This window comes from Pristis pectinata, chromosome 25, assembly GCF_009764475.1.
Source record: "Pristis pectinata isolate sPriPec2 chromosome 25, sPriPec2.1.pri, whole genome shotgun sequence".
NCBI lineage: Eukaryota > Metazoa > Chordata > Chondrichthyes > Rhinopristiformes > Pristidae > Pristis > Pristis pectinata.
In genome coordinates this window covers 7,229,756-7,373,934 of record NC_067429.1, presented here as the reverse complement: position 1 = coordinate 7,373,934, position 144,179 = coordinate 7,229,756, and the positions used below count along the sequence as shown (strand labels likewise).

Below are 144,179 nucleotides of genomic sequence, written 5' to 3'. Positions count from 1 at the left end.
CCGAGCTCGGCCAGTCCCACCTCAACCCAAATGTACACTCGACACAGCCGTTACTGGGATAGATAGTTCCATGGGGCTCAAGTTGGGTAGGTGGGCACCATATACCCCTCCCTCCTCTAATACTTCCATTCCCCCTCACTGCTCCTCTCTCCCTCTCGCTTCTCCTCTTTCAGCTTCTCTCCCCCTCACACCTTCCCTTTCTCCTATCCATTCCATCTTCTTCACGCCTGCCTCCCCTCCCTCCTTTTCCCCTTCCCCCTTTTCTCCTCTTACCCTCACTACCTCCCTACGAACGAGTTCCGCTTTTGAGTCTGTTCGTAAATCGAATTTGTATGGAACTCGGAACAGTTACGTACAGTCCACATCTAGCATCATTTAGTCAAATGTTTGCCTTAGTATATAGTATATATTTTACCTAAAACATCATAAATATAACAATGCAGTAATAATAATAAATGTAACTACAGTTTTCCTTTCCTTCGATGCATCACCATCACTCGCACACTTTGAAGCCATGATTACGAGGGCTGACGAACTGCGCAGTGTTTTGAGCGTCACGCAAAGTAGTCCACCCGTTCGTTAGTACGAACCATTGTGTGGAACTCGATCTTTTAAAATAATAGGCTTTACGGAGGTCGGTTCGTAAGTACGGGCATTCGTAAGTCGGACGTTTGAAACCCCGGGACTTCCTGTATTTCCCTCTTTTCATCCATAGAACCATAGAACCATACAGCACAAAACAGGCCCTTCGGCCCACCATGTTGTGCCGTCCATCAAACCACCCTCACACTATCTAACCCTTTCCTCCCGCATATCCCTCTATCTCACGTTCCTCCATGTGCCTATCCAACAAACTCTTGAACCTGTCCAATGTATCTGCCTCCACCACCACCCCAGGCAGTGCATTCCATGCACCAACCACTCTCTGGGTGAAAAACCTCCCCCTGACATCTCCCCTGAACCTCCCACCCCTAACCTTAAAGCCATGCCCTCTCGTCTTGAGCATTGGTGCCCCGGGAAGGAGGGGCTGGCTGTCTACTGTCTATCTATTCCTCTCAATATTTTATATACCTCTATCATGTCTCCTCTCATCCTCCTCCTTTCCAGTGAATAAAGCCCGAGCACCTTAAGCCTCTCCTCATATTCCATACGCTCTAATCCAGGCAGCGTCCTGGTAAATCTCCTCTGCACCCTCTCCAACGCCTCCACATCCTTCCTATAATGAGGCGACCAGAACTGAACACAGTACTCTAAGTGTGGTCTAACTAGAGTTTTGTAAAGCTGCATCATCACTTCGCGGCTCTTAAACTCAATCCCGCAATTTATGAAAGCTAACATCCCACAGGCCTTCTTAACTGCTCTATCCACCTGTGAGGCAACTTTCAGTGAACTGTGAATATGAACCCCCAGATCCCTCTGCTCCTCCATACTGCCAAGTACCTTTCCATCCCCTCACCTCTCTTTCCCTTTCTGTACCCTCATTCACTATCATCCTACTTATTCTTCTCTGCCTCTTTCTGTTCTTCCCTCATTCATTTTCTACCCTTTGTCCTTCATCCCTCTCCATCTCCCACACCTCTCTCTTTACCCCACACCCTCCCTCCAGCTCTGTCTCCCTATTTCCTTCTTCTCCTACATCCTTCCTTCTGCCTCCCTCATCCATTTTCCCAAATGCTCTGTGTCTATCTCTCTATCGTTCATTCTTCCTCCTTCTTCCTTCCTTATGGAGTCATGCAGTCGGCCCAACTGGTCGAGATTCCCATCTAAACCAGTCCCGTTTGCCTGTGTTTGGCCCATCTCCCTCTAAACCTTTCCTATCCATGGACCTGTCCAAGTGTCCTTTAAATGTTGTTAATGTACCTGCTTCAACCACTTCCTCTGGCAGCTCGTTCCATATGCTGACCACACTCTGTGTGAAAACGTTGCCCCTCAGGTTCCTATTAAATCTCTCCCCTCTCACCTTAAACCTACGCCCTCTAGTTCTTGATTCCCCAACCCTGGGAAAAAGACAGTGTGCATTCACATTATCTGTGCCCCTCATGATTTTATACACCTCTATAATATTACCCCTCATTCTCCTACACTCAAATAAATGAAGTCCCAGTCTGCTCAGCTTCTCTCCAGAACTCAGTCCCTCGAGTCCCAGCAATATCCTCGTAATCTCCTCTGCATCCTATCCAGCTTAATAGCATCTTTCCTTTAGCAGGGTGACCAAAACTGAACAAGATATTGCAACTGAGAGAAGCAATATTCCAAGTGCGACCTCACCAACATCTTGTACAACTGCAATTATTGCTACTGTGCGTCCACAATGAACAATGACTTGGTGAATATTTCATTCTTTTTCAAGTGTTCGCATTTTTTTCACCTGAATAAATCTGATGCATTTACATCTCCATCTTAATATTTTATGAAGGCATTAAAAAAAATCCTAGTTGGTACATAATTTGAAAATAACTTAATCACAATTTTATTACAAAAATAACCTTCCAGTGCCCTGTGTCTACTGAGCCAACACAGCTCAGCCAGACTCAGTAACTCAGAGGGTGGGAGGGTGGCGTTTTTAACTCACTGCTCCCACCCTGCTTGTAGGAGGTGTGTGTGGGTGTATTTGGGCCAGTGGTCCCACAGCCCCTACCCCACAGGAAGGAAAGCTGTCTGCTGCTGAGAGAAAGCTACCTCCCGTTCCTCATGAACTCTGACTTCTCAGTCTGTGGCCTGCTGCCCAAATATTGGAAACGATGCTAAAGCTAATCTTCTGCATTCCTCCCTCCCTCTTGTTTCTCTCTCTCTCTCTCTCTCTCTCTTTCTCTCTCTCTCCCTATCCTAATTTCTCACCTCTTTTTATTCTACACAAACTAAGTGAATCTTGACTGTGTTAAGTAAAGACACCTACGTTAGACCATTGTTAATTGACTACAGCTCCGTCTTCAATACTATGAGTCCAAGCAAACTCATCACCAAACTCCAAGACCTGGGACTGAACACCTCCCTCTGTAACTGGATCCTTGACTTTCCGACCAACAGACTGCAATCAGTGATGATAGGCAGCAATACCTCCAGCACGACTGCTCTCAACACTGGTGCGCCACAAGGCTGTGTCCTCAGCCCTCTACTCTGGTCCCTATATACTCACGACTGTGTGGTCAGATTCTGCTCTAACTCCATCTACAAGCTTGCAGATGATGCCACTGTAGTGGGCCGTATCTCAAATAATGATGAGTCAGAGTACAGGAAGGAGATAGAGAGCTCAGTGACATGGTATCATGACAACAACCTTTCCCTCAATGTCAGCAAAACAAAAGAGCTGGTCATTGACTTCAGGAAAGGAGGCGGTGTACATGCACCTGAGGTCGAGAGGGTTGAGAACTTCAAATTCCTAGGAGCGAACATCACCAATAGCCTGTCCTGGTCCAACCACATAGATGCCACGGCCAAGAAACTCCTCAGGAGGCTAAAGAAGTTTGGCATGTCCCCTTTGACACTCACCAACTTTTATCAATGCATCATAGAAAGCATCCTATCTGGATGCATCACAGCTTGGTATGGCAACTGCTCTGCCCAGGACCACAAGAAACTGCAGAGAGTTGTGGACACAGCCCAGCACATCACAGAAACCAGCCTCCCCTCCATGGACTCTGTCTATACCTTGCTGCCTTGGTGAAGCAGCCAACATAATCAAAGACCCCACCCACCCGGGTCATTCTCCCTTCTCTCCTCTCCCATCAGGCAGAAGATACAGGAGCCTGAGGGTACATACCAACAGGCTCAAGGACAGCTTCTATCCCACTGTGATAAGACTATTGAATGTCTTATACAATGAGATGGACTCTTGACCTCACAATCTACCTTGCTGTGACCTTGCACCTTATTGTCTACCTGCACTGCACTTTCTCTGTAGCTGTGATGCTTTACTCTGTTCTGTTATTGTTTTTACCTGTACTATCTCATTGCACTAACTCAATGTATCTGTACTGTGTAATGAATTGATCTGTACGAACGGTATGCATGACAAGTTTTTCACTGTACCTCGGTACAAGTGACAATAATAAACCAATACCAATACCAATATCCACTCCTAACTCCATTTGATTCATGTCCACTAGGTACCGATCTCTGCAATACTTCTGCATTGTTGTCATTTACTTTAAGTAATGTATCCACTAATCACTCACTCACTTTCTCTCTTCACCTCCTCTGCCTTCCCTCATCACCATACTTCTCACTTCAGACCCAACATCCCCAAACCTTGTCTGCTCGAGTTTGGCCAGCCGGGTCAGGTAAATAGTGCCCATTGAGGGTGGCTACAAGAACAGGTCAGAGGCTGACTATCCTGCAGTTCTTGCCATCACAAAGCATTTCCACCGTCTACAAGTCATATGTCAGGAGCAGGTCGGAACACTTTGCACTTGCCTGGATGAATGCAGCTCCACCAGAAAACAGGAAGTTCACCAACATCCAGGACAAAGCAGTCCACTTGAATGGCACCCCATCCATCATTCCAACCATTCATTTTATCTACTGCCAGTGCACCGTTGCTGCATCATGCACCATGCTCACCAACTCACCTAGGCAACTCCAGCAGCACCTTCCAAAGCCCCAGTTTGGATCACCAAAAAGGCAAAGGCAACAGGTGTGAGGGAGCACTATCACCGGCAGGTTTCTCTCCAAGTTTCACACTATGTTGACCGAAAAACAAATTATCATTCCTTCATTGTCACTGGGGATAAATCCTGGAAATCTGCACTGTGGGAGCACCTTCAGCAGGAAGACTGCATGGTTCACCACCACCCACCTCCTCAGGGGCGATCAGGAATTGGCAGTAAATGCTGGCTTTAGTAGTGACACCCTCACCCCATAAATGAATGAGGAATCACGTCACAGAGCTGACAACCCAGTAATATCTGAGTGGCACAAAGGAATCAAGTAAGTGGTGAGAGAGAGCGATTCAGACTTCAGGAGGCACAAGTGTTACCTGGGATAGATGTTCAGAGTGACTGGGTATCATAGTTAGAGCAGGAGACAAACGTTTCTAGGCTAATACTTTTCCAGTGTGGAAAGTGATAATAAGGAACTGGGAAGAAAGGGAGGCAGGGATAAGTGGGAAAATAGAATTGTTTGCTCTTTTTATCTATTTATTCTCAGGATGTGATGTCACTCACAAGTGCAGAATTTATCATCCCTTTCTTACTGCCCTCAACAAGCAGTAAAGAATCAACCACGTTAGTGTATTTGGAGTCACATATCAAATAAATCTGATGTAGATGGCAGATACTTCCCTGACAGACATTAGTGAAACAGCTGCGTTTTACATCAGACTGGAAGTTTCATGGTTCTAGCACAATTCTGTGTACTGCGTACAGTTCTGGTCGCCCTGCTATAGGAAGGACGGCATTGAACTGGAAAGGGTGTAGAAAAGATTTTACAAGCATGTTAATGGGACTAGAGGGTTTGAGTTATAAGGAGAGGCTGCTTAGGCTAGGACTTTTTCCCTAGAGCATGGGAGGCTGAGGAATGATCTTATAGAGGTTTATAAAATCATGAGGGCGTAGATAAGGTGAATAGTCACAGTCCTTTTCCCTTAGGGTAGGGGACTCCATAACTGGAGGGCATAGGTTTGAGGGGAAACATTTAAGGGGGACCTGAGGGACATCTATTTCATCCAGAAGGTGGTGGGTATATGGAACGAGCTGCCAGAGGAAGGTCGTAGAGGCAGGTATGATTATGACATTTAAAAGACATTTGGACAGGTTCTTGGATAGGAAAGGTTAGAGGGATATGGGACAAATGAAGGTAAATGGGACTTGCTCACTTAGGCAGCTTGGTCAGCATGCACGAGTTGGGCTGAAGGGCCTGTTTCTGTGCTATATTACTCTATGACTCTATGACTTCAGTAGTTTCATGGTCACTATGGCTGATCCTACTGTTTGTTCCAGATGAATTTAATAATTGAATTTAAATTTCCAAGTTCCCATAATGGGACCACACTCATATTTCTGGATAAATAACCAAAGATTTGGATTCTACTACCTCACTAAGATAAGATAAGATAAGATAAGATAAGATAAGATAAGATAAGATAAGATAAGATAAGATTTCTTTATTAGTCACGTGTACATTAAAACACACAGTGAAATGCATCTTTTGCCTAGAGTGTTCTGGGGGCAGCCCGCAAGTGTCGCCACGCTTCTGGTGCCAACATAGCATGCCCACAACTTCCTAACCTGTACATCTTTGGAATGTGGGAGGAAACCGGAGCACCCGGAGGAAACACAGACACAGGGAGAACGTACAAACTTCTTACAGACAGTGGCCAGAATTGAACCCGGGTTGCTGGTGCTGTAATAGTGTTAAGCTAACCGCTACACTACCATGTCCTGATAACCACATTGCTGTGGCTGATTACACAGATTTTTATTCAAATTAAATGCAGGTAACCTGAGATGACAAAGGTGAAGAGAATGAACGAACTAGGAAAATATGAACTAGGAACAGGAGTTGTGCTCGAGCCTGCTCCCTCATTCAGTAACGTTATGTATGATCTGATTTTGACCTGAGCTCCACTTTCTCCATAACCCTCGATTCCCCTTTAGACCAAAAATCTGTCCATTTGTACACTGAGTTTCAGTCTCTGTAGCTCTCTGGGTAAGGAGTTCCAAAGTTTGACGAACCTCTGAGAGAATAAGTTCCTCCTTTTTGCCATCTTAAGATGATGACCATTTATTGTGACTCTCCCTCTCAAGCCTCTCAGAGTCCTATATGTTGCAATAAGATCAACTCTTCTAAATTTCAGAGAATATAGACTCAGCCTGCTCAACTGTTCCTCATAAGTCAATCCTTTTACCCAATGAAGCAACTTAGTGACCACCTCTGAACTGCAAATATATCTCTCCTTAAATAAGGAGACCATAACTGTAACCAGTACTGCAGGTGTGGTCTCACCTCTGCTCTCTACCATTGTAGCAACTTTCATACTCTATCCCCTTTGCAATAAAGGCCAACCTTCCTTTTGCCTTCTTATATACTTGCTGTACCTACATGCTCACCTTCTATGTTTTATGAACAAGGACTCCCAGTTCCACCAGTACTGCAAGGTACTGTATTCTCAGTCTATTTAAACAGTAATAGAGTCATACAGCAAGTAAACAGGCCATTCAGCCCAACTAGTCCATACTGACCAAGATTCCCATTTTCTATCTCTCTATTCTTCTAACTATTCTTCCTGCTGGAGTGGATAATCTCACATTTCCCCACATCTGCGGCACGTACCACCAGGCTCAAGGACAGCTTCTACCCCATTGTGATAAGACTATTGAACAGTTCCCTTATACAATGAGATGGACTCTGACCTCACGATCTACCTTGTTGTGACCTTGCACCTTATTGCACTGCACTTTCTCTGTACTGTGACATTTTACTCTGTACTGTTATTGTTTTTACCTGTACTGCCTCAAGGCACTCTGTACTAACCCAATGTAACAGCACTGTGTAATGAATTGATCTGCATGAACAGTATGCAAGACAAGCTTTTCGCTGTACCTCGGTACAAGTGACAATAATAAACCAACACCAATACCAATACCAACCTTGCCCACTCACTTAATCTATCCACATCCTCTTTTGTAGACTTTCAACATCCATCTCAATACTTGCTTTCTGGAGGCAAAGAGATAGTCAACTCAAAACATTGACTATTTGCCCCCACAGATGCTGCCTGACCAGCTGAATTCTTCCAGCAATTTGTTTTTTTGCTCCAGATCCCAGCAGCTGCAGTCTCTGGAGTCTCACAGCTTGCTTCACCAGTTATTAAAGGGTATGGCACAAGGAACAGAGTGAAGGAGGGGAGAACGAGATTAAATCATCTTTGGGACCATTTGCAGCAAAAGCAAAGGTTGGAAAGGAAGATGTGAAAGGGGACAGGTAAAACTGAATGTCACGTGCTTTGTGCACTTATGACCTATGTGTGCATGGCATATTATTGCACTTGTATAGGGCTTTAGTGAGACAGCATGCATTGTTTTGCCTCCTTACCAAAGAAAGGATGTACTTGCTATAGAGGGAGTTCTGCAAAGAATACAGTGGCGGTGGGTTTGACGTCTAGAGTAGACTGGGACTCCATTCTCTAGAGTTTGGATGAATGAAAGGATACCTCATTGAAACATAGAATAACATTAGAGGATTTGACAGACTAGATACAGGGAAGAGGTTTCCCCTGACTTGAGGAGTCTAGGACCGAAGGCACAGTTTGAGGATAAGGGGTAGGCTGCTGAAGGTTGAGATGAGGAAAATTGTCTTCACTTAGGAGGTGGTGAATCTTTGGAACTCTCCACCTTGCAGGATTGCAGAGGCAGTTGTGCTCATTCAAATCAGAGACTGATAGATTTCTGGATATGGTGTGGCATCGGGCTCACTCGTTAGTCCGGGATGTGAGCCGGGGGATCCAGAATAGAAGCGGGTGTGTAGCCAGAGCCGGGGATCCGGAGTGCGATGGGGCAGGGGTCTGGACTGTGGGCTGGAGGTGTGGCTGGACCCAGGATGGGGGAACATGGAGAGGTTTGTGGCCAGATTCACAGTCCGGAATGATTGTATATTTCTCGCTCCCTTTAATCTCACTCAGTTCACAAGAAGATTTATTATACTGCTGTGTAAAATGTAGAAGTGAAATGAAAATGTGTTTGGGTATTTAAGAACATTGAGCAGTACAGCACAGGCCCTTCGGCCCACAATGTCTGTGCCAACCACAATGCCAGTCTAGACTAATCCCATCTGCCTGCACATGGTCCAGGTCCCTCCTTTCCCTGCCTGTTCATATGTTTGTCTAAATGCCTCTTCCCTTGCCAGTGCATTCCAGGCACCTACCACTCTCTGTGTAAAAAACCGGCCTGGTAAATCTCCTTTAAATGTTCCCCTCTCACCTTAAAGCCATGCCTTCTAGTATTTGACACTTCCACCCTGGGAAAAGACTCTGACAATTTGTAGGAGTAACATCCAATAGTCCGGCACTGCCAAAGTACCAAGGGTGCTGAATTATTGGAGTTTTACTGTATTAAGGGACTCACTGATGCTGAGGAAGATCAAACATGGACTCAATGAATGGCAGAGCAGTCTCGAAGGGCCAGATGACGTATTCCTGCTCCTTAGTCTTATATAGAGTCATAGAGTAATACACCCCAGATACAGGCCATTCATCCCAACCAGTCCATGCCAACCACATTGACCTCCCACCTGGTCGCAAATTCCTGCGTTCGGCCCATATCCATCTAAGACCACCCCTCCATTTACCTATCCAAGTGGTTCTTAAACGATCCTATGGTACCTGCCTCACCCATTTCCTCTGGCAGCTCATTCCATATACCCACTACCTTCTGTGTGAAAAAGTTGCCCCTCAGGTTCCTTTTTCCTCTCAACCTTAATCTATGACCCCTAGTTTTGGACCACATGTTCTTATGCATGTATCTGCTGTGATACTCCCCACAGTCCAATAGCTTTTAACTCCCCCTACAAATCAAGGATAGGCAAGAACCCTGCTCACTGCGCTCACAATTTTTTAGGGCAGACACAGTAGTGTAGCGGTTAGCGTAACACTATTACAGCGCCAGCGACCCGGGTTCAATTCCGGCCACTGTCTGTAAGGAGTTTGTACATTCTCCCTGTGTCTGCGTGGGTTTCCTCCAGATGCTCCGGTTTCCCCCCACATTCCAAAGACATACGGGTTAGGAAGTTGTGGGCATGCTATGTTGGCGCCGGAAGCGTGGTGACACTTGCGGGCTGCCCCCAGAACACTCTATGCAAAAGATGTATTTCATTGTGTGTTTTGATGTACATGTGACTAATAAAGATATCTTATCTTATCCTATCTTAAAAGCATCTTTGAAAGCCTCATCTCCCTATCCCAGCCACCCCCTAACATCACCCGCTCGTAGGGTTGTGAAAGCTCTTAGCATCTCCTAAGGCAAGAACTCAACCCCCTGACCCTGGAGTGCTCCAATAACTTGTGAAATAAAAAGGTTAGCCTCCTCTCGCCCTAGCAAGGTTGAAATTCATCTTCTCTCACCTGCAATAAACATGCAGTAATGCTACTCTGCACTTGAAATTCAATGCAATTTTAATGGAACTCTTAGCACGCAGAGCAGAGGATGCAGTTATACCGGGTGTAATCACTATCTTTTAATCATTCATTCACTCTTCTCATGTACACAGGCTTGCATTTTCTCTGTGCCACTCTCTCTCACACACTCTCTGCTTCAATGTCTGCTTGGCTGGTGTAGATTCTGGTGGCTGCATCAGAATAATTCTTTTATAAAAAGACACTGGAGCAGCTATAAAAAGCAACATTTGCTGGGTATTTTTAACTCGGCTGCCTGTCTTCATCATTGGATGTTGGCACTGTTCCATTCCTCAGAGATATCAGCACAGACAAGAGGTCTGTGGATTGCGTAAGACCTAAATCTTCTGTCTCCTTCATTTTGAAGAGAAATAATTTAGTTCTAAATTGCTCCATCAATTTAACTGCTACAGTGGTTAAGCCTGATTACATATTTAGTAATTTACATAAATGCACTTATCAATGAAGAACATAGATCAGGCTATTCAAAGTGTGTTACCTCAGGGTGTATGTCGTCAATAACACCCTCCACCAGCTAGAAAGACAAGGGTAGCAGCGGCAAGGTCTTGAGTCATTGAATATATTCAGAAATGTGACTGATACGTTACTAAACAGTGGGACAATGGAGGGACATTGAGAAAGGGTAGGAAAATGGAATTCAAGCTGAAAGCCAGCCAATGAATGGCACAGCAGTCTATTGACCACATCAGTTCCTACCTCTTATGTACCAGCATTTACATGTCACCTTTCATGGTAGTCTGTCCAAAATATTTTGCAGCCAGTCAAGTATTTTTATTGTGTGTCACTGTTGGAATATGGTTAACACTGTGTCAATTTTCACACACAAAGCTCCCAGTAAAAGCAATAAGGTAATGATCGGATCGTTTATAATGTTGAGTGAAGTGGCCAGGACAATGGGAATAACATCCCCATCTTTCTTCAAAATGCTGCCAGAGGACTGTGTCAGCTTGATATCTCCTTCGGGACATCAAGGAGAATGCGATAGAGACACAATAAACTGCAGATGCTGGAATCTGGAGCAACACACAATCTGCTGGAGGAACTCAGCAGGTCAGGCAGCATCTGTGGGGTGGGAGTGGGGGAGAAATTATCAACGTTTTGGGTTCTGATGCAGCGTTTTGACCCAAAACATTGACAATTTCTCCCCCCATAGATGCTGCTTGACTCACTGAGTTCCTCCAGCAGATTGTTTGTTGCTGAAGGGGAACGGAATGCTCCACCGTCCAAGACCTCTACCACTTGCTGCCAGAGCTGGTAGAATTTCCCCATAGCTTCCCCCTTGCCCCTTCCATTCTTGCTTATCATGACAAACTCCATCTGCGCCCATCACAAGAGCCGCCAATGAACTGTGGCTGCCTGGTGACACTGTGGTACAGCGGGTAGAGCTGCTGTCTCAAAGCTCCAGCAACTACGGTTCAATCCTCATCTCTGGTGCTGTCTGTAGGAGAAGCAAGGGGAGTTAAAGGGCATTTGAGAGAGAAAAATAGGGTACTAAGTGGGGGTATGGAATTCACTGGATGCCCATCCCACTTTGACCACTTTGCACTGTAATGGACTTTTTCTTTTGTTCTAATTGTGTTCTTTCTTGTAAAAATTGTGTATAATTTATGTTTAATTTATGTTTTTCTTGTGAATGTTGTGTACCTGATGCTATGTGCCTGTGATGCTGCTGCAAGTAAGTTTTTCATTGCACCTGTGCACACATGTACTTGTGCATGTGACAATAAACTTGACTTTGACTTTTGACTTTGACTCGCTCAAGCTACCATACAGGATGCCATCTGCCAACTTACATCACAACATAAGAGACCATTTGGTCCATCATGTCCATGCCGGCTCTCAGCTCAATCCCATCAATCCTGTTCCCGCACTTACTTCCCTACAACCTGTGATAGGAGCACCTTCACCAGAAGTTCGACAGGCATCTCATCATCATCTTCTCAAGAGCAGGTCCATTAGGGACGTAAAATAAATGCCGGCTCCACTGGGAACATAAAGATCCTGAAAATGAATATTATTAGTGGACAATTTGTACACAGCCAGATCCCACTAACAGCAGCCAGGTAATCCGATTCTCGGTAACATTAAGTGAGGTCTGCATATTGGCCAGGTCACTGAGATAATACTCCTGCTCTCTGGGGGTATGCCCTGAGATATTTTACATTCAGTTGGGAAAGCTGTGGTTGAATACATCTGATTCACATCAGCTCAGGTAGGGTTGTATTCCCTCCATACAGCCTTGGAGCATCAGCCTGGAGTTCTGTGCTTACGTTGGCAAGTTGGGCCGAAGGACATGTTTCTGTGCTGTATTACTCTATGGCTCTATGACATCCGGCAGGGGGTACAGGAGCCTGAAGACCCATACCTCAAAGTTCAACAACAGTGTCTTCCCCACTGCCATCAGGTTCTTGAAACAACCTGAAAAACCCTACTTCTACCTCAGACTATATTTCCCTCAACTTGCACTAATGTTGTTATGTTTGTTTTTGTTTATTTTGTCATGTAAATGATGTATAATTTATGTTAATTTATGTAATTTGTGTTCGTCATGTGTATAATGTACAGTGCTGCTGCTGCATAAAGCTAATTTTCAAGACACTTATGCCCTGGGTATGTATGCCCTTGACTTGAACTTGAAGTGAGATTTGAACCCAAAACAGGTAAGAGGACAGAGAAAAATTATTGGGTTAGTGGGAATAGAAAATTGGCTTGTCCCCACTAATTCCATATCAATACACCATAGAAAGCATCCGATCTGGATGCATCACGGCTCGGTATGGCAACTGCTTTGCCCAAGACTACAGAGAGTTGCAGGTCCCCAGTCCAATCCCCTATGGCCCCTTAGAACAATAAGATGGACTCTTGATCTCACAGTCTACCTCATTATTGGCTTTGCACCTTATTGTCTGTCTGCACTGCACTTTCTTTTTTTTATGTTTTATTTACAGCATGGTAAAAGGCTCTTCCGGCCCAACGAGTCGATGCTGCCCATTTTAAACCCATTTTAACCTGCCCGTACGTCTTTGCAATGTGGGAGGAAACTGGAGCACCCGGAGGAAACCCATGCAGACACGGGAGAACGTACAAACTCCTTACAGACAGCGACGGGAATCGAACCCTGATCGCTGGCACTGTAATAGTGTCGCGCTAACTGCTACGCTACTGTGCCACTACTCTGTAACTGTAAAACTTTATTCTGCATTATGCAATTGTTTTCCATTGTACTACTTCAATGCACTGTTGTAATGAAATGATCTGTATGGATGGCATCCAAAACAATGTTTTTCACTGTACCTCAGTACAGGTGACAATAATAAACTAATTTACCAATTTACCAATATTGTGCATTTCCAGGAAATTAAGTAAAAAGAAAACTGACACTGCAACAACTCAAGAAGAAGTGGATAAATACATGGATGGTTCAGATCAGAGACCCTGATCCTAACTCGAACCTTTCAGTGTTAAAGGGCCAGGGCAATCACTTCTATCAAGGTGGACACATAGGTACAGTCACCAGAACGTCTAGCCCCCTCAATCCCCATCACTGCAGAAACTGCGTGGGAATGTTTGCACAGTAGTTCAGCTGCAGTTTAAAGACTTGTCATGTTGCTATCGGGCTTGTTTCCAAGATTTTTTTTCCATTTGAACATTATACAGAACAGGAAGTGCCACAGTGGGACTGGACACTGTCTTTTCACCTTTGGGTATCGGATTAAATTTCAGCCCAGACTGAAGGAGTGTAATGCGTCCTTCCCTTGTCTGTTAGTCATCTTATAGAAGTGTATAAAATCATGAGGAGCATAGTCTGTTTGCAAATTCACACGGTCTTTTACCCACGGTTGGGGAATCAAGAATTAGAGGGCAAAGGTTTAAGGTGAGAGGGGAAAGATTTAAAAAGGGACCTGAGGGGCAACTTTTTCACACAGATGATGGCATTTATATGGAACGAGCTGTCAAAGGGTTGGAGAGGTACAATAACAGCATTTAAAAGACATTTGGACAAGTAAATGGATAGGAAAGATTTAGAGGGATATGGGTCAAACACAGGCAAATCAGACTAGCTTATATGGGCATCTTGGTCGGCATGGATGAGTTGGGCTGAAAGGCCTGTGTCCGTGCTGTAGAACTCTATGACTCTATGACTTTTGTGATCACCTCCTTAATCCTTGAATGATCAGCAAATTGGTGCTCGCAGGGAAATTATAGGATATGGGGCTATCCCACTGTGATAAGACTATTGAACGGTTCCCTTAAACGATGAGATGGACTCCTGACCTCACAATCTATCTTGTTATGACCTTGCACCTTATTGTCTACCTGCACCGCACTTCCCTGTAGCTGTGACACTTTACTCTGTACTCTGTTATTGTTTTTACCCTGTACTATACCTCAATGCACTCTGTACTGACTCAGTGTATGTGCATTGTGTAATGAATTGATCTGTACGATCGGTATGCAAGACAAGTTTTTCACTGTACCTCGGTACAAGTGACAATACTAAACCAATACCAATACCAATACCAATAATTCAAGGCTAAGATCACCCAAGAATGGAGCAATAATGGAGCCTGACAGGCCAACTCCTTATGTTCTGCACAGAGTCAACATGGCTGGTGAGAGCATGGGGGAGGGGCAGGGAATGATTGCTATAACATCAGTGCATTCATAAAACTGTGTTCACATTTTATTGTTTAGGCTGTCCATCCGCTGCCTTAAGTATTCACTCCCATCACCACTGCTGCACTGTGATTGCAGGGTGCACCATCTGTAACCATCTAGAACATAGGACATAGAAAAACTACAGCACAATTCAGGCCCTTCGGCCCACAAAGCTGTGCTGAACATGTCCCTACCCTAGAAATTAGTAGGCTTACCCATAGCCCTCTATTTCACTCAGCTCCACGTACCTATCTAACAGTCTCTTGAAAGACCCTATCGTATCAGCCTCCACCACCATTTCCGGCAGCCCATTCCATGCACTCACCACTCTCTGAGTAAAAAACTTACCCCTGACATCTCCTCTATATCTACTCCCCAGCACCTTAAACCTACGTCCTCTTGGGGCCACCAATTCAGCCTTGGGGAAAAGCCTCTGACTATCTACCTCTCATCATCTTATACACCTCTATCAGGTCCCCCATCATCCTCAGTCTCTCCAAGGAGAAAAGGCCGAGTTCCCTCAACCTGCTTTCATAAGGCATGCTCCGCATTCTAGGCAGCATCCTTGTAAATCTCCTCTGCACCCTCTCTGTGGCTTCCACATCTTTCCTGTAGTGAGGAGACCAGAACTGAGCACAATACTCCAAGTGGGGTCTGACCAGGGACCCATATAGCTGGAACAATACCTCTCGGCTCCTAAATTCAATTCCCCGATTGATGAAGGACAATACACCATATGCCTTCTTAACCACAGAGTCAACCTGCGCAGCCGCTTTGAGCATCCTACGGACTCAGACCCCAAGATCCCTCTGATCCTCCACACTGCCAAGAGTCCTACCATTAATACTATATTCCGCCAACATACTTGACCTACCAAAATGAACCACTTCACACTTATCTGGGTTGAACTGCATCTGCCACTTCTCAGCCCAACTCTGCATCCTATCTATGTCCCTCTGTAACCTCTGACAGCCCTCCAAACTATCCACAACACCCCTAACCTTTGTGTCATCCGCAAACTTACTAACCCACCCCTCCACTTCCTCATCCAGGTCGTTTATAAAAATCACCAAGAGTAAGGGTCCCAGTACAGATCCCTGAGGAACGCCACTGGTCACCGACCTCCACTCAGAATACGACCCTTCAACAACCACTCTTTGCCAGTTCTGGATCCACACTGCAATGTCCCCTTGGATCCCATGTCTCCTCACCTTCTCCATAAGCCTCGCATGGGGTACCTTATCAAACGCCTTGCTGAAATCCATATACACTACATCTACTGCTCTCCCTTCATCGATGTGCTTAGTCACATCCTCAAAAAATTCAGTCAGGCTCGTTAGACAGGACCTGCCCTTGACAAAGCCATGCTGACTATTCCTAATCATATTATACCTCTCCAAATGTTCATAAATCCTGCCTCTCAGGATCTTCTCCATCAGCTTACCAACCACTGAGGTAGGACTCACTGGTCTATTATTCCCTGGGCAATCCCTACTCCCCTTCTTGAATAAGGGAACAGTATCCTCAACCCTCCAATCTTCCGGAACCTCTCCCGTCTCCATGGATGACGGAAAGATCATCGTCAGAGGCTCCACAATCTCCTCCCTCGCCTCCCACAGCAACCTGGGATACATCTCATCCGGTCCCGGTGACTTATCTAACTTGATGCTTTCCAAAAGTTTCAGCACCACCTCTTTTCTAATATCTACATGCTAAAGCTTTTCAGGCCACTGCAAGTCCCCACTACAATCCCCCAGATCTTTTGCCGTGGTGAATACTGACGTAAAGTATTCATTAAGTACCTCCGCTATTTCTTCTGGATCCATACACACTTTCCCACTGCTGCACTTGATAGGCCCTATCCTTTCGCATCTCATCCTCTTACTCTTCACATACTTGTAGAACACCTTGGGGTTTTCCTTAATCCTACCCGCCAAGGCCTTCTCATGTCCCCTTCTGGCTCTCCTAATCTCTTTCTTAAGTTCCTTCCTTTTAGCCTTGTCCTCCTGCAGATCTCTAACATTACCTAGCTCTCTGTACCTTTTGTATGCTTTTCTTTTCCTTTTGACTAGATTTATTATAGCCGTTGTACACCACGGTTCCTATATCCTATCATGACTCCCCTATCTCATTGGAACATGTCTATGCAGAGCTCCACACAAATACCCCCTGAATATTTGCCACATATCTTCCGTACTTTTCCCAGAGAACATCTGTTCCCAATTTAATCTTCTAATTTCCTGCCTGAGAGCCTCATAATTTCCTTTACTCCAAGTAAACACCTTTCTAGTCCGTCTGTTCCTATCCCTCTCCAGTGTTAACGTAAAGGAGATAGAATTATGATCACTATCACCAAAATGTTCACCCACTGAGAGATCTGACACCTGACCAGGTTCATTACCCAATATCAAATTAAGCACAGCCTCTCCTCTTGTAGGTCTATCTACATACTGTGTCAAGAACCCTTCCTGAACACACCTAACAAATTCTACTCCATCTAAACCCCTCACTGTCTGGAGATGCCAATCGATGTTTGGGAAATTAAAATCCCTCATCACAACAACTCTGTTATTCTCACACCTTTCTAGGATCTGCTTCCCTATCTGCTCCTCAATAATCCTGTCACTATTGGGCGGCCTATAAAAAACTCCCAGCAAAGTTATTGACCCCTTCCTGTTCCTAACCTCCACCCACAGAGACTCCGTAGACAATCCCTCCACAACATCCACCTTTTCCGCAGCCGTGACACTATCTCTGATCAACAGTGCCGCTCCCCCACCTCTCTTGCCTCCCTCCCTGTCCTTCCTGAAACATCTAAAACCCAGCACTTGAATCAACCATTCCAGCCCCGGAGCCATCCAAGTCTCTGTATTGGCCACCACATCATAGCTCCAAGTATCGATCCAAGCGCTAAGCTCATCCGCCTTGTTCACAACACTCCTTGTGTTAAAATAGACACATCTCAAGCCTGTCTGAAAAAGTCCCTTCTCTATCACCTGCCTATGGTACTTACTCCTAGCCTTCTCTATTTGAGAGCCAAATACCTCATCCCCAGTCTCTCCAGTATGGATCCCACCCCCCGACAATTCTAGTTTAAACTCCTGCAGTTATTCCTTGAGGCTTTTTTTAACAGTAACCCTCTCCCACACCCCAATCATTTCAAATTGTTAAAAATGCCATATAAATGAAAGTTATTGTTGTAGTTGTGGTGCAACTTCCCCAGCCTATGTAAGGTGATTACAGGGTATAACTGATCACCACATTTATTTTTACTGTCATTTCGAACCACTTGGATTAGTCTGGTATGCATGCCCACAAGAGATTGTGCTGAATACCCATAAAATTTCTATGGAATAAAACTTGTAGTGATAAAAACAGAATATTATTTAAATGGAGAGAGACTGCATTCTCTTTTTGCGAAAATAATATTCTGTACAATGAGATCTGAGTGTCCTTATACATTGAATTTTGGTGCTTCTTGCAAATAGGGTGGAGTTTGAATCTGGAGAAGTTTTGCAATGTCACCACATAAACGCAGGTGAGTTCACATCTGAAGAATTAACTGCAGTCTTGGTCTCCTGACATAAGGAGGGATATACTTGCTTTGGAAGCAATTAGGTAAAGGCTCACTGAATTGATTTCTGGGATGAAGAGTTTGTCTCATGTAGAAAGGTTGAGCAGGTTGGGTCAATACTCACTGAAGTTTAGAAGAGATATTGGATCTTATTGAATCATATAAATTCTGTGAGGGATTGACAGGAGGATGCTGAGAGGAAATTTCCCCTGGTTGGGTACTTAGACCTAGGGGGCATAGGTTGAGGACACCTAATTAAGAGGGAGATCAGAAGAAATTTCTTCTCTTATTGGTTGGTCCACATTTAGAATTCTCTACTCAGAGAACCACTGAGGCTGAGTCATTGAATGTGAGACAGACAGAATTTGGACTACAAGTGAGTCAAAGGTTAGGGAGCACAGGCAAAAAAGTGGAGCTGAGGCTAAGATCAGATCAATCATGATCGTATTGATTGGCAGAGCAGGCTCAAGGATTATATGATCAGCTCCCATTTTGTAACTAAAGGACTGGATTTGAAGCCTCTCTAGGGAGCCAACATGCCCAATCCCTCTTTCAAAACAATTTTGTTTTGCTTTACTCTCTCTGTAATGGCCAACTGGAGCTGAATCACCTCATCACTTTGATCTTATTTGCTTCCTGCATCTGCGAAAACTATTCCCAATGGAGGAAGCTTCAGGAAGCAAGGAAAATGGATCCATAATCTCTAATGACACAAAAACTTCATCGAAACACTTCATTTAACATTAAGACCAGATAAACCCAAGCAAAACAAAAGGAGGATGAAACCAACACAGTAATGACATCAAAACTGTGTGATTGTCATGACAATGACAATCATTTTTATGGCAGATGGAGAGGTAACTTATTCCACCAGCAGTATAAATGATGACCCCTTGAGAGTCACAGTTTTGCAGTCACAGAACATGACTCAGACCCTTACAATAATTTAAGCAGAATTAATACCACCTATTACCATCAAAGATGCACAGAACCTGTATGCTTTTACAATTAAGGATAGTGATTTGATCTTTAATCCAGCTTAATTTTTTGTCTTACTGTTCAACAAACCAACTCACATGGTGAAAATCATGGTTCCTGTCTGAAAGCTCCCCGAGTAAGTCATTATTACTTTTCTCAGCAGCGACATAATTACTGAGTAACTCTGCAATTTTTCATGCACATTTCAGCCTGCAAGCATCACGTTTAATTCTGCCAGATCTTGAATAAAGCAGAAGATGCTGGAAATACCAAACAGGCCAGGCAGTATCTGTGAAGAACGAAAGAGAACGACTGTTTCAGAGTGGTGGCCTTAGTTCAAAAATGGGGAAGGTTGGAGGAAGGAAGCAGACTTTACGTCACGGAGGAAAAGGGGAGGGGCAGAGAGAATAGAACATCCGAGATAGGCTGGAGGGCAGGGAGATTGAATGATACAAGTGCTGTCGGTGATGACAGAAAGGCAGGTCATTAGTAAAGTGTATGTCCAGAGAGGGGGTGTAAGGTATTGGTATATTATTGTCACTTGTACAGAGGTGCAGTTAAAAACTTGTCTTGCTTACCTATTGTACAGGTCAATTCATTACACAGTGGAGTTACATTGAGTTAGTACAGAATGCATTGAGGTAGTACAGGTAAAAACAATAACAGAACAGAGTAAAGTGTCACAGCTACAGAGGAAGTGCAGTGCAGGTAGACAATAAGGTGCAAGGTCATAGCAAGGTAGATTGTGAGGTCAAGAGTCCATCTCATCGTATAAGGGAACCATTCGATTGTCTTATCACAGTGGGATAAAAGCTGTCCTTGAGTCTGGTGGTACGTGCCCTCAGGCTCCTGTACCTTCTGCCTGATGGGAGAGGAGAGAAGAGAGAATGACCCGGGTGGGTGGGGTCTTTGATTATGCTGGCTGCTTCACCAAGGCACAATGTACAAAATTCTATGAGGGCTCAATAGGGTAGATGCAGGGACGATTTTACTCCTGGCTCAGAGTCTAGAACTACAGTCACATTCTTAAAATTAGGATTAGGTCATTTAGAACTGAAATGAGAAGAAACATTGGTGGAACAATGGTGGTGTTTCGATGGAATTCTCCTCAGAGAGGTCTGTGGAGACTCAGCCATTGTTTGCGTTCAAAACAGGGATTGATGGATTTCTGGATAGTAAAGGACTTGAAGGTGTGAGGATAGGGCATGCACTGGTGTTGAAGTTAAAGAACAACCATGATATTATTGAAAGGCAACCCACCCTCAAGGAATTAAAGGCCTACTCCAACTCTTTTTTTTATGTTATGTTCATTGTTGAGTCTGGAAGGCAGTTATGTGCTAAGATGGAGGATTAGGTGCTGTTCCTCACGTTTATATTGATACTAAAAACAGGAAATTCTGGAAACACTCTGCAGGTCAGGAGGAATCTGTGGAAAGAGAAGCAGAGTTAATGTTTTATGTCCATAACCCTTCAGTCCAGATGAAGGTCTCGACCCAAAACATTTCCCTCCACAGATGCTGCTTGACCTGCTAAGTTCCTCCAGCAGCTTGTTTTTGTTTTTCACCCTTCACCTCTGAGCTGAAATATTAACTCTGCTTCTCTTTCTACAGATGCTGCCTGAACCACAGAGAGTTTCCACTATTTTCTGTTTTTCTAGCATCTGTAGTTTTTTTTCATTTACATTTGAGAATTGTCAGATTAGTTCAGGAAGTAACAGTCAGAGGTCACTGTGGGTGCAGAATGGAGAATTAAAGTGACAGACAACTAGAAACTCGGCACCACCCTTATGGACTGAATGGAGATGTTCTGTGAAGCAGTCAAACAATTTGCATTTAGATTCCCCATTGCAGCGGAGACCACATTGTCAGCAGCAAATGCAATAGTTTCATTAGAAAGAACCTAATCTGATCTGAATTGAGTTCATCTTCAGCACGCAAACGTCCTGGCAATTCTGAGTGCCTGCACCAGCCTCAAATGGGGAGGGGTAATACTACAGTGTCCTCTGCCACAAGTGATGATGATTTATGAGGATGTTGCCAGGACTCGAGGGACTGAGTTATGGAGAGAGGTTGAGCAAGTTGGGACTCTTTTCATTGGAGCATAGGAGAATGAGGGGTGATCTTATAGAGGTGTATAAAATTATGAGGGGAATAGATAGGGTGAATGCGCACAGTCCTTTTTCCCAGGGTTGGGGAAATCAACGGCATAGGTGAGAGGTTTAAGCGGAACTTGAGGAACAATTTTTTCACCCAGAGGGTGATCAGTTCTCCCTTCAGCCTCTGCCACTCCAGAGAAAACAACAAGTTTGTCCAGCTTCTTCTTGTAGCTCATATCATACAGGCAGCATCCTGGTAAACCTCTTCTGCACCCTTTCCAAAGCCTCTACAGCCTTCCTGTAGGAACCAGAATTGTGCACAGTATGGATGGATACGATGGTTGGCATGGATCTGATGGGCTGATGGTCCTGTTTCTATGCTGTATGTCTCTATGACTCTATAACAAAAGGCAGAACTTCTGAGAGTGCAGCACACCCTTAGCACAGCCCTGGACTTATTCTTGTGCATCTCAGTCATATCGCAGGTCATGTTGTTCCAAATGTACTGAGTGAGCTCCACACATCAGTGAGTTTTCCCAGCGACTGGTTCCCACAACCACGTCTCAGCTCCCTGAGATGTTGCAGTGCAAATGTGGCAAGTCATAATCAGATTTTATATCACTTTGCACTTTAAGATGAGGCTAAAATGAGGCGAGTAGGCAGCTATTTTAATGATTGCAGGGGTTCCTGGAGAGCTGCAATAATTGGAACTGATTTCATACATGAATGATTTGCCTCCATGAAGGACTTTAAATGTTTCATATCGAGAGTTCAGGCAAAACAGTGGTTCAGTTCAAATCTGCATCTTTTAAAGAAAAGGAAAGAACGAAAAAGGAACGATCACAACTATACAAATCCCACCCGATTAGCTGTCCTTAAAGGCTTTATCACAAAATTGCAGAGTTGTGAACACAACCCAGTCCATCACACAAACCAGCTTCCCCTCCATTGACTCCGTCGACACTTCCTGCTGTCTCGGGAAAGCAGCCAACATAATCAAGGTCCCTTCCCACCCTAGTCATTCTCTCTCGTCTGCCCTCCCATCAGGCAGAAGGTACAAAAGATTGAGAGCACATACCACCAGGCTCAAGGACAGCTTCTACTCCACTGTTATCAGACTCTTGGACGGACCTCTTATACACTAAAAGATGGATTCTTGATCTTTCAATCTACCTCGTTGTGGCCCTTGCATTTTATTTGTCTATCTGCACTGCATTTTCTCTGTAACTGCACCACCAAATTCTGCATTCTGTTTTTTTTCCCTTTTACTACCTTGATATGATCTGTCCAGATAGTATGCAAACAAAAGTTTTCACTGTATCTTGGTACATGTTACAATAATAAACCAATACCAATTCCAAATTATTCAGCACAAAAGGAGGCTGTTTGGCCCATCATGCCTGTGCCAGCTCTTTGAAAGACCTTCCCAATTAGATCCACTGATACCTCTTTCCTGCAAATTCAATGAGTGTAGTAGGACTGTGCTTGAGCCTGCTTGGGATACACGACACAGAAAAAGTTGTAGTTGTTCCCATTGTCGCTAGAGGGGAGTGAGACTTATTTATTGCTTGGTATTGAGTCTCAAGGATCAATGGCTTGGTTTGGTTTATTAGTATTGTCACATGTACCGTGGCACAGTAGACACCTTTGCTTACCATGCTATCCATACAGATCATTTCACCACATCAGTACATTAAGGTAGTACAAGGTAAAAGCAAAAACAGAATGCAGAATAAAGTGTTACAGTTACAGAAAGAGTGCAGTGCAGGCAGGCAATAAGGTGCAAGGTCACAATGAGGTAGATTGTGGTATTGGTATTGGTTTATTATTGTCACTTGTACCGAGGTACAGTGAAAAACTTGTCTTGCATACTGTTCGTGCAGGTCAATTCATTACACAGTGCATTGACAAAAACAATAACAGAATACAGAGTAAAGTGCCACAGCTACAGGGAAGTGCATTGCGGGTAGACAATAAGGTGCAAGGTCAAACAAGGTAGATTGTGAGGTCAAGAGTCCATCTCATCAAAAAAGAGAACCGTTCAATAATCTTATCACCGTGGGATAGAAGCTGTCTTTGAGCCTGGTGGTATGTGCCCTCAGGCTCCTGTATCTTCTGCCTGATGGGAGAAGGGAGAAGGGAGAATGACCCGGGTGGGTGGGGTCTTTGATTATGCTGGCTGCTTCACCATGGCTGCAAGAGGTATAGACAGAATCCATGGAGGGGAGGCTGGTTTCTGTGATGTGCTGGGCTGTGTCCACAACACTCTGCAGTTTCTTGCGGTTCTGAGCAGAGCAGTTGCGGTCAAGAGTCCACCTTATTGTACAAGGGGACCATTCAATAATCTTATAACAGAGGGATAGAAACTGCCCTTGAGCTTGGTGGTACGTGCTTTCAGGTTTTTGGTGCTTCTGTCTGATGGGAGGGGGCAGAAGAGAGAATGTCCGAGGTGGGAGGGATCTTTGATTATGTTCACTGCTTTGCAAGTGTTGATAGAGTCCATGGAGGGGAGGCTGGTTTCCATGATGTGCTGGGCTGTGTCCACAACTCTCTGCAGTTTATTTCTGTTTCAGGCAGGGCAGTTGCCGTACCAAGCCGTGATGCATCCAGATAGGAGCCAATGATCAACTTCACAACCGTTGCCAGCCAAGACACCCTGTCTGATGGTTGAGGCATCACTGGGTCTCATCACCTGTCACTTGTATACACGTGCTCTGTGGTTGTGGTCTCAATACTATGACCATTCTCATCAAGACTGCCAGCAATGAACTAGGCACAGAGCAGGGATCCACCCTGGAACACCACCTTAACAGACAGACACACCTTTATCAAAACTTTACAGGCCTTTATTCGTGGGATTTAACAAATCCTTCAGGGTTTTTTTTGGGCTGTAAACTAAAACTGGGAATGTGGGTGGTCCACAGAGGGTTAAAGATTGTTGGCCTCTTCACAATGACACAATGCACCATAAACCAAATATGCTTGGGTAAATTTCCCCATTCTCTCCTCTTTCCACTCCCTCTTCACCTCCCCATCCCCCAGCTTCCCCCTCCTCTCCAGACCCCAACTGCATCAAGGAATTTTCCTGAGCATCTGACATGCTAACTTGGATGCTGAGCTGGAGATGACTTCACGTAATAGTGAGAATACGGTATTCTTCCATGACTCATTGGACCCTGAGCTGCTGAGGTACTTTTGAAGTGTAGCTACTGTTGCAACGCAGGAGAAATAGCAGGATATTTTTAGCACTCAGCAAGATCCCACGTACAAGAATAAAATGGAAGACCACATCATCTGTTTTCGCCAAAGGTTGACGGATGAACATTGGCCAGGAAGAAGTCACCAGGTCTCCTTCGAATATTGCAATGGGACCATTCATGTCCTCCTGAGTAGGTAGATAGGGCTTCATTTCAAAGTCTTAAGCAAAAGATAACACTGGACTGGCTCGAGATAATGTGCAGTGTGACTTGAATGATAATGTGACAGAAATGGTTCGGTTTTGCAATGGGCTGAGACTAATAATGATTGGAAAGTTGTACTGACAACACTGCACAATAACTATGCATGGTGGAATTGAGCTGTGTGCTGACTATTCCCCCGTAAAGAGTAATTTAGATTATCATTTCCCTCCAAATTATACCAGTAATGTAAGATGGTGTGTTGAATCTTGAAGTTTCAGACAGACAAATATTGATTCAGTTTCAGCAAGGTATTCTTGTGTGGGTCTCTAAGCTGAGCATCTATTACACTATTGTTATTGTGGAATTCTGAAGATGGGGGATTGTGGTAGTATTTCACAGTGTAAATACTGTTCAGAAGAAGGCAGATAAAGGACCATGACACGTGAGGGAGCTGTGACTCAGTGCGGTGGCATGTTTGAAAGTCTGGTTGCCCAGAAGGAACATGTCACGTCAAAGTATTCTGTGAATTCAGTAACGTGGCCTTTGCATAAGGTTTGGGTTCTGTGAAGCAACCTCTGAAGAAAGCAGTTGGTGACCCAGTCACATCAGTGGTGCTATTGCATGTGCGTCAACCTACAGCTTGGGTGTCAAGAATGAAAATGGTTTGAAAGTCAGTCACGTTGAAAATAAGCACTGACTGTAGAGGTCTGGAATCAAGCAGCAGGCAAGTCATGCTGTCCAGTAGCAACTACTGAAAATATTCCACAAATGGAATAAAACCAAACCCAAAGCAAAGGTGCTATTTAAATGGAAGTTTGTATTATTGACTAAAATATCTGAGTTGTCTTCTTTCTCATGGTCACGGGGAGCTGGCAGGCACGGTAGTGTAGCGATTAGCGTAACACTATTACAGCGCCAGAGACCCGGGTTCGATTTCGGCCCCTGTCTGTAAGGAGTTTGTACGTTCTCCCCATGTCTGCGTGGGTTCCCTCCGGGTGCTCTGGTTTCCTCCCACATTCCAAAGATGTACAGGTTAGGAAGTTGTGGGCATGCTATGTTGGCACCGGAAGCATGGCGACACTTGCAGGCTGCCCCCAGAACACTTCACTCAAAAGATGTATTTCACTGTGTGTTTCAATGTGCATGTGACTAATAAAGATATCTTATCTTATATTATCTTGCACTGGATGTCGAAAATGTGCCCAGCAAGGACAGACAACTAACACAACAAACCCAGAGTCTCATTCTGTCCTCAAGTAATAGCCAAACATTATGCAGACTGAAAATGCTGGAAACACTCAGCAGGAAAGGCAGCATCTGTGAAGAGAGAAACAGAGTCAGCATTTCAGGTTGATGGCTCTTCATCAGTGTTCAGGCTGTGTATCAGTCAGCTGGACTTTATCCAATGGAGGGCTGATCAGCCTGCCCTTTAATGACAACCATTTAATTTGTGATGTTGGTGGCCACGACACTTTGTCATCATTGAGAGTCAGTCTTCAATCAGTACTTGAAGAACCACGCTGAGCCAGTGACAGACATGGGAAAGTCCAAAAGACAAAAGCCAATGCATTACCAAATTGAAAAGGGTTACAAGAGGAGCCTAGGTGAATCAATAATTAATAGTGATGAGGGATTTGTCAAATGAGGATTAACCAGACTGGGCCTGTGGCCTCTAGGGTTTAATAGATGAGTGATGATTACATTGAAGTGTATAAAATTCATATAGGACTGGACAGGGTGGTTGTAGGGATGTTTCTCCTGGCTGGGGAGTCTAGAACCAAGGGTCACCATCTCAAAATAAGGCATCAGCTACTCAGAACTGAGATGAGAAGTAACTTCTTTACCCAGAGATTGGAGAAGCTTTGACATTCTCTACTCAAGAAGTCATGGGGGGCTCAGTTGCTAAGTATATTCAAGAATAGATCAATAGATTTTTAGTTTTGAAGAAAATCCAAGGTTTTGGAGCTGTTGCAGGAAAATGATGCTGAGGTAAAAGATCATAGAGCAATACAGCATGGAAACAGGCCGTTTGGCCCATCATGTCCACGCTGACCAGTGGGAACCCATCCGTATTAATCTCATCTTCCAGTACTTAGCCCGTAGTCTTCTATGCCTAGGTGATTTCTAGGTCTAGACACTCCTTAAATGTTGTCAGTGTGGCTGCTTCCACCACCCTTTCCATTGTGCATTCCAGGTACTCACCACTCTCTGGGTGAAAAAAGGTCTCCCTCAGATCCCCTCTAAATATCTTACGCCTTACTCTAAATCTGCATCCTCCAGTTTTACCTGTACAGTAAATGGGATGGTACATTTCAAGGATGGGACAGAATAGAGGGGGGAAGTCAACCAAGGTTCCTATTCCTGATTGGTGCTGGACATTTAAGATAAGATAAGATATCTTTATTAGTCACATGTACATCGAAGCACACAGTGAAATGCATCTTTTGTGTAGAGTGTTCTGGGGGGCAGCCCACAAGGGTCACCACACTTCCGGTGCCAACATAGCATGCCCACAACTTCCAGACTTGTATGTCTTTGGAATATGGGAGGAAACCGGAGCACCCGGAGAAAACCCACGCAGACACAGGGAGAATGTACAAACTCCTTACAGACAGTGGCCGGAATTGAAACTAGGTCACTGGCACTGTAATAGCATTACACTAACTGCTACACTACCGTGCCTGCCCACATTTGCATGTGATATTCGGTGCTTATGGATTGATTTACTTTGATTGGTTCATTCTTGGGGTTTGGGTGAGACCATTGTTTACTGCCCATCCCTGAGTTCCCTTGCGAAGTTTCTTGTGGTCAGTGTGGTCAGTACCTTCACCACACTGACCACAACAGTTTTTTTGAACTGTGTGGTGAAGGTACTTCACTGTGCATAGCAGTTCCAACTTAGTCATTCCTCTCTTCGGTTAAAATGCCTGTCCCCACCCAATTCATTGGCTCCCATATCAAGTTATGCCCATCAGACCAGGTACAGGAAGGCTGTTGCCCACAATCCAACAAGGATCAATGACTTCAGGAAAGAAGGAGTAAAAAGCCTTAAGTCTTCATCCAGTGCCCTGTTTTCTTTTCCATAATGCAACCCTCCAGCACTCTAAATCATTTTTCCAGAGATTAGGTCATGGAAACATTATCTAGCCAGCCTGGAGAAAGATGAACCCCTTGGGGTGTCCAAGCATGCCGACATCCTGTGTTGGGAAACATTTCAGATCACACATCTGCACTGCTGCTTTCTCTGGACATGTAGAGATTAATTTATCAATTGTGTAATTAGCAAGCTATGCTCTTGATATTTGAAATCAAGTTTCTTTAATCAGTCAACTTTTGGACACAGTGCATGAACATTATTTCACACATGGATCTCAAGTTCAAAATGCTCATTGCCCTCATGTGGTTTCTATAATCTTTTGGCTGGGCACCCAGCCATTGATCTATGTGGAAAATCTTTTTGCAGATGTAACAGGTTCTGGGAGGTGGAAATGGCTCTCAAGGGCGCAACAGCACTAAACACGGGTTAAGGAGGCAAAGCAGAGAGTTAACAATTCCAACACAAGGAGCAATGAGGTATTTAATATGATTGGCAAACAAAGGGCTGAGATTTTTTTTAAAATGCAACATATTGCTTTGATCAGGAAAGCAGGAAAACATCAATGAAAGGTCAATGCAAACAGATTGAATAGTAATTTTAACACTTGTATTGGAGAAGTAATTAGAAAGGGTTATGAAGTAGGAGTAAATGGATCTCAAAAAATAACTGCAAATGCTGAAAATGTGAAATAAATCATGGAAGTCTTGCTGGGGAGGTCCCACACACTTACCATTTAAAATACATTACACAAACCAAGAAGCTTAATGTGCTGCTAACTACCCCCATTAAGAGGAGACACAAGAGACTGCAGATGCCAGAACCAGGAGCAAAAAACAAACTGCTGGAGGAACTCAGCCAGTCAGGGAGGGAAAGGGACGGTTGATGCTTCAGGTTGAGATGAAAGGTCTCGACCTGAAGCATTGACTATCCATTTCCCTCCACAGATGCTCCCTGACCACTGAGTTCCTCTGATAGTTTGTTTTTTGACCCCATTAACCTCTAACGCAGACATTCCCTTAGTTCCATACAGCCTCCCGCACCTTCTCCCCCTCTGAAAATTAACTTGTATCTCTCTCTTTCCCAGTTCTGACAAGAGGCTGCAGACCTGAAATGTTGACTGTGATACTTTCCATATATGCCGCCTGAGTTTTTCCAGATCTTCTGTTTTTGTTTCAGGAGTAAAGTCAAAGTCAAAGTTAAATTTATTGTCAGATGCACAAGTCCATGTATGCACAGGTGCAATGAAAAACTTACTTGCAGCAGCATCACAAGCACATAGCATCAGATAAGCAGCATTCACAAGAAAAACATAAATTGAACACAATTTTTAGAAGAAAGAACACAATTAGAACAAAAAAGCGAAGTGCAAAGTGATCAGAGTGGCCATGGTGTTGCTAGACTGTAGTGACTAGGGTTGTGCAGGTTGGTTCAAGAACCAAACGGTTGAAGGGAAGTAGCTGTTCCTGAACCTGGTGGTGTGGGACTTCAGGCTTCTGTACCTCTTGCCCGGTGGCAGTTGCAAGAAGATAGCATGGACCGGATAGTGGGGAGATTTGATGATGGATGTTGCCTTCTTGAGGCAGGGCCTCCTATAGATACTACCGATAGTGGGGAGGTCTAAATGGATCGCTCTGTCAGAGCCAGCACATATCAACTGAATTTCTCCCCCGTGCTGTAAGGGTCTAAGAGTCTATAGACGCTGCTTTTGGCAGTGAGATGGCTCTTCAAACTCTTGGATCTTGGTAGAATTTGCAGGGAGTTGGTGGGACTGAGGGGAGAATAAGATGGGATATGTGTAGGTGGGTACTTGACATTCTACATGGACTCAGTGGGCCAAAGAACACATTTCCCAGCTGAATGACTCTATGTCTCCATCTTGGTTCCAATCCAGCACAGATATCTGGGATCAGACTCTCTTCATTGGAGTCAACTGTAGCACTACCACTGATAGGAAGACAGAGATACAGCATAACATGTTTACATTGGCATCTTCTATTATAAATGGGAATATAGCAATTTAGAATGAGAAAACATTGGTAAAATGTGTAAGTAAGATTTTTAACATGTCAATATACGACAGATTCTAGAAAGAACCCCAAGGACTGGGAGATAACAAGTGTGACAGACTATTTAAGACACCAATTTTCCTTATTCAATCCTCTCCCTATTCTTCATACTAGAACTAGGGGACATAGCCTCAAGATTCGGGGGAGTAGATTTAGGAGGAACTACTGTACCTCAAGGGCAGTGAATCTGTGGAACTCTCTGCCCAAGGAAGCAATGGAGGCTACCTCATTTAAGACACAGTTAGATAGATTTTTGCATAGTAGGGGAATTAAGGGTTATGGGGAAAAGGCAGGCAGGTGGAGATGAGTCCAAGGCCAGATGAGCCATGATCTTATTAAATGGCGGATCAGGCTCAACAGGCCAGATGGCCTACTCCTGCTCCTATTTCTTATGTTCTTACGTACACTTAAGATCTAAAGCTAACCCTGACTTCCACAGGCCAAAACACTAAGATTCAGATTGTATGTACTTACAATGATCACAAAGGCTATATTCAACACTTTGATCTTATTTCCTAATTTACTTAGTTTATACTTGCAAATTAAGCTTGATAACAAAAAATTAAATAATTTTTTTGCTGGCAGGTGATGATTACACGTGACAAATTTTATAGAAAGAGATGTTTTTCCTCATAATATATGTACAGTCTTATCTTCTAATTAATCTAATTTGCATAGACATGAGGTCTCATCAACATAATTTTCTGATAAGCTATGGCTAATGGAATAACAATTAAATGATATATTTTTGGAGATAGTGCATGGAGGTTTTAATCAAAAGTAAGTGTCCTTTTAAAACTGCATTTTTATACGTATGTGAAATCTAATTAGCTTACCAAGAATGTAGTGCTCAGATTAGCATAATCATCATTGGCCATTTCTTGATGGAAAACAACTATATGTTAATGACGCTGTGCATTATTAAGGTGCTAATCTAGCAGAAATATAAAGGGGATTAAGAGATATACCTTTAGTTGCAAATTACCAGAAGTTGCTGCTTGATTCACAGCACTTTGCCAGTGGCTTGGACATACCACATTCACAGTTTAACCTCCTTATTACTTGTTGGATTCACACATTAATTCACCATTAAACTCACCATGGAAATTAAAAGTCAGTGATTAAAAGTGCAAGTACCCTCACAATGATATGACAAATGTGATGTGATATTCCTTCATTGCAACTGGGTCAAAATCCCAGAATTTCCTCCCTAAAAGCATTGTGGGAGTACTTTGCATCGTAAAGACTGCTATCACCTTCTCAAAGGCAATTAGAAATGACTAATATGTACCGAGATAACAATGATATCCTATGTATAAATACATTTAAAAAATGATAAAACATTGCAAATCAACATCCTGACCCAAAAAATGAACAATTCGAACTATTCAATTTAGTTCCTGTATGTGGTAAGTCCTTCTTAAAGGTTTTTAAAATTTCAAACATGATCTTTGTTTTAATTCTGTTTCTTCTGTATCTTTCCATTTAGTTTCTAACTCTTGATCCAATCTTTCTTTCCTTCCCTTTATTTCTCTTTTTATACATCTGACTCTATGTCCTTCTCTATAAAGGCTCTATTCTTTTGCTCATTACTTAAAGAACTAGAGTTTTGACCACAGTGATCACAAAGCTAACATATGAGGAGCGCTTGATGGCTGTGGACCTGCACCAGACGGAGTTCAGAAGGCTGAGGGGAGATCTCATTGATACTGAAAAGCCTGGACAGAGTGGACTTGGAGAGGATATTTTTCATCAGTAGGAGAGTCTAGGATCTGAGGGCACAGCCTCAGAATAAAGGGACGTCCATTTAAAACTGAGATGAGGAGGAATTTCTTTAGCCAGTGGGTAGTGAATCTGTGGAACTTGTTGCCACAGAGGATGGTGGAGGCCAAATCATTGGGTGTATTTAAGCAAAAATTATTAGTTTTTTGATTGGTAAAGGAGTTAAGGGTTACAGGGAGAATGGGGTTGAAAAAAAATCAGCCATGATTGAATGGCAGAGCAGACTCGATGGGCTGAACGGCCTAATTCTGCTCCTATATGTTATGGTCTAAAAGCTCGAGTATACTCCTTTGTCCCCAATGTGGCATCAACAAATTGCATTTTCAGCCAAGTTACACCTTAAAACTCTTTCCATCTGACAGGTACGAGAGGAGGTCCAACTAACATTGACCTAGGACTGAGGGACACACATAGCAAAGGCAACTGTCTGAAAAAATGTGGCCCCTTTTCTGAAGTTGAGGTTAATCGTTCGATGGAATTCAAGGAAAATTTCTTCTTCTGAGCCAGCCTAATTTTCTTAGATATAACTAATTAACTTGTCACTCTGATAGTAATTATAGACTTAATTAGTCACAAAACCAAGGCTGATTTGTGATCCAAAAAGTGGAAGGACTTAAGTTTACGCAGAGATTGCCAACATAATGATTCCTATCTCATTCTATCCATAGGTTGGAAGATCTGGAACATACTGAAAAGGCCACCACACACAGGGAACCATCTCATTGTCATGTTGGGCATCTGTAATCAGCTCTCTGATTCATATGGTACAATTATTCATGCTATGTATTTTACACTGCCTCAAGGAAATTCACATCCTTAAAACATGTTAGAGAGATTGCCAAGTAGAACACCTACATCAAGACCAAACCACTCTGGATTGTACTGAAAATAATAAATTTGCACTTTTAGCTGTTGTTCAGAAATTTCTTTACCCAATTCTTTATTTTCAATTAGAACATAGAACACTACAGCAGAGTACAGGCCCTTTGACCCACAATGTTGTGCCAACATTTTATTCTGCTCTAAGATCTATCTAACCCCTCCCACATAGCTCCCCATTTCTCTATCATTCATGTGTCTACCTAAGGCTCTCTTATATGTCCCTAATGTATCTGCCCCCACAACCTCTGCAGGCAGTGTGTCCCATGCATCCACCACTCTCTGTGTGAAAAAAACTTACCCCTGAAATCCCCCTTATACCTTCCCCCAATCACCTTCAAATTATGTCCCCTCGTGTTAGCCATTGTCGCCGTGGGAAAAAAATCTCTGACTGTCCACTCGATCTAGAATGTAATAACTTATAATTAATGCACTTTTTCATCCACGGAGGATTCCAAAATTATAGATCCCAATATGTGAGGCATATTGGTGTCAAACGATGGGATTGCTTGTTTCAAAGATGTACCCCTCAATATTTCTTAATCAGGAATAGTAAACTTTTTTAATGAGCATAAGAAATGACCAGAATTGTGCCATGATAAAGCTGAAATATGTTGGAAACACTCAGCAAGTCAGGCAGCACCTGTGGAAAAGAAATAGTGTCAAAGTTTCAGGCCCAAGACCTTTCATCAGAATTGGGAGAAAGGAGAAAGTAAGTTAGTTTCAGTTTCAGGGGATGTTGGGGAGGGATGGGTCGAACAAAGGGAATGTCTGTGGTAGGGCAAGACCTAACAAGTAAATGAGTAAATGTGAGAAACATAAAGATGATACTGCTTCTTTGCCTATGTTTCAGCAGGGGTGTGGGACATGTCCATCTGGTCAGTTTATACCAAAGCAGAGAGATAAACTGAGCCAAAATCACAGATGGATTTTTAGACGGACAGACAGACAGAAATTTCCAGTTCTGATACAGACAGAAAGAGTGAGTGACTTACCTAAAGTCAAAGAATTCGATATTGAGGCCAGATGAAAGATGAGATGTTGTTCCTCAAGATTGAGTGGAGCCTCATTTTAACAGCGCAGGAGGCCACAGAAAGATAGGTCAGAGTGGGAGTGGGATAGAGAATTAAAGTGCCCCTTAGTTTCCACATGCTCATCAAAACCATGTCAGATAGCATACAGATACTAATTTTCAGCTCTGATCCTGACTCTGTTGTTTTTTGGTAATTGACTGCAGATTAACACTCAATAACCCTGTCATGATTACACTATAATCAATAATCTTTTAGCAGGGCCTCATCAAGCATTAGAGCTCTGTAGCTCTTCAGATATCCTATTGTACTAGCTTCTTTTGCAAAATTAAAAGACCTAACTGGAAATAAAATTAGTTTGATGAATTAAACCACCTATATATATGGACTTCACTACCTACATCATTCAGAATTAGGCAGTTGTCTACATGTGGCAGACAAAACTGGCCATCTGCAATCATCATAGGAGTTAATTACAAAGGCTTTGTTTAAAACATATTAGGTTGTTGACTACATTGGACCGTTCAATAAACACTGCACCTTATTAATCTCCTGCATTTAGTAACAAGTTCTTGTTTCTCTTTACACTACAAAAGGGACTGTATAAATGTTAAATTATCCAGCTTGTGCAGATGAATACTTGTTAAAGAATATGCATGGTTCATTTGGACTCAATAAATTGACATTTCAACATCAATAAAAAAGCTGTAACCATCTGAATGGACAATGTTTCTCAGTTTTTACTTGGAAAGCTACGACAATGAATGTTCCAAGTTCAAGACTGACTGCATGTTTCACAGCAGAGTGCACCACACAATGAGAAGAGACAAGTTTCCCTCATCAAAGGTGCGGTTGTGTGTCTCATTGCGACAGCCTGTTACAGTTCTACCATCCATCACTTAAAGATTCTACCACCCAAAGAGGGCAAATTGTAACATGTCACCTTTATGTGGTGCAGACTGTACATGAAACCCCAATGCCTCATGGAGTGATTAAGAAAGAAAAAACTTGATCCCAGTTGGTAATGCTGAGCACCAGTATGTAATGCTCCACCATTGAGACTCATTCCTTTGGCATCAATGAAATGAATTTTTGAGGCAGATACACCAGGGGGATATGACTATTTAGCAGTTAGTGCTATTAACCAGGAATGAATTGCAAAACACTTGTATTTATTTAGCACCTTTATGGTCTTTAGCACATTGCCACATATTTATATAGTACCTATATACTATAGTATAGTATATATAGTATAGTAAGACATTAAAAAGTACTTCACACACAGTGATTTTTTTTAAAGTGTGGTCAGAGTTGCAGTACAACTAAGGCAGCATCCCATATTTATTACCCTTTATGAAATGTTTATTGTGAGAACAAAATGTTATTTCAAAATGTCTATAATACTTGAACCAGGCAAACACACAAGTAAGTGTAAACAAAAATTCAGACACAAGAGACTGCAGATGCTGGAATCCGGAGCAAAAACCAAACTGCTGAAGGAACTCAGCAGGTCGAGCAGCATCTGTGAGGTCTCATCCCAAAACATTGATAATTCCTTTCCCCCCACAGATGCTGCTCGACCTGCTGAGTTCCTCCAGCAGATTGCTTTTTTTGCGCTAAATTCTGTTGACACTGGAAATCTAAAACGAAAGCAGGAAGTACTGGAAATGCTCAGCATCATTGGAAAGGGGAACAAGGTTAATGTTTCAGATTAATCGCCTTTTATCAGAAAGTCCTGCTGTATTTGTAAGGTGAGGGTCAGATGTATATTCCTTTCAGATGTGCAACCCTACAGATTTCTGCAGGGAGGTTGTCTCACCATTGGACGTATCAATGTTGACAGAAACATAAACACACCATTCTCGAAAGGTCACTTCATTTTGAAATTTAATTTTATCTCACTATATTTTACTGTAACTTCCGACAACCTTCTCAAGCACCAGGGAGGCTACTGATTAAATCTGAAGTATTGATCTGATTGTACAGAGAAAAAGGGACGGGAAAAACCATTTCTGAAAATTGCTGAGAAAAAGTGCTGAAATTTACATTCACAAGCACCTCTAAGAGAAAAAATGCAAGCAAATTTTTGGCTGTGAAAGCTGCGTTAGCATTCAATATATCTAAAACATTAATCTGCCTTCACCCTTCAGATGCTGGGAGCCTTGCTGTGTATTTCAACACTTTGCTTTTTGTATTCATTAACCAGCTCCTGTTCCTGTCCATCTGTCTCACACTGAAAGTCCTGCTTCTGAATTCCATGGTTTCCAAACATTCCAAACCCATGACCAAATCCTTATTATTGGTAGTTTTCTCAATTATTGAGGGTCACCAAGTGCATAGTCAACTGATCCTTAGTGCAAACCCTTTGTACAAACACCTTTCCCAGTCCATTCCACCCCACCCGAATAGGGATCAGGAAGTAATTCCTTGAATTTGTTCTATTAGATCATATAATCAGGTCACATTGATCCAACCTAAAAGATTCAGACCAAGATTTGCCTTGCAATATTACCTGGCACCAGAGTAACTCCCCTTCATCATTTGCCACTGAGAGGAGGAGGAGATGCACAGATAATTAATCATTTGACTGTGAGGGCCACAAAGGGATGCAGAGAATTGAAGACTCGGTGTTCTGGGGGGATGAAGGGCAAAGACAACATCTCTGAAGATAGTGGGAAAAGCTTCAGTACGGAGTTAAGTGGCAGTAACTAAGCACTGACTACGCAGCCTCAGTATTGAAAGAACATTTCAAGCAAGAACTCTGAACTGCTCTCTCCACACCTCAGTCTCATTGCAATCCCCTTCTCTGTCTCACTCTCCCAGAATCAGTCCAGTACTTCTTCCATTTGAACTCTCATTGTTCTTAACTATAATAACGCTTATTTAAAATATATAAACCAAAATGCAAACCGTCTCACAATCATAGGCTTTGAACCTACACCCATGATATCAGACCCTTAGTGGTCCTATTTACACCGGTAAACGGTGTTTCCAGGTGAAATAATAACTCATCAGGAAACCATCAACTCATCTGTGGCTTAAAGACAATTCAATGTATTACAGAGACAATTAACTAAATATTAAAGGGGAGCTGTGATCAATCACATCTGGGCAGGTTCCTTTAGCTTGTAATCAATGTTGGTTATTTGTTAAAAGCAAGCTCTTTGCCTTGTCTCCAAGATGCTGAATCATGTTGGCATCTCCTCCCATAACTATGTCATATTGGAAAGTAAATATCGCACTTTGCTAATCCAGTTAATAGAATTCACAGTCAGTCTAAATCAATGCAAATATATGAGGACCTTCAGTGATTGAATAGAAGAATCCATGACCAATAACCATCCCCACCGAGCCAATCATGGGCTGGTAACTCAGGGGTACTGAGGCCAATTGTAGTAGCCATTTGTTGCTCCCTATTTTCACACCTCTACACACACAGCTCCATCCAACACAGCGTCAAGCCCCACATCACAGAATACTACCAGACCCTAATAGACCCGCCCACAGCCCTGAGCGGCACCGCCCCTTTGCTCAGCCGCACCCAATCACGGGCGTCGACCGGGACATGGCATACGCGGAGGCATATGCTAGAAGAGGCGGCGGGGGACCAATCAGCGGGCGGGTGGGCGTGGCTAGTTTGTTACACTGGGAATGTATCAAAGTTGTGGAGTGGAGTGGGGTGGAAGGAAATACACACACACGGCGCCCGGGCAGCCTCAGAGACCGCGACACCGGCAATAATATAACATAAGAAGCAAACGGGGGGATTTAAAACCCACACTCACAGGACCATGACTGAAAACAACGAGACGGAGAGCGAACCTCAGAACACAGAAGTCCAGAGGTCGCCTGGTTCAGTGTGCAGTCAGCAGGAAACCAAGGTGAGGCAAACGATATCGGGGTCAAGGGGGTGGCAGAAACTGGGGTGTGGGTCTGAAGCAGACAGGTCTTCCAAATAATCGGTACGGACACATCGGGCTGAATGGTCTTCCTGCCAGTCCCACTGTTAGACTTTGAAGAGGTATGTTTGCGCTGAATCAGTGTGTTAAATGACTTGTCTGTAAGTCTGCATTTATATTTAACTTTTTTCTTGCAATGTTGGTGGACTGAAGCTGGGAGGTTAAGTGGACACCTGTTCCCAAGTTAGGTTCCCCCCCCCCCCCACTTTCATTATTGCATTTTTTTGGGGTGGGGGGGGGGAAGATTGCAGTTATGAAAATCCAAGCGCCCGTTTCCTCTCTCCACTTAGTTTTCAATATCTGGCACAGAAGCCAGCTGCAGAAATGCTCATTCGCACGTGAGATGTCCTAGTAATTGATGCACGGATTTTACAAGTGGTAAAAGGGAAGGGGAGGGGAGGTGATAGTAGAAAGGATGTACTTGCACGGTCACTGCAGTTTATTTGGTTGATGTGAAAATGGGGTGGACTGTGGCCACACTCTCTTTAGCCACTCGCTCCACCTTTATGCATAGTGAACCATGTATGTGTCTTTACAACTGAACCAGTTACTTACAGTCGGCCTGCCCGGCTGCTTGCGGGGTTTACTACGTAGTTGGGCACGAGATGTTCCTCGAGTTATGTACAAACCAGTTAATGCCCCCAGTTATACGTGTACCACTGTTCTTCCAATCCTTGCACGCACATTGCGAGTGCATAGTTCTGAGGACTTGGCACCAAATATACGGTTGGGTGAAAGAATTAAAATGCTGTCTTCTGTGTACGGCGATGATTTCTGGATGATTCACGAGGATCATATATTTAGACTAGCTGTTAGCCCAACCCAGTGATGATGCAGGCATACACTTGCATACTGCGATTGAAATTTGCAGCAGAACGTGGTTCTTGGAGTGGATTAATCTCAAGTACTGGGTGACAAAATATGCCAGAAATAACTTCATTTGAAGGTTGTGTGATGTTTCAGGGTGGTGTGGTGTTTGGGATACAGGATCAGCATCTATCACAGAGCCATGAGTTTGGTTCCCACCATGGCTGTTGGTGAATTTGGATTTAAGTACATTTGGTGTCTTTAATGGTAACAATGAAACTGCTGGATTGTCCTAAAAAAAAATGTGGTCCACTATCATCCTTCAAAAAAGGAACTCGGCAGTCCTGACATACTCTGATTTGTATGTGACTCCTGACCTACTATTGTGATCAACTCTTAACCACCACCTTGACTCAGAAATTAGTATTAACAATAAATGCTGATATTTCCAGTAAAATCAACATCATCTCATAAATAGTTATGTAGCATCCAAACTTGTGGTGTGATGTCAATTTCATTAGCTCATTATCACATGCAGAAAATCATTTGATGCCCATTTTGAAAATCTGCATTCAACATCTTCATCTGCTTTGCAGTACAGAGAGTTTTTGGCTTCTCTTTTTCTGCTGAAACTTGGACTTTAAAAATAACTTTCAGAATGCCATCAGCAGATGCTGAGCCACAGATTGTATGATTTGTATATCAAAACTCTCACTTTAATTAAATGAAGGAGACTGCACTTTTACTTAATAGGTTCAAACTTATTCAAGACCTGTTGCAAGTGTTGGTGTTCCCAATCCACTGACACTGGCCTGGAGTCACCAGGACTTGAACCATCTCCAGAATTACTATTGCCAGCAGAATCTGGGAGAAAACCACAAGGCCATTCGACAGTTAGTTCTTTGTTTATTGATTAAAATCTGTTCCATGTTTGGCAGAGGAGATATAGTTACTCATCCAGAGTATAAATGTCCATTATCACTTAAAAGTGAGTGTTTTTACTTTAATTGTTCTACTTAAGTGAGTTTGTGTGTGCTTTGAAAGTTTCTTATTTCCTCTCCTAAAAGAGCTGACACTTTTCCACCTTTCAACACCTTGGTGGTAATTTTTCACACATGAGCTTAGACATCAAGAGGCAGCAAGGTTTACAGCTGTCGTAGGCACTACAACCGAACATGTTATTAAACAACAATTACAAATGCCCAACTTCCAGCTGAGATTTGATTGGTAAGAAATCATTTTTGTTTTTACTTTTCCTATACCAAACACACCAATTACAGAACCTAAAATGAGTTGATTCAACTTTGACCAAGTGTGGTGGGCCTTGTGCTGTGTTTTTATTGTAGTTTTTCCTCAATATTTCTTATTCTTAAAGATGGGATTGAACCGCACATGCTTGATTTCTGGTCTGAGCTGTCTTACCGTATTTCAGTGAGATAGAATTGCAATAGCCCTCCATGTTCCTAAGCAGGGGAAGGCTTTTTAAAAAAAAGTGAGTCAACCTTTCTGCTTTTAGTTCCTAAATCCTTTCGGAATCATTTTGTGGATGTTGGGCATAATCATACTGCTGGTACAGTTAACCACCCAGGTTTCCTTTGTGGTATAGTTGAAGGGGTGGATAGGACGGATGGCATTAACCAAGGAGCATTTAAAGTCAATGGTAGAAGTTGGAGGGGAGTTGAAGGGTAAAAGCAGACATGGAAACCCTCAGTATTTTTTTTAAAAAATGCTTACATGAACCCTGAGCTATAACCAACAAGACCATGGATCCAGAGCTGGGAAGTACGTTTAGGGTGGAAGTCTTTGCCCTTGCATGGATGCTGTGGGCTGTGCTATTGATGAGTAATTTCTTGTTTTCTTTCAAGATTTATTTGTTTTTTTTAACTTGATTCCTTTTCACTCCAAACTGGGTGCAGTTCCATAAATTCAAACAGTGAGAATACTCCATGCAGCATAAATTTTGTTTTTTACTTCCCCAAGTAAGGGGTCCATTGCAAACTACTCAGTAAAATAGTTGCATTATCTCTGTTAGGTGGAATACCTTTATTACTTTAGCCAAGTGCCAGAATTGCATTATTTTCCTCTTGACTTTTTCTCAGAGTAATTCTGGAGGTGCCATTCCAAGGAGGAGATGACCAAGAGTCTTCAACCTGAAACATTAATTTCTCTTTCCACATGATGTCTGCCCATGCGTTTTTTGATTTTCATTTATTAGGGGCAGCTAGTTCCTTGGTGCAACATAATGTTTCCTAAACCATTGGGATTGTGAAATTATCATCCCCATGAAGGCATTGCCCCATAATTTTAAAGTGAATGGTGTCCAGTTAGACAAGTATTCTGGAGTTTTTTGATTTATCTTCTTCCATGGAAGGTGGGGTGTGGCAATGAGGACAACATCTGAATATTTGGGAAGAAGAGTTACCATTCAACCCTTCAAGTCTGTTCTTAGTTTATTGTCACATACATGGGGTGCAATGAAATTCCTTGCTCAGAGTAAACAGCATACATAGTAATAATAACTACAACAACAAATGCAAAAATAACAAAGGTGCAAAGTATACTAGTGCAGAAAGAAATACTAAAGTGACAATAATGGAAGAGGTAGAATGAAGGATTCGAGAACATGGCAGCACCACTGGGAAGGGGACGTGAAAGAGGTGATTGGTTCAGAACATTGCAGAAAAGATCTACAAGGATGCTGCCAGGACTTGAGGGACTGAGTTACAGGGAGAGGTTGGACAGGCCAGGACTTTATTCCTTGGGGCATAGGAGACTGAGAGGTGATCTTATAGAGTTGCATAAAATCATGAGGGGCATAGACAGGGTGAATGCTCTCAGTCTATTTCCTCAGAGTTGAGGTATCAAGAACTAGAGGGCACAGATTTAAGGTGAGAGGGGAAAGATTTAAGAAGAACATGAGGGGCAACTTTTTTTTTTACACAAAGGGTGGGATCCATGTAGAATGAGCTGCCAGAGGAAGTGGTTGAATACAATACCAACTTTTAAAAGACAGTTGGACAGGTACATGGATTGGAAAGATTTAGAAGGTTATGGGCCAAACACTGACAAATAGGACTGGCTTGGGAGGGCACTTTGGTCAACATGGACCAGTTGGGCCGAAAGGCCTGTTTCAGTGCTGTATGACTCTATGACTAAGTCTGATAGCAGTGGTGAAGAAGCTTAATTTAGTTAGGCCATGCCAATCTGTACCTCTATTCTAATTGCCTGGTGTATCTGCATGTCCATTTAATTCTTTTACCAAGCTGAAATTGATCAGACTCCACCTTGAGTGATTCAGTTATCTCAGTTTTCACAGATGTTTGTGGCGGAGAACTCTAAAGTTCCTCTATCCTCTTAATTTAAAAAGCACTTTCTCATTATGCTCCCAAATTTATGATGAGTTCATTTTCTTGCTTGATGCAAGTTGAGTAGATTGTTAATGGAAAGAACTGGGTCGATGGGTTAAATGACCTTATTTTATGCCTTTTTTGGCTTGTTGCAATACATTAGCTGGAGGAGTGCCATCATTTACAGAAAGCTCTGGAGATAATCGGAGCAAGCCTTATAGTTATGCATTGCTGTTCAGAATTTATCATACATTTGAGAGAAATTAAAATGGAATTAGAAAAACTCAATGCAAAGTATCGCAAACAGGAAAATAGGATTAGAGCAGAGTGCTCTAGTGTGGAACCAGCATTGACAGTTGTGTGATGAGCAGCACCTTCTTCCTCTGTGCTGAGAGAAATGCAGTTTAAAAAAAAATTGGATTTTGACCATGAGGAGAACGTAATCAGATCTGAAAGGCATCGTGTGCCGATCATACTTTTATATTCTTTAAAAATATTTTAAAGGCAAAGTAAACATTTAAGATTTCTAATTTATAGTGACTTGTAATTGACCAGTGGTTGATAATAGGCTGACACCAAAATTTAAATACTGCTAAACTTAATTTGTTTTGTCACATTAGTAGTACCATATAAGGAATTTTTCAAGAACATATTTGAACACGGCTGTTTTCAGAAGCTTCACTACAATTTGTTTTGGCTATGTTAGTGTTGCTGGCAATATCTTTGGTACAATGCAAACATCTCTGAAGTAATTTCACATTTTCGATATTTTAAAGTATTTGCAGTGACAGCTGGGGTTTGTATGTTGGTCCCATCATTGTCAGTTGTGCTTTGTTGCACTGTTCCCTTGTAATATTCCAGGGTGGTAATGCTTCTTTAACAAGCTAGATTTCCACAGAAGATAATTGAAGTTTTGTTTTTGAAGGAAAAGTTCTGGACTTGTGTTTTTTTAATCAAAAGTATTTTTCTCCCTGTAATTTTTAAGTGGTCATGGAAATTAGGAAATAAATTGTATTAGGAAATAGTGCTTATCCAATTTCAGGCACATTGCACAACATCAGATACTCTCAGATCATTGCTCCCTCCCGTCAACTCCACCAAACAACCTAGAATGACAACCCTTTATCAGCTGCTGTATGGATGCTCTTGAGTCAGATTACCAGTTAAAATAAGATTATGCAAGGACCTGTTGAAACTCTCTTCATGTAGGAACCATGCAGTCAATAAGAGACTTTCATTCCCATATGCATTTGAACCTGTGTTCCAGGGGTTAAGACATCAGCATCTAGCTCATTTGACTGTAACACTTAAGATAATCAGTTTAATTGTTATGACCACTTTCAGTACAATTGCCAGCAGCATAGGGTTATGTAATAGTGTTAAGTGTGTGTAGTGGAAACAAAGCAATCCCTGCCCCTTCCTTCTCCACCACTGAATACTTCCAAGTACCAAGGAAAGTAGATTGTGATTCTACTTTTCCTTTCCTAAAGTATAATTTTACCTAGTAATTTATATTTTTCAAAGGAATGTGAGTTATGTTGGTAGCCGAGAGAGAGTCTAACACAAGACATGTAGATCAGTAGGTTAATTGGCTATTGTAAAAAATCTCCTAGTGTGTAGGTAAGTGGTTGAATTTGGGGGAAGTTGACGCGAATATGGGGAGAATAAAATGGGATTAGTGCGGATGCATCATTGATGGTTGCTGTGCACTTCGTGGACCAAAGGGTTTGTTTCTGTGCTATATGATTCACTGAAACTAATTCTATGATAACGTGATTAGCTCCCTTGGAAGACTTCAGTGTTAATCTGATGCAAAAATTAGGTGGCGATGTTCTTAAATTAGAATAAGAAGACCTGGCTCTCACCAGGGGCCAGGTTGGAGATTTGAAGCTTAAAATTTTAGTTCATATCTTTCAAATTGCAATCATCTATAATCGTGTGTTATATGTGGTTAACCAGTTCCTAATAATGAGACTGAGACAATGAACAGTCTTGTAAATTTGCACTTCATTTCCACAGATCAGAGAGAGCAGCTTTAATATTTCATTCAACAAAGTGGGGAAAAATTTGCAAGGCCCTGTGGCCTCTACGGTTTGGATAAGACAGGTAGAATATTCTTCTTTGATTTTGAAGATCATTTGAAGTGCAATTCTTCTTGTGAAGAAAGAGAACGGCCTATTTGTTCTTTGTACTGAAATTAAGGACCACTGAATAAAATTGAATTCTGAGATATTACATGGTTCAAAGCTTTACCTTTCATCTGAAAGACAATACTAACAAAAAAAATTGGCATCTTTCTTTTCATCAGAGGAGCCCTTGGCTTCAGAATCAAATGCCAATCAAGACCATACTACTCAAAGTTGAAACCGGATTATTGGGACTGGGCTTTAAAGGCATATCCAACCATATAATATCTGACCATGGTCTGTTGGACGTCATTAAGTAGAAAGAGATGATGCCCATAGTATGCTCTTGTTTGACTTGGACTGAATCGATACATGAAATTAAGAACTAAATTATAATCTGCACCAGTTTCTGGCTGAGTACAGAAGAGATGTTAATAGCATTTTGTGTTACTTGTGCCGAAAGCACAGGGAACAACTGAAGCTCTGATTTAGAACATAAATGTCTCTGACAAGCATTTAGGGCTTGCTTCAGAAAACAAGAGGTTCGAGGGAACTGCAATTCAATTGAAATTGCAGTTGCATAATCTAGCCAAGTTGAAGATAATTAACCTTTCAACTTTTAATATTTGTCTTTGAAATCAGTCCATTCACAATATTGATTGAAATATAAAATTTCTTCACTCTATGTGTGCATTTGTCAAGAATAATCAATACCACCCTTGTAACATTTGGCAAAAAACTTGCATGTATATAATGTTTTGCATGATCTCTGAATGTTCCAAAGCACTTTACAGCAAATGGAACACTCTTAATGTGAAGCACCATTGCAATGCAAGATTTGCAACAGCCCATTTGCACAGGCAATGCCCCACATAGTTTTATATACTGTGGCTAGCCTGTTACTCTTTAAATAGTGCTGTGGGCTCCTTCCGACAAACAGTGGGGTGGAAAGGGGCTTAGTTAACAGTTCATCCCAAAAGTCGGCACTTCTGAGTAGAGGTACAAAATTAAAACCAACAGACCATGGTCAATCCGAACCCTACACGAGAAGTGAACTTGTATATTTTTTTTCCATACTCCACTCTGCGTGTAAATTCAACAGTCTCAGACATGCCATTGATCTGTCTGAGGTTAGAACGCCTGAATATTGATTGAGACCGGAGGAGACAATGCGGAAGTTGTGACTGAATCAGCCTGACTCAGTACAGAGGGAAGTTGATGGGAATAAAGTACTGACTCAGGACTGTGCCGCTGAATGTGAATGTTTTATCGGGATATACACTTGCTCTAAACCTGACGCATGTAGTTAGGGTCCTATTGGGCTTGGGTCAGGTAACTGGCATTACTTCAGAATGTTGGCAATCGATGGTTTTTTTTGTGTGTGCTCAACCCTTTTGGGAGTGTGACTAAAACCCCAGAATCTTCTGATTCAGGAGCACAGGGCTGCAGTCAGGTAACAAGTGCTAGAATAAAACAGCAATGACTGAGAATAGATTATGAACTAAATGTAAGATGACAGTGCTAATCGACAGGTTGTGTCATGATGTGAGATATCACACGAGTTGCTGGCTGTGGGGGTATCTCCTACAGTTGGAGATCAATTTTTCTTCCTATCGACACTTTTGTTCAGAATTCCAAATATTCTTACTATTTGGATTCCAGTAGTGGTAGTAAGAAGCTCAATAATTCAGATATAGGGGCCCATAAAGTTTGCTTTCATTAACTATTTCTCAGATGTTGGATACAGTAGTTTATATTTGGAGAATGAGTTCAAAGATGACACAAACATTTTAATTTGTTTTTCAATAATGAAAACATTTAGCATCAGGTGAACAGGTTTATTTCTTTAGGGGAAAGAAAAATTACAAGAACACCTTGGGAGGTCCCTAGTTCAAGGATGACTTGTTCCCTCTTGGGTTTTGTGCATGGATGGACAGTTTGTGAGATGGTCTGCTTATGTAAACTGCCTTTAATGTAGAAAGACATCACAGGAATCCTGAGCCAGACACGGAGAAACCTACCCTACCTGTACCCCTCAGTTTTGTATATCTCAATCATGTCCCCTCTTGATTTCCTCCACTCCAGGGAGAAAAGATCTAGCTTATCCAAGTGAACTGCTCCACCCCAGGCAACATCCTGGTGAATTTCCTTTGCACCCTCTCCCACATCACTGCATCCTTCCTATATCTTGGTTGCTGCATGTAGTGCTCCAGTTGAGTTCTGACCAAGGTTTTATAAAGTTGGAGCATAACCTCCCTACTTCTGCAATCAATGCCAAGACTAGTGAAGGCCTGATTCCCATTTGCCTTCCTAAGCACATTGACTACCTGCGTTGCTACCTTCCAAGGATTTATGGACGTACTCTGAGGTCCCTCTGTTCCTCAATGCTCCCTAAGACCCAACCTTTCATGGTGTATGTCCCAGCCTCTTTAGTGCTCCCAAAATGCATCATCACACACTTGAACTAAAACCATATTTTTTATCACATTTCTTTGCTATATGCTTGCATGTCTGTTCCTCGATCTCCTTTTGACTGTTGGGAGGTCAGTAATACACCCCCTAGCAAAGTAACAAACCCCTTTTTTGTTTCTAATCTCTACCCTTCCTCAAGCCCTCGGTACTGAAGTAACAACCTTTGAGTAATGGTGCAATACTTCCTCCCTTTATACGTTATTCCCTCCACCACTTGACTAAAAATTCTATGCCCTGGATTGTTGATTTACCAGTCCTGCCCATATTTCATTCGTATTTCGGCGATGGCAACAATATTGAAGACCCCCATGTTAATTAAATCTTTTGAGCTCATTTATTTGTTATGCATTAAAATAGATTCAATTTAGCTTTGATTTCCTTGATGTTCACTTACTGGCTTGTTCTGCCAACTGGACTTACAAATTTTGTTTTCCTCTAGATGCTATTAATGTCAAGACTCAGAAATGAGTTAACATCTTTAAATAAAGTAGCTTTCTACTTATTTAACTAAATTTTATCTTTCCATTAGGCTACCCTCCATTTCTTGCTGGAATTGGTTTATTATTGTCCCATGTACTGAGGTACAGTGGAAAAACTTGTCTTACATACTGTTCGTACAGATCGATTCATTACACAGAGCATTGAGGTAGTACGGAGTGCATTGAAGGTGCACTTCCTTGGACATTCAGTGCCTCACTACCTCTTCCAAATGGTCGTTGTTAAAAACCTTGGTCTAGGTGCTCATTAACCAGTCCAACATGCTTGGCATCTCCCATGTAGCGTAGACCAGTAAGAAAGAAGGATGTACATTTATGTAGTACTTCTCACAGCATTTCAGTATTTGCAATAGCAAAGCAATATTTTGTAACCAATAATGGAAAAGAAAATGAGAGTGAATACATTATGATGTGGGGAGCACAGCAAGCCCCAAATCTATTTTAAGTAGATGACTGAGGGATAAATATTACCGAGGCCACTGAAGATGCCTCTTCAAAAAAGTGCATCCACCCAAGCAAGCAGATCTGGCTTCTCTGAAAGATCGTACCTCTAAAAGTGTGTTGCTTCTTCAGTACTGCACTGAAATGAGAGCCTAGATCTTTCTGCTTCGTTCCCTGCAGTTTATCCTGAACACACAGCATTCTCACTCAGAAGTGAGAAGGCATTCATGGTGACACTTAATTATAAATAAAACAGAAATGGTGTTGACTACTTTAACTCAAGTTACTGATGGTTACTTAAAACATTTTCCATTTTTGGTCTCAATAACTTTTAGTGCAGTGCAGCCCTTATTCAGGGCATAGTGAGTGGAATGTTGGAATCCCAAAACAATAGGAGTGACCAATTCCAAAGTCATCTTAAAATTCAGGATGCCCTTGGACTGCAGTCTGAAATGGACAGTCTACAAATTTCCCATAACTAAATTAATACTTCAACAAAGAATCCACATTGGGGGAGTGCCCAAATGATGTCCTTTGTATTTCAGGGTGATTTAAGACGATGTTGTAGATTACAAATGTGAATATGTAACTGCAGCAGCTTTTCGCCAGCAACTTGATTGGAGCCCCTTTAATTGTGGTTTGAGTTTTGTTCCCAATATTTGTTTGATGCTGGCAGCTTAAAGATGAGTAAACAAGCATCAGACTCTGCAGGGAAGGTCCCGCCCCACTCCCACAACCTTCTGCATAAAAGCTGGGACCATGCACACTCCTTCTGTGATTTGAGGCAAATCGGTTTCCTCCATGCATGACACAATCCTAAACCAATCTGTAAAGAATGGTTAACCAGTTTTGCTCCCTGTTGCATGGCTCCCAGCACTGAACATCTGCGACTTGCTCATATCAACATGACGTGTGATAAACAAGCAACAAGAACTCTGCAACATCAGAGCAAGAAATGTGATAAACTACTTCATTGGAGTTGAAACCAAACCAGGGCAATTATATACCTAATAATTTAAAAATAGCTACATTTGCATATGCTTCCTGTTTCTCTTGTCACATTTTTCTGACATGTTTAATTATAGACACATTGCTTGCAATTGATTTGATTTCTGTATTTCTTCAACATTTTAAAAACAGTCATTAGTTGCCCCTGTACAGACACATGTACAAACCATTTTTTTTAATGGAAGGTAGCTTGAAACAGGCAGAATATTTGTGATTCCTGATTTAAAATAATTTTTAAAATACAACTCCAAAGGAACTAAGATTTACAATTGCATCCTAAAGTGCAATTAAATTCTGCTTATCCAACTCTTGCGTTCACACCGAACAATTAAATTCCTGATTGAACAAAGACGACCGTGGGTCAGTAAATCAAAGTGATCTAAATGGGGAAATAAACACGTTCAGCAAAGTTCCATCCTGCCAGCAGTTTCATAGTAGAGACTGCAGATGGAGGAAAAGCTCTTCAAAGTAGTCTACAACCCATTTGAATTTTCCAATTTTGGGCAACCCTCCCCTCTGTCGAATTTTTTTTTCTTTTCTTCTCTTTCCCCCCCCCCCCCCCCCCCCTCTCCCCCCCCCCCCATTCCATCACACAGTTCACCCACAGGTTTGTCCCTTCCCCCCCCCCCATCTGGTTCAGATTCCATCTGTCATACACCTCTCCCCGAATGGTTCCCATTCTCACCTCCTTTACATATCCAGCACTGTTCCTGCTTATCTCCCTCCAGCAGCCGTCTCCAACCTTCACCCTCTCCCCCACCCCCCCCACACATTTCTCCATCTGTCTCTCATTTTTTTCCCTTTTTGTCTGTCTCCCATCTATCATCTACCTGCCACTGTATTGCAACTCCCTCCTACCCCTTCCCTACCTGGCACAACCTGCCCGTCATCTTTCACCCCTCCTCGATCCACCTCAGGCTCCTGTCTTACATTCCCCCCATTCTCTATACCAGCCATCTCCCCTCTCTACTCAGCGCTGATGCAGGGTTTGAACCTGAAACGTCAACAATTCCCCCCCACCCCCAGATGCTGCTCAACCCAGCAGATTGTTTGTTGCTTTACATGGTGTAATGGCCCTGTTGTCCTCAAGTAGTCTGTAATGATGACAACACTAGCAAGAATGGAAATAATTAGCTCAATCAATCAGGTTAACTTCACTGCTGAGAGTCACTGAGATTGTCATTTGTTTATACACAAAATTTGTACTACTCTCCTGCAGATTTTCTTGAAAAAAGTGGGTGTAGTTTGTTTCCTCTACTCCTTTACTAGATTGTTTCCTGAGTAATTTGATTTTTTTCTTTGCAGCTCAGTGGGTCTTTGAATCGTCTCGAGTAGACAGTTGGAATCTTTTATCCCAGTGCTGCCAGGGGTAGTGGTGAAAGCAGATATGATAGTGGCACTTAAGAAGCTTTTGGATAAGCACGTGGATATGGATCATGTGCAGGCAGAAGGGATTAGTTTAATTTGGCATCCTGTTTGGTACAGATATCATGGGCCAAGGGGCCTATTCCCGTGCTGTGCTGTACTGTTCTATATGTCCTGCCTTCCATATACTTTGTAGGCTAACAGAGTTGGTAAATAAGTGCTCTGTATAAACATCATGCAGTTTACCATGAATTGCGTGGGAAAATGCTTTTTGAAGTGGTATATCCAACACTGAAGACCTCATTCTGTTAACAGAGTAATATTCTGTTACTAATGAATCGTGAAATGTTGGCTGGCCCTGATGTGGTCTGAAATGCCACATTGTATTCCAAACTACAAATATTCATTTCCTAAGCAGAAATTGCATATACTGGCAACATAAAACAGTGTATAATGGTGATTTGAAGGGAGTGGTAATAAAATACAACTAGTATATCTATTTCAAGTACATTGTAGTTAATTCTTCCTACCTAGCAAAAAAAGTTCTGCAAACAAACAAGTAATTTGGACTTGTTTCAGCACTCTGCTCTGCACAGCACCACAGGCATGTCCCCAGAAGCTGGTAATAAAAGCACTTTCAGAAGTCTGGCACCAAACCAAAGAAAGGAAAGTTGGTTGAGGACGACCAAGTGGGTAGATTTTAAGAGGAACTTGAAGGAGAAGGATGTGGAGAATTTTTGGGAGGGGTCTCTGCACTTGACCTACCTGTGGTGGGGTAAATAGGAAAGGAGGGTGGTACCAGCTTTCGAATGAGGGTTGTGAAGAGGTTGCAGGCAGGAAGTGGTGGATTGGTTTACTAATTTCGCATGTACCAAGTACGATGAAAACTTTGTTTTACCTGCTGACCATACAGATCATTTCATCGCATCAGTGCATTGAGGTAGTACAAAGGAAAACGAGAACAGAATGGAAACGCAAGGGTCCTGACCTGAAACATCGACTGTCCATTTCCCTCCATAGATGCTGCCTGACCCGCTGAGTTCCTCCAGCACTTTGTGTGTTGCTACAAAATGCAGAATAAAGTGTTATAGTTACGGAGAACACAGTGCAGGCAGACAATAAGGTGCAAGGCCATGACTTGTGAGATCAAAAGTCCATCTTATTGTACTAGGGGACCGTTCAATAGTCTTATAACTTGTAAGTGGCAAGGTCAGAAAGGTATTTTTAAATAATGAACAAAAATTATTTTAACATGAGGCTTAGAATGTCAGGGGCTAAAATAGACAGGATGGAGACAATTGCCGGGAGAGATTTGGACTGGGCCAGGATCAGAGCATAAGTGAGCTGAAGTTTAGGGGAAATGGCAGGGGAGGCATTAGAAGTCCCAGGGCTGGAGCTGATAAAGAAGTGAGTGAGTATTTTAGTGGAAGAAGGGATGAGTCAGCAGAGGAGTGGTGTTAGAGGTGGAAGTCATTGTGATGGAGATGTGGAGACTGGAAGCTCCACTTTGCATCTGTGATCGGTTATGAATGAGTTGGAGGCTATGGAAAAAGTATAATATTTTTGCAATAATTATAGTTTTGGCTCTTGGTGATAAATGTAAGTAAATATGCCCTTTTTAAGGAGCAAGATAATATTGCACATATCTTGATGTGCTGTTCAGCAGTGCAGTACCACCTGAATTGGCAAGGATAGCACACTAGGAAGTGACTTCCAAACAGTTTTTCCCCCCAATCATTTGGATGCACATGCATTTAGCTGAATGTGATCAATCAGACAGCCACTCGTCTAATTACTCTCTGCCTCCAATTGCAAATGTATGCTTTGATATTCGGTTACTTTGCTCCTGTTGTGTCTGTAATCCAATTTGAAAGGTCCTTTTTCTCCCCAAAAATTAATGATCTGGTCCCAGTGCATGCAAATCCACAGTGGAGAATTTGGCTCATGATTAGCATTAATTGGCAGTTAAATACAGCTCTGTACAATTACTGTTCTTGAATACCTCCAATGCCTTCCATGTATTCTATTGATCTAGCTTTTGCAAAATTATGTTGAATATATATAATGGACCAAAGCTTTTCTTGATTTCTCCATGGTTATGGTGTCTTACTAATTATTTCTGTGGGTAAAAGCTGCAAATCCCAGATATTTGTAAAGACTTTAAATAAGCAATGTCTTGTGAGGCCATTTTTTTCTGGAACTGACTAGACTTGAGTAAAGGACATAGCTTGGGTATAGATGTAAAGTTCTACTGTCAGATGATGCCGATGGGGAAGGGTGGCACTGAGGTTTCTTCTTGAAATATGGGCTTGATTTATGTAGCACCTTTTGAGAACCTTAAGATGCTGGGAATCCAACCAATTAGGAACCTCCCTGAACTATGTTCACTCTTGTAACATAGACAACCAGTCCACAGCTAGTCCCTACATACAGAAATGTGATGGTAGCCAGATACTAGTTGGGCTTGTTTGAAAGATAAATATTGAAATAGGAGGAGGCTATTCAGCCTCTCCATGTCTGCTGTAAGTTTGAACCTGGGGGATCTGCATTTTATCAAACCAAAACAGGTTGGTGGTATTAAAAGACCTCCATAATAAACCATCAAATTTGATGCAGTTTTTAATCACTTTGGCCTTTTAACTGGACATCAGGAAACAATTCTCCTGTTAGTCTTGGAAAAGATGCCATAGAATCACTTGTGTGGGACATGTTTAGCATCTGATTGGAAAGGTGACGCTGCTCTCAGTAGAGCACTCCCACAGTGTCAGGCTAAATTTTACACCCAAATTCTTGGAGTGGGACGAATCCACTGGCAATATTGCACCCCCCCCCCATGACTGTATGTCCCCTGAGCCAGTTAGCAGTACCATGGCAACCAACCAAAACTGTCCACATTGTAGGGAGGCTGTGGGCTAGGAAACATTGGGTTGGTAGTGAATCATAATGTCTTGCAGCCACAACGAGCAGAGATTATTTCGAACCCTTCATTACCAGTGTTTGCTGTCGGTGAAGTTTAATGGACTGAGGTCAAGTTGTGCTTTAGTCAGTGACGTTTTCTATGGGGCAATAAACTGAGATCCTGCCTGCTCTCGGTGTGTGTGTGTGGTTTTTTTAAATAAAAGAAAACAATCCCATAACACTATTCCAAAGAAGAATTGGCGTTTAATGTACTTAATCAGATTTGTGATTGTTGCCACATTGTTTGTGGGATCCTACTATGCTTGTTGACTGTTTCTTGTATTACAGCTGTCACTGCACATATTGACTCTAAGACCCTATGGATGTCCTGAAAAGGATGGGGGAGATGCTATATAAATCCAAACCATTGTTTTTAAATAATTGGCAATGCTTAAACAATGGTACATGTAAATTACAACTTCCTAGACCCATTTTGCACAGTTGCTGCAGAAAGCTTTAGATAATTATGGTTAATTTTGTTTAAAGTACATGAGTCACTACATCCAATGTACAAACATAATTTGATTTTTGTGCCCACTGCTCTGGAGAAAAGCATTGTAAAGAGGCTGGAAGTTCCTAGTGGGGCAATCTTTTTAAAATTCAAAGAACATTAACCAAAACCACAACGCTGCTATCCAGTGACACATAACCCAGACAACAAATTGTAAGCCCATTTGACCTGGTCTACTTCCTATCACAGATATTCCTTTCTCCTATCCATCCCTCCCATCACCATCTCAGCAGCTTAAATCTTTTTTTCCCACTTCCCGGTTCTGCCCATGGGTTTTTGACCCAAAATGTTAATTGTTTCTCTGTTCATAGGTGCTGCCTGACCTGCTGAGTGTTTCCATCATTTTCTGATTTTTATTTCAGGTTTCCAGCATCTGCAGTTACTGTTTGATTTTTTCATCCCTGTCAATCTTCCTTCTTGGTCCCTCTTGCTTCTGTTGAACTAAGATTCATAACCTTTAAATCCTGACTGACCCTTGTTGAGTTTTAAACACCAAAACCTTTCCATTTGAGGAGTCTGTTTCCTCCCAGAGTAGAGGTGGTTAAGAGGGGACATGATTTGAGGTATATAAAATTTGAGTATTAGAAAGGGTAGACTGCAGGAAACTTTTTATTGCTATATCAGGAGTAGATAAAACCAGAGGACATGGCTTTAGTGTAAGGAGGTAAGTGATTTAGCAGGGATCTGAGGGGGACTTTTATTACTCTGTGTTGAGTACCTGGAAAGCACTGCCTGTGCGAGTCATGGAAGTAGAGTGCTTTTCAGCATTTAAGTGTCTAGAATTGTCTAGGAATAGACTACAGGCTAATGCTAGGAAAATAGGACTACTCTAGATGGGTGCCATTGCTTGGTGTGGACGTGGGGTCAAATCACAGAATCATAGATGACCCTTCTCATCCCTCCCAAGAACTATTTGTCCCACTGCTGTCTGGCAAGTGGTACCGAGGCATCTGGGCCAGAACTACTAGACTGTACAAAGATTTTTTCCCCCAGGCTGTCAGGCTCCTGAATACCCTGGAGACAGTTCCAGACAAATGCTGCATCAAAAGCCTGGTTTGCACAATGGCGTATAAGAACTTTGGCTGCTGCTGAACATGTTTATACAATTAGTGCCACACACTGAGTTCTGTATTTTCTTTGTCCAACTCAGTTTTGCGCTAATTCTGCACTAAATTTTTATTCTGTATATACCGTTTTTTGCACTACTTGTACTTGCACAATTTTTTTGTCTGTGATTATTGTGTCTCCTGTTTTATGTATGTCCTCTGTTGTGTGACTCTGGGGGGGAAACGACATTTCGTTCCTCCGTGTTTTTATAGTGTATGGGTGAATGACAATAAAGGAACTTGAACTTCTATGCTGTGTGGCTTTATGACTCTGTGACACTTAAACCATGGGCATTAACTGAACGGAGGGCTTGGTGGGCCTGTATTTATTTGCATCTTGCCCAGTGGTACTTCCCAATGCCAAGACTTGGTTCAACTCTCACTGGAGCCAAAGGTCACGAGTCCAAATCCCACACCAGAGTAAGCACGCATTACAGATCTGCTCCCCAGACCTTTGGACTTGGAAGACTGACTTCAGGTCAGAAGTCTGTGCAAGCTGAAGTTGTAGCTGTCACTTTTACATGTGTGGTACACCAGCACACTGGGTGTGCATGGTGATATCGGACAATGTCACACTGTATCTGATGTCACTTGTACTTGCGTATCAGGCTGTGGATTGTGCAGCCTTTAAATAGTGAAGCAAATCTTAGTGGTTGAGAACATCATCTGGTATTTTGTCACTGCAAGTTATGTATAATTTGTTAATTTAAGCAGACTGTGCTGCTGCAAAAAGCTAATTTTCATGGCATTTATACCTGATGTATATGACAATGAACTTGAAGCCTGTGTCTTCAAGCTTTCGTTTCCCCCTTGGGGATTACTCCCCCATCACCCTTCCCTCACTGCCAATGTCCTCCGATCCATTGCACTGATCTGATCATCTTTTGTATTCCCCTGCCCCCCAAGTCTTCAATCATATTCTCAAATAATCTGCGACCTCTGTGATCATAAGACCTTGAGAAATAAGACGGGCATTGCCTTATGGCTCCTTGAGCCTCCTCCACCATTCAATAAAGTCACGGCTGATTTGATTTTTGTTTCGGCACCACTTTCCTGCCTGTTCCCCATAACCCTTGATTCCCCTGTGGACTAAATCTGTCCGTTTCAATGATTTCTACTCCACCATAAGATATGGGAGCAGAATTGGGCCATTCGGACCATCGAGTCTGTTCCACCATTTGATCATGGCTAAAGCAATTTCTTCTTATCTCAGTTCTAAAGGAACATCCTATTCTGAGGCTGTGCCCTCTGGTCCTAGACTCTCCCACTACTGGAAACATCCTCTCCACGTCCACCCTATCCAGGCCTTCTGTAGGTTTCAGTGAGTTTTCTTCCTCCCACCACCTGCCCACCCCCCCCCCCCCCCCCCCAAACCCCATCCTTCTAAACTCCAGCAAGTACAGGCCCAGAGCTATCAAATGATCCTCATGTTAACCCTTTCATTCCTGGGATCATTCTTGTAAACCTCCTCTGGACCCTCTCCAATGCCAGCACATCCTTCCTTTGAGGTCGGGCCCAAAACTGTTCCACAGTTCCAATTCCATTGTGGCAATCACCAAGTCATGGCTTAAGGAAGGTTGCAAGTGGGAATTAAATGTCCAGGAATCACAGCGTAGGCACAGGGGGTGGTGTGGCCCTGATGGTTAGCAATGATATAAAATCAATAGAAGGGACATAAGGATTCCACTTCTTCTGACCCTATGGGTGGAGCTAAGAAATGGCAAGGGTAAAAGGACAATAATAGCAGTGATATATAAGCCCCCTAACAGCAGCCGGGATGTGGACTATAAGTGACAGCTAGAAATAGAAAAAGCGTGTCAGGGAGACAACGTCAAGATAATTATGGGGGATTTAACATGAAGGTGGATTGGGAAAGCCAGGAAGGCTGTGGAACTCAGGAGAGTGAGTTTGTGGAATGTGTACGGGATGGCTTTTCGGAGCAATTTGTTGATGAGCCCACCAGGGGATCGGCTGTTTTGGATTGGGTGCTGTGTAACCAACCAGAGGTGATTAGGGAACTAAGGGTAAAGGAACCATTAGGAACTAGCAATCACAATATGATTGAGTTCAGTTTCAAATTTGAAAAGGAGAAGCTGATATCAGATGTGTCAATATTTTAGTGGAACAACGGAAATTACAGTGGCATGAGAGAGGAACTGGCCCAAATTGATTGGGAAAGTAAGCTAGTTGGAGGGATGGCAGAGCAGAAATGGATGGAACTTCTACAAGAAATAGGGAAAATGCAGGATAGATATATTCCAAGAAAAAAGGTTATGAATGGAAAAAATGGCACAAATGTGGATAATGAGAGAGGTGAAGGCTAAAATAAAAGCAAAAGGGAGGGCATACAAGGAAGCAAAAATTAGTGGGAAAACAAGACTGGGAAATTTTTAAAAACTTACTGAAAGAAACTAAGAAGGTCATTAGGAAAGAAAAGATGAATTATGAAAAGAAATTGGCAGATAACATTCAAAAAGATATCAAGAGTTTTTTTAAAATATGAAGCATAAAAGAGACACTGGTTGATATAGGATCAATTGAAAACGGTGCAGGAGAGATTATAATGGATAACAAAGAGATGACAGAGGAACTAAATGAGTATTTTGCATATGTCTTCACTGCGGAGGACATCAGCAATATACCGGATAGTCAGGGGTCTCGGGACAGAACTGAATTCAGTTAAGATTACTAGAGAGAAGGTGCTTGGGAAGCTAAATGGACTAAAGACAGATAAGTCTCCCGGACCGGATGAGGTGCACCCCCAGGTTCTGAAGGAGGTGACTTCAGAGATTGTGGAGGCATTGGTGATAATTTTCCAGGAACCAATAGACTTTGGCATGGTTCTGGAGGACTGGAAGGTTGCAAATGTAGTTCTGCTGTATAAGAAGGGTGGGAGGCAGCATAAAGGAAATTACAGACCTATTAGTCTGACATCGGTGGTGGGAAAGTTATTGAAATCGATCCTCAAGGATGAGGTTATGGAATACCTAGAGGTGCAAGGCAAGATAGGCCCAAGCCAGCATAGTTTTGTGAAGGGAAGATCTTGCCTGACCAACCTATTGAAGTTTTTTGAGGAAATCTCAGGTAGGGTGGATAAGGGAGAGGCTGTGGATGTTGTGTATTTGGACTTTCAAAAGGCCTTCAACAAGGTGCTGCACAAGAGGCTGATTAATAAGATTAGAGCCCATGGAATTAGAGGTAGGATATTGGAATGGGTGGAGCATTGGCTGGTAGGCAGAAAGCAAAGGGTGGGGATAAAGGGATCCTGTTCTGGTTGGCTACCGGTTACTAGTGGTGTTCCGCAGGGGTTGGTGTTGGGGCCACTTCTTTTTACTTTGTACGTTAATGATTTGGATTATGGAGTAAATGGTTTTTGTGGCTAAGTTTGCAGTCGACACCAAGATAAGTGGAGGAGTAGGGAGTATTGAAGAAACAGGAAGATTGCAGAAAGACTTAGATAGTTTAGGAGAATGGGCAAAGAAATGGCAGATGAGATTCAATGTTGAGAAATGTGCCGTTGTACACTTTGGGAAAAGAAATAAATGGGCATATTATTTTCTAGATGGGGAGAAAATTCAAAGTACAGAAGTACAAAGGGACTTGGCGGTACTCGTGCAGGATACCCTGAAGGTTAACCACCAGGTCGGATTGGCGGTAAAGAAAGCAAATGCTATGTTGGTATTCATTTTGAGGGGTATAAAGTATAAAAGTAAGGAAGTGTTGATGAGGCTCTATGGGGCACTAGCGAGGCCTCATTTGGAGTACTGTGTGCAGTTTTGGGCCCCTTATCTTAGGAAGGATGTACTGATGTTGGAGAGGGTTCAGAAAAAGATTTACGAGGATGATTCCCGGAATGAAAGGGCTTATGATGAGTGTTTGTCAGCTCTTGGACTGTATTCATTGGAGTACAGAAGAATGAGAGGGGACCTCAGAAACATTTAGAATGTTGAAAGGACTGGACAGAGTAGATGTGGTTAAGCTGTTTCCCCTGGTGGGTGAGTCCAGGACTAGAGGGCACAACCTTAGAATTAGAGGGTACAGGTTTAAAACAGAAATGAGGAGAAATTTCTTTAGTCAGAGGGCAGTGAAATTATGGAATTCTTTGCCACATACAGCTGTGGAGGCCCAGTCATTGGGGGTGTTTAAGGAGGAGATTGATAAGTATCTAATTAGTCAAGGTATCAAGGGATATGGGGATAAGGCCGTAAATTGGGGCTAGATAAGAATAGTATTAGTTTAGCTCATGGAGCAGACTCAATGGGCCCAATGGCCTACTGCTCCTTTGTCTTGTGATCTTGCGATTTTCGATGATCAGAGAGGGAATATCCCCTCAACTCTTAAATGTCTTAAATGTGTCATCCCTTATGCTGAGACTGTTTTGGCTTTCTCCACAAGGAAAAACATCTTCTCAACATCTATCCTTGATTGACATAACATTTGAAAACCTGTCTCATCTTTGTATATTTGGGATCTTGGCCTCCACAGCTCTTGGGTAAAGAATTTCAAAGATTTGCCTCAGATTAAGAAATTTCTTTTCATCTGACCCCTTATTACTGCAGATTGTTGGTTCTCATTTGTTAAGCAAAAGACTAAACATATCTTCAGTATCTAATTGTCTTTTGAATCTGTCTGCTTCAGTGAGTTTCCTTGACTTCTGAACTCCACAACTTTTAGTGATAGTTTCCCAAATGGCTTCTGTTTTGTGGTTCTAATTTTCAATGTGTTCCCAGCTACCTGAAGTCTTTCCCTGCCATCCAACAATTAATTTGGATAATTCCTCCACAAGGGCTGCTGCCTGGAATCGGCATCCGGCTCCGATGAGGTCCAGAGACCAATCTTGCTGTTCCAGGCAGCTACCAGTGGAGAAGCCCTGTTCCAGATGCCCCTGACTGCCTTGACCCATGATCAAAGCTGGAGGTTATGCATTGACCCAGCAGTCAAACTATCACTGATTTTAAGTGTTTTTTTAAATCTGTCTGAGATATCTAAAAGCTGCTAAATTGACACATAGTTAAAAAATTACATTTAAAATTAATTAAAAAAAAAATCAGAAAAGCTCTGGTTTTAATTATTTCCAAAGGGAAGTAATTAAAAGTTAATTTATTCCCCTTTGCCCCTAGCCTGTGTGCCCAGAATCCCCAGTGAAATCTAGAGAGTGCAAAATGCACTACAAATCTGTCCTGATGCTAGATCAGAGTGAATTCCCCCAGCATTATACTGGCGAGACCCAGTGAGACTAGACCTTGCTGTTGGGCTCTGCATGGAGGCCAGTGACAGATGTGTCCACTCCAAGTCCCCGGGATCTGCCACTAATTCCTGGATTGCAGTCCTGTTTTCTCGGTCCAAGTGGCTGGAATGTGGCTGATTCCTTTCGGAATTGGCAGCTACAGCGCCTTTGGTTTAACATTTATCTTGCTGTGCCTACAACAGAAAGAGTTGTTGCATGCTAGTGAGTATTTGTAGCCTGGGTAGGGCACTAAACAGGGCAGAGTGGGGTAGGATTCCTTGGAGCAGGAGAGTTAAGGCAAATACAGAAAAGTGTGAATATAGTTGATAGGAGTAAATATTGGTTTATTATTGTGACATGTACTGAGATAGTGGAAAATCTTTGTGTGCCATCCAGACAGATCATGCTATACACAAGTACATCAAAGTGCTGAAAAGAAAACTGAATACAGAATACCTGTTGCAGTTACAGAGAGAGTGCAGTGCATGTAGACAAATAGTGCAAGGGCCCTGACTGGGTAGATTGGGAGATCAAGAGTTCATCTTTTAGCATTGTGAAATGGTTTCCAGTTAGTGACCAGATGACAGGGTTTTATGATTCACAGGCTAAAGAAAGGAGGGAGACGATGAGGAAATATTTATTCTTTGCACTGTGAACTGGAAAGCAGAGCCTGATGCCGGGCTAGGAGCAGCTTCATTAGTGAGTCTCAGCAAGGGAATTGAGTAAATTCTTGAAGAGGGTACTCTGGATGGGTGAGACATACAACAGGGTGGGGGGCACAGACTGATTCTTTTGAGAATAGAAATTTTATAGAAGGTTTTTGATGGAGTGAGTGCAGAGAAAAGTTGGGACGTGCATTACCAAAGGCCATCAATATAACAAAGTCACCAAGAAATCTGACGTGGTGAGAATGTGTGGTTGAAGCAAACAAGTGAAGGGGAGGTGGGCAAGCACACAGAGCAGGGAATAGAGGGTCTGGCTTCAGGTGAGGAAAGGCAGGAGGAGGTTCAAATGGGACATAAATCCCAGCATGAAATGGTTGGATGAATGGCCTGTTTCTGTGCTCGATATCCTATATGAACCCTTGCAATAAATGCAATGGACAGAGCAGGAGCAATTTGAAACAATTTTGAACAGGCATAATCAACGGTAGGTATAGAAGGCATGACACCCACCACCCCACCCCTTCCCTCCCATCAGGGACGGGCTTTGCAGCAAGCAGTGTTTAACAAGCAGTCAAACTTAAATTCTGGCACACATCCCTGGGCTTTTAATCAGTCTTTTGTGCCCTGTCATACTATGAATATGTTTATAAGTTTGATTGCTGGAAGTGCTTAATACTGCACAGAGATCAAATAAGGAGTCAAAGATCCACATTAATGGATTGTTAAAATTGTAATAGGGCAGTAATTTTGAATGTAATACATGAACATAATAAACAAATCTTTTTGCACCCAGAATCTTTCAACAGAACTTGATTGATCAACTTTTGTCTGGTCCAAGTATTAGATCCAAAAGTCCTTCCCTAAACCTGGAACCCACTAAAAACTGTAACATGCTACAGAGGGATCATGAAGAGTGGATTGTGGCGGATTAGCAGACTGCCTTTTAAGCACTAGCATTTAAACGCAGCCAGGAATTATGGGATGAAGACCTCTGTCACTCCACTGCCTCTGCAAGTTCCTTTCTTCAGTCAGTTCATTGTACAAATCAGCAGAGCAAGAAAACATTCATGTTAAGAAGAAAATTTCATTAACTTGCTCTTTAGGCTTCTGTGGAGAAGGATATCTGGCAGGAGAAATGGTGCACTGACCCAGCAGAGGGTAACTTTCTTTGTGTGGTATTAATAGTACTGCTGAGATGATGCCTTGGGTAAAATTGCTACTGCGGAAAAAAAAAACAGCAAATGCTGGAAAGACAGTTTGTTGGACTGAAGGTCCTTGTAACCTATCTCCTGTAATCTCCTTCAACCTTGCCACCATCCAACATCTCGCAGGACCCTGATTTTGCTCATTCCATCATCGACCACTGCTTTCCAAAGCCCAGATCAAGTTCTGGAATTCCTTCCCTGTACCTTTCTGTCCCTGTCTTCTCCTTGTTTTAAGCAGTTCATTAAAACAAATCTCTGAAACTCCAGGTCAACTTTACTAATGGAGCCAGAGCTTCTCCCTGGACACCAGTATGTTTGTCCTGGCTCACCCAAATTTCTCCACACCTCCTGAAGTCCAGAACTGGTGTAGCCTACAGCTGGAGCAGGCATCTTCCATTATCCTGCTTGAGGTTTGAGCTGTACCAGTGGACTCTTCAGTTGCATCCAATAGAGCAGTGTGAAGCCCTGCAGACATCCCAGCTCCCAGACTGGAATACCTGCACAAGCTTACAGAGGCTCCATCCAAATCAATGGGAAGAAATCACGGCTAAATGAACAGTAGGCAAATCTTTCTAATTTCACTAGTTTAAATGGATTTAACTGCTCTCAAGTTTTTAAAGTGTTTTAACTTTAATAATTGACTCCTAGGCCAATTATTAAAGTTAAAATACTTTAACTTTTGAATATTTGAATGCCAAAGACATTTGTAAACCATCAATTTCCATGATGGCTTTGACCATCAGTGAGCTCAGAGTCTGGGCCTCACCAGCAGTCAAAGCCATTGTATTAGTGCAGCTAGACACTTGCATTGCAAGGGGCTCTGGTTGTGTAGAACCTTGGATTCATACAGCACAGAAACAGGCTCTTTTGGCCCACCTCGTTCACGCTAACTGTGGGTGCCTGTTTATGCTAATCTCATTTGTCCCTCAAATCCTTTCCTGTCCAAGCGCCTGTCCAACTTCTCTGAAATGCCTCCACCACCACCTCTGGCAGCTTGTTTCAGATTTTCACCATCGTCTTATGTGGGGGGAGGGGGGGAGGAAACTTGTCCCTCAGATCTTATTTAAATTTATCTCCTCTCTCCTTGAATGTGTGCCCTCTAGATCTAGACTCCCTTAGTCTGCAGAAAGGGCTGACTACCCTGTCTATACCCCTCAATTTTATAAACCTCTAGAAGGTCACCCTCAGCCTCTTGTGTTCAGTGAGAATAATACCAGCCTATCCAATTTCTCCCTAAACTGCAGCCCTCCATTCCAGGCAACACTCCTTGTGAATCTCTTATACACACTCTCTATCGCTACCACCTCCTTCCTGTAGTGTGGTGACCAGAACTGTACACAATACTCCAAGTACAGTCTAACTGATGTTTTGGTACGACTGCAACATAATGTTGCAACTCTTGTACTCAGTGCCTCGACCTATGAAGGCAACCATATCAAATTATTTTTTGCTTGCTTGCTTGTGTCACTACTTTTGGGGAGCTTGTAGCCCAAGGTGTCTCTGTATATTAACATTTATAGGATCTCTATATGTCCTACCAGAATTTGACTTCTCAAAATGCATTACCTTGCGCTTGTCTGGATTAAGTTCCATCTGCCACTACACCCTACATTTTAGCTCATCTATGTCCTTCAGTATCCTTGGGCAACCATCTTCACTATCTATGACTTCACCAATTTTCATGTCAATAATCCCTATGGTATACCACTTGTTACAGTTTTTCAGCCAGAAAAGTGCCCATCCAGCACCACCCTCTGCCTCCAACCACCAAACCAATTTTGGATCCAGTTTTCCAACACTCCCTGGATCCCTTGCATTGTGTCAGTGAGCTGGGAAGCAGCTTCTTGGTGGAAGATTGTCTAGGGACCCTGCTACAAAGAAGGGTGTGGTCTGAGGGCAGGTGGCTGGTAAACTCAGCAATGGAAGATCTGCCCTAAATGTCTGAGTCAAAATTTTGTTTGATAATGCTCCTGTAAAATTCTTTGTGGGATGTTCTGCTGTATTAAACCTGAAGCCAGTTCTGAGAAAGAACCCCATCCAAATGATTTGCCTCACTAAATTGGGTCAGGAGGGAGGGGGCTCTTTTCCAACCCCTTAATGCGATGTGTTCCTGCATTAAACATAATGCAGTGTGCACTGAAGTAGGGCACAGGCTTTCTTCACTCTTAATAACCATCCCAAAAAAACCACACAATGTCAGGCTAAGGATGTGCGCACACACACACACACACACACACACACACACACACACACACACACACACACACACACACACACACACACACACACACACGTGCTGGAATATTTGGGATGTGTGGTGGGTTCCCGAACACACAGAGTTGATGTTTTGGGTCAATGACCTTTCATCAGCACCAATGAAAAATCAGTGACCTGAAATGTTAACTGTTCCTTTCTGCCTGATCTCAAATTATTCTCAAATTCTCTCATAGGAGACGACTTGGGCGATCAAGGCTATGTTAGCAGTCAAACCAATCCCATGATCTAATGATCTCCAGCATTTTCTGTTTTTCGTTTCAGATTTCCAGCACCTACCATCTCCAAATACTGGAACATTAATGTCCCCTGTAGAACTCCGCACTCTGTAGGGTTATCTAATCTACGTTATAAAATGAAAAGGCAAAACATCAGACGTGCATCTCATTTGCCTGGTTGAATAACTGCCAACCAGTCCAGATGAATGGTCTCGACCCAAAATGTCAACTGCAAGATAGCAACAAGCTTGATGTCCACATAGATTTTGTATGTTCTTTGTCTTATTTTATACCTGAAACGTCTAGTGTCCTCCTCCCCACCCCACCTTCCCCCCCCACCCCCCGAGATGCTGCCTTACCTCCCCCCCCACCCCCCAAGTTCCTCCAGCAGCTTTTTATTTTGCTCCAGATTCCAGCAACTGCAGTCTTTTATCCCTAATTTCTGTGTGCATTTTAAAAAGGAACACTCAATACCAGTATTTAAATCTGTATCTAATTGGTTAATCACATAACTACATGAGGCATCACAGATTGCAGCCAGTTTTTAAATTTGCTCCAAAAAATGAAGTGTTTGTTCATGCTAATCCTGTACCTCCCTTGTGTATCATAAAGATCATCCTTGCTAGCCCTTTGCTGTAGGTAACATTAATTTTCCATGGCATGCCACTATCAGTTTAGATTCTAATAGATGGTGTTTGTCTGAAGTGAAGCTTTCATACCAAGCTGGTTGGTTATTCTGAAGAATCTAAAGTTAATTCGGATAAACGGTGAGAAAATATTGTAATAAGAAAATGAAATAAGCTGTAGATGCTGGAAATCTGCAACAGAAAACACTGCACATACTCATCAACGGAGAGGGTGCAGAAGAGGTTCACCAGAATGCTGCCTGGATTAGAGGTCACGTGCTATGAGGAGAGGTTGGACAAACTTGGGTTGTTTTCTCTGGAGCAGTGGAGGCTGAGGGGAGACCTGATAGAAGTCTATAAAATTATGATGGGTATAGATGGACAACTGATTTCTTTTCTTCCCCTAGGGTCAAAATGTCTGATACAAGAGGCCGTGCATTTAAGGCGAGAGGGGAAAAGTTCAAAGGAGATGTGGGGGGCAAGCTTTAGTTTTTACACAGTGGTGGGAGCCTAGAGCAAGCTGCCATGGTGTTGGAGGCAGATACAATAGAGGCTCTTAGATAGGCACGTGAATATGTAGAGAATGGGATATGGACCATGTGCAGGCAGAAGAGATTGAGTGTTAATGACTCAATTAGTTTGGCACAACATTGTGGGCCAAAGGGCCTGTTCCTATGTTCTGTATCATGGGACTGCTTTGAGAACCAGTATGGACTCGATGGCCCAAATGGCCTCCAATCTTGTATGAGGAAAAAAATAAGAGGTCACACAGTATATGTTGAAAGGGAGAGAGGTTTGAGGTCAATGATCTTTAATCAGTACTGTTGAAATGTCATTGACCTTGGATTCAGCTCTAACTCCATTTACAAGTTTGCAGATGATACCACTGTGGTGGGCTGTATCTCAAACAATAATGAGAAGGAGATGAAGAGCTTAGTGACATGGTGTCATGACAGCATACCTTTCCCTCAATGTCAGCAAAACAAAAGAACTGGTCATTGACTTCAGGAAAGGGGGCGGTGTATATCTGTCTATATCAACGGTGCTGAGGTCAAGAGGGTTGAGAGCTTCAAGTTCCTGGGAGTGAACATCACCAGTAGCCTGTCCTGGTCCAACCATGTAGATGCCACGGCCAAGAAAGCTCACCAGCGCCGCTACTTCCTCAAGAGGGTAAAGAAATTTGGCATGTCCCCTTTGACACTCACCAACTTTTATCGACGCACCATAGAAACTATCCTATCTGGATGCATCACAGCCTGGTATGGCAACTGCTCTGCCCCGGACTGCAAGAAACCATAGAGAGTTGTGGACACAGCCCAGTGCATCACGGAAACCAGCTTCCCCTCCATGGCCTCTGTCTCTGCCTCTCACTGCTTTGGTAGAGCAGCCAGCATAACCAAAGACCCCACTTACCCAGGTCATTCTCTCTCCTCTCCCATCAGGCAGAAGATACAGGAGTCTGAGGGCACATACCTCCAGGCTCAAGGACAGCTTCTATCCCACACTGATAAGACTATTGAACGGTTCCCTTATATGTTGAGATGGACTCCTGACCTCTCAATCTACCTTGTTGTGACCTTGCACCTTATTGTCTACCTGCAATGCACTTCCCTGTAGCTGTGACACTTTACTCTGTATTCTGTTATTGTTTTTTACCCTGTACTACCTCAATATACACTGTACTAGCTCAATGTATCTGCACTGTGTCATGAATTGATCTGTACGAATGGTATGCAAGACAAGTTTTTCACTGTACCTTGGTACAAGTGACAATAATATACCAATACCTGTAACATTAACCCTGTTTCTCTCCCCACAAATGCTGCCTGATCTGTTGAATATCCCCAGCAGGTTGTTTTTATTATTAATAAAACATTGTTCAGAAAGAGGAACTGAAACTATACCATCCTTTGAGTTCTCAAAATATATCATCAACCTGAAATATCAACCGTTTCTCTCTGTACAAATGCTACCTGACCTCTAGAGTGTTTCCAGCACTTTTTTGTCCCTTGCATGTTGCTGCTGTTCTATTTTATTTCTAAAAATGAAGTTGTGATGTGCTTGCAAATTTTAAAAATGATTTGTCTCATAATTTCAGTGTTGCTGACTAGTTAAAATTCAAGAAAGCATATTTGACTTTTTAATATTCTGACAAGTAAGGGCTTCATTAAATGCTGTACCTGCATTTCATAGTCACATTCCTGGAAGAACTGAGGATGAAAGAAATTTGCAACAATGCTGGTGCTGCTTGCGTCAGTGGCTCATCTCTCTCCATGATATTTTTGGCAGTTGTCAAGATTTTGTTGCTGAGAAATGGAATCATTTCACTGCTGACACTGAGAGCTACAAATTGGGTACAGAAGAAGAGACTCCACTCCTCATCTGTAAGGGAACAATAGTGTGGTGATTAAGTTACTGGACTTGTAGCCAAAGTTCTAGACTGTTGACTCAGACACGAGTTCAAATCCCACCATGGTGGCTGGGAGCTTAATTCAAGTAATTAAATAAACCTGGAATTGAAACAAAACTGTTAGTAACAGTAAGCATGAGAATATCAGATTGTTGTAACACCCATCAGGGGGACTTGATCTGGTCTATATCAGCTCAGACCACCACTTTGGTTGACTCTTGACTACTCCTCAGTTTCGGGGTAATTGGGGATGGATAATAAATGCTAGTACTACCAGTGGCATCCAGATCCTCCGAACAAATAAATAATAAAATTCTGTCTGTGTCCGCCTCAAAGCAGTTGCTACTTTGACCCCAATTTGCTGCCAGATTCAACAGTTTCATTGGTGTCCCAGCCAGCATCTGTATTGTCTACTCTGCCCTCTGCAGACCTGATCTCATCCCAAATCTTACTGCTTTTAATGTCGCATGCACCAAGTTCTGTTCACCTGAAATGTTACTGCTTCCCTCTCCACAGAAGCTGCCTGACCTGCTGAGTATCTCCAGCACTTTATTTGAATTTTGTATCCCCCACTGTTTAAGTGCGGGGAGTTGTGAATCAAGGCTGAGTGTTGGTCGAATAGTCCAATGTGGTTTGAGCTCTGGCACTGTGGACAACTCCCTTGTGTATGATTTGAACATCTGTGGTTTTGAGCTTTACTCCAGGAACATAAAAACCTAGGCTGACTTTCCAATGCGGTGTTGAGGGAATTCTTCACTGCCAGAGGTGCTCTCTCATGGAAAAGCACTTTAATGTTAATGAACAGTAACAAGCTGCAGACGCTCAAATCAGAACTTTCTCCAGAAAATACTGGAAGTGCTCAAAGTCAGGCAGCTGTGGAAGGAGAAATGTCATGTTTCAGATAAAAGACCCTTCAGCAAAACTGGGAAAGAGGGAAAATGATTTTAAGTTGGGGAGAGAGAAAGGTGGGGGGGGGGGTGAAAACAAAGGAAATATATCTGAAGAAGTGAGGCCAGGATTGCTGTGGTGATAAGCTGCTGAGGAAGGTACTGGTGTCTGCATCTCCCTGCACCTTAATTTTCTTTCATTCCCAGGTATAACAAAGGAGCTTTGACCTGAAGCACTATCTATTTCTCTTTCCACAGACGCTGCCTGGTCTGCAGAGTGTTTCCAACATTTTTTTGTTTTTTTATTTTAGCTTGAGGTTTCCTGACCAATATTAATCACAAATTGAACCTTGCAGTTGTTGCTTGGGCTAGTCGCAAGTCTGAATTGTGTTTTATTGCTGCCAAGCAGCTCCCTACACTTTCGTGGCCCAGCTGCTCACGGCCATCTGTACCTCATGGAAAGCAGGGCCTGGCCAAAGGAGGCGGAGCACAAGCCCCACCCGCAGGCTTTCCTGATGGCCAACTGACAGCTCCTGCTCTCAAAGGCCTTTTCATCATTTCCAGATGACCCTGATTGGAGATGCTTGGAAACAGTTGGAAAAAATGATTAAAGTTTAAAAAAAACTTGAATCATTAATTATTGTTTCCCACTGTTTCCAAGCATCTCCGATGAAATAGGTAAGCTTTTTGCTTTTTTCCACACTTGCCTTTTAAGTGAACATTAGATATTAGATATTTATTTATTAGTCATGGGTACATCAAAGCATTGTGAAATGTGTCTTTTTGCATTCCTGAGAATGTGCCGGGGGCAGCCCGCAAGTGTCGCCACTCTTCCAGCGCCAACATAACATGCCCACAGCTCCTAACCTGTACGTCTTTGGAATGTGGGAGGAAACCAGCACACCGGAGGAAACCCACTCAGATACAGGGAGAACATACAAACTCCTTACAGACAGGCCGCAATTGAACCCAGGTCGCTGGCGCTGTAATAGCATTATGCTAACTGCTACACTAACATGATCAAATGAAAATGAAGTGAATGCACTACATGTATCAGCCATGGCTGATGTAAAGCCACAGGATCAGAGATATGAAATAACTTACATAATGGCGTAGGAATTGATGGTGAGTTCAGGTTGGATGTGACCTCCATGTTCTTGGTTTCTGTGCTGTACTGAGAAGTGCAAGTCCAGAATATGCGGCTATGCACTCTCCAGCTGGGTCTACCAACTCACCAACTAGTCATCAGCATGATCCAGCCCAATATCTGGTCGTCTTCACTTTGGTTGTGAGGGGGAGCAATGACTAAATTGGTTACTGTGTTTCCTGCATTACAATGGTCTCTTCCCTTCCAATGTATGGTATTAGCTGTTAATTGAAATGAGACTGTTGAAAAGGCATCATATTGCAAGAAAATAAGAGCAGGCATAGGCCGCCTTCTCCTTCAAGCCTGCCCCACCATTTAATAAAATCATGGCTGAGCTATGCTGGCCTCAACTCCTCTTCTGTGCCATGTTTCCCTACCCCTCTATTCCTCGATCTTTCAAATACATGCACTTCTAATCCAATTTCCACCACCCACCAGGGCAGAGAATTCCAGAGATTCACCACCTTCAGCGAGAAGAAATTTCACCATACCTCAGTTTTACATGATTGGTCCCTTTATTTTTGATGTGTAGTTGTGTCCCCTTGTCCAAGACTCCCACTAGTGAAAACACCCTGATGTCCACCCTGTCAACCTTTTTTTTTTCTCTCCCCCTCCCCCTTAGGATCTTGTGCATTTAAATAAAGTCCTCCCTCATCCTCATTCTTCTAAACTCTAAGGGATACAGGCCCAAACTATTTGGTCTCTCTTTGTAGGACAACCCTTTCATCCCAGAAATTAATGTGGTGAATCTCCTTCATAGTGACATTGGAGGCAATATCTTTTTATGTAAGTGCGAACAAAAACGGAAGATATTGGGAGGGCGGAAATCAGCAGGTCAGGCAGCATCTGTGGGAAGAGAAAGTCAACGTTTTGGGTCTGCAGCCCTTCACCAGAACTGGGAAAGAGAGAGAGATGCAAGTTAGTCTTCCGTAGGAGAGAAGTGCACTATTACAACTAGAACCAATGCAAGCTCAAGGAACAACACTTTGCCCTCTGGGCACATTGTAACCCCTGGATTTGGATTTATTATCTAAAGCTAGAGAATTCATTTTTTTTGTTATCCATAGAAGAACATCTCTGCCTGCTGTCCTTTTTTTTATGCTCTGTGTATAATCTGGTTTGCTGGGCATGTCCCTGTATGCCAGAACTACATCAGCAAATTACACAGCCATAATAGTTTATCTAATCCCACCTACTCACAACTTCACTTTATTAAATTAATTGACAAATTGGTTTATTATTGTCACATGTACTGAGGTACAGTGGAAAAAATTGTCTTGCATACTGTTCATACAGATCAATTCATTACAACAGTGCGTTGAGGTAGTACAATGGAAAACAACAAATGCAGAATAAAGTGTTAGTGCAGGGCAGGTAAACGATAACATTCTTTGCTCCATCCACATTTCCCTGCTACTTAGAGTAACTTATTTCTCAGGTCTGATGAAGGGTGCTTAATCTGAAACTTTAATTGTTTTTCTTTCCATAGATTCTTCCTGACCTGAAGAGATTTTCCAGCATTTTCAATTTTGTTTTTGTATCACATTGTCTCAGTTTATCGTGTCCTTGTCATGTAGTCTAGCCTGAAAAGTCCCACCACCATACCATTAGCAACTCATTACACAGGCCAAGGGTTTATTGCTCTGATAACTACTTTTATTAAGCCACTTTGATACATCCTCTCTCAGACGCTCCCTTTGTTCTACAGATCGTTTCCTCACCCTTCTTTCCTACTGAAAGGGTTAACAACGCTATTATAGCACCAGGGACCAGGGTTCAATTCCTGCGCTGTCTGTAAGGAGTTTGTACATTCCCAGTGTCTGAGTGGGTTTCCTCCGGGTGCTCCAGTTTCCTCCCACATTCCAAAGATGTACAGGTTAGGAGTTGTGGGCATGCTCTGTTGGCGCCGGAAGAGTGGCGACACTTGCAGGCTGCCCCCAGCACATTCTCAGTAACGCAAAAAGCCGCATTTCACTGTGTTTTGATGTATGTGTGACTAATAAATAAATATCTTAACTCTTTCCTTCCCAGTTATGACAAAGGATCACAAACCCAAAACATTGACTGTTTCTCTCTCCACAGATGCTGCCTGACTCGCTGAGTGTTTCCAGCATTTTCTGTTTTCACTTCAGTCCAACAAGCTGCATCTTTCCAGCATTTTGCAGCATCTGCAGTTGTTTTTGATTTTTCACTATATAAATGCAAGTGCTTATCCACTGGAGGAGGTGGAACTGGGTTTGGCAACGGACTCGGTCACAGGACTCGGATGATCTTGGTGTTAAACTCTGCAAAAGTAAAACTTGGGGGCAAACCTAAAAGGGTGGAGTGAGGTGCTAAAGCAGGGAAATGGGACTAGCTCAAGTAGATGACTTGGTTGGCATGGATGAGTTGGGCCGAAGGGCCTGTTTCTGTGCAGTATAACTCCTGACTTTTGCAGGAGGATGCAGTTTGACTCATTTACATACCTATTGCAATAGAATATAACTAAGGCAATCCTTTAACTGTGTTTACAGCATAGGAGGATGCTATTCAAGCAACCAAACCCATGCTGCCTCTCAGCAGAGTAATCCTATCAGTACCACTTCCCCTCCACCCCATCTTATTTCCCCATGACCCTGCACCTTATTCTCTCTCACATGCCCATCAACACCCTTTTGATTCTTTGTCACTTGGGGAATGTGTGGTGGTGAATTAACCCACCAGCATGCCTTCAGGTTGTGGGAAGAAATCCCTGTGGTTATGGGAGGAATGTGTGAGCTCGCACAGTACCCAAGGTCAGGACTGAAGCCAAAACCCTGGAGCTGTGAGGATTTATTCCCCAGAGAAGAATTACACAGGGAATAGATTACAACATTGGGAATTAATACTTCAAAGTCAGTGTGTGTATGAGGGCAGGCGATGACCCCCTAATATAGTAATAGAAAGATCTTTAAGAATCAGCACAATAGCCAGCTGGAACCTAATGTGTATCCATGGAGTCCTTCTGATTTTGGCTGATGTTGGATAAGCATTGTATTCTGACCTTCATTATAGACTCATCTAAAGTCAATGGTAATGAGTGACCTATCAATTGCTGGCCATTTTACGTATTATATTTTTTTTAAACGCACAAACTGCTGGATGAACTCAGAAGGTTGAGCAACATCCCATTACTCCCAAAATGGATGGATTCACACATTTTGTGACAAGTTGTTTATTTTGTATTGCTTGCCAAAGTATTATCTTTGGAAATGTAGTTATTTTCAGGCTTCCTGTAATTTGTTGCACTGGGTCACTTTATTACAAGGCCAGTGATCTCTCTTTAAAAAGCACTAAGCCGTGAGATGTGTGTTCTCCAACTCAGCATTATAGTTGCTCTACTTTACATATGTTTGTGTGGGAGTCTGTTATGACAGCTCTGGCTTTCATGATGAAATTGTAGCTCTCTTTGAAATGTAAAAAAGAATGGCAGCAGATATTAGCTTTTTGTCCTGTGGGCTGGTTAGGTTTTATTAAATTTAATTGTTTTGTATTGTGAATTCTTCATGAAACAAAGGATGATACAATATTTACTGCTGATGTGGGCATGTGTATTCTGCCTTAAGGATCAGAATGTTAGTGGTTTCAATAACAGCTTCCCCTCGTCTTCATCTCCTATGCCTCCCCGTACCCCTGCTTACCAACCCCTTAGTATTTCCATACTTCCAAGTTGGTTTGTCAATATGCCAGTTGAGTAGTAAGCAGCATGCCCAATGTCAGTCCAAATGCTTGCCATTAACTCATTGAACTTTCTGTTGTGTGGTTAATTTAACTCTGTGGCAATTTACACTGTGCATATGTTCATCATAATAACATTTACTGTCAGGCAAATACTTAATGTCAGCCAAATATTTAATGCAGACGTTTTATTTCATAAAGGCTTTGGAGTGTGGAGTGCCAGTGAAGTTCATGTCCTTTGCTGTGTGTGCACTTTATTACCAGGAGATACTGATAGAAAGTGGATGATTATACCGTTGTGGATGTAAGCTGTGCCAATGAAAGGGATGGTGCCATTGTCTTTTGCCTTTAGCACAAGGACACTTGGGTCTCTCTGCTTTCGCTTGAAGGCAGGCTGTCCTTGTATCACATTAAAAGTCATATGGTTTGACATCTAGGCCATTGGAAATATTGCAAGGAGCTCTCAACTTCACTTGAGTGTGTTCAAATCAAGCCCTGCGGATTTAGCCGCACAGCTACCTGAAGTGAGATCAGTCTTCTGGAATTTAAAATCCACTTCAATCGGATGCATATCGTAAGCTCAGCCGACACAACGCTTGGCTGAATGGCTTTTATATATCCACAGCTAATACATAATGCAGATTGCATATCTTTACCCAAACATCCAGGACCAATGGCAAGAATGTAAAAACGGCCTCTTTTATATGTAATGTTACCTGGCGCCATGAACTTGTATCTGCACCACCTCATTCACATATTGCATCCCTTCCTATTGTCACTGTGCAAGCACCTCCACACGCTGCTTCTCTGAAGCAGAAAAACCTCACTTGCTTTCACATCTTTGAAGGTGAGCCCACCTGGTCTGTTTTGCTTATTATCCTGATCAGAAGCACTGCAAGAATTTGGAGGGTGTGGGGGTGGGGGGTGGAAATTATTGTATTTAGTCACCATTGGTGATCTTCAGTTGTCCCTGTGTTTTGTCACCAACGCAGCACTTTTGAAATGTAACTGAGGAAATGTGGTCCTAAAAATAGTATTGCGGTAATGACCAGGTAACCTATCTTGCTTTTAGTTGAGAGAGAATTATTGACCAAGCTTCAAGGATAATTGGAGACACGAGACTGCAGATGCTGGAATCTGGAGCAACACACACAACGCTGGAGGGACTCAAGCGGGTCAGGCAGCATTTGTGGAAGGAAATGGACGGTCAACGTTTTGGGTTGAGACCCTTCATCTGGTCTGAGTCCAAATGACCAGACCAGATGAAGGGTCTTGATCTGAAATGTCGACTGTCTACTTCCTTCCACAGATGCTGCCTGACCCGCTGAGTCCCTCCAGCGCTTTGTGTGTTATGTCTTTAGGATAATTTCCCTGCTCTTCTCCGAAACAGTGCCCCGTGGTCATTTATGTACATGTGAGGAATGGAAGAAGGCCTTGGATCAATGCCCATCTGACGGTGTAAATCTCATTACTAATCAACCTAGCAGTAAATGCTATTTGCAGATGAAGTCCAAATGCTTACCACCCTCTGTGTGTGTGTGTGAGAGACAGTGTTTTCTACCTTCACTCTGAAAGGCATGCCTGTATTTTCTTTTAGGCTCTTCCTCCCGGTCCCTGACTTGCCAACCAGCAGAAATAATTTTTTCCTGTGTCCTCAATTGGTTCCCCACATGTTAAATTTCAAACAAATCACACTTTAACTTCCCAAATCCCTTCTTGCAATTGAGCCCTTGAAGAGGAATTATTTCTCCCTTGGAGGATTTTGGGTTGTATATTGTATTGGGATGAATTTATTGCAAAGTATCCTCCTTACAAATCTTAAAAAAATAAATGTACAAGTATGTTCTAAGATTACAGAATTTCAAAGGGCATTTATATTTGAATGATAATTTTGCTTTTGTCACAATGATGTCTAGGGGTCTAAGATTTGAAGCCTTTTTGCACAACAATTAACAATACCACTAATTCTTTCCGTCACTAACTGTTAGAACCAAAGCTAAACATCTCTTCATAAATATTAAGACAGTCATTGGTATTCATAGTGAATAGTTATTTCAAATGCAGCTGACTGTGCTATAGTACGTGTCAAGTGCCAGGTCCGTGTACTGCCTGTCTGTTCATAGTTTCTGATCACATCAGAATTGTTTCTTAATTTGCTTCTTTAATAAAAATAAAGATGTGGAAATAAAAATTCCAAAGCACTTTTGTTTTCATGCCCTCCAAAGCACTTGTGATGGAGGCATTGTTTTTCAAGGGTTGGTATTACTGAATTGTGCACAGCAGGATCCCACAATCAGTACTCCTTCACTGGGTGCCATTCACTGGCCATCCCTAACTGCTGGGCCTCTTCAGGGAGCTGGCCAGACTCACAACTATGCAATAAACCCTGAGTTACATGGGTCACAATTCTTCCCTGAAGGAGGTTAATCACTGGTTAATCTGAGGAGTTTTTTGTTGTTGCAGTGTTAGTCAAAGCTTGAGGGGAACTAATTGGTCTTAACATTGTCCTGGGATCATTAGGTTGCATCAGCTCACTAAGCTCAAAATCTCATGAAAATGTAGAACTATTCAGTCAATATCTGGAGCTGCTGATGTTTTGGAAAGGGACTTCATGAGTAACAGTGTAGTAGGAAGGAGAGTGAATTAAGTTCATAGTTCTAGAAACCTTGAGGTTGACTCTGTCATTGTTGTGGTTTGTGACCATCCCTTGTCCTTTTTCTGAGGCATGACACAATATCAATGTTTCCATTGCAATAGTGCTGGAGTGGAACTGCTGCACCCAACTTGTACAAGGCAATCATACCATTAGCAGTAGATCAGAGGTGGAATGTAATAAGCATTTCTTAGGAGGAGAAAAAAGCAGAGGGTTAGGGAGGGAATTCCAGAACTTGCACCCATGATGTGGTTGCCAGTGATGGAACAATTAAAGTTGAAGATTTGTCTGAGGGTCATATTGGTGTTGAGTAGGCAGGTGGATGGTTTTTGATGTGGTGCACTCCTTTTGCCAGTTACACTGGGCTTAGGTTGGTTTCAAAGTAGAGCAATAACCAAGTCAACACTGAGATAACAAGCAACAATGACCTCGACTTGTTCTCCTCCAGACACACCAGTGTTAGCCTTCAATAAGCGGTGGCTCCTGGGGTGTGGAAGCCACATGGTCTATATTTTCTGGAGTCTCCTTGTGGACCTCTATTGTTGGGGTTTGGGGACAGGTTAGAAGAGGACCTTTGCTTTGTGAATATTAAGTGTAAGGCCCATTTTGTCGTATGCTTCAGTGAACATGTTTGTGATGACTTAGATGATACTTGCTTAAGAGTGCTGAGACGTTGAGGTCTGAGTATTGCAACTTGAGGACCAAGGCTGGGATGATCTTGGTTCTGCAGTAGAGGTGATGCAAGTTGAACAGTTTCCCATTTGTCCTGCAAGTTAGCTCCACCCCATGGGGAAGCTTGAGTCAATGGGATTTGACAAATTGAGAAGTGTTGGGGTGTTGCTGCTGCCTTAGCGCCCGTCTACACTGAGATTGGTCTGTTATGGACCCATTGATTAAGATCACATCTTGCATGCTCTCATGTAGCAGATGAGGATGGAGGTAAATTTCTTAGGGCAGCCAAATTTGTGAAGTAATTGAGGCCTTTGTGAGATTTAAAATAGAGTCACATACAGGGATTGTTGCACCATGAAGGTTATGCTTGCTGTGCCTCTGGGTGAACAGACCATTTGCAAAACAGCTCTTCATGGGGGTGGGGGAAGGCAGGAATTCAGACGCTAGTGATGCTTTTTCCTTGTCTAGACACAAGCTGCCCTGTTTAGCATAACCCTGAACCAGCCCTGACATCGTGAGATTGATGGGGCATTGTCAGCATTTATGTTTAGTAGAGCTTCTTTTCAGGATGGTTTGTGACTTGGAATGTTGAGCAGGTAAATAGTGAGGAAAATGGATTAAGGCCCCTCCATACACTTTTGCAATCATGAGCAAGTTACTTTGTGACTGCATTCCTTTTCAGTATAGATATTCTGGGAATGTAGTCTGTCTCTTAAGTACACAAATTTTATCCTCTCATTTAATTTAAAGAATCCAGAATCTCTCTAAAGGAAAAATGGCCACCAAGTCCATGCCCATCTCGATGTCTTTGATCAGTGAAGTGTTGACAAACCTGGACCTCCTCCCATTGGGCCAATTCCTTGGGTGTGCATGAAGCCCAAGTTAAGTCTATTCGAACAGAGGATTAAGCCTGATGCTGTCTGTCCTCAATGACGGTGGGGGAGTGGGAATGCTTGTTGATGTTGCGCTTTTCTTGGATGAGATACATATGCAGATATGGAATGAGGAACAATCCTCCATCCCATTACATCTGCCCAAATCCTTCAGTCAATTCTTAAGAGAGCCAAAGTATTTATTCACTTACAGGCTGCAGATGTTCTGTTTGTTCCTGCATTTATTGCTGCCCTTAAGAACCACTTTCTTGAACTATTACAGTCCTAATTAAAGGTACCTCTAAATACTTCTAGGTAGGGAGTTCCAGGACTTAGGCCCAGCAACCATTAAGCAATAACATTATATTTCCAACATGGTATTCTGAGTGACCTGGAGGATAATTCAGCAAAAATTTATGAAATTGCTTTCTCTGATTCTTTATGGTGGACTTGTAAAATCATAGGCACCATGGATGGATGGGAGGTGACTTGCTGATGGCTATAGCCCAACAATTTTAAGCTTTTTTTCCGCTTCTAAACAAAACATCTCTTTTGAAAATGGTGCAAGGCCACTGTTTGCTTGGAGTTTCTCTTCTAGTGTACCTTCTAATCCCAGCTAACCTACAATTTGGTTTCTGCAATTTGAAATGACATCTCCCAGGAATTTGTCCAGCATAGAATCCTTGGGCTTTATGCTCTTCAGGGATTTGCTCCAGAAGGCAGCAAAAATATGTCAAGGAAAGAATTTTGCAACATTTATTTTTTTTTTGCCTAAAGGATTTGATGTGCCTCTTTCTGATCTGTAGGACACAGCTCCTGGCTGTCAAAGGCACAGAGGGAGCAATCAGGCTTTGGAGTCGTTTCTTTATCTTTGCCTCTTGATACTATCTGTTCCCTCTCATTTGTCATTCTGATCTTAATGCAGGATAGGCAGAAATTTCCTCCAGTTCCATAATAAGGAGCAAAGCTACTGTCTGCAGTTTTCACCAGAGACTCTGCTCCCTAACTACTAACCCAGTCTCACTCTGAGGCGGATGGTTTGCAGTCTTTGATTCTTGTTGGTCAAGAGTTTATTGCCATGTGCACAACTACAGTGAGGTACAGGTACAATTTTAAAAATTTGTTTGAGCAGCATCATAGGCATGTAGGTAAAGATAATATACAAAAAGTAAAATATACATAAATTATACAAAGGTGAAGCCGAAGATAAAAAAGGACCAATCAGAAACAAGTCAATGCAATGCAAGGGGTGGTCTGTAGTGTTCTGTTGCTGATCCAAAGCAAAGGTCCTGATCCTATTTTCTCTCCATCAATGTTGACCTCCTCTGTAATTTTACCTGTCTGTTGCTAGCTCTCCAGTTGATGCTGAAGCCATCATTCATTCTCTGGGCTGGGTTCTTACAACGCTTGGTGTGGTGGTATAGCAGTTAAGTTACTGCACTAGTAGCCAGAGCCCTGGACAAATCGATCCAGAGCCATGCGTACAAATCCCACCATGGTAGCCAAGGAATTTAAATTCAAATAATAAAATAAATCTATAATTCATTTTTTAAAAAACTCAGCAGTAACCATGAAATATGTTGTGTCTTTAAAACCACATTGGATAAGATGATAACAGGCATAGATCGATTGGACAGTCAGAGACTTTATTTTCCCAGGGTGACAATGGCTAACACATGGGGGCATAATTTTAAGGTGACTGGAGGAAGATATAAGGGGGATGTCAGGGGTAAGTTTTCCACACAGCGGGTGGCGGGTGCGTGGAACGCACTGCCGGCAGAGGTTGTGGGGGCAGATACATTAGGGACATTTAAAGACTTAGATATTCACATGAATGAAAGAGAAATGGAGGGCTATGTGGGAGGGAAGGGTTAGATAGATATTAGAGCAGGTTAAAATGTTGGCACAACATTGTGGGCTGAAGGGCCTGTACTGTGCTGTAATATTCTATGGTCCACTAATATCCTCCAGGAAAGAAAATCTACCACCCACGTGCAACCTAACCTCTGTGATTCCAACCACCAATGTGCTTGAGTTTTCGTTGCCCCGGAACTGAGGTGATGGCGTTGATGTCAATCAAAGGTTCCCAGTCTGGCAAAGCCTCACCTTAACAAAAAAAATTCTCTTCCTTATGGGTTTGCATGGCATGGACACGGGACCTTCGGCCCAACTGGTCCATGCTGACCAAGATGCCCAACCAAGCGAGTCCCCTTTGCCAGTGTTTGGCCCATAACCTTCTAAACCTTTCCTATCGATGTACCTGTCCAACTGTCTTTTAAAAGTTGTTGTTGTTGTTGTTCCTGCCTCAACCACTTTGTCTGGCAGCTCGTTCCACATGCATACCACATGTCCCTCATGTTCCCCTTTCACCTTAAATCTATGCCTTCTAGCTCTGGGGAAAAGACTGAGTGCATTCACCCTATCTATGCCCCTCATGATTTTATACACCTTTATGGAATTGGATTATTATTTCACATGTACCGAAGCAGATTGAAAAACTTGTCTTGCATATAGTTTTTACAGATCAATCCATTACACAGTGCATTGAAGTAGTACAAGGTAAAACAATAGAACGCAGAGTAAAGTGTTACAGTTACAGAGAGAGTGCAGTGCAGGTAACAATAAGGTGCAAGGTCATAACGAGGTAGATTGTGAGGTCAAGAGTCCATCTTATCGTACTAGGGAACCATTCAATAGTCTTATAACAGCAAGATAGAAGCTGTCCTTGAGCCTGGTGGTACATACTTTAAGGCTTTTGTATCTTCTGAGAGGGGAGAAAAGAAAATGTATGGGGTGGGTGGAATCTTTGATAATGCTGCTGCTTTACTGAAGCAGCAAAGTATAGATAGAGTCCATGGAGGGGAGGCTGGTTTCCCTGATGAGATAAGATCACCCCTCAGTCTCCTACGTGCCAAAAAAAGTCTTAACCTGTCCAACCTCTCCCTACAACTCAGTCACTCAAGTCCTAGCAACGTCCTTGTAAATCTTTTCTGTACTCTTTCCTATAGCAGGATACAGATCTCTTCACAACTTCACCCATTTGTTCATCCCTCCAACTCTGATCTCTGTACTCCTTCTTCAGTTCTGGCTACAAGTGCACCACTGCTTTGTTTCATCGTTGGCAGCTGTGCTTTCAGTTTCACGCCTTGAGCTTGAAGTTCCCCCTCAAAGCTTTTCTTTACTTGGATTTTAAGCAGCATCCTAAAAAATCACTTTGACCAAGCTTTGGACACCTACCCTAAACTCTCACTATCAAATGTTGGTCATTCCTATGCGGAGCCTAGGGGCATTTTTTTAAACCACATTACACCCAGTACTTCTCGATTAAAACAGGGTTCTGTTCATTGTGGGCTTTGGTGGGTTTTTTATTCTGATTTTGTGTGTGTATCTTGCACTAGTTTACTTCACCACATCTATTTTTGGTTAAAAGTTGTAATTTGCAGAGGCTCCAGCGAGATACTGGTTTCATTACTGGAACTAATAATCCAGATAATATGAGTTTAAGTCCTTGTTTGTCAAATTGAACTTGGTTTAATAAACCTTGGAAAAGTTGCTAATGTTTAAAAGTAAATGAAGCTGACTAATTCTCAAAAGCTGATATTTCACAGAAGTCCTTTTCTCTTTAGAATACTTGCCATCCTTCAGAGTCTGGGCCATGTGTGATTCTAGTTGGATAGTGTTCTCTTTAGTGGCCAAGTGAATTAATTATTTGCATAAAACCATGACCACCAGTTTAATCAACAAATCATGTACCTGTACAGTACAGAAACAGGCCCTTCAGCCCACTGTGTTCAAGCGAGTACACATCTATAGAAATCCCATTTTCCAGCACTCCCCGTAGCCTTCTATGCCATGGCATTTCAAATATTCATCTTGGTACCCCTTAAATATTCTCCATGTACCTACCCCTTCCATCTCCATGAGCAGTGCATTCCAGATTTCATCTACCCTCTGTGTGAAAATATTTCCCCTCAAATCTCCCTTAAATCTTCTATCCCTTAAAGCTCTGCCGTCTGGTTTTAGATACCTCTGCTGAGGGGAAAAGCTTCTCACTATCTGCTTTGGAATTGGTTTATTATTGTCACCTACACAGTGAAAAGCTTGTCTTCCATACTGTTCATACAGATCAATTCATTACACAGTGCATTGAGGTAGTACAGGGTAAAGCAATAACAAAATGCAGAATAAAGTATTAGTTACAGAAAATGTGCAGTGTGGGTAGACAATAAGGTGCAAGGTCATAATGAGGTAGATCGTGAGGTCAAGAGTCCATCTTATCGTATTAGGGAACCATTCAATAGTCTTATAACAGTGGGATAGAAGCTGTCCTTGAGCCTGATGGTGCCTTATCTATATCCCTCAGAAATCTGTAAATAGGCTTTCCTGCCCCCCCCCACTCCCTCTGCTCCAAGGAAAACGCAAAGAAAATACTTTCTCCTCGTAGCTGAAATGCTCCATCCCTGGCAGAATCCTGGTGAATCTCCTCTACACCCTCTCCAGTGTAATTGTGTCCTTCCTGCCATGTGGTAAACAGAGCTGCATGTGTACTCCAGTTGTGGTCGAACTAATGTTTTATAAAATTGTATTGTTCTCAAACTATATCATGTTTAAACTTGGAAAAAATTAGGAGTGGTACTGTTGATCCTTCACTTAAATTTGAAGATATCTGGAGTCCATTTATTCAATATTTTCACATGATATAGATCCCCTTTCAATAATTTTCCAACTTAGAGGAACAGAGTTGATGACATAATATTGCTCTGTTTCTACTGAGAAATCTTAGTCCAGTCTCTTTGTTTTTTTTTGAAATTTTTCTGTTTAGCTTAGTTTGGTTTGACATATTGTTTATAATTTTTCTTATTGATTTGGGTTTTTCTCTTTATATAATAAATCTTTTTCTTTCTTTTCTTTTATATTCATTTACTAAGAGATCGTTGGATCTACAGATTTTTTTATATTTTATTGTTCTTTATGATTATCTATGCCATGATTGTTCTCCTGAGCTCTTTGTATTACATGTACAAACATTGATGTTATATATTAATCTGTATTAGTTTGAAAACTAATAAAAAAAAATTGAAAAAAGAAAAAAAAAAGTTGTATTGTGCTCTAATAGCCTATGCCCCAGCTATTGAAAGTAGTATTCATACACTTTCTTTAACACTTTCTTAACCACTTTATCAACCTGTGCTGCTGCTTTCAGAGATCCTTGAACATGTACTCCCAGGACTCAGTGCTTCCTGGGTTCTACCGTTCATGGTGCATCTCTTACCTTTAGTTCTCCCAAAATGTATTGCCTCTCATTTTTTTTAGCATAAAATTCCACCTGCCGTTTCTCTGCCTATCTTATCAAGTGTTCATAACGTAATCATAACTGACCTCTATTCTGACAGAGCAACACACAAAAAGCGTTGTGTGTTGCTCCAGATTTTCAGCACCTGCAGTCTCTTGTCTCTCTCTTCTGACAGTCCTGGATGTCAAATGTGAACTGTTTCTCATTCCACAGATGCTGCATGGCCGGCAGATGTTTCTATCAGTATTTTTGATTTTTCATTTACCAACTGAATTACTTTTGGTCTGTAGCTGATGCCTACCCTCATTACTGTTAAAAATGCCACCAATTATGGTGTCATCTGTGAATTTACTAAACATACCCCTGACATTCACATCCCGATCACTAATTTGTATGACAAACCTTCTCCAGGGAAATGATGGGCAATTAATCCCAGTCTTGCCACTGAAACCCAACTCCAAAGTAAAGATTTCAAGAGAGAAGCTCTGCATTCTGCGTTTGGGGTTTTACCAGGTCCTGTTGTGGTAATGGTGGTTAAAGTGCAAGGGCAGTGATTTAATTTGTCAAATTTTCCTTCAGGAATTTGATAAACTTGTATCAGAATAAGCTATCTGTTTGCATCCTCCTTGGGTTACTGACTCCTCTACCTTTCTGGAAACAGTTTTTCCTTCTTTACAACATTAAAACTACTGATCGTCATTGTCTATCTCAGAATTAACAAACAATCTGCTGGAGGAACTCTGGTTCAAGTGTAATCTGTTGCTGGGGGAAGGAAGAGTTGATGATTCCATCCCCCCACCGCAGACGCTGCTCAACCCACTGAGTTCCTCCAGCAGATTGTTGCTCCAGATTCCAGCATCTGCAGTCTCGTGTTGACCATCTCCATGGCAGGAAGCACTGATTTCACACCTGTTGAATTTAAGGCTGCATATTCAAACATTATAACCACTCCCAGCCAGAGTGGAAGTAATGGGATACTACCCTTGTCAAACAAGCCTGGTAACCACAGTAAGTGACTGGGACTGGAATGAAACTTTATAATTTATGCTTCACTATCCTCAACTCTCTGCCTCTTTTCTGGAGAAATGATCCTGCTTCTGTTAGTCATGGAGCAATACAGCACGGATACAGGCCCTTTGGCCCAACTCGTCCATGCCAACCATGGTGCCCACCCAATTACCTGTGTGCGGCCCACATCCCTCTAAGCCCCAGCCTTGCATGTACCTATCCAAGTGTTGCTTAAATGATACTATTGTACCTTCCTCAACCACTTCCTCTGGCAGCTCGTTCCATATACTCGCCACCCTCTGTGTGGGGGAAAATGTTGCTCCTGTTGTGAGAAACCAGAGTATTTCTATTATAAGTTTCATTTCTTTCACTTTTCTTGTTTATTTTCCCTGAGTAAATTCACCTTGTTTGCTGCACAGTCAACTGTTGACAGTGATCTCAGTCTTGTGTCCCACCTTGTCACCGACCCCTTTACTGACAGAATCAATACCCAGTGCAAGACTAATGGATGGACGTGAGGTGAACACAATTTTCCGAAGGCTCCCTAGTGACTGTTGAACTTTCCCCACAATGCAAGAACGACATTTCCAAAGTACAGCGCTGGCTCTGAAGCTTTATTGTGAAAGGTAGAGCACAAATACTTCAGAGACTTTCCAGACTGGCGATGACTTGCGGTGGAAAGCGGTTAACTTTAGCTCTGCAGGTACTTGTGTCCAGTCAGGGTTTTCCCCTTCTGCAGACGTTGAGCATTCCAGTTCCAGCAATGAGTTGCATGTGGACAGGAAGTGGAAGTAATTTTAACTGTAAATTAACCATACATGATGATCAGCTGGGAGGCATCTATTTATAATTTAGCAGAATGCCTCCACAATCTCCATGTTTTTCATTCCACGATTTTAGTTTTTGACAGTATGCGGAAAGATATTTAAAGCAGCATCCTCAACTTGGTAAAATATTTATCAAGAGATGGGATTTTGGACCATATACTGTTTTCTTCTGGTGAATATTTAAAAGGAGCAAGTTTAGCATACAGAGGGGGGGAAAAAGGTGTCTTTGTATAAACACACAAGTGCCTTTCAGAATGTTCCAAATTGTTCTGCAGCCAATAAAGTACTCTGTGTTGGCTGCCACAGTTCCTGCAGCAAATTTCTTCATAGTATGATCCCACACAGCAGTGTGATTTGGTCAGATAATCAATTTTAAAAATGCTGATATGAGGGTTAAATATTGGCTGTCACACCAGGGGGATCTTTTCTGTACTACTACAGAACAGTATCATGCATCCATTTAGGAGGTGAGACGGGAGAATAGTTTAATATCTCTCCCAGATGAAGGTAGCTCCAACAGTGCAGCACTCCCTTGACACTGCACTAGATTGGGTGCCGAGAATGTTGTGCAGAGGTCTCTGAACTTGCAATCTCAGAATTAGATGAATGTGCTACCAACTGAGGCTAGGGAAAGGTGCGTGTGGTTTGTCTGTGATGCACATCGCAAATCATCAAATCTGTCGATAATCAACAATTCCTAAACTGCTTCACCTGATTCCTTGTCTGTTGGGAAATCAAACAATGTGATAATAAATCAAATTGGAATTATCAACTGGTTAAATAATATTTGGTAATTCCTCTAATGAATTTACAGTGATTAAATGTTGCTGTGTTATACATAGCTATTAATTTTCAGTGAACACTTAGCATTTGCCTCTTGTATATCCCTAACATTCATGTCCATCATCACCCACGAGGGCAGAAAATGAAGTAAACTTTTAAACTTTCTTTATACAGCACGGTAACAGGCCCTTCCAGCCCAAGGGCCCGTGCCGCCCAATTACACCCATGATAACCTACTAACCCATACGTCTTTTGGAACATGGGAGGAAACCGGAGCACCCAGAGGAAACCCACGCAGACATGGGGAGAATGTACAAACAACAGACAGCAGTGGGAATTGAACCCCAATCGCTGGCTCTGTAATAGTGTTACGCTAACCACTACTCTACAGGGCTGCCTGTAACCTGATGTAAAACTGTCCTTGGTGGTTCTAAGATGTAGAAGCAGAATTAGGCCATTCAGTCCATTGAGTTTTCTCTGCCATTCCATCATGGCTGATTTTTTTTCAACCACATTCTCCTGCCTTCTCCCTGTAACCTTTAACCCCTTTATCAATCAAAACCTATCAGCCTCTGGCTTGAATACACCCAATGACTTGGCCTCCACAGCCGTCTGTGGCAATGAATTCCACAGATTCACCACCCTCTGACTGAAGAAATTCCTCATTTCAGTTTTAAAGGGACATCCATTTATTCTGAGGCTGTGCCCCCGAATCCTAGACTCTCCTAATAATGGAAACATCCCCTTTATGTCCACTCTATCCAGGCCTTGCAGTGTTCGGTAAGTTTCAATGAGAACCCCTCCCCACCCCTGAACTCCAAGTGCAGGCCCAGAGACATCAAATGCTCCTAGTATGTTAAGCCTTTCGTTCCCAGAGTCATTCTTGAGAACCTCCTCTGGGCCCTCTCCAGGGCCAGCACATCCTTCCTTGGATACGGGGCCCAAAATTGCTCTCAGTATTCCAAATGTGGTCTGACCAATGTCTTATAAAGCTTTAGCAGTACATCCTTGCTTTTGTATTCTAGTCCTCTCAATATGAATACTAACATTGCAATTTGTCTTCCTCACTACTGACTCAACCTGCAAGTTAAAGTTAAATTAAATTTTTACATTTTTAAAAAATTTTATAAATTAAATTTAAATTTTAAATCTTTAAAAAATTTATATTTTGTTTACAGCGTGGTAACAGGCCCTTTCGGCCCAACGAGTCCGCACTGCCCATTTTAAACCCAAATTAACCTACCCGTACATCTTTGCAATTAACCTTAAGGGAATTCTGAACTAGGACTCCCAAGTCTCTGTCCGACTTCAGAATTCCCTCCCCATTTAGAAAACAGTCTGCACCTTATTCTTCCTACCAAAGGGCATAACCCCACCGTTCCCTGTGCTGTGTTCCATAAGCACCAGGTTGTAGCTGATTGGGGTTCCTGCTTCGAGTCCATTCTTGGGACTTGAGCACTTGTCAAGGCTGATGGATCCTGCAGTACTCAGCAGTGCTGCACTGTTGGAAATGCTCTCTTTGAGTTTGTCTGGCAGGAGCTCCACAGTGATGTTCTGCAGGTATCTGGGTTAGTAAGTTTATAGATGGCACAAAGATTGGCATTGTGGACACTGTAGAAGATTGCCAAAGGATACACTGGGATATCGATCAGTTGCGGATATTGGGTGGAGAAATAGCAGATGGAATTTAATCCGGGTGTGTGAGGTTTTGCACTTGGGGAGAGTAAAGGGAAAGGACAGTTAATGGCAGGACCCTTAACAGCATTGATGATGTACAAAGGGATCTTGGAGTCTAAGTCCATAGCTTACTGAAAGGGGTCATGCAAATAGACAGAGTGGTAAAGAAAGTGTACATTATGCTTGCCTTTATTAGTTGAATCACTGAGTGCAAGAGTCAGGAAGTTGTACTGCAGCTTTCTAAAACTCTGGTTAGGCTGCATCTGTAGTATTGAATTCAATGCTGGTCACCCATTATTGGCAGGAGGCTTTGGAGAGGGTGCAGAAGAGGTTTACCAGGATGCTGCCTGGACTAAAGGGCATGTGCTGTAAGGAGAGGTTGGACAAATTAGGTTTTCTCTGGACCGGTGGAGACTGAGGGGAGACCTGCAGAAGCTTGTAGAATTATGAGAGGCATAGATAGAGTAGACAGCTGGTATCTTTTTCCCAAGGTTGAAATGTCTAATACTAGAGTATTTAAGGTAAGAAGGGGTAAGTTTCAAAGGAGATGTATGGGGCAAGATTTTTTTTTTACACAGGATGGTAGGTACCTTGAACAGGCTACCAAGGGTGGTGGTGGAGGCAGATAGGATAGAGGCATTTAAGTGACTCTTAGATAGGCACGTGAATCTGCAGAGGATGGTGGGATATCGACCACATGCAGGCGGAAAAGATTAGTTTAATTAGGTGTCATTAGCTTAATTAGTTCTGCACAACATTGTGGGCTGAAGGGCCTGTTCTAGTGCTGCGCTGTTCTATGTTCTTATTGGATCATTATTTCATCCTTGTAAATAACAACTAATGTACCATTGGATTATGGAGTTCCAAGGGATTTTGGTACATGTGATTTAGTTGTGCAGGGCACAAACTCAGCAAGGACTGAGGCAAGGTACACGACAGCTTTCTCCAGAGCTTTCCTCTGCTGTCACAGTGAGGCATCAGAAGCACTTAAGCTAAAAGTAAACCCACTGGTTTTGGATTGGATCCAGCTCTCTGACAGCCCCCTCACTGTAACGAGCTTGTGGATGGAGCTCTCGTTGCCTTCTACCTTGATGGTTTTATGTTGTGCTCAACTCCAACTCCCCTGCCTTTGAACCATCCATTCTGTGCAACAAAGCTCTGATGTTACCCTAAGCCCACAGAAACCCCTGTCAAGGAGGAAGGTGATTAAGGCCACATCAAAGGGGATGATTTTAATTGTGACGTTTTTCAGGACATGCTAACGTGGACATGCTATCTAAGGATTATCCATCCACACTAATCCCATTTACCAGTATTTGGTCCGTTGCTTTCTCTGTCCTGGTGATTCAATTGCTTGTCTAGATACTATTTAAATGTTTTTTCAGGGTTTCCATCCACGAGGTATTTAGGCCCAGCATTGATTTAACATGAGAATGGGCCAGATTTGTCTGTTGTCAACAAACAATCTGCTGGAGGAACTCAGCGGGAGGGAAGGAACTGTGGCCATTTCAGGTTGGAACCCTGACGGATGCAATGTTTCGACCCAAAACATCGACAATTCCTCTCTCCCCCGACCCCCCCCCCCCCCACAACCAAACAGATGTTGTTCAACCCACTGAGTTCCTCCAGCAGATTGTTTGTTGCTCCAGATTCCAGCACCTGTGGTCTCCCGTGTCTCCAGGTTTGTCTGTCATTTGGTTTACTCCCCATCAATCGGAGAGTTATACAGCACAGAAATGGGCCTTTTGGCCTAACGTGGACATGCTATCTAAGGATTATCCATCCACACTAGTCCCATTTACCAGCACTTGGTCCATTGCTTTGTCTGTCCTGGTGATTCAATTGCTTGTCTAAATACTATTTATATGTTGGGGGTACCTGTCTCCACCATTCAGTTGATCAGTGTGTTCCAGATTCCAACCACTCTCTGGGCAGGGAAATGAAAATCATCTGATCTGCTCTATACCTCTTTCGCCTTTCCCTAACTTCTAGTTTTCACACACGTGCTGCGTTTATTCTCCCCTGCCTAGAGAATGAAATTGGGTTGGAACCCTGCACCTTTCCCATTACTGTGGGGCCAGTTTCTGCAGTACCTCGCCTGTAATCAGGATCACTCTTATTGGTAATTAAAACCCAGAGCAACCCAAGTCTTGCCTCCCTCAGTACAAGAGCAGATACCGTGATGAATTTCTGCAGACTCTCGAGAATCACACAACCAGCCTCCAGGCTCAAGACTTATGAGGATTTTGTGGCTTAGAATAAAGATAAGTAATCATTTGGCCATAGTCTGCACTCAACCTTGTAGTAATTCGTTTTGTGAAGTGCTGTGAGACATTCAGCATGATGGTAGTATGATATAATTGCATATGAGGTGTTATTTTTGTGCTTTGATTCTATTCTCATGTGCTGTGTGGAGTGCCTGAGGGAAAGGGATATTGGTTTACAATTCTTCAGGTTTTTTTTGCACACAAAACACCTGAAACTCTGGCTCTCTTTCTCTCTTGAGCTCCCAGGACTCTATCGATAACCTACTTGAATCCCTCATTTAAGGTTGCTTAAAAAACCTTTGATAATAAGAGGTGCTGATTTCAGGTTTTGACCTGAAATGTCAACAATTCCTTCTGCTTTTCCCCTGAATTTCACAGATGCTGTTCAACCCCTTGAGTTCCTCCAGCAAATCGGTTTGTTGCTCCAGATTCCAGCATCTACAGTCTTTTGTGTGTCTCTCTTGATAATAGTTGTTGATCCATTCTATTTTTTCCCCCTCTCTCTATGTGGAGGTACATTGCTCATTGTAACAATATTTCACCTGGTGATTTGGAATTGGCAGGCTGTTCAGAGGCATTGCTGCCAAACCTGTCCCCCTTGTGTGATTGTCCATGCAGAGCAATCAAGGGTAACCCTAAACCCACGGGAGCGGGAACCTTTCCTCTGCCACTCGTAGGGCTCCACTGATACATGGAAGTAATTCAACACTGTGCAAGGCCTTGGCTAAATCACATGTGGAGCAGTACAGTCATATCTGGGTAAATTGAATCAAAAAACTGCTGGAGGAACTCAGTGGGTCAGATAGCATCTGTAGAGGGAAATGGACAGTCAATGTTTTGAGTAAAAACTCTTTATCTATCTTCCCCCTCTCTGATGCAGAGCAGTCTGTCCTTGGCAGAACGTCTCACCTTTGTACCTCTGTACCCGCGCTTTCAAGTTCCAGGCTAGCTGTGGCATTAACCTCTTCTGGTGTCTCTGCACCTGTTTTTCTGGTAAGGAGTTCTTATGCCCACCACCCACTGAAACTTTTTTCTCTGGTCTACAAGGCTCCTCTTCCTCTTGGACACCCCTTCTGTGCCTTTACCCTTTCTCAACCTCTTCAATTCCAACCGCTGATGTGACATCAAACATCTTCACTTCTCCACTCCCTTCGCCCACTCCAACTTCACCCCCTCTGCATGCACAGCTCTCTGCTCACTCTGCGCCAATCCAACCTTGCACAAGAGTCCTGCTGAAGGGTCTCGACCGTCCATTTCCCCTCCATAGATGCTGCCTAACCCAATGAGTTCCTCCACCATTTTGTTTTTTGCTCCAGACTCCAGCATCTGCAGTCTCTTGTGTCTCCTGGGTAACTTGAATGGTATATTGATCTTGGAAGTCCATAATGGTTTCCCAGAATCTACCTGGACCTGAGAAATTACAAAATGGGACTGTATTCCTTGAATTTAGATTAAGGGAGGATCTGACCAAAGCATCAGCTATTGGAGGGAACTGGTGTGTAAAATTTCCTCTGGCAAGTCTTGGGCTAAGAGTAGAGATAAGCCTCGTAAGAGTGATTAGGAAATGCTTGGCTGCTCTTCTACAAAATGGCATTTGATCTGTGTCAGTTGTTGATTTTTGAATCTGAGACTGATATGGATTTTTGTTATGGGAGAACATGGGTTCTGGTGACTGGAGGAACTGAGACACAGACCAGCTACATTCTCATTAAATGATGGAACAGGCTTGAGAGCCTTGGTGACCTCTGGCTGCCCCTCTGTCCCGTTTCACACCAGTTCCAGTCTATTAAACAGCGCACACTAGAGACTGGATTGGGGGGCCCTCCTTCTCTGTATACTCATAGTTCAGGGCTCTTAGAACATAGAACATAGAACAATTACAGCACAATTCAGGCCCTTCGGCCCCCAAAGCTGTGCCGAAAATGTCCCTACCCTAGAAATTACTAGAGAAATGGTTTCCAGAGGCAGGAGGGTTGACAACCAGATGATATGGATTTAAGTTATTTGGTAAGTGAAGCAGAAGTCAAAGTCGAGTTTATTGTCATGTGCACAAGTACATGTATGCACAGATGCAATGAAAAACTTGCAGCAGCATCACCGGCATTTGGCAGGAGATACAGAACATTTACAAGAAAAAACATAACTTAAATATTATGCACAATTTCGTTTTACAGGAAAGAAGATAAATAGAACAAAAATATATTGCACAGTGGTCATAGTATTGCTATTCTAAGGTAGGGTGAAGGGTTGTGCAGGTTGGTTCAAGAACCAAAGAGTTGAAGGAAGGAGTCATTCTTTTTCCTTTTTATTGTTGCATTTCATCTCATTAATTGCAATGTCGATAAGGATAGGACAGGTAGTTCAGCAATAACTTTGTCAGAAAGGAAGGAAGGTAACAAATGAGGTGGGAATTAAGTTCAGGTGAAGGGGATAGAGCAGGGCATGGAGTTAATGGTACTCAACTGTCTCCACCTGTGCCCTAATTCTTCTTGCTATAAATGTTGAGGTAGAAAAGGACAATCGTCAATTCCCCAGTTGAGCAAAGACCCATTATAGAAAAGATTGTTCGATCATATCTGGGATTCTGTGATATTGATAAAGAACTAATCAATCTCAATAATGGCATCTGTTGAATGGTCCTGTTTCACAAGCATTAATGATTTTCATGGTGTTTCTGTTTTCTCTTTTAGTTTCAACGGCTGAAGAGATCCCTTTCCTTCAAGACCATCCTCGAAGCAAAAGCGTTGAAAATTTCTTCCAGCGGTCAAATAGTGATGTGAAATTCCACCAGAGATCCTGCCTCCTCCACCCACCTCCCCACCAACTCCACCCAGTGCTTTTCTACCAGTGGACCCCACCACCAACGAACCGCCAGCGAGGAAATCCCACCAGGGCTCTCTGCCCCTCAAACCAGTAAGGATGCACAACTTTCAAGAATTTGTCTTCAAAAAGCCTACATTTTGTGACATCTGCCATCACATGATTGTAGTATGTTTCATACTAGCTGGGACAACCATCGGCATCACATGTACTCACTAAATAATAGCTGAGCTTTTGGGATTGTATGCAACATTTTTTAGCCCATCATTGCATCTGTAGTTCATCATTAACATTAATGAGTAAGCACAAATTATTCCGTAGTTATGTAGTGCTAGAGAGTTGATTCTACCTTCTAGATGGGTGCAAGCTATTGTCTTGAGCCTCTGCTGGTTTTCTGTTCGGGTTTCAAATGGAAGGTGTGTCTTATTGTAATTGTTGCTGTCTTCAGAACGTTCAAATTTGCCTGGTGTACACAAGAGTCATGTATTCTTGGCCTGCCTTGGTAAATGGACGCACTTCCCACATCCCTGACCTGTAAAAGGAGTTGAATTGTAATTACAGAGAAATTTCTGAGGAGGAATGAGATATTTGTCCAAATGGAACTGTGCCTGTGTTTATGCCAGACATAGGTGTTCTCCCATCCCTGTTTTTGAAGGGGAATAGGATGAAGAGTGATGCGAGGGAAAGCTTTATTTAAACAATGTGTGGTTGGAACTTGGAATCTGCTCTCAGCAGATGTGGTGTTGGTAGGCTCGATTGTAGCCTTCAAAAGGGAATTGGATAAATATAGTGGGGGAAGAAATTTGAAAGGCTGTGGAAAATGGTTGGCGAGTGGAATTGATAGAGACTCAGTGCAGACATGATGGGCCAAATGGTCTCCCCTGTTGTAACCACTCTATGATATGCAGCAACTTCTAATATCCCTTCTCTTCATGTAGGATGCCCTTAAATGCATCTGTTACTTCACTCAACTACCCCTGTGGAAGCAAGTTCAACCTTCTAATGATGGTCTAGGTAAAGATGTGTGTATTTAGGACTTCTGTGTTTTATTACCTCTGATATTTAGATTCTTCCACAAATGGGTGTGTGGGGTGGGGGAAATCTTCTCCATTTGTCTTTTTACATTCTGTCATAATTTTAACCTCTGTTAGGCCATCCCTCAATTATTGCTTCTCTAGATAAAATATCTCTAATCTGTTCAATCTTTACTAATGTAACTGCAAAGTTTTGGCTTCATTGTTCTGTTTTGCACCTTCTTCAAAGGCTGTGTCCCTCGTCACATGGAGACCAGGACTATTGTGTAGCACTCTGATGCCCAGATGTGGCCTGCACAAGTGTGATATAATTTTTAATGTAAATACTTTTTGCAAGCTGGGTGCAGATGTTCCACAAAGATCACCCAGATATTTTTGTTATTATTTCCTTACAAAAGAGAAGCCATTCAGCCCACTGAGTTTATGCTGTCTCAGCCCGTTCTCCATGTATTTTCCCTGTATACTGTTCTCTCACACACGCCAAGTAACAGCCTGACTGATTTTCTCTTAACACCTACCTGCACTAGGGGTAATTTACAGTGGCCAATTAACTTTTTTGAAATGTGGAGGAAAACTGGAGCACCAAGGGGAAACCCAAGCTATCACGATGAATGTGCATACTCCACACAGACAGCACTTGGAGATTTGCTTGGAGTTCTGATAACTGGTGCTGTGAGACGGCTGCTCTACTTGCACTGTGTCACCTCCTTCCAGTTGCTGAAAACAGGAATCCTGGTGAATGCTTCTGAACCTGATGAAAAATTAAAAAAAAGGCAAATGCTGGAAATCTGGAAAAAGAACACAAATTGCTGAAAACACTCAGCAGGTTCACAGATGCTGCCTGAAATGCTGAATGCTGTTTACTGAAATGAAGCATAGAAAATCATATAATGGACTGTCTGACTTGGAGAAGCCAGGACGTATCTTATAAAGGTGCAGTCAAATGAATAAGCTGCTTCAAATTTCATGTTTTTGTCTAAATAACCAAGGCATCAATTAATAGTAATCGGAGTCACTTGTAGATATTTAAGGCCATTGTCTTTATTAACCTTCCAATGCAAGTAGGAGCATTATAATCCTTTCCCTTTGAGCAAAGAGTAGATTGTACTGATGTTGTTGGATTAGGTTTCCTGAGGCAAACTTTTTTTCCACAAAGCTATGTAAGGATCGAAGGCATCGGATGCTGACGGCAGCATAGTTGCTGCAGCAGCTGGTAAAATAGATGAAAGGAGAATGTAGTTACTGGGACAAAGACATCTCCTAAGGACGACGAGTTTTCTTTCCCAGCTCTCCAGCAGTTTTAGACCTCTATCAGTTGTTCTGACTATCTGTTGTGGAAAGCCAGACCGGATGGTGTTGTCAGATTGGCGTGTGATGCTAATCTGAGGAACACCTTCAACTCCTTTTAAGGCTTTTTTTAAACCCACCATGTGCCTTGAATCCACAAATAAAATACTGCAGATGCTGAAAATCTGAAGCAAAGCAGAAAACGCTGGAAATGTTCGGCAGGGCAGGCAGAGCCTGCGGGGGGAGAGAGAGAGAGAGAGTTGATGTTTCATGCTGACGACTTTCTATGGCTTTGCAGGACTTTAAAATTACCTGTCACATTGCAGAGGGGCTGAAAGTTGCAGTGTGACTGTGGGAAGACTTGGCAGTGTGAGAGGAATTGGGGTGGTGGAGGGGAAGAGGATGTTGGGCTGCAGAAGAGCCGAGTACCCTAAATGAGACACTAGTTCCATCTTTTTGTGGCCTTTGTGAGCAACGGAAATTTTACAAAAACATGTAATTATTCTATTTCTTTATACTACTCTTCCAGTCCAGATGAAGGGTCTCGACCCGAAACACTGACTGTTCATTTCTCTCTACAGAAGCTGCCTGACCCACTGGGTTCCTCCAGCAGCTTGTTCTTTGCTGTGATTATTCAACCTTCTGGAGCAGAAATTTAGTTTTAAAATCCCACTGAGTTAAACAATAGTTCATTGAATTCCAAGTCTCCCAGCGAATGTTGATTCACCCTATAATCTATCAGATGCTATTGCACTCTTGAGGTGCTGGCTTTCAACAGTGGTGAGCGGTGGATGGTGGGGTGGGGGGTAAGAATTCTCGTAACCCAGAGGATGGAGTATGCTTGGAATTCTCTGTCCAAGAGAGCTGTGGAGAATCGGGTGCTCAGCATGTTCAAGGGAGAGATGGATATTTAGATGTTAAGAGAATCTGGCAATAGTGCAGGAAAATGGCACTGAGGTAAAAGATCAGCTATGGGCTTGTTGATTGCATTCTAGGCACATTCTGGGGGGGTGGTGGGGGCGGGGGGTGCAAAAAATCTCCCAAATTCCCTGCTAGATATTTTAGAGACTGTCTTGAAGCTATACCTCTGACTCTTGTCTGCAAATGGAAGCATCTTCTCTGTCTCCTTGATCTAAGACTTGCTTAACTTTGAATTCATTCCTTGGGTCACCTGCCAGTCTTCTGTTTTCACTATAAGTCATTTGTGATAAATGTCCTAATTGCCAGGTAGTTAAATTCATTGACAGCAGCAAGACGTTGCTTTTGTGGACTCTAACAAGGCAGCCAAGATCTTGCGACACACTTGAGTTAATCAATACTAAATAACCTTCAACTCAGTGCGGGCTGTGCAAGCTAGAGGCATCTGAAACGTGACAAGCAAGACATTAGACATACAAAAGTCTCTTTCTAACTCCTATTTAAAAAATAATAGGACCAGGAGTTGGGCAGACAGCCCCTAGATTCTCTCTGCAACTGGCCTTGGTTCCACTGTTTGCATTATGGTCTGGTACGGCAATCCATATGTGCAGGCATGTAAGAAGCTGCAGAGAAAAGTGGACTCTGTCCAATACATCATGGTACATCCCTCCCCACCATCAGTAGTATCTACAGGAGGTACTGCCTCAAGAAGGCAACATCCATCAAAAATCCCCACCATCTGGGCCATGCCACCTTCTTGCAGCTACCATCGGGCAAGAGGTACAGAAGCCTGAAGTCCCCACACCACCAGGTTCAGGAACAGCTACTTCCCTTCAACCACTCAGTTCTTGAAGCAACAGGCAAAACCCTAATCACTAGAGTTTAGCAACACTATGACCACTTTGCACTAAAAGCGTCTTTATTTTTGTTCTAATTGTGTTCTTTCTTGTAAAAGTTGTGCATAATTTATGTTTAATTTGTTTCTCTCATGAATGCTGCTTATATGATGCTATGTGCCTGTGATGCTGCTGCAAGTATTTTTCATTGCACCTGTGCATGTACTCGTGCATGTAACTATAAACTTGGCTTTAGACTTAGCTGCTTGTTGCCTGAAGCTGTACGTCATTATAGTCCAAAACTCTCAGTCTATTCAATGGCTCTGCTTCCATAGCTCTCTGAGTAGAGAATTCCAAAGGTTCGCCACCCTCTGAGTGAAGAAGTTCTTCCTTGTCTCCATCTTTAATGGGTGAGCCCTAGTTCTGAAACTGACCTCCCACAAAAGGAAAGCGTTCTGTCTGCATCAATGGTGTCACCTGTGCCCTTCAGAACCTTGTGTTTCGATAAGATCTCAATTAATCATTTCCAACAAGTAGATGCCTAACCTGCTCAGCCTTCTCTCAAAACAAAACAACTTCTTCAGCCCAGTAATAATCCAGTGATCCTCTGTAATGCCTCCAATGCAAGTGTGGATTTGCCAGCACCCTGCAGAGTTGTAGTGGGACTTCTCCATTCCCTTCCCAGAGGAGGCTGGCAAGAGTGGAAGGTAATCAGTGGTAGATTTTAGATGCTGACTTGATTCCTTTACCTTCATAATCACCACTAAATCTGTTGGAGCAAAAGGCATAAAGTAGAAATGGAACCATCTTTTGTTAACTGCTGCCTTGCTCCTTTTCTTGCCAGTTGGGCAAGCATTGGCTTCTGATTGGTTAATCTGTTCAATGTGTCCAAACCAAGAGGCAGCAACAAGCCAAGCATATGTTGCTTGGCTCCAACCTCAGAGCTTGTTGTGAAGCCACTTGAACAACAAGATGGAATCTTCAGGAAAGTCAGAGGCATTTTGAACAAGCTTCCTCCAGAGAAGTTTGACAAGCTATGCCTTGAGCTCCTCAATGTGGGTGTAGACTCAAAACTGGTCCTAAAAGGGATCATCTTACTGATAGTAGCCATGTGGGCCCTAGAGATGGTGCAGAGAATATCATAAGAAATGGCTACGTAATTGTCAGTCCTGAGAAGAGGAGGGGTAGGGTTACTGAGAAGTGACTGGAAAAAGTAGCTCCTGATGAACAAGGCAGAACTTGAACTCAAATTTTGATTGACAAGATAGGAATTCAGGTATTGTTGCAGAATGAGAATACATTTGAAAACTTTGTTTTTTGGTTCCAATTGATTCTGTGAACACTATGGTTTTCCCACTTTTGTTCTGGTTAACACTCTCTGGTTTAAGTTACTGGACAAATGTTTAAAAGCTATTTGAACAGGTTCATGGATAGGAAAGGTTTAGAGGGATGTGGGCAAAATGCAGGCAAGTGGTGCTAGCTCGGGAAGGTCAGCATGGAGGAGTTGGGCTAAATGGCCTGTTTCCTTGCTGTATAACTCTATGGAATAACAATCTTTATTAGTCACACGTACATCGAAACACACAGCAAAATGCATCTTTTGCATAGTGTTCTGGGGGCAGCCCGCAAGTGTCAGCATGCTTCCGGCGCCAACATAGCATGCCCACAACTTCCTAACCCATATGTCTTTGGAATGTGGGAGGAAACCAGAGCACCCGGAGGAACCCACGCAGACATGGGGCGAACATACAAACTCCTTAAGGCAGCGGCCGGAATTGAACCCAGGTTGCTGGCGCTGTAATAGCGTTACACTACTGTGCCTGCCCTGACTCTAGAGACCTGACTCAAATCCCATCATGATGCAAGTTAATCTGGAATTGGGAGGGGGCAGAAAGACTTGTTACTAGCAATAAAAATTTTAGATTGTTATTTTAAAAACCCCATCAGGTTCATGATTGTCCTTCTAGAGGGAAAATCGACCATCTTGCCTGATCTGGATAGACTTGGTTTGTGTGACTCCAGACCAATGTGGTGACTGAAGCAATAGCAGAAAAAACATGTAGCAAACCTGACAGCAAGTGTGGAAAGATAAACGGTCAATGGTTCAAGTTGAAGAGCCTCGGTCAGAACATGCCCTGATTTTTTTTTTATAAAATGAGTACATTGGATGAATACATACATGAGACAACTCTTTTTAAGTAAAGGGTGGCATCTATGTGGAACGAGCTGCCAGAGGAAGTGGTTGAGGCAGGTACAATAACAACTTTTAAAAGACAGTTGGACAGATACATGGATTAGAAAGGTTTAGAAGGTTATGGGCCAGGTGCTGACAAATGAGACTAACTTGGATGGGACATCTTGGTCAGCATGGATCAGTTGGGCCGAAGGGCCTGTTTCCAAGTTGTATAACTCTCTGACTTTTGAAAAATAATTGGGAGAAGAGTGGTATAAAAGCCATTTTACTTTGTGTTAAATGTAGCTTCTACAGTTTATCCCTTGTTAGTCAGCCTGGAGTAACATTTCTTTTGCTGTTTTGTGCTTCCAGGGTATTCAAAACGCGGATGGCGATGCAAACTCTGTAAAATCAACGCTCATCCACAGTGTGGAGAGGACACGTGCAGGCAGCAGTGTGTGGGGAAATTGGTGAGTGCTTTCCAGGGTTGTTACACTCCTACTGATCACCGGTGTGAAACGTGGGCCAGTTGCCGCATATATGATGCTTAAAAGCTTCAAGATGCAAGCAAACACAAAATCGACCTCTTTGCGTTGCTTATTTTTCCATTGCAATATCTGGAGAGAGATATGCACCTAACTTGTACAAATATGTATAGTGGCATTGAAATTCTATGAAATAAAAACAGAAATTGGGGAGGAAGCACTGAGGGACTTAAATTCAAGCTGTTTCTATAAGGGCATAAATTGTCAGGATCGGAAATTATTTCATGGAATTCACAAGCTTTAATGACACGAGGCCATTTGGTCCATGCCTGGGTCAACCTCATCGCAGCACTTAATCTATGGTGCTGAATTGCCATCTCTCCAAATCTACAACCAGGCATTTCTTATTTCAAACCTGACACACTTGGATGAAAATATTTTTCCTGCTCCCCCCTCTATTCCTTCTACCAATTACTTTAAATCTATGACCCCTCTGCTAAAGGAAATGTGTCCTTCCTCTATCGAGGTCCCTCATAACTTTATACTGCTCAATTAAAACTTCTCTTGGCTTCTCCTGTTCTAAAGAAAATGATCCTAGTGACAAAATGATTAAGGAATCTTTCCTGCTCTTGATCCTTCTGTCACTACCAGTGGTGAATATTAATATACATTACCAGCTCCTTTTAATCATGCTTTGCCATTCTAGGGATGAAATATAAATAAGGGATCTTGTCAGTCCAAGTATTGACGACGTCTGACACACACAACCTACTGCATAAGCAGCTAGCAGAAAATCTGCCACACAAGGTTTCAAATTTAGCTCGGCACATTTTTCTTTTGGTGAGAAGGGTAATGGGAGATTAAAATCGACAGAATAGAAATACACAGCAGGGTTTAGAGGGAGCCCATTTCATCTCTGCCAGGACAATTGGTTACCTGTTGGTATCTATTTAATATGTGCTTGTCTTTTTGTCCTCGCAGCCATAATTATGATACTACCCAGTGAGATGGATAAATCATGCCATCTCTAATCATTATATAATCCCTTTACATTTTTCTTTCTTTCTCTTCACCCATCTCTGCTCCACATTTAAATGACCCAAACAGGACCTTTTTGGTAGGTCCTGTTTCCTTGGAGATTTAAGTGATGAGTGTGAAGGATAAATGCAAGCTGGCACACTCGTTTAGGGCAACAAAATAAATGTGTCCAGCGGCAGAGCTTCCAACCAAGTGGACTGGAAATAGAAACACCATTGATCAGGGACTCTTGCCCAAGAAAGGAACAGATGGATCCCAACATTTTGAGTTGGCTCCACTGGGCTTTGTGCAACTGTAGCTAGTAAGTGACAGGAAAGCACGCGTGGACTGCGTCCAGTGTATAAACAATTCCCATACAAAGTGTGTGTGGATATTTCTGTAAAATTTTGTGCTAATGTGTCAATGAGATATCAGTCATGTGTATTCAGGCACAGAGCTTCAATCGCTAAATAAATATTTACACAGTCATATGCTCACGGCATCCCGTATAATATCTCTCCATTATTTTTTGATGAACTTAATTGGATCTTTAAAAATTCAGGATTTATTACTTCTGCCTTGCGTACAGATGAGCAATACTTCCCTATCATAAGTAGCTACACTTCTGGATGGGGTTTAAGTGTTTATCCAATGTATAGATCATCGAAGTATGGACAGACATCCTATAGATAATTTATAGGCTTGGCCTCCTGTGGAATAGGAAGTACTTAATGGGACGGGAGGTTGTGTAGTTTGGGAGGTGGTGCTTTCAGTTGTTTTCCCTGAAAGTTATGCCAGAGCATATCGAGGGATTTGAGAACAATGATTTTTAAAAAAAAATATTTGTATATTCGCTCATTAGAATCACATGGGCAATATTTAGATCCTCTACCAACCACCCCAGCAGCTCAGTCTTCAAAGTTGTGGACATAGTGTGTTAAAACAAGCATTTAAATTGAGTATATGAGTGGAACCAGGAGCTAGATAATAAGGTCAATGTCAAGCCTCTTTAGCACAAAGGATCCCTTTCCTTTTTCCTTTCGCAGACAGATCAAAGCACACTTACTTGTGTCTCTATACCAGCCACATGACAAGATGTGTAACCCAAAGCCAAAAATGAACATCTCAAGTCAAATTAGCAGATACTAAACGTACGTTTGAATTGCTGTAACTGAAGATTTTTGCTAAAATATAATGTACTGGCAATTTGGATAATGTTACTGGTTTAATGAAATTATTTATAACCCTGGGCAAAGCTGTTGCCATCACTGCTTAGTGTTATAGAAATTCAGCACGGAAGCCAGCTGTTCAGCCCACTGTGTGCACTGACCATCAACCACCCATTTACGCTATTCCCACACTTTTATTCTCCCCATGTTTTCGTCAACTCACCAAGACACTTGAGGCAATTTACAGCAGCCAATTAACCTACCAACCAGCATGTCTTTGGGATTTGGGAGGGAACTGGAGCACCCAAAGGAAGTCCACACAGTCACAGGAAGAGCGGGCAAACTCCACACAGATGGCACCTGAGGTTGGGATTGAACCCGGGTCTCTGGCTCTTGAGAGGCAGCATCTCCACTAACTGGACCACTGCTTCAAAGACTTGTCCCGTCAGCAGGATGGAGCACGGCGCATAAAGCCGCCGGTTCTCCATGGGGGAGGGGTAAGGGGAAGGCAAGACAGAGTGAGACAAGGATTCTCTTGTTACCTTAAAAACATGTGAGCTAACATCTTCTGGAAGCTTTTGGACAGACATCCTATAGATAATTTATCGGCTCGGCCTTGTGGGATAGGAAGTACTTCATGGGACGGGAGTTTGGGAGGTTGTGTAGTTTGGGAGGGTGGTGCTTTCAGTTGTTTTCCCTGAAAGTTATGCCAGAGCATCTCGAGGGATTTCAATATTTTGGACACAGGTAGGATAGGAAGCACTTAATGGGACAGGATGTTGGGTAGTTTGGGAGGTGGTACACTCTTTCTGGTCATTTTGCTGGGCTTCTGTGTCCTTTCAACAAAAAGACCCTCTGTTCCCGGCCATTCTGAATGCAGCTTCTCTAGTTTGAGTGATGGTGGACGGGAATTCCCATGAGTTGGTGGAAATGCTGGGGAAGGAAATGGCTTCAAGGGAGCCATGAGAACATCCGTGCAGCACTTTCCTTCCCCTGCCCCTTCCCTCCAACCTCACTATCCAAATGTTCTTGCAGAGCATGCCTACTTCTGCAGTCTGATGACAGGTATCCCTCCTACTGCAGCTGACTGAATGACCTCAGTCGCAGGGGGTGTTAGTCTGGGGATGGGGGAGGAATTGCGCAAAAGTTTGCATTTGTTTCATAAGGAGTTAAATCTAACTTTTGGTGCAAAAGGTGCAACATTAGGTTTAATCCACTATTCTTTCCTGATGAAGAAACTTGAGGTTTATGATGAATTGTTAATTCAAATTTTGTCCCCCCACTTTGTAATTAAATGGCTCAGAGTTTCCTGGGAGCAGCCAGCTACCCACGTGCACTGCTGTTCCCTTCTGCAGACTCCCGGCAAGAGCTTCCTGAACCAAGGAGGCTCTGAGCTGGTCTAATGTAGGAACTTCCAAGGCTAAATCCCATTGAAATGTTTTGACAACCAGTGAATCGTGACCACACCCCACCCCCCCCCCCCCCCCCCCCACCCACACCAACCTCCATTTTAAATGATTTTCAAAGCTGTCAAACAGTTGAATTCAAGAACAAAGTGCAGGAAATACTTAGCAGGTCAGGCAGCATCTGTGGAAAGAGGAGTTAATATTTCAGGTCAGTGACTTTGTATCAGTCCGTCCCCTCACTTGCTGGCGTATTTCCAGCACTTGGTTTTTATTTCAGATTTCCAGCATCTGCTGCTTTTTGGTTTTCAATTGAATTCAAGAATATTCAACAACTATTTAAAAAGTTGTATGCCCTATTAAAATGTTCTGTTATTAGAAATTGTAAGAAAAGCTTAAATCAATTTAAATAAATTAAAAAAAACACATAAATTGCCATAAAGTTGCCTTTCTCCCTCCCAGCCATTCCTCTCTCTTGAAGTGAATTGAGTTACTGTTCCAGTATTGGTTTATTATCGTCACTTGTACTGAGGTCCAGTGAAAAACTCGTCTTGCATACCGATCGTACAGGTCCATTCATTACACAGTGCAGTTACATTGAGTTAGTACAAAGTGCATTGAGTTTGTACTGTTATTGTTTTTACCTGTACTGAGTAAAGTGTCACAGCTACAGAGAAGGTGCAGTGCAATAAGATGCAAGGTCACAAGGTAGATCGCGAGCTCAGAGTCCATCTCATCGTAATAAGGGAACCATTCAATAGTCTTATCACAGTGGGGTAGAAGCTGTCCTTAAGTCTGGTGGTACGTGCCCTCAGGCACCTGTATCTTCTACCTGATGGGAGAGGAGAGAAGAGAGAATGACCCGGGTGGGTGGGGTCTTTGATTATGCTGGCTGCTTCACCAAGGCAGCGAGAGGTAAAGACAGAGTCCAAGGAGGGGAGGCCGGTTTCCGTGATGTGCTGGGCTCTGTCCACAACTCTCTGCAGTTTCTTGTGGTCCTGGGCAGAGCAGTTGTCATACCCAGCCATGATGCATCCAGATAGGATGCCTTCTATGGTGCATCGATAAAAGTTGGTGAGTGTCAAAGGGGACAAACCGAATTTCTTTAGCCTCCTGAGGAAGTAGAGTCATTGGCGAGCTTCCTTGGCTGTGGCACCTACATGATTTGACCAGGACAGGCTATTGGTGATGTTCACTCCCAGGAAATTGAAGATCTCAACCCTCTCAACCTCAGCACCATTGATGTAGGCAGGTGCATGTACACCGCCCCCTTTCCTGAAGTCAATGACCAGCTCTTTTGTTTTGTTGACATCGCACTGCTTCAGCAGTAAGTTAGTGGCTGGATTCCATGAGAAGTTTAACATCAGAGTCCAGCCAGATGATCCCCAGTAAGGAGTCCTCAGCAAGTTCAAGACTTCCACGTTCCTCCTAACAATATGTAGGAATACGTCAGCAGTTCATCGACACTGGGTGGCACAGTGCAGCAGGCACACAACTGTTGCACAGTTCCAGTGACCTGGATTTGATCCTGACCCCTGGTGCCCTCTCTGTGGAGTTTGACATTTCTCTGTGATTGCATGGGTTTCCTTTGCTTCTTTTATTCCCAAAGATGAATGGGCAGGTTAATTGGCTACTGTAAATTACCCTTTAGTGTAGGTAAGTGGCAGCGGAATCGGGCAGAGTTAATGGGCATGTGAGATAATAAGTGGGGAATGGTTCTGATGGATTCCATTGACAGCAGACATGGACTCGATGGGTTGAGTGGTCTCCTATGTTCTACAGAATCAAGAAAATATGCGAGTAGTGCCATGCGTTTCCAGGAAAATCCAGCCAAGGTGTTACCTGAAATGCTAGAATATTATAATAAAGTGCCTGAGTGTATTAATTTTCAGTGCAGGTGACAAGAACCATGTATGTGAACAGATATAGAAAACTCCAAAGCTTTCTTTTACCATTTCATTCACAAGCTTTCTGCTTTTGACAAGCAACAGTGCTGATTGTAGTTGTAGTGCTTCTGTTGTTCAAACCTTTAACAAATTTAGCTTTAATCTCAAAATGGTGAAATGGGCAATGATCAGCCCTTTTTTCTTTTTTAAAAAAAACCAAGATTTCACATGGGGGGTGGGGAGGAATGTAAATGTGCCAGTGCAAGCAAAAAGATGAAAATACAGGTCAGGCAGTATCTGTGGGGGTCAGAAATAAAATTAGCATTTCGAGTTGACGGCCTCTCATCAAAACAGGGAAACGTTATAACAGAGGCAAGTTTCAAGTTGTAGAGAAAGTGGGGGAGGCGGCGGTGTGGGGGGGGGGTGGGGAAGAAGGAGTGTTTGAAGAGAACAAAAGGGTTCAGTGATGGGGTGGAGAATGGGAGAACAAATGCACAAGTAGTGCAGGTGCTGGTTGCGAGGGTGGGGTCAATGGGAGGCAGGAGACCTGAAATATCAGAAGAGGAAGGAGAAAGCAGTGATTGCTGGAAATCTGAGGTACATGCTAAGAATGGCCAATTACCTGCACTGTTGATTTCATCATTGAGTCTGTAAGGTTGTATTGTGACAAGTCAGGACACAAAGTGCTGTTCTGTGAGCTTGCATTGAACATCACAGATCCTGAAGGAGGCCAAATCCAGAAGTGGTGTGGAGACTTGAAGCAGGTGGAGGTCGAGGTCATTGTCATCCTTGAGGACTGGATGGAGGCTTTCTGCAAAGTGATCACCCATCTGCTCTCAGTTTTCCCAAAGTAGAGATCTTTTCATGAAGTTTACTAAATTGGAAGTACAAACACTTTTTTTTGTTCTCTGCTTTTATTTTGCATTTCAGCAACTGCCATCAGATTTCTGAATGGTCCACGAACACTACCTTGTTATTCCTTTTGCACTATTTGTAATTGATAGTACTTTTATATCTTTGCACTGTACTGCTTCAAAACAACAAATTTCATGTCATATAATTCAGTGATAATAAATTGGATTCTTTGCCTGAGGTGATGAACTAGATGGATTTAATGCAACTTCACTACCCTTGCATCCATTTCAGATAGATTCCAACATTCAGTTACCTCTTGAGACCAATAGCTGCTATCCATTTTAATCTTCACTCTCTTCTTATTTCATGTCACGATGGAAAGCCAATGGGATTCCGGCGAAATTTCAGCTCCCCACTTCTCATCCATGAACAGTATGGATTTGTTAAGGAAGCCATGCCTATAGGTGAGTTAAAACCACTTACTTGCAGGAGTTCAAACCATCTTATTTCATGCTATCTTGTATAGCATATCATGGAGACACCTTGAGTGCATAAAACTTTAAAGAGAAGGTGTTTGATATCTAGGAATCTATGATGCAAGGTACCATGGGTTGGATCTCTTCACTGATGTTCTGAGTTCTCTTTGTTGGCCTGAAACATGCACTCTTGTCAATATTGCTACTCGTGTTAATGCCGTCGGTCTGTTTTTTCCATTCTTTTCCTCGTGTTTTGCATTTATCCCAAAGTAAGCTGCCCATTCTCAACAACAAGGTTTGCAGGGACTTGTGGGTCTTGGCCAATCCAAGTATCTGACCATTTGAACCCGAGGCTTTATGGAGCAAGGTGCAGAACTAGTAGGCATAATTCTGAATATTGGCCTTAATATAAAATGACCAACATTAACGTCAAAGGGTTTGAAGTAGTAGATGGTCAATTATTGTTTTCTTTTGTTTTTACGCAATCTTGCAAAGTCAAACTTGCCCCATTATCTTCATGGCGTTGTCTTTGTGGGGTCTAGTCTCAAGATTGTTTGGGCCATTAAGGGCTGAGAAGAAGAGAATGAGAGCTTTGTAAATCTCTTGAAGTCTTCCCCTCCCAGAGTGATGTGCACCCCTCAGTCACTGAGTATGTTCTGGACACTAGTAGCTAAACATTTGAGCACTTAAGTGAGTTGAAGCAACTGGGGATTGAGCGGCCTTGATCTTATGGAGTGGCAGAGTAGGCTTGAAGGGTTATGAGGCCAACTCCTATTTCTCTACCCAAGAGAGCTGTGGATTCGAGGTGGAGATCTTTGAATGTTAAGGGAATTGAGGGATATTGGGATTGTGCAGGAATGTTCTGCTGAGGTAAAAGGTCAGCCATGGTCTTATTGAATGATAGAGCAGGCACGGATGGCCAACTGGCCTACTTCTGCTCCAATTTCTCATGTTCTCAAATGTCAAATCAATGGCAATGTATTCCAAAGCAAAAATAAAGGAGTTGCTGGAAATCCGTAATGCTAACTCAGTTCTTCTTTCTCCACAGATACTGCCTGATCTTCTGGGTATTTCCAGAATTCTTTTATTGCAGGTTTCCAGCAGCAGTGTGTTTTGTATCTTAGACCCCTCGTTTTAATTTTTTTTTCTCTCCTTTGTTGTCATTAATTTCCCTCTATTCACACCTCCAGACAGATCATCTGTAATTATCAGGTCTTCTCAACCAGCACCACTATTACTTGCATCATTCCAAGTCTCTGGCCAATCACAAACATTCCCTTTCTTCTCTCCACCTCTTTCCCACCCACCCCCCCCACCTCCACCCCCCCCCACCTTCTCTGCAGCTTAAAATGTGTTTTCTAATTTTTCCTAGTTTTGAACAAAGTTTTTGACTTGAAATGTTAATTGTGTTTAGCTCTCCACAGATGCTGCCTGACCTACTGAGTATTTCCAGCATTGTTTAACATTGCATATTACATTGTAGGAAGGGGAAGCTCTCCTCTGATAAAATTATTGATGCATTTAGTGATCAAAGGATATTGCACCCTAGTTTGAACACTTGGAGTTCGCATGTGGGGTATAACACACCCCTGCATTCACCCATTTATTGGTAAATTGATTTATTATTGTCACATGTACCGAGATGCAGTGAAAAGCTTTTGTTTGCATGCCATCCAGACAGATCATTCCAAACAAAGGTACATTAAGGTAGTACAAAAAGAAAAAAAACAATGCAGAATGCAGTGTTACAGTTACAGAAAGTTCAGTGCAGGTGGACAAGTAAAGTGCAAGAGCCATGATGAGGTAGATTGGGAGATCAAGAGTTCATCTTTGGTGTACGAGAGGTCCACTCAAGAATCTACCAGCAGCGGGATAGGGCAGAACAGTTGCCATTATCAAGCTGTGATACTTCTGGATAGGATGCTTTCTATGGTGCATCTGTCCAGTTGGTCATTGGTGAGAATCATCAGGGACATGCCAAATTCCTTGGCCTTCTGAGGAAGTAGAGGCATTGGTGTGCTTTCTTAACCATACCTTCCACATGACAGGACCAGGGCAAATTATTGGTGATATTAGCACCTAGGAACTTGAAGTTCTCAACCATCTCCACCTCAGCACCATTGACACAGGTGTATACTTGAAGTCAATTGGGGCAACGTAGTGGTGCAGCTGGTAGAGCTACTGCCTCACAGCTCCAGTGACCCGGGTTTGATCCTGACCGCCAGTGCTGTCTGTCTAGTTTCCTTTTACGTCCCAAGGATGTGACGACTGGAAGTTTAATTTAGTGGCTGATTGCTTCTAGTGTGCAGGTGAGTGGTAGAATCGGTGGGGGGGGGGGGGGAAGGGGGGGAGGTGTTGATGAGAATATGGGGAGAATAAAATTTAGGATGTGGGTGTTTGACGACCTGTGTGGACATGGTGAGCCAAAGGCCATGCTGTATGACTCTCCAACTCTGTAACGTCATCAAATGTGGCTAGTACATGATAAACATGGTCACCTTTGGCTGAAGAGCCCTATCCCATAGGGTTGACTACTACAAGGTCAGTGCACTGAGGACTCAAACAGCTGGTGGTTACTTTGCAATTACACTAGCAATTCCCTTCAACAGTCTCACTTTCCAGAGGTGAGAAGTCAGTCTTGTTGCCAAATAAACTACTAATGAAACAGCATTCCATGTAGGTGAGGAAATTTTGAATATTTCGAGGTTTCGACACTGGGTGGGACGTTGAACACATTAGAGTATTGGAAATGTTCTCTAGTGAGGAAATGTAGTCCCATTGGGGATTTAAGAAAGGAAAGAGTGGACCTGGGATTTGAGTTACAGCTGTATGTTTGTTCTATCACCTCCCAACTTAGCAGTTACAGAAGAGACACATTTATGTGCTCTCCGATTCAGTAGTCATTTCCAGTTCTCAGTCTGCTGGAGCCAATGCTCACATGGAGACTTGTCAGTTGTGTATTGTAGGAGTGCAGAATGGGCTCCGAGACGTGCACCTCTCAAATGTCTTTCGAAAGGCGGGCATTCATTGCCCCTAGTTGCCTCGAAGGTGGTGGTGGTGAGCTGCCTTTCTGAAGGACAGCCATCTATCAGGTGAGGGCACTCACAGTGGAGTGTTGAGATTTCGAGTCATAGATACAACAGGAAATTGGGCCCTTCACCCAACCAAGTATGTCTCAACCATCAACCACCCATTTATGTTAATCTCATTGCTATTTCTTCATCACCATTGGCAATGAAGGAACAGTGATACATTTCCAGGTCAGCCTGGTGTGTGATCTGGAGCAGATCCTGTAGGTGGTGGCATTCAAAGTCAAAGTCAAGTTTATTGTCAGATGTACATGTATGCCCAGGTGTAATACAAAAATTTACCTGGAGCAGCATCACAGGTACATAACATTAGAGACACTACATTCACAAGAAAAACAAATTAAACATAAATTATACAAGAAAGAACACAATTAGAACAAAAAAAAAGTCCACCGTTGTGCAAAGTAGTCATAGTGTTGCTATGTTGAGGTGGTGATTAGGGTTGTGCAGGTTGGTTCAAGAACCGAATGGTTAAAGGAAAAGTAGCTGTTCTCGAACCTGGTGGGGTGGGACTTCAGGCTTCTGTACCTCCTGCCCGATGGTAGCTGCGAGAAGAGGGCATGGCCTGGATGGTGGGGATCTTTTGATGATGGATGTTGCCACCTTGAGGCAGTGCCTTGTGTAGATGCTTCCAATGGTGGGGAGGAATGTGCCCGTGATATTGGGATGAGTCCATTACTGTCTGCAGCTTCTTGCATTCCTGTGCATTCAAATTGCCATACCAGACCATGATGCAACCAGTCAGGATACTTTCAACAGTACATCTTATGTGGTTGCTGTCTTTGTCCAGGTGGAAAAGGGTGTGGGTTTGGGAGGGGCTGTGGAAGAATCACTGGCAAATAACTGCAGTGTGTTTCCAGATTGAACACTGCAGCAGTGCACCAGTGACAGAGGCAGTGAAAGTTTAATGTGATGCATTGGTCAAAAGTGCTGTGTGCTGCTTTGTCCTGGGTGTTATCAACTTGCTAGTACATTGTTGGAACTGCAGCAGTGTGGAGAGTACTCCATCACAAGACTTGTCTTGTAGATGGTAGAAAGGCTTTGGGGTGGCAGGAGATGAGCTGGTCACCATAGAGCACCAGCTTCTGACCGGCTTCTACATCCAAAGTGTACATGTGGTCAGTCCAGTTCAGTACCTGGTGGTAGGTTGGGCTAGTGGGTCATTTTCTATTTTCAAGAACATCAAAGAAGTGTCAAGCATCTGGAGTCGCTGCTTTTTCCTGATGGAAAACTGCAAGCTGAACTGTCCATAACGAACAAGACAGTTGCCGAGATGACGGGGACTGAGAGAGACATCAGACGCCAGTGAGATTGAGTGCTGATTATTCACTGGGCTGACATCTCATAAAATATGAAGGAGCTTCAGATCACGTGTCAAATAGAAGCTTTTACGGGTGTGTCATCAGATGTAATAATAGAGGCTGGATTTCCCATGGGCACATTTTCTAAGGGAAGAAAATAACCCAACGATTTTTATAATGGCTAGGGTTCTATTTTGTCTGATTTGTCAGGTGTTCTTAAGGGATTAAAACAAAACTTCAGTAGTTTCAGAACTAGCTGGGGAGAGATCATCTCCACCGATAGAAACCAACAGACTAATTCAAGATAATTAGCACAGGAATCGGGGTTGAGGGCTGTAGTTGGAACACGGTGTACTGTGTACAATTCTGGTCACCACATTCCAGCAAGGAGGTGATGGCACTCTAAGAGGAGAGCAGAAGAGATTCAGACACTGCAAGTGTTGGGGAACTGTAGAAAGGAGGAGGAACTGAACACACTGGAACAAAGGAAACTGAGGAGAAATTGAATAGAGGGGTTAAATTTAAAGGATCTATTTCCCTTTACAGAGGAGGATTACAGAGGAGCATGGATTTAAATTAATCAGTAAAAGCATTAGAAGGGAGTTGAGGAAAAACATTTTCCATTCCATATGTGGTGGAGGTCTTCAACTCACTGCATGGTGGAGGCAAAACCCATTCCCATATTTAAAAAGTATTTCAATGAATATTTGAAAAGCTAGAATAAGCCAAGAGCTAGGATTTGGGAGTAATGCGATCAGCTCCATTCTTGGCCAACCTCCGTGAGATGGGCTGAGAGGTACGGCCTCTGCTGTTAACTGCTGGCTTCTTTGAGGAGCAGCTCTTGATTTTGGAAGTGCTGTCTGAAAGGGCAGTGGGGGCAGATTCATGCATAATATTCACAAAGGTGTAATGGATACATAATTAAATGGGGGAGGGGAAGGGAAGTCAGGACTAGGAGTGAAAACCAGAGTATTGATCAGATTAGAAAGTTCATTCAAAAAGCCAGTACTAGCCCGATGACCTGAATAGTCTCTGTGCTGAGGGTGTAGGAGTGACCACATAAGAGAGAGAAGCCACCCTGATTCACATGTATCAGACACATGAAGTACAGAGATTGGCTTCAGTCTAATGTCTCTCTATTCTCTCCTGTGTTAAGCCACAAGCAGTAAGTGGACCCGGTGTACGAAAGCTCTTCGATTTGGGACGTCTCTTGCCCAGATGAGCAGGTCAAGTTTTGGGAGCTTCTCAGAGTCTCCCACAAAGCATTTGGTAAATATGAAATATCGGACAATATTACCTGTGTGTTCCCAAAAATCACTTTGTAAGGCCCTGCTCCAGATATTCACTTGTGGTACCTGCTCTCCACTGCTTGGTGTTGTCTGCAGATTTATTACCACTCTTGCTAGCCCAGGAAGATCTAACAGTTAGGCTTGAGGGTGGTTTTCAGCTGAAGCAGTTCTTTACCATAGTATCTAGGCTTACTTCACAGTTGGTTCAAGGGCCCAAACCTACCTGGGCAACTGTTAGGCTTGGTTCAAAGTTTTCAGGTGGCGGCCTTTAACTTCCCATCATTACCAGATGTCATTTCCCCAGCACCTGCTGTGAATGTCCTCGGCCCCCATCTCCAATTGTCTTCCTGAGTTTTTGGAATTCTTTACCTCGGAGGCATGAGTCATTGAAAAATATTGAAGCCCTAGTCGAAATTGATGGTACGGGGACAGGTAAGAAAGCTGAGGCCAGGATCAGAACAGCTGTGATCCCATTGGATGGGGGAATGGGGTGGAGCGGTTTATCCCCACTCCTGATTCTTTTTAGGCCAATGATGTTTTGTTTCATTCTTCACAGGGTAACAATGGAGACATTGCAGAAGAGCCGGACCTTGGGACAAGTTGCTCTGCAGACAGTGAGAGCCAGAAAGACACCGGTGAGCCAACAGCAATGGGATACTTTGGTTGCAGTTGCAGACAAAGTGACAGCCAGTTTCCATTAAGTGAGCTCTCGCATCAGCCAGGACACAATGGGAAGACCACTCCCTTTTATTGCTGTTAACTGAGTTGTAAATATTGGGTGGGACATTGGGATACACTCCTTTTGCTGTTTTCCAAAATTATATCAGGTGATCATGAAGTTACTGTTTAATATCTCATCCATACTGTCTAATGACTTTGTAGCCCTCTTCTGTACTGCACTGGAGTCTCTCTGGCCTGGGACTTTTGAGTTCACACCAACAAACTGCTTCCCACATGTGAGATGTCGGTAATCCAGGCGGGCAGCTGGTTAATGAATGTAATGGAATGTTTTACCTTGATCTGAGGTCCCTGTAAGCATCACTGATTTTTTTTTGCTCTCTCCCAATAGTGCCTTTGGAGAATGGAACAGTTGAAACAGAAGATAAGAAGGAGAGCTCCGTGTCCATTCAGGTAAACCTAATTACCGTCGAAAGTTGGAGAGTGTTAGACGTGTCAACAGAAGAGCAGAGGGAGTAGCGTCACCTAGCAACCCTAATTAGAATCATAGGAATTTCTAGGTCAGAGGGAGTGCATTTGACCTATGACATCGGTGCTGGTTCTAATGGGGCTATCTGCCCTTATCTCTCCTCAACTCTTGGCCCAAAGTCTTGTAGGTTACAGCATACCTAGTGAACATTAGTGGGACAGGAGCTCCTCGTGACTGCTCCACCATTCAATCAGATCACGGCTAATCTTTCACCTTGGTGTCACTTTCTTGCACTAACCTGGCATTCCTTGATTTGCTTAATATCTTAAAAAAAATCTGTCAATCTCTTTTGTTTTTAGAATATACTCAGCAGCTGAGTCGCCACAGTCCTCTTGCATGGAAAATTCCAAAGATTCACTGCCCTCTGAGTGAAGAAATCTCTTCTCATCTCTGTCCTGAACACCCAACCCCTTATTTTGAGTTCTGGACACTCCTGCCTGGTGAACCATCAAATCCACATCAATTTTTTCAAGCCCCTTAAGCAGAGATCACCTCCATTCTTCTAAACTGGTACAGGCTCAGTTGACTTGATCTCTCCTTGTATGACAAACCTGACATCCCAGGAACCAATCTGTTGCAAATGTATCCTTCCTTGGGTAAGGAGACCAGACCTGAACATAATGTTCCATATGGAGGCACAATTCCTTACATTGACAATTCCTCGCACCATAGATGCTGCTCGACCCCGCTGAGTTCCTCCAGCAGATTGTTTGTTGCACAGTATTCCATATGTTGTCTCACCAAGGCCCAATACAATAGGAGTACAAGTGCCCTTGAACATAAATCTCCTTGCAATATAAGCCAATGTACAATTTTGCTTTCCTGCATCTGTGTGTTTAAAGTTCAGTAATTTGTATACAGTAACATCCAGGTCCTATAAATACCACCAGCTTTCCATCTCTTACCATTTAAAAGTACTGATTTTCTATTCCTCCAAAGCGGATGAGCATGCATTGTTGTACATTGTATCCCATTTGCACAAACACTTGGTCTGTCGTGTATCTCCCTGAAACCCCTCTGCATTCTCCTCCCAGCCCACTGCTCATCCAAGTACTTTTTACAGAGATGCAAGAAATTCTGCAGATGCTGGAATCTGGAGCAATGCACGAAAAGTGCTGGAGGAACTCAGCAGGTCAGGCAGCATCCATGGAGGGAAATAAACAGTTGACGTTTCGGTGACCCCGTAACGTTTCGACTGTTTATTTCCCTCCATGGATGCTGCCTGACCTGCTGAGTTCCTCCAGCACTTTTTGTGTATTGCAAGTATTTTTTAAATGTGTTGAGGTTTTCTGTCTCCACGATCCATCTGGGTAAAGAAACTTTGACTTGCAATAAAAACAAAAAATTCTGGAAATACTTGTCAGGTCAAACCACATCTCCCTCTGGGTGAAAAATGTTTCTCCTCGACTTCCCCTCTAATCCCTTCACCAATTACTTTAGATCCTTGACCTCTCGTCATTGACCTTTCTGCTAAGAGAAATGGGTCCTTCCTTCCCACTATACCTGAGCAGCCAAGGGTGCAGTCAGTGTAGTCGTGGTTGCATTTGGGTTTACTCTGCCTCTTAGTAACCCCCTGTGAGTAATTCTAACGCACAAAGCTTCGTTAGGCTATGACAACCGTAAGGCTTACGACCAGCCTTGTATAATGTGATCATTCTTGACAGCTGAGGGCAAGTTTCCAACAATTTTTTTGCCAGCAGTGAAAACACAAATGAGTTCATTAGCTGTTTGCTGCTGAGCATGTCAGTAATATCTTTTCATCTTGCTCCTAATTAGAGTGGCACACTGCTAACATGGAGGCCTGATGTGATCTGTCCAAGGGACAATTTACTTGCAATCAAAGTAATAGCCAGTATATTTGTGTTTGGATCTTTCATTTGCTTGTTTACAAACTCCAAAATTATCTGATCAGCAAGTCTCATGATGGTTTTCATGTGTTTGGAATTTTTTTCTTGGATTTGGGCCCCGAGTTCATTGCTCTGCAACTTGCCAGGAGAGCTGGCAGGTAACGGGGCAATGAGGCACCTAGGACCTTGGGGAAGAGGAGGAACCCATTGAGAAATGGCAGAGGAAACAGAGTTAGACTTGGATACGGAAAAAGGAGAAGGAAGGCAGTATTGGATTGAAAGGGGAAGAAAATTCAGACAAAGGAAGCATAAGATATTAGGAAATGCAAATAAGGCTGCATGTATCAAACTCTCTGACTTCCCAGCAAATTCTGGCAACTACCATGTAAAGGTAATATGTGAACCATTGATAGGGTTGATGGTGGGAAACCTTATTCTCCATAAGAGATTTCAAAAACTAGATGTCGGTTTAGTATAAGGGGGAAGATGTGTAGAGGGGAGTTGAGGGAGAATCTTTTCATCCAGATGGTTAGAGAGTCATAGAATATAGAGACAGGCCCTTCAGCTCAACTTGTTCATGCTGACCAAGATGCCCATCTAAGCTGGTCCATTTGCCCAAGTTTGATTTGTTGGTACCTGGAACACACTGCCTGAGGGGGAGGTGGAAGCAGAGATTCTCTCAATATTTTAGTAGTATTTAGATGAGCAGAAGGCTACAGACCAAATGCAGGTAAATGGGAGTTAGTGTAGCTGGGTAATAAAAATTGGTCTAGAAAAATGTTGGCCAAAGGGCCTGTTTCTGTGCTGTACAATTCTTGTGACATTTCATTTTTTGTATTGGATGGTTAATGACTCTGAAGAAAGGATGTTGACCACTGAGAATGGCTGTTTTAATGCAAGAATGTTGACTTGGGATGTATGACGGTAGATTGTGGAATGTGTTGGGAATGCTCAATACTCCGGTGGCAAAGTTTCATGTGACCCTCGGCTAGATTTCAGAGCAAGTTGGAAGCAGGATGGAGCCATTGGGCAGGGAATATGGCATCTCCCAGCCTGGCGGGGGGAAGGTGGTTGGTGTTGGGAAGGTACATGTTACACCTGGCGCAACACAAAAAGCTGAAGGAACTCGGCAGGTCGGGCAGCATCTGTGGAGGGAAATGGACAGTCGACGTTTTGGGTCGAGGCCATTCATCTTGTCTCCCCTCTGCACCCCCACCCTAAACCTATGTTTTTGACATCTCTTATTGGAGGGTGGGGGGGCGAGGGGAGGTTTCCTACTATCGACACTGTCAATGGTTCTTTCATTGCATTTACATGGTGGTGGCCAGAACTTGCTGGAAAGTGCAGTTGAAGGGTCTCGACCCAAGACATCATCTGTCCATTTCCCTCCGTGGATGTTGCCATAAGACATAGGAGCAGAATTAGGCTATTCGGCCCATTGAGTCTGTTCTGCCATTTGATCATAGCTAATCTATTTTTCCCTCTCAACACCATTTTTCCTGCCTTCTCCCTGTAACCTTCGATGCCCTTACTAATCTAGAACCTGTCAACCTCTGCTTTAAATATACCCAATGACTTGACCTCCACAGCCGTCTGTGGCAATGAATTCCACAGATTCAGCACCCTCTGGCTAAAGAAATTCCTCCTCATCTCTGTTCTAAAGGGACATCCTTCTATTGAGGTTGTGCCCGCTGGTCCTAGACTCTCCCACTACTGGAAACATCCTCTCCACATCCACTCTATCCAGGCCTTTCAATATTTGGTAGGGTTCCATGAGATCGCCCTCATCCTTCTAAACTCCAGCGAGTACAGGCCCAGAGCCAACAAAAGCTCCTCATGCATTAACCCTTTCATTCTTGAGATCATTCTTGTAAACCACCTCTGGACCATCTCCACTGCCAGCACATCCTTCCTTGGATATGGGGCCCAGAACTGCTCTCAATACTCCAAATGTGGTCTGACCAATGCCTTATAAAGCCTCAGCATTACATCCTTGACCAATGCCTTATAAAGCCTCAGCATTACTTCCTGACCTGCTGAGTTCCTTCAGCGTTTTGTGTGCTGCTCCAGATTCCAGCATCTGTAGTCTCTTGCATCTACATGGTATGACCAGGTGGCCTCTCCATTAGTAAACTACAGAGGGCTATCATCAGCCTTGGCTCCACATTCTCAAACTAGTGAGCTCCCTTTCCCTCAGTGCACCAGAGTGTCTCCTTACAGTAAGTGAGACTGATTGCACCTCTGATCAATGCCATGTATAAATGTGTGGTCTCTGGGGCTTCACTGGACATAACTAATGAGTGCTACTGACAGACTTAGATACCCACGAACAACATCACCAGACTAATGGAAAAGGTAGTGATTTTATTCACTCATTATGATGAAGCCATTGGTTTTATGGTGAAAATCCTTGGCCAGCATAGTAGGAGAATTATGGCAGAGTGGTTCACCGAAAGCAAACTTGAGCACCACCATTTCCAATCAACGTCCGGGTAAGACAGGAAAAGAAGATGAATACTGGTTATATTTCTCCTGTCCGTCCAATCCCCAAGATGAAAATCTACTGATCCAACACTTGTGTCTGTGGATGTCAAGGCTGCTCTCAGGAGAGGTGCTAGTGAGTGTAAAATGGGATTCAGTGACTTGAACCATTCGACTCTTGAACCAACCTGCACAACTCTAATCACCACCTCAGTATAGCAACACTATGACCACTTTGCGCTACAACGGACTCTATTTTCTTTTGTTCTAATTGTGTTCCTCCTTGTACAATTTTGTTTATGTTGTTAATTTGTTTTATTTTTGGTTCTTATTGTCTCCTTGTATAATTTTGTATAAGTTTTTCTTTTGAATGTTGTCTCTCTAATGCTATGTGCCTATGATGCTGCAAGTGAGTTTTTCATTGCACCTGTCCATATGACAATAAACTTTGATATCTTAATTGAGAAATGTAACTTTTAAAAAACTGTCCTTTTTTGCTGGGCTGTACAAGAACCACCCTCAGCAATATTCCTGCAGGTACATGTACGAAGAGTAGAGAGAACACAAGGTGAAATGGGAGTGGACCATATGACACTTCAAGCTTTGCTTTAGTATTCTGGGTGAATAAACCTGAATTTTACATCAACACAGCTTCTCTGGCATATCTCATCTCCCTTGATTTCCCTTAGTCTAAATATCAATCTTTGCTTGACTGTCCTCATTGACTGATCTCCAGTGTCCTCAGGGTAGAGAATGCCAAAGATTTATAGCCATTCTGGCTGAAGAAATTTTCCCTCATCACATTTGACACTATTCCCTCATTAATGAATAAATCTTAATCTGGAATGTCGGAATCTGTTAGTTTCAGCATCTTTGATCGATGTCTAATGACGAGAAGGTGCAGGTAAACTGTGTGGCTCCTGAGGCTTCATGGTACATAACTAAATGACTGCTACAAATGGGCTTAAACACCCAATAATCTAATTTCATGAACAGCATCATCACCAGCCTGACTGGTGGGGGTGGGGGGGGAGGAGAAATGGTACTAATTGTATTCACTCATTCGTGATGAAGCCATTGATTTGATGGTTGTCTGCTAGTAGAATTATAGCAGTGTTATTGAAAGCAAACAGAGCAGCATTATCAGTAGAAAAATCAATGGGGTTGAACATTAACGTGGGCATATAATGACAGTTGATGTGAGACCTACCCGCAATTTCTTGTACATAAGAAGAAAAATCAAACTAGAACCTGAAAATGCTGGAAGCATTAGGACGAGTGAGACACAAGAGATGGCAGACGCTGGAGTCTGTGGCAACAAACAATCTGCTGGAGGAACTCAGCAGGTCGAGCAGGGAGAGGTGGGAGTGGGTAAGGGGGGGGTGAGGGAGGTCCTGATGCAGGGCTTCAACCCAAAATGTCGATAATTCCTCCTCCCCTGCCCCCGTAGATGCTGCTCGACCCACTGAGTTCCTCCAGCAGATTTATTTTTGTTGCAGGTGAGTAATAATTTCGTCAAAAAAGGTGGGTTTTAAGGAGCAGCTGAAGGGGAGGATGGCTGGAGTGGTTTGGGGTGGAAGGGGTATTTTTGTTGGTAGGAAGGGTTATGGGGAAAGGCAAGTATGAAGAGTTGAGTCACAACTTGGCCATAACCACCTCAGTGGTTTGTATTTGGAGCTTGTCCATTTTTCTAAATTTCACACTTTCCAAAAGTGGTCACTGTGGAAATGTGCTGAGGAGCAAGAGGATCCCTGGCTGAAATTGCCCCTCATAGTGGGGACACTGAAGTTGAATAATACAATGATACTATCCCCACTTTAGAATCACTAACTTGGCAAGTTAGGCAGCTTCCATGGAAAGCTGTGATACTGTGATCCTGTGATATTGACATTACTTCACCTGACTGAAGGCTCCTGTTCTCTCTGCCCTACAGGTTAGGAAGCCCTCGGTCCGTAAAGACATGCTTCAGATGCACACATATGTAGCGCTCTACAAGTTTGTACCACAGGAGCAAAACGACTTGGGGCTACAGTAAGTAAATCTTCCAGCTACGTTGTGTGATGAAATGACAAACGATTGATCCTAGGTCATCCTGCTGGGAGAAGATAGGTGAAAATACCCATCCAATTACCTCACCACCCAGGGCACAAGTTGTCTCTGTAGTAATGTTGTTTCAGTGTTTCATTTGAGTGCCTGAAGAATGTGGGCTAAACTTTCAGCCAGACTTGTTTTTCTCATCTAGAACTTGTTACCACGTTAAGGCATTATACACATCCCAGGAGCAATAATTGTCCCTAGGCAGCACTGTTAACACTGCTGTCTCACAGCTCCAGCAACCTGAGTTCGACACTCATTCAGCCCTCATTTAATTACGTATCAAGCTGTCTGACTAGTGTTTGAAGAAATAGGAGCAGCCAGTTCCTTGAACCTGTTCTTTTAAGCCACTTGATCCAGCTTTTTATCATTTAGAAAGTACCCTGTTTTGTCCTTTCTGAGTCTAACTTGGACAAGCTCATCTGCCAACATTTGAAACCCACTTGCCACTGTTTTGTCCGAGCTGTCAGTCTTCTACAATGGCCGCCGGGGAGTTGAGGATGGCTTTCTCCCACGCCCTTTATGGGGGTTATGAGGTAACTGGTGAAACCCATGTGGGAACAGCTGACTGCCACAGATGGGGCAGGAGGTGCCTGAAGGAATGGAACAATGCTCTGGGAGGTGGTGCTGGCCTTCCACAATTTACACTGGCTACCTGTGTGCCCTCAGCAACCGGGTCCTGAGGTTCTGTGTGCCATCCGACATGTTCCTTTTTACATTGAGCAATCTGGCACACACATGACCTCTGAGCCCAAACCTACGAGAGCAGATGTGTCCTTGAAGTACCTCCCGTACCGAGAGAGAATCAGAAGGGAAAGGTAGAATGGAAAGTGAATTGTTTGAGGGGCGGAGAAGCAGCAGAGAGATAAAGGGAAAGTACCATTGAAGGAGAGTTCTTGACCGCAGAAAGGAAGGTGAGACGAAAGAAATTCTGGGCAGCAGATGGCGCAACTGATGTTAGAGGGCTCAAATGTTGAGGGCAGCTTAGTATCAGTGAATTCACGTCCCAGGACTGTGTATATATCTCCCTTCCTGTGGTGATGGGCTTGGTCACTTCCAGATGGAGTTTTGCAGTTCCATCGTGTTCAAATAACTTGTTGGGGTTCCAGTATACCAACCCATGTCTCCACACATAGTCCAGCACACAGTGTGTTCCCAATCTCAGCTGTTCTGTTTGCTTGATGAACACTGTTCAAAGCCAATTAAGAACATAAATATACAGGAATGGGCCATTCAGCTCCCCCCCCCCCGCCCCCCAACCTGCTATCTAACAACCTTTGCTGATCTGCTACCTCCAAACACCATTTTCCTGCCCTATCCCCATATCCCCTCATTCCTCCAAACCCTATCAATCACTGTGTCTGCAGCTCTCTGTGGTAGAGAGTTCCAAAGATTTGCCACCCACTGAGTGAAGAGATTTATCTTCATTTCAGCCTTCACCCCGGGGAAATGTTCTCCTCACTTCTATCCTGTCAAGCCCTCTTTTTTTTTAAAAAGAACACAAAATTTAGTATGCTTCAATAAGGTCACCTCCTTTTCCAAACTCCAGAGGATGGAGGCCTAGTTTACTTTATCTCTCCTTGTATGACAGACTCATTATTCCTGGAATAGTTCTATTGAATCTTTGCTGCACTGCCTCTACGTACAATATAAGTGAGGTGACCGTAATTGTGTGTAACCGTCTAGGTACGGTCTCAAGGTCACCACATAGTCATAGTAAGACATCTTTACTCAGTTCAAAGTCTCTTGCAAAAAAAAAGATCCAAATGCTGTTTCCTAACTACCTGCTGCATCTCCGTGCAAGTATTCAGTGATTACTGTACAAGGAAGAAGACAGGAGAAGCTGGAAGAACTCAGCGGGTCAAGCAGCATGTATGAAGGCAAGGGGACAACTAAGTTGAGACGCTGCATCAGGATAGTGTACAAGAACCCACCGCACTTTCCAATCTCTCACAATTTAAAACAAAAACTCTGCTTTTCTGTTCTTTCTACCATAATGGATGACCATAGGTTCCTCCGCATTGTTCTCCATTTGCCATGTTGCCCACACACTCAGCTTATCCATATCCATTGAAGCCACTTGCACTCGTCACTACTCACATTCCCACTTAGTTTCATCAGTAAACTTGAAAATGTTACATTTGTTCCCCTTGGCCAAATCACTGGTTTAGATTGTGAATGATTGGGGCCCAAGCCCCAATCCCTGCGGTACCTACTCGTCACAGGCTGTTTGAGGTAATTCTCCCTATTTTCATGAGTATGGCTTGGGTGGGTTAAAACTAGCCAAGGTGCTATTATTAACACCACAACTAATACTACAAAGGATTACACGTAATATAGCATAAGATATTATAAGAAACTGCAAAAGAAGATATCTTAATTAGTCACATGTACATCAAAACACAGTGAAATACACCTTTTACGTCAAGTGTTCTAGGGGCAGCCCGCAAGTGTGGCCACGCTTCCGGTGCCAACGTAGCATGCCCACAAACTTCCTAAGCCATACGTCTTTGGAGTGTGGGAGGAAACTAGAGCACCCGGAGGAAACCCACACAGACACGGGAACGTACAAACACCTTGCAGACAGCGGCTGGAATTGAACACTGGTCGCTGGCACTGTAATAGCATTACGTTAACCGCTACACCACCGTGTCCGGGAACAATATGAAATAAAATTATTGCTATATACTGTGCACAGATGAAGCTTTTGTACCCTGACCATCTTCCAGAGCTGTAACTTCAACTCGTGGATTTCTCTTTTGAATGGATCTCTCCCCAGCAATTAGCCAGTGTTTGTTCCAATCAATACAGATAATCACTGCTGTCTGCACTTCTCCTGCAAATTGTCCCCAAATTTATACCCCACCAGTTGTTTCCTTTATACTATAAAAATCATACCCCTGGCAACTGATTGACACAAATATTTCCTCCTCCCCAAGGTAGAGCCCAGGGGAGTGCTGTAGAACAGAGATCTAGGAGTACAAGTACATGGATCCATATCACAGGTAGACAGGGTGGTGAAGAAGGCTTTTGGCACACTGGCCTTCATCAGTCAGGGTACTGAGTATAGAAGTAGGGATGTTGTGTTGCAATTGTACAAGATGTTGGTAAGGCCACATTTTGGTCGCTCTGCTGTAGGAAAGATGCCATTAAGCTGGAAAGAATCCAGAGGAGATTTACGAGGATGTTGGTGGGACTTGGAACTGAGTTATGGAAAGAGGTTGAGCAGGAATAGCACTTTAGTCAGTGAAGCTGGGAGAATGAGGGGTGATATTATAGAGGTGTATAAAATCATGAGGGACATAGGGTGAATGCGCAGTCTTTTCCCCAGGGTTGGGGAATCAAGAACTGGAGGGCATAAGTTTAAGGTGAGAAATTTAGTGGGAACTTAAGGGGCAACTTTTTCACACAGAGGGTGGTGCGTATGTGGAACGAGCTGCCAGAGGAAGTGGTTGAGGCAAGTTCATTAACAATGTTTAAAAGACGTTTGAGCAATTATGTGGATAGGAAAGGTTAAAAGGGATATGGGCCAAATGATGGCAAATGGACTAGTGTAGATAGGAATCTTGGCCAGAATGACCAGCTGGGCCGTAGGACCTATTTCTGTGCTGTGTGACTCTATTCTGCAGTTTGTTCCAAATAAGGCCATACGTGTTCATAAATTGCTGGAATTTTAGTCTCAATCATAAGTTCTCTTGGAGAAGTTGTTTTGAGTGGGGAAGAACTCTGAGCTTATCAGCACCTTGGAAAGGTCTTGCTCTCGTGAAAACTTGTATTTGTAGATTTGTAAACCCTGTGCACATCTTACCACAGGAATTCCATGTAGGAAAGCAGATAAGTAAATTGTGTCCTTGGGTTAGTTTTGTTGGGATCTCTGTAAGCCCAACTGATTCCTCTTCATCTACTCTGTTAGATTCATCTGAAAATAACTCCAATAGACTAGCTAAAGGTGGGTTTATGAAAGAGAAATCATATTTTCCTTTACATAAATCCATGATGACTCTATTCAAAGATATTACTTTTCAAATGTCTTGGTGTCACATCCGTTATTATAGATTTTAACTATTTTCCTACTAATGTCAGCCTAACAGCTCAGTAGTTCCTGTTCCCGCTCATCCTCTCATAGTGGGATCACATTCGTTTGTTGCCAATTTGCCAGAACTATAAAATTCTGCAAGTTGCTAACCAAACCATCCACTATTTCTGTAGACACATCCATCAAGACCCTGGAGTGTAGATCACCAGGTCCTTGTGATTTCAGTGCTCAACAAGATTTTTTTTTACTAATAATTTATTTTATTTCATTATTTGCACTGGATCCTTTGTTGCCCGATATTTCTGGGAAGTTTTTCATGTCTTCTGTGAGCACAGACACACAATATTTATTTAATTTCCCTATAATTTCTTCATTATGCTATAAGGTATCTTTATTAGTCACATGTACATCAAAACACACAGTGAAATGCATCTTTTGTGTAGAGTGTTCTGGGGGCAGCCTGCAAGTGTTGCCACGCTTCCAGCACCAACATAACATGCCCACAACTTCCTAACCCGTACGCCTTTGGAATGTGGGAGGAAACTGGAACACCCGGAGGAAACCCACGCAGACACGGAAACCGTACAAACTCCTTACAGGCAGCAGCTGGAATTGAACCCGGGTCGCTGGCACTGTAAAGTGTTATGCTAACTGCTACACTACTGTGCCTGCCCCACACATTCTCAACTAAATAAGACCATTGGTAGTGAACTGCTAAATCAATCATGTTGGCCTGGGGCAGGAGTTGCATATAGATCCTATTAAGGTTTCTTAGTCAAAAGGTATTCATCAATATCTGGTGTCACGAAGTGGAACGAGGAAACCAATAGATTTTTTCCAAAGATTCCTTGACCTCTTTATCCCACTCCTGAAACAAATGTTTCATTTCCTTTGACAACTAAAGACCAAGTTCTAGTTCAGCAGCTAGTGCTGCTTCCTTTATAATTCCAGGGCCCCAGGTTTGATCCAGATGTTGGGTGTGGAATTTGCACGTTCTTCCTGTGACCATGTGGGTTTCCTCTCGTTTCCTGCCACATCCCATGGATGTGCTGGTTGGTTAATTGCCTACTGTGCAGATAAGTGGTAAAAGAATTGAAGGGGAGTTTATGGGCATGCAGAGAGAATAAGTTGGAGGGTTATAGGAAGAATGCAACTGATGGGATCACTCTGCTGTAGGCTGACATGGACCTAATGGGCTGAATAGCCTCCTGTGTGATAATGTGAGCAAAAGCTCAGTGTGTATGGGGAGATGAGTATTCATCAGCCTTTGGGGGAACTGCTGCTTGTTAAATGAGAAGTCAACCAAAAAAAGTCCTTTAAAGCTGATACCAGATGCAGACAAATGTACACTGTGAGAATGGACTGTGAGTGACATGCCCTCTCCACTAATGAGCTAAAAATCTCTGGTTGTCGCAGACAAAGTACAGTCTTAGAACAGCAAGTAAATGGCTGGATTAATCGTCCAGAGGCCTGGGCTAACAATCCAAAAACCCGCATTCAAATCCTGCTGTGGAATTTAAATTCAGTTAATAATCTAGGATTCAAAGAAAAACTCAGCATTAATGATCACAGAACTGCTGGATTGTCATTTAAAACAAAATCTTTTGGTTTGCCAAATCCTTCGCTGGTGATTCCAATGGGTGGACATTCTGATTTGGCCAAATATGCCACAGTTCAAGGGCAATTGGGGGTGAGCTGTAGATGCTGGTCTTTCCAGTGATGTCCAGATACTGAAAAAGTAAATGTTCATTTTTAAACAAGATTTTTTTTCCCAAGGGTTGTGGCACAGGTTTAAAATTTTGGACAAACATACCAAGGGGGAAAAATACCTTTTTAAGATAGAGTAATAATGATCTGGAATCCACTGCCTGTAGGGCTGGTGATCAAACAAAATCAATCATTGACTTCAAATGGGAATATTGAAGACACATGAGACATAGGAGCAGAATTAGGCCATTCAGCCCTTCGAGTCAGCTCTGCCATCCGATCATGGCTGATTTATTTTTCCCCTCTCAACCCCATTCTCCTGCCTTCTCACCGTAACCTTTGACGCCCTTGCTAATCAAGAACCTAACAGCCTCTGCTTTAAATATACCCAGTGACTTGGCCTCCACAGCCGTCTGTGGCAATGAATTCCACAGATTCACCACCCTCTGGTTAAAGAAATTCCTCCTCATCTCTGTTCTAAAGGGGTGTCCTTCTATTCTGAGGCTGTGCCCTCTGGTCCTAGACTCCCCCACTACTGGAATGGGATAGTATTTGGAGAAAGAATAATGCGCAGGGCAGTGGCAAAAGAGTGGGAGATTGGGATTGATGGAATAGTCCCACTAGATGCTGGCATAGATTCTGTCAATCTTTTTCTTCTGTTGGCTCGTGAAGATGTCTGCTTTCCAAAGCACCAACCCATTAACACTGAAAGTTTACATTAAGAGCTGGGTGCCCTGCCCAATTATTTTAATAGCCTGGCAGTGTGAATCACTTCTGGGAGATATGAAGAGAACATGAAGCTGCACAGCTTGAGGCATCTTTTAATAATCTCGTTATTATTTTATTAGGCAAGGAGACAGGATTGTGGTCACGGACGACTCCAATGAAGATTGGTGGAAGGTAAATATCAGATGGCTTAATCAGAATCAAACTGTCAGTCATATCAGTAAATATTCAGGAGACTGTGCAGACACAAGCCAGAAAATAAAGCCAATAGAGGAATAGGGAGGACGGTGTTAACCTTGTGGATTAAAACTGAGCCATTTTATTACAAGCTCATTTCCTTAATATAATCTTTAAGTCGTTGTGTTTAAAGCAAGAATGTCTCCTTTTTAAATCTTTATCTGTTAAAAGTTTCACCAATGGGCCAGTGTAGTTGAGCCCTGTACCAGTAGAGGCAGGGGTGTTGCTGACAAAGCCAACGTTTGTTCCACATTCCTGTTCACCCCGAGGTGGTGTCTGTGAGCCGCTCTCCTGAATGAACGTGGAATGTAGAATAGTACAGAGCAGGAACAGGCCCTTCACCCCACCAATGTCAGTGCTGAACACAATGCTGAATTAAATTAATTCTCCTCTGTCCGTACGTGGTCCATATCCCTCCATGCTCTGCATATTCATGTGTCTTATCGAACAGCCTCTTGAACAGCCTCTTAAACACCTCTATCGTATCTGCTTCCACCTCTCCCCTTACCAGCCTGTTCCAGGCACCTACCACTCTGTTTTTATTTAAAAATATCTTGGCCTGCATATCTCCTTTAAACTTTCCTCCTGTCATCTTTAAATGCATGCCCTCTAGTACTTGACATGTCCACCCTGGCAAAAAGATTCTGACTGTCTACCCTATCTCTGCCTCTCATAATCTTAAACCCCTATCAGGTCTCCCCTCAGCCTCTGACGCTGCAGAGAAAACAACCCAAGTTGGTCCAACCTCTCCTTGTGTCTCATATCCTCTGATCCAGGCAGCGTCCCGGTAAATCTCTTTTGTACCCTTTCCAAAACCTCCCCATCCTTCCTGTACTTTGATGCAGTTGAACTGGGAAAGGCTGGACTTCTCCAAATCCACAGTTACAGGAGGAAAAATTGTAACGTTTTTCACATCTCTTTTCAGTTTGTCCCAGTTTACATTACAGGCATTAAAACCATTGGTAGTGAACTGCTAAATCAATCATGTTGTCATGGGACTGGAGTCACATATAGATCATACTAATTTTTCCTAGTCAACAGGTATTATTCAACAGCTGGAGGGACAAGGAAGCCAATTGATATTTTTTTCAAAAATCCCTCTCTTTATCCCACTCCTGACACTAAATGTTTCATTTCTAGATTTCTCCAACTGAACTTGCATTCTCAAACTGCAGCAGTGGGATTTCAGCAGACAAGCTCTGTGTACCCAGACCAAGTCCGTAAATCTGTAGTGTCACCACTGCACTGGTTATCTGTCAAATGAGGTGTTGAATTGAGGTCTTGTTGTTCCATACAGACAGACAGTAAACTACATAAGGAGTGGACAGTCTTCCAGCCTCTCTCAACCCAACACCAGTCATTTATTGGGTGGGATTTTGTTCATTATTTGGCTGTCATGTTTTTGATGTACTGTGGGCAGGTAATTTATTGACTGCTGCACTCTGGGGAAAGTGTAAAGACATAAGTGGTTGCACTGAACTGCAACATCACTAACTCTTCGAGCCCATTGTCACAAACCTAGAACAACATTTTCTATTGGTATAGCACCCTGAGCCAGAAGCGCTAATATTCTCTCCCCCCCCTCTCCCCAGATGCTGCCTGACCTGCTGAGTGTTTCCAGCATTTTCTGGTTTTATTTCAGACTTCCAACATCTGCAATGTTGTTTGACTTTTATTTGGCAGCTTTCACTATTCCTTAAATGTTTTATTAAACCTGACTGTGTTACTGTTGTAAGAAACTTCTCAGGCATTTTGTACACAGTAAGTTCCCACAACCAACAAAGTGAAAATTGCCACATTTTTGAGAAAGGAATAGATTATTTCTGGGGGTCACAATAATGGTGAAGGACTTTAAAAGGGCACCTGAGAGAGCAGATGGGGCTTCAGTTTAACATCATTTCTGAAAGGTAGCACCCTTGATCATGCAGAAACTCCTCTGTATTACCCCAGAATGTCAGCATGCATTTTTTTTGTAATCATCTATTGTGGGCCTTAATCCCCCAACCTTCTGCTGCTGCCAAGGTGGTGAAAAGCTGCCAGGAAGTCCTGACCCTCACTGCATGCTGTATTAACTGAGTTCATCTGTGTTGCGTTAACTGGAATTTCAACTCGTGGATTAAGGTGGCAAACAATTAACCAGTAGCAATGAGATTGGGGTAAACTGTAGTGCTGTGTAATCAAGGCTGTCAGCCAGACTCATGATGGGTGGCCATTTATCTGAAGGCCAGCTCATGTCAGTACACCATCTCCCATTGAGGTTTTGAATGGCCTTGAGTGCTTATGGCATTCCAGCAAGGAAACTATGGCTGTACAGGTCACTCGAGCCCTGACATCAACACAAGAACAGGAGAAAATAGGAGCAGGAATCGGCCACCTTGTTCCTCGGGCCAGCCTGCAACTCGGTGTGATTGTGGCTGATCTTCCCCAGACCTCGGCTCCTCCTTATGTACCAGTTCCCCATAGCCCTCAATTCCCCAATCTTTCAGAAATCAGTCTATCTTTTTACATATCTACAGTAATCTAGTCCCCGCAATCCTCAGGCCATGAGAATTCCAGGGATTTACCACCCTCTGAGAAGAAATTCCTAAGCATCTCAGTTTTAAGTGACTGCACCCTTGTTCTCATCTCCCCTTGTTTGAGACTCTCCCACTCTCCACCCTGTCAACTTCCCAACATCTACCCTGCTGTGCCACTTAGGACCTTGTGTTTCAATAAGATCACCCCTCATTCTTAAACTCCAAAGAATCCAGATCTATCTTATTTTAGCTGTCCGTGATGGGACAACCCTCTCATCCCAGGAGTTAGCCCAGTGAACCTTTCGGTCTGCCTCCAGTGCTGGCACATCCTTCCTTGTTTAAGGAACTCTGCATATTACTTGGGTGCAACCTTGCCAAACACCCTTCACGATTGTAACCAAACTTCCCGATTTCTAAACGCCCACCCTTGTGCAACAAAGATCAATAAACCATTTGCTGCCTTAATTAATTGCTGCAGCTGCGTGCCTACTCTTTGTGCTTCATGTACAAGATCACCTACATCTCTTTGGGGGCCAAATTGCAAATGGATGTAGTACAATTAAATAACAGACAGAGGAGACTACAGATGCTGGAATCTGGAACAACAAACAAGCTGCTGAAGGTTGCAGGATTTTGACCTGAATCATCATCGCTCCCCTCCCTCCCTCTGCTCGACCTGCTGAATTCCTCCAGCAGATTACTTGTTGCAATTAAATAAATATCTTCCTGACAGCATCCCCGCCCACTTATTTTCATGCTCTGTCTCTTTCCCCCCCCAGCCCCTTTCCCCAAATTCCATCTCCCCAGTGACATGGCAGTTAAGATGAGGCTATATACCTGGTCCGTCAGTCCTGCTGTCTTTCCAGTGTTTAATCTTCCCTTGAGTTGGAAATCACCAATGATCCACTGCAGGAGTGTGATATTTACCTTCACACTGGAGTTCAAAGCTTCCACACGTTATGTCAACGGTTCCATACGGAACGTACAGAATTTATGCGGATAATTCGGGCTGAGGTTCCTTCATGGATACAGTGAAGGTTCAGCCAGTCATTAGTAGAGGTTCTATATTTTTTCCCATTGGGGTAATGCACACCGTAAAGGCAAGGCTGGAGATCTTAGGTGATTGATTGCAGAAGAGAGCAGAAGTTTAAAGATACGAGGGCACATGTAGGAATATATTCATTTAGAGTTGGCAAGCATGGACCCTTTCACATCCCTCCCCCACCATAAAATCAGGACCTTACCTTGTTCCTTATTAAAATTCCAGGGAGTTATTAGTTGGAATCGAACAGCTCGCTGCGAGACTGCTTATTTTGAGTCTAATCACTCCTCCAGGACCAGTGACGCTATGTGACGATGGCCTGGCATTTATTTTAAATTATTCTCAGAGGGAGATGTACAGTCAGATTGAGGTACACGTCCAACAGTATGAATAAAAATGGCTGATTTACATAGAGCCTGCTAATACAGTTGATAGAAGCAGATGGGATTATTTTTCTGCCCTCTTGTGTTTTGTTGTTCACTCTTATGTTATTTTAAAGATTTCTAATAATTCAGCATTGCTGGCTTCTTCACAGTTCTAAAAAAGCTTTGCACGTGGCAAGCTTATTGCCTGATTACACAACATCTTCATACCAGACCATCTCACTGCCCCAGTCCGAGCCTAATCAGTCACTGACTGGGGTTAATGCAATGTCAATAATTTGTCGTACACAAAGTTTTATTCTGTCCATCTGTTTTTCCAAAAAGTGATCATTCTCTGGGCAATATAAGGACCTGAAGATGCTGGAAATCTGAAATAAGTATGGAAAAATAATGGAAATACTCAGTAGGTCAGGCAGCATCTATGGAGAGAGAAATGTGTTAAAATTTCAGGTTAATCATTGACCTGAAATGTTAACTCTTTGTCTCTCACTGTATTGCTGAATATTTCCAGCATCTACCTTTGAAGTGCAGTCACTGTTGTAATTCACAGCCGATTTGGACAGAGTAAGCTCACACAACTAAGAATTTGATAATCTCCAGATAGTGTATTTCAATAAACAAAAAACAAACTGCAGGAGGAACTCAATGGGTCAAGCAGTATCTGTGGAGGCAAAGGGAAGGTTAATATTTTGGATCGAGACACTGCATCAGTCCTGAAGCCAGTTTGCAGATGTTGGACTCCAGAGCAAAAAACAGTCCCTTGTGTCTCTAGTCTATTTCAGTGATGTTGATTGAGGATTATATGTTAACCAGAATACCAGAAATAATTCTCTTGCTCCTCACTGAGTCATGCAGATTTTTTTTCCCCTCTTGGTTTAACACTTTGTTTGAAAGATGACACCACTGGTAGTGCAGCACTCCCTCACTACTGCACTGACATGTAGCCCCTATGTTTTTTTATACTTGATTCATCAGAGTGGCATGTAGACTAACCGACTAAGATGAGAACCCTATTCACAGAATCAAGGCTAAATTAGAACTACAAGCACTTTGAGGGACTACTCTAGCATGGTTATTCTTCAGTGGCCAGGGTCCAGGGAAATTTCCCTGAAGAATTAGGAGATGAATTCAATGACATTAGTGACTGGAACGTAAGGAGCTGCAAAGAGTAATGGACTCAGCCCAATACATCATGGGCACATCCATCCCCACCATTAGTTGTACTTACATGAGGCACTGTCTCAAAAAGGCAATATCTATCATCAAAGGTCCCCAGCCTGCAGGCCATTGCCATCTTCTCGCAGCTACCATCGGGCAGGAGGTACAGAAGCCCCAGGTCCCACACCACCAGGTTCAAGAACAGTGACTTCCCTTCAACCATTCAGTTCTTGAACCAACCTGTATAAACCTATAACAACACTATAACCACTTGTAGTACAATGGAGACACGAGAGACTGCAGATGCTGGAAATCTGGAGCCACACACACAAAATGCTGGAGAAACTCAGCAGGTCAGGCAGCATCTATGGAGGGAAATAAACAGTTGACATTTTGGGCTGAGACCCTTCATCAGGACTCTTAATGAAGGGGCCTGATGAAGGGTCTCGGCCTGAAATGTCGACTGTTTATTTCCCTCCATAGATGCTGCCTGACCTGCTGAGTTCCTCCAGCATTTCATTTGTGTTGCACTACAATGGACTTCATTTTCTTTTGTTCTAATTGTGTTCTTTCTTGTCTAATTTTGTTTAATATATGTTGTTAATTTGTTTTTTATTATGCATGTTGTGTCTCTGATGCTATGTGCCTGTAATGTTGCTGCAAGTAAGCTTTTCATTGCACCCGTGCACACGTGTACTTGTGCACATGACAATAAACTCGACTTTGACTGTAGACACTAAGTAGGTCACCACACGCCACAGAGCTCCTCCTTCAAATAATTTTATAAGCAGAAGGCCGTGGACTTACTACAACTCAGAAGCCCTATTGGCCCATTCAGTCCATGTTAGCTCCTAGTGTAGCAACGTTATTGCTCCTCTACTTCTCTGCACGCTTTGTAACTTAGTCTCACATGCCCTCCAATTCCTCTTTGTTCATACGACGGGTAGCTTACAATGGCCAATTAACCCACCAATATGTCTGTGGGATGTGGGAGGAGATCATTGCGTTCAGAGGAAACCCATGAGGTGGTGGGGAAAACACCAGCTCTACACAGACGGCCAATACCAAGGTCAATATCAATCCCAGGTCACTGGAGCTGTGCTAATTGGTATGCCAGACAGTAGTCATTATAGCAAAGCAAGTTTTCATGGTGAGACTTGATTGCTTAGTTTAGTTGGTGCAGTGGGGTCAACAGGCAGGCTGTGTAATTGGGTCATCTCTTACTCTGCAGTGTTGTACATTAATGGAGAATCCACATGTAGCACCCTCTCTGTAATACATTGCTTGCTGTTTAATACTTTGTCTGTCTTTCACAAGGAATCTCTTGCGCAGCTCTTTTCTGCTTTGTTTCAGGGTAAAATTGGGGACCGAGTGGGATTTTTTCCTGCCAATTTTGTTCAGCGCATCCGACCTGGAGAGAGAGTCTGGCAGTGTAACAGATCGTTTCAAGGCAGCAAGGAACAGGGACAGTTGCCCCTGAAGGAATTGCAGGTCAGTTAATGTCTCAAAGTAACAATGGAGAGGAGTCATACTGAACAGACGCATCCTTCCTTAATTCCTGGCTTTACCCTGGAGTAGAAGATCTCTCTGGAGAGATGGTGAGGGCTCTAGTTGACGTCAATAAATTAGGAAAAGGGAAATGAGCAGAAAAATGCCAGCCTGCCTTCTCTGGGTTGTTGTCTCCTGATTCCCCCGCTTCTGCGGATATTATGTGACCACAGGAAGGGCCACAGCTGTAATATCCCCCATTTACAAACAGCCGTTGGCACTTGGGCCGGTTCCTCAAAGCCCTAGAGGGCTGACTTCAACCAACCTCTGCGTTGACCATCAAGCACCCATTTACACTAACCCTACGCAACTCATTTTACCCTCTCCACATCCCCATCAACTCGCCCTCCGATTCTACCACTCGCCTTGCATTAGGGGTAACTTACACTTGCCAGCCAACCTACCAAGCTGCACATGAGGTTTTGGCTTCATGCACTGTTGAAATTTCTAGCAGAAGTGCCTCAGGCAAAATGTTTGTAAGTTCATCAAGCAAGAGCTGTTTTGACTGCATGGGAGGTGTGCAAAAACACTCGGCTGTAATCGTTCTTCATTCTAATTTCATTAGTACAATCTTGCCAAAATTAAGCAGAATCTGGGCAGATAAGAGATGTGGAAGGGTAAAGGGCAATGCACCATCTAGGCCACTTGGAAGAGAGCGCTCCTTTACACTCTCTCCAGGCAAGTGCAGAAATCTACACCAGGTGAGCCTGTTTTGTACTTCGGATAAACTGAGGGCACATTAGACGCTGGAGTCCATTACAATCCACTAATAAATGAACTGGAATTGAACCATATTGTCAGGTCATTGCTGTATCACACAGCTAACTTTGTAATTTAGATGTCTAATCGGTCTCCCCGGACATGAATTCACATCAAGCAGATGGCTCATTGCACTTTTTATGTACATAGCTCTGTTTCTGTGCCAGTTTCAGCTGGGTGGTGATAAATATCTCACTCTGAAACCGACTCTTGGTCCTTCTGTGAACACAGTAGGGTCTGTTCAGAGACACAGGACATTGTCCTTCCTGCACTTGGTTTGCAGTCCTGTAAGAGTGGTGAAACAGAGTTACTCAGTCCTTTTGTAAGGGAATTGGATGGGCACTTGAGGGAAAATGGTTTGCAGGGTTACAGGGAATGAGACAAAAATGCCGCTGATCATTGTGATCAAGGATGTAGAATAACTATATCTCCTTCTGGTCGCCACATTACAGGAAGGATGTGGAGGCTTTAGAGAAGGTGCAGATGCAGTTCACCAGGATGTTGCCTGGATTAGAGAGTATGAGCTATAAGGAGAGATCGGACAAACTTGGGTGATTTTCTCTGTAGCTGAGGGGTGCCCTGTTAGAAGTTTATAAAACTATGAGAGGAGATAGTCGGTCTTTTTTCCAAGGATGGGAGTGTCAAATACTAGAGGGCATAGCTCTTAGGTGGAAGTTTGAAGGAGATTTACGAGGCAAGTTTTTTTTTACACTGTGTGTCTCGAATATTTGGCCAGGGGAAGTGGTGGAAGCAGATATGATAGCAACGTTTAAGAGACATTTAGACAGGCATGTGAACAGGCAGGGAATGGAGGGAGATAGGCCATATGCAGGCAGATGTACAGTTTAAATTGGCATCGTGGTCAGCACAGACATCTGTTCTGTGTTGTACTTTTCTATGTTCTAGCCACTTTTGTACATCAGATCAGTCATCTGGATGCACAACCTCTTCTTGCTGAATATTTGCACATTAACGTTAAGGAAATGTTGGATGAAGGGCTTCATTTAAATGGGGAGAATCAGGAAATGGGCATTGTCCTCATATTATCCTTCAGGTGGTAAGTTTGGAGGCTTTGATGTTGGGCAGAACGAGCAGATGGGTCTGTAACCAGAGGAATGAGATTTAAAACACTGCAACAAGTAGATGAGGTTTTTTTTTAAACACAGTTTGCTATGATCTTGGATGTCCTCTTTGAAAATACGATGGATGCAAATATAATTCTGAAGGGAATTAGCTGATTACTTCAAAGGGGAAATTCAGGAGGGCAAATTGCATGGCCCTTTATAGGGGCTGGTGCAGCCACAATGACCTGAATGGCTGCCTTTTGCATCGCGTGATTCTCGGAGTCAGACACACAGAAACAAGCCCATCAGCCCAATGAGTCTGCACCGACCATCATCCACCCACTCTCACCAATCAGAGTTTATCCTCCCAACACTCCCATCAACTCCCTCCCCCCCGCCCCACCCCAGATTCCACCATTCACCCACACACCAGGGGCAATTTACAGCGGCCAATTAACTGTTAACTGCACATCTTTGCAATGTGGGAGGAAACTGCAGCATCCAGAGGAAGCCTACGTGGTCGCAGGGAGAATGTGGAAGCTCCACATAGACAGCACCAGAGGTCAGGATTGAACCGTCCTCATTGGAGCTCTACTAACTACCCCACTGTGCCATCCCAGATTAGATTCTTAATCTAAAGTTTAGCTACATGCATCTCTGGAACTGCTGGTACCTTTTCAATCCCAAAGCAATGCAGTGCATAAGGAGGCAATTCAGTCCATCGTGCCTGTAACAGGCACAGTTGTGCATGGGTTACTGCTGCTGCTTCATGGCTCCAGTGACCCGGGTTCGATCCCCACCTCCGGTGCTGTCTGTGCAGAGTTTGCACGTTCTGCCCTGTGACAGTGTGGGTTTCCCCTGGGTGCTCTGGTTTCCTCCCACATCCCAAAGACGTGCTGGTAGTTTAAGTGGCCTCTGTAAATTGCCCCAATTGTAGGTGAGTGCCAAAAGAATCAAAGCAAACTTGATTTGCATGTGAGAGGGAATAATTTGCAGGGCTACAGGGAAATAAAGAAGGTGAATGGGACTGATGGGATTGTTCTGCTGTGAGCTGGCATGGACTCAGTGGGCTGAATGGCCTTCTTTGATATAGTAACTAAAACAGTGCTGAGTCTTTGGTTGCTACCCTGTAATTAATTGCCCCAGCATACTCTGTTTAAAAGCTCTTCTTGAAGCTGCTTCTGTTGTCTATTAGGGAGAATGTTCCAGACAACTGCAACATGCTGGGTCTATTTTAGTATCTGTGCCTTCTGCTCACTGTTCTTCTGCAGCTTAAAACTGTTTCTCGTCATTCGTTCTGTTAAAACTCTTCCCACTATTGATCACCTCTTTTCAAAACTGCTCTGATTGTTCTCCGCTCTAAGAATGACAGCCCCAGCTTATTCATAGAGTCATACAGCACAGGCACTTTAGCTCAGCTCATCCACGCTAGTCCTATTTGCCTGCCTTTGGCCCTTATCCCTCTCAACCTTTCCTGTACATGAACTCGTCCAAATACTTGCGTGCTGTATGACTCTGTGAATAAGCAGGGGCTGTACAATTATTGTACCCGCCTCTACTACTTTTTCTTGCAGCTCGTTCCACATGCGCACCACCCTCTGTGTGAACATATTGCCCCTCGGCTCCCTTTTAAATCTGTCCCCTCACACCTTATCCGCTCCATCATGAGAACATGGGTATTAGGGACAAGAGTAGGATGCCCAATCCCTCAAGCTTGATCCACTATGCATCAATTGTGGCCAATCTTCTACTTCACCACCACTTTCCACAACTTTCCCTGTAGCTCTTGCTTCCCTTTATATCCGGAAATCTATTGATCCCTGTTTTGAATGAGCTCAGTGACTAAGACTCCGCCACCCTCCAGGATAGAGAATTTCAAAGGTTCCCCACCCCCTGAGTGAAGAAATCTCTACTCAGTTCTTAAATGGTCACCCCCTTATTTTGAGACAATGACCACTGGTTTTAGACCCCCAGACCACTCAGTCAGGGGAAACATCTTCCCAGCCTCCGGTCTGTTGAGTCCTGTGAGTAAGTTTCAACGAGATCATATCTCATTCTTCTAAACTCTAAAGATACAGGTCTCGTCAACTCAATCTTTCCTTTTATGGCAAAACCACTGTTCCAGGAATTGGTCTGGTAAATCTTTGCTGCTCTCCCTCTGTGGCAAGTACGTCCTTTTTAGGTAAGGAGACCAAAGCTGTAAACAAGGCTCCATTCATGGTCTCACCAAGGCCCTATATAATTGTGGAAAGGCATCCTTACTCCTTTTCTCAAATCCTCTCGTAATAAAGACCAAAGCAAACCATTTGCCTTTGCAATCACTTGCTACACCTGCATATTTGCTTTCAGTGACTGGTGTACAAGGACACCTGGGTCCCCTTAAACATCGACAGTTTCCAATCTGTCACCATGTATATAAAAAAAATACTCTGCTTTCCTGTTCTGTGCACAAAAATGGTTAACTTCACATCTTTGCATCTTTATTCCATCTCCCATGTTCTTGCACACTCCCTTAGCTGGTGATCTTTAAGTACCTCCCCTATCTATGTATACCCAATCTAATCTCACTGCACTCTTCCTTCAAGATGTTGTCAGGCTGTTCACAGTGAACCCAACCTGTGCCTTGCAGTCATCCCATCACCCATGGGAGTCCTGCAGCCCCATAACTTTCTATGTCTGCATGTCTTCCAAAAACCCTGGTTCCCTGCCCCATTATGTGAGCAGTGAGGAGATTTCGGGCAACACAGGCCGTCACGTTCTCAAGACATTTGGAAATAAAATTTTAAGAAAATAAATAAAATTTTACAGTGAAGAAGATCATAAAAAATTACAGGGGGATCTTGATCAGCTGGTAAGTGGCTTTCAATTCAGATAAGTGCCAAGTGTTGCATTTTGGGAAGTCAAACCAGGGTAGACCTTGTACAGTGAATGGTCAGACCCTCGGGAGTGTTGTGGAACAGAAGGACCTAGGGGTACAAGTACATACTTCGCTGAAAGCGGCGTCACAGGTAGACAGGGTGGTGAAGAAGGCATTTGGCACGCTGGCCTTCATTAGTCAGGGATTCAAGTATAGCAGTTAGGATGTAATTTTCCAGTTGTACAAGACGTTGGTGAGGCCGCACTTGGAGTATCGTGTACAGGTTTGGTCACCTGTTGTAGGAAAGACATCATTAAATTTTAAAAAGATTTAGAAGGTACTTGGACAGGAAAGGTTTAGAGGAATGTGGGCCAAACATGAGCAAATGGGACTAGCTTAGATGGGAATCTTGGTCGGCATGGACGATTGGGCCAGAAGGCCTATTTCCATGCTGTATTCTATGGTTCAATGACTCTAATGTGTTAAACTGCTGCTACTTGATTAAAAGTATCAATATATAGCGAAATAAAGAAAAATGTGCAACTTACTATTTGAATTAAGTGATTCTGGTCTGTCGGCCCAGCAACTTACAGAACAGCAGTGTGGGGAGGTTAGAGGTCAGATGCATCTGCATGTGAGAGAAACAAAGGACTGCAGATGCTGGAATATCTAGATAAAAAACACAATGACGCTGGAGGAACTCAGCAGGCCAGGCAGCATCCATGGAGAAAAGCAGGTGGTCAACGTTTTGGGTCAGGGACCCTTCTTCAGGGCTGAAGATAGGAAAAGGGGAAGCCCAATATGTAGGAGGGAAAAGCAGAGCAGTGATAGGTGGACAAAAGAGGGGAGGCGGGGTGGGCACAGGGTGGTGATAGGTAGATGCAGGTAAGAGACGGTGATGGGCAGGTGCGGGGGAGGAAGGGAGGGCAGATCCACCGGGGGATGGGTCAAAGGTAAGGAGGAAAAAAGGATCGGAAAAAAGAGAGATAGGAAAGGGAAGAAAAAAAGAGGCATGTTGGGGGGTGGGGATGTGGGGAGGGGTGGTTGAGGGGTAACTTAAAGTAGGAGAACTCAATGTTCACGCCATTAAGCTGCAAGGTCCCAAGGTGGAAAATGAGGTGCTGTTCCTCCAGTTTGCGCTTGGACTTCTCCCGGCAGTGGAGGAGGCTGAGGACTGACGTATCAGTGATAGTGTGGGAAGGGGAGTTGACGTGACCGGCAACGGGGAGATGCTGGTCGCTGTTACTGATGGAGCGCAGGTGTTCTGCGAAACGGTCACCTAGTCTACGTTTGGTCTCACCAATGTAAAACCCTCCTAAGGTACTGTTGTCTGTTTCACTTTAATCTCCAGGTCCAGAAATTCTTCAGTGCCACCAACTGTGTGAAAATGGAGTGAATGTTGTGTGTGAACTCGCCACTGAAAAAATTCTGTCGTGCAGTAGAAAAGGCCTTGCACGTTTTGCACATTCAAAAGATGTTTCTTCTGCTCACTTCCCCACTTGTTTTCTAACAACCCTGGTTCCATGCCCACTGACCCACTTTGCTCTGCACACAGGAAAGTGTGTCAAACATTGGAATGGGGATGGGATGATCGAATCCATGAGGGTTTGCTCAGGGCATTGGAGGGAGGGGTTGTGATCAGCTGCCGGGGGTCAGCCAGGATCATAATTGGGTGGGTGAGGCAGGGTCTTGCATGAGATGTGACGGGGTAGATCTTGAGCCTAAGTCTGTAGTGTGTCCTTGAAGTTTCTCCACACCAGAAGTGCTGCATAAACCCTGTTGTGTTTTTCAGATTTGTGTTGGTCGAGGGGAGGAAATGAATGGGTTTATCAAGGTGTGCAGCGGCAAGAAAAGAGGAGTCGTGCCAGCAGACATTCTGAATGAAATTTGACTTTTTTACCCTCCAGGTTAAGCACGACCAACACCTCCTCCAAATGGAATATATGCAGCAGATTGTGTACCTAACATTTAGCTCACTTATTGTGTACGTCTCTCTCCACCACTGTACCACATCAGACCACAGGAGATCGGTGGGTCCAGCGATCCTTCTCCTCCTCGCACGCCTCCATTCGTTGTCGTCGCAATCTCAAACGTGTGCAACGAGAGCTTGAATACCCTCTAACTTGAACTCTGCTCAAGCGATGGTCAGGAGGCAGTTTGCACCAGCTTTCACTGTGTCGTCCCATCTGCCCTTCTCCAGGACACTATGCATTTAAGAAGCACTAGAACAGTTCCTGAGGCCACTCACTATTTGTCCACGGTCCATTGTCTCCAAACAGCAGAAGCTGCCCAAAATTGCCCCATCCCTTCACAGCAATCAACACCTTGTTGTCTTTGTCAATATTTTTTGAAATTTCTTTCCGTTTACTGATGTGTTGGATATTTTGGCTCTGGGTGAAAGTGCAAGTTGGGTGATAACAGATTGGGAGTATTGATTAGTTGTTTTCACACAAAGTGTAAATTGTTCTTGCTTGGTGTCAGGACCTTGGGGTCAGTGTCAACCGTGTGATTGGGGGGAAGAAGATGGGTGCAGTGGGAGGAAGGGTAGATGGGGGAAGGTCACAATTTCACGCCCTGGATATGTTAACTCCCTAACTAAGTTTGATCGTGGCTGGTCCACTTACTACACCGAGCATGGAACCAACCTCCAGTAAGGAGCCGTGCCTTGTGAGCATGGAAGAGGATGGAGATGGCCGTGCCCTGTTCTAATCACCTTCTCCAGATTTGCTTCCACTGGACCCTGATTAAAACTACACCCTGCATCCCCCAGTAGCATAATTTTCCAAGGCTCCCATCTGTTTCGGTCGATAGCCTGATCTTCCTGTTAAGCCACATGGCCTAAGATAGAATTATAGAGCAGTACACAGGAAAAAGTCCCTTCCAGCCCACCTCATCTACATCAACTGCGATGACCCTCCATGCTAATCCCATTTCCCCGCATTAGGCCCACTTACCTCCACTCTTTTCCTGTCCAAGTACCCATCCAAATGCCTTTTAAACATTGTAATAGTACCCACTTCCACCACCTCCTTTGGCAACTCATTTCCAGGTATACACCACACTCCACATGGAGAAACTTGCCCCTCAGATCTCCTTTGAATTTCTCCCCTCTCACCTTAAAACCTTGCCCCTCTAGTTCTAGGATTTGAGTGGAGGAGATGTCTACTCATTTGTGGCTGCCCGCCTGCCCAACATCCACCAACCATTGCAGGGTTAAAGTCAAACCCATTATTGGGAAATATCTCTAGAGTCAGCCAGTTAGCTAGAAGAAAGGCTCCTTCTCTCTGTTTCAAAGTAAGGCCAGTTCGAGTTCCATTCCCATTCAATGGAGCCCATTATCTCCTAGCTGAGTGGCAGGAGCAAAGTACTAAGTTTGGAACAGTATGGGCAGTAAGTTCAAGAACTAGGGAGCTATTTTGGATAAATGAAGTTGGATGATGCAGTCTTTGTGATGCTGCTATATGCAAGGTTGATATATTCAATACAGTTTTTAATTTTCACAGTAAGAATTCAGTGAAGGTTGACATTGCATTCCTTGAGTCACAGTTTCCTTTTGGAAGAGAAATCTATATCGTCTTATGTAGGATTATATAATCCTATATAAGAAATAGGAGCCGGGGTTCAATAAGATTATGGCTGCTCTGATCCTGGCCTGAATCCGACATCCTTGCCTGATTGATGTGACCCTTAGTTTTACTAAAGTCCAAAAATATCAAGCTCAGCTGTGAATATATTTAATGATTCTGCCTCTTCAGCTCTCAAGGGTTGAGAAGCTCTCTAGGGTAAAGATTCATGACCTTGAGGGAAAAAGTCCTCCTCATCTCCCTCATCATTGGGCATCCTCCTGCTCTGGAAGTCATTCCTCCTCGGTCTAGATACTCCCACTAGGGGGATCAACCTCTCAGCATCCACCCTGTCAATCCCTCTCGAAAGCTGGTGTGTTTAAGATCACCTCTTACTCATCCAAACTCAAGCTCCTCCTAAAAAAAAATGTTCCAGGAATCAACTTGGTGAACTGCCTCCAGTGCCAAGCTTCTCCCTCCTTAATTAAAGAGTCCCATGAAATTACAGCCTTTCTGAGCAGGAGTATCGAAATAGGGCAAGTTGGACCAGGACACGAGGAACTGAAGGGAGCTTTACCAAAGTCATTTATGCCCTGGAGGACTTTAAACTCTGTACTGTAAAATAGTAGTGTTGTAACTAATGGAGTCATTTGTTCTGTGTCCCTCTGAATACCTGTCATTTAATTAATGCAAGAATGTTTGACCAAGATAGTCCTGGTTCTCAAAATGTCGATTCTCAAAAGACTGTGAAATCTTGTTATTTTTTATTCTGCATACATTAGTGCAATCAGTGTTTTCTGATTGGGACCACATTACAGACTCTAACTGTTGAACCTTGTGACTCTCGATGAACATTTAGCACAGACTCATCTCTCCACTGCACTGATAGGTATTGACCCAGTTCAGGCTACACCTTGGTTGAAGAACAGAAGGTGGGCAAGGCAATTGTTCACTCATTGACTACCAATGTCATAGGAATCCTCATATTAAGTTCCCAGCTTCTGTTGCTTAACGAATTGAGGGGGAGTTATCACTGGGGAAAAGAAATGAGCCTGCTCATTGAAGTGAAGTACATTTCATGCCCATTAGAAAGCTGCTACAATGTTCTAAAACTGAAGCACTTCCTAATCACCGTTTCATTTTTTTAGATTAGTATTTCTAAGCTCCTGTTCATCTGTATCAAGGGTTGTTTAGCTCAGTTTACAGATAGTTGTCATGAGATCAGCAAGTATCCAATGCTATCCTGCCAAGGATTCCCTTGCAGCTCATGTAACTTCACATTAAAAAAAACTGAAATCCTGCACCACTGCCTGCCGAGACATGATTGGTCACAATTAAAGGTTTATCGTGACTCTCTTACAACTGTTTAGGGTTCAGCAGAGAGTACACTTGGAATGCTGTCTTGGCCTACTTACTTAAGGAAGAATATACTTACCTTAGAGACAAAGAAGATTGATTCCTGGGGTGAAAGATTTATGTTATGAGGAGAAACTTAGGGTTATGTTCTCAGGAGTTTAGAAGAATGGGATGTATTCTTATAGAGCTCTATAAGATCCCGAGAGTGTTTCTTGTCGTGGGAGGGGTGGGGGATGATAGAACTAGAGGGCATTATCTTGGAAGAAGAGGAGAAACTTCTCTTACGGAGTTGTGAATCTGTACAGTTCGCAACCCAAGGGAACTTTGGGGGAGGACTCATTGGATTAACGCAAGCTGAGATAGATTTTTGGACTTCAGGGCAGTCAAGGGATTAGGGGATCAGGAAGGAAAATGGAATCCAGGGCAAGATCAGATCAGTCATGATCATACTAAAGAGAAAAGCAGGCTTGAGAGGCTGCTTGGCTGACTCCTGCTTCTATTTCTAATGTTTCTTAAGCTTGAGAATTAAAAAAAAATCTAATTTCTAACTTGTTCAAATGTGTCGTGGGTAGATTGTGCGGGTGTGAATCAATGTTTTGAGGTCGTGTACAAAAGAAACTAACTTGTTTTACTCCAAGCAACGTGCACTGCTACTAACTTGCCCTAAATAAGGTGTTAGTTGAAATCTTAATCAGCGAGTTATAATCATCATATCAGTAGCCTAAAGCTAAACCAATTGCACTGAACTTCATTACATCACTATGAAGCATGTCCAATTTTATACAGTATTTCTAAAGTAGGATATGTGAATAAGCAGTACTTTGGTTTTATGCCAAGAAAGTGGGTGGTAGTCATATTCCAGCAGTTATAAATTCACTATCTAGGAGATTTCAAAAACATCATTGGCTTGCAAATTTCAGTCATAGGTTGAAGAAGGTCATTGAATTTGTGCTCAGGGATATGAGTGATGAAAGCTGTAATATTTCATATGAGAATCTTCCATCTATTTTTTCTAATAATGGCATCAGAATAAACGGGTTCGATCTCTTCTTACAGTTGCAGCTAGAATTTTGCACAGACGTGTAATCATGGTTATTACTAATATGGTACAGTTCAATTTCAGTGACAAAAGAATGCCATGTAGAGGCGTTTAAATTGTCTACAAGTGTGAGCTTGCAAAACAGTTTGTATTAATATGGCTTCTTTGAAGTAGAATCATAGAGGGGTGGGGGGAGGGGGAAGGCAAGAAGGAGACCTTAGCCAGGGGGACCTAAACCTTGGGCAGGGCCATGGATTTAAAGGGAAGACTTCACAGAGGAAACAAAAGTGGAAAACAGGAGGGATCAAAGGAGTGGAAGCTAGAGCCTGGGACCTTTGCTTCTCCAAGCACAGACATTGAAAATTGTCTTTGCAAACAATTGGATCCTTAAGCAGTCGGAGCAGTTTCTGATTGTTTCTGAACCGTGACTTCACAGGCACTTCTTAAATCACCAAAAAACCCGACTTCTGGCTTAACTTTAACACTCAATGACACTGCTTGTATGGTACGTAAAGAAATATTACACAGAACTTATTTCCCTCCCATTGTGTATGAGTGGAGTTGAGTTTAGTTGTTCCCTCCCACAAATTAGCCAGTAAAATTAATTTGCCTGTTTACAGTTCGAATGTTGTGCTTGTTAGAAAGTCGTTAAGTCTGATGTCTTGTTGTTTCGTTTGACAGTCCTCTCTGTTCTCAGTGTGAGGTGTTGCACTTTGGGAGGTCAAATCTAAGAGGAAAGTATACAGTAAATGGCAGGACCCTTACGAGCTTTGATGGACAGATGGATCTTGGATTGCAAGTCCAAAGTGGCAAGAGAAGTAGATAGGGTGGTAAAGAAGGCATACGGAACACTTGCCTTTATCATTTGGGGTATTAAATATAAAAGTCGAGAAGTCGAAAAAGCAACTGTATAAAACTTTGGTTAGGCCACATTTGAAGTATTCTGTGAAGCCCTGTTTTCCACATTATAGGAAGGATGTGGAGGCCTTGGAGAGGGTGCAGAAGAGATTCACCAGGATGTTGCCTGGATAAGAGGACATTAGCTCCAAGGAAAGTTTGACAGACTTGGATTGTTTTCTCTGGAGTGTTGGATGCTGAAGGGTGTCCTGGTAGAAGTATATAAAATTATGAGAGGCATAGATAGAGTCTTTTTCCCCGGGTGGAAATGTCAGATACTAGAGGGCATTGCGTTAAGGTGAGAGTTGGGGAAAGTTTAAAGGAGATTTACAAGGCAAGTTTTTTAATACGCAGAGTAGTGGGTGCCTGGAACATGCTGGCAGGGGAAGTGGTGGAAGCAGGTACGATAGCAACATTTAGGAAGCATTTAGGCACACAACTGGTAGGGAATGGAGGGATATAGACCATGTGCAGCAGATGGGATTAGTTTAAAATTGGCACAATAGTCAGCACAGATATTGTGGGCTGAAGGGCCTGTTCTGTGCTGTACTGTTCTATGCTGCAACTCATTTTTGAATTCACTTTGGGTGATGCTCTTCAAGCACAGGTCAGTTGCAAAGCTGGGAGGAGGGCTAGTGGTGAGACATGCACAGTGTCTGCAAATACAGAGAGGGAACATTACGACATTCATTGCTCCTCAGTGGCCACTGAAGCACATAGAAGATTAGTGGCTGGGATGCACGGTTAGGGTGAGTAGGGGTGCAAACAGTCTGTATACATTTCAGGTCGATAGGATGCTGGTTCATGTGGCAGGATAAAAGTTCTTTGATAATTGGTGCAGTGCAATTGAAGGAGATGAAAGGAATGGCCCTGGACAAACATGAATGATAACCTTGTAGGAACTATAATCCAGATGTGTGCTGCATGCAGCT

General features: G+C 43.0%; 1 protein-coding gene across 1 annotated transcript; it reads left to right on the top strand.

Annotated features, from left to right (window-relative positions):
* The first annotated feature begins 37,479 nt into the window (after window positions 1-37,479).
* On the top strand, window positions 37,480-142,057 carry LOC127582807 (SH3 and cysteine-rich domain-containing protein 2-like). Its single transcript, XM_052038373.1, is given in 14 exon segments — window positions 37,480-37,569; window positions 91,383-91,419; window positions 91,422-91,468; window positions 91,471-91,681; window positions 98,133-98,230; window positions 104,958-105,039; window positions 110,612-110,628; window positions 110,630-110,710; window positions 111,287-111,365; window positions 111,800-111,861; window positions 118,199-118,296; window positions 124,951-125,002; window positions 131,518-131,655; window positions 138,185-142,057. Coding segments are annotated over 14 exon segments (1,191 nt in total). The 3' UTR covers window positions 138,284-142,057.
* Window positions 142,058-144,179: the final 2,122 nt, after the last annotated feature.